The sequence below is a fragment of the Brachionichthys hirsutus genome, chromosome 7, assembly GCF_040956055.1.
Source record: "Brachionichthys hirsutus isolate HB-005 chromosome 7, CSIRO-AGI_Bhir_v1, whole genome shotgun sequence".
Lineage (NCBI taxonomy): Eukaryota > Metazoa > Chordata > Actinopteri > Lophiiformes > Brachionichthyidae > Brachionichthys > Brachionichthys hirsutus.
The window spans coordinates 8310310-8415524 of NC_090903.1; the positions used below are offsets into that span (position 1 = coordinate 8310310).

Here is a 105215-nt window from a genome sequence, read left to right on the forward strand (position 1 = left end):
CATGTTCTCACACAATTATAATACCTATGGAAAATATATCATGTAACGCACGCCGGTCGGGGGCGTAGACTTGTATTACAGTGAACTCGTTTTTTGACAAGTCTCTGACGGATGCACTTTAGACCTGTTTATACAATAGACCTTTCTTACTGTCGGCGGGGAGGATCACAGATTGAATGATGCGTACTGGGTTCTGTCCCGCTTCCTTACGTGGGCACGTCGACACGGCGTCACTAATAAAGTATTTCATTCAGGTTTTTTAAGAGAACTGCGTCATATTTATTAATGGATACGACTTATTTAAATGTAAGGATGGTTTTTTAAATAGCAAGTGTGTGTAGGTGTGAATGTCGGATGTAATCTGTAGTCCTATCAAGTAAAGTGTACTAGGATTGGGGAGTTGTGGTATTTATGATTTATCTCTTAAGTAAGGTGGTTGCCATAAAAACAAAATCTTTTGTAAGTCTCTTTTTATTGCTCAGCTGTTGTATCTACAGAGGTTTGAACTAATAAAGTTTCTTTCCTTGCGTATTGTACATGAGCCGCGTTTTAATCCCACACCTGCTGCCCGTCGCCTCGTCGTTCTTCTCTAACAACTTTGGCTGCTTTTATTTCGTTATCTTTATTTTGAGTCGCATATTTGACTGTTTCCACACTTTCAACTTTGTAGCACATAGCCAAAGGTTTACTTCCTGATTCGGGGTCATTCGTTGTCTACTTCCTGCGTGTAGAAGTGTAGATTTTGAATAGAATGAAAAACAGTGCTTTCTTTTTCTCTTTTAAACAATGTTCTTAGAAGAAGAAGAAAGGAACGCGTTGCAGTTTAACAGTGGACACGCACTAACTTTAAACTAAAATTTGCATGTGATGTCACAATAAGGAAGTAATTCTAGAACTTTAGCTTCCCCAGCACAACTTTGAGTCTCCGTCACATGAACAGCGATGTCTGTTTACTCTGCTATGATCATGAGACTGGCCGGATGGAAACAGACAGTCAAGCCCGACCGGTCTGACAGGTTCTCCATAACAGGCAGGAAGCAGCAGAAAGGAAAAACCTTTCGGGGACATCTATTACCGTCTCGCTCCCCTCTGCTCCACTAAGTTACTGTCACGGAGCTCATCTTCGACCTGTCCCGGTTTACCATCTGCCCACCGCCTTCCTCTTCCTCTTCCTCTTCCTCTATCCCTGCCTGTTCTATTCTTCCTGCCTTGTTTACTTGATTTTAGTTAGCAGGTTAACTTCCTGCCAGCCCTCATAGTTAACTCACACACCTTAATTCTAGGACATAAGATCATCTGTACACTTCTCTCTGCACCCACCCCCCTCTTGTAAAAAATAAGTTTGAACTTATTTGCTTTGTTAAAATGCTATAAATCTGGTGAAAAGACTGTTAAATATTAACATACAACAACGCATGACAACTTGGAAGACTCCTTTCAGGGGTGTCCACTTTGTCCAGACAGGACACAGTTGTTGTCCTGCAGTCACAGAGTTTGCATCCGTAACCCCCCCCCAACACAATGGCAGAATTTGAGATTTTATTCAGTAGGCTGTGATGACCAGATTATCCTGGACACATTTAGGAGCCTTCCTGTGTTGTTGTTGGGTGCCACTTATTTCATGGCAGGATTTGATCTTAGAGATAGAGATAAGATGAAATATTCCTTTATTAGTCCCGGGGGGGGGGATGACTAAAGTAGCCGCGAGGCATCAACACAAATAGACTGACTCCTGGAACGCAATGGAGACTGTGTTTGCTGAAACACTTTATCTCAGAAGAAGTTGCTTATGACTCATGTTTTATATTTCTGATGACATTTTATTCTGTTGATTTAGATATCCAATAATTTAAAACTGGACTTCAGCGCTGATGCATCTTCTACCAACTGCGGTTCTGGTATTGTGAGAGATTCCTGCTGCCGGAATCTTGGAGCAAAAGTAAAAACAAATGAAGCCAAATTGCACATATGAACATATGATCATGGCACCAGTGGAGCTTTATTCTCAGTCTCCCCCCCCCCCCAGGATGCGCTTCCGCCGCTGCCGTCCTCCATCCTCTGAGAGCGCAGTCCCCCTCCTCAGTGCACCTGCGTGCGCCGCCTCTCCTTTGGATGCAGGTTATAGGCCCTTTCCTTGGATTTTTTTTTTTTAAAGCTCCAGTTTCACGCGGAAGTTGGTGACGCATCATTACATACAGCTGCTCGGCGGGACAGTGACTCGGGCAGTGCGTCGTCATTCGGTGAGAAGCGCAGCGGTGAGTGGCTTGTTTTGTTTTTTGCGTGTTCCTTGGATCAACATTTTGCCCGGTGATGACGCGTCCGCCGCACGGAGGCTGCTCCGTCTGCTGCGCCTCCCGCTTTGTTAAACCCACCGGCTGGGCCATGCGGTGATGCCAGTGTGTGAGGAGCTTTTACCGTCAGCTGCTGAAGCGTCGCCCACCCCACAAGCAGGTATCTTGTTCATGTCAGGGACTGGTGCGCTCTGCAGCAGAAATCAGCTGCGCGTCGTAGCGCGCTGCTTTCATGGATCTATCGTCGCGTCGGAGCTTTTCCTGAAGCGTAAATGTCCGCGCGTACCTTTGCCTTTGCCAACGAGAGGCCGAATCATGCGGGTCCGTGAATGTGTGATTGATTACATTCCTGCATGATTGATTGGAGCATTTCTTCTGATCATGACTCTTATGCTGAGTTACCTTATGAACAAAGAGTCACTGTGCCACAAAGCAGCCGGTGAGTCAGAGACCAAAGACATCTGGATTAACATTGATTGGGATTTAAATGGCCACATCTGCATGATGGACCAGAGCTTCACCAGCCCCCCCCCTGTCCCAGAGTATTTGCTATTACACTACATGAACTCTACAGTATCACGAGGCGCACGGCATCCCGGGCAAAGGTTCCGATTATTATGAGCCATAATTAAGAAATGGCTTCTAGAGACAATAGCTGCAGCGTTTCTATTGTCTCCCTGAAAGTCATACCGCACCGAGAATAAAAGGTAGAGATTCTCTCAGCATCTCATTACTCTCTGCAGGATCATCTTTCCCCTGTGCCTGTCTGCCTGACACCTTATACTTCACTCCTGTCTGCAGCTGTAGCTTGATCACGTTATTCCCTTCACAGCTCAAACTGCTGTCCATGAACTTGAATTACATTTTTGTGATGTCGGGTCAAGTCTGAGGCAGATCCAGATACAGAAAGGTCACTTTTTTTGATATACATTTTGGCAATGTTGAATAAAAATAGGATAATAAACTCTGGTCTGGATGGTTCCTCTTCATGCAGCATTAGATCCAGATCGTATTCTAGATTTTGTAGATTAAAATGAGTGTAATGGTAACAGACGAGAGCTAGAGACATCAGATTTTATTTTAATTTTTTTATGCGTCACTGACAAGCTTCTTCCAGGATATTTTTTTATGTACTCTATAAACTATTTCCCAACTGTTTCAGAGGCCATGGCGATGATGCAGGAATTCACTCTCTGACTGCTTCACAGCTAATGCTTGTGATCGACACGAGGCTGTTCTCGTGGTATTTCCTTTTTCTGTTCTCCAACTGACAATTCTTGTCCTTTTGTCAAAGACGGCTCCTTGTAACGCCGGCGCTGCCGTGACGCAGGACCAGAACTATCTGTGAGTTGCATCACTCTGCCCTTTGGTTGCGTCTTTGTCGTGGCGGTGAGATACTGACGTCTTGTTGCGGAGCCCGGTTGGATTTGTTTTGTCATCCGTGGCAATGAAGATGCATCAAATGCAGACAGTGTTCATTCGCTCTGCTGTGCTGCCGTGTGTAACTAATCAGTTTCTGACATGATTGTTACATTTCAGCGGAAAGGGATCATTATCCAAACTGTTTGATTTGTAGTGTTTAATCGATATTTTAGTTTGGGCAAAATATATCTCTTGACTTGTGAAGTAGAACTCTGGATCATCTTTATCTGCAGTAGCAGAGATGTCAGCCTTTTATTAATGAACCACTTTTAACCTGACAACAAGTGTGCTTATCATTTATCTGAATTAAAGCAATGATAAGAAATGTTCTGGGCTGTACTTTTGTGTGTAAAAGTTTGCAGTGTAAAATCTCAAAATGACCACTTCATATCTTTTTTTTAATAACTTTTCTGCATATAATCTCAAAAATGACAACATTTATAAAGCCATTGCTCGAGTTATTATGCTATTTATTTTTTATGTGATTGTGACCTTCACCTGCCCTCTGGGCAGACTAGCCTATTATGTTTTACTAGGTTCTATTTCTTACTTTGTGCCATCGAGAGCTGTGCACACCACGGTGAAACATGGAACCTGATGTTCTGATGAAAAAATGCAGTGGATTTATTTGTGCTTGTTGTTCTCCCCCTTTCATTCAACCATAACGACCAGAGTTTATCATAAATCACCAGATACGTAAAGGTCTTGAGGGGATAGTCTGGATCATCTAGGTCCCAGGAAATCTGAGGAAAAGGAGGCAGAGCAGAGTGAGGGCCACAGACACTAACCCAGCAACCTCCAGGGGGAGGAGTTAACTTTTACATTGAGTTTTGATAGGTGCTGGTGTGGTGGACCTGGCATGCATGAAACCTCCACCAAAGGAGAGAGCTGTCACCCGGACCCATTAAGGGCAGCAAAGCACCCCCAGAATACTCCAAGTTGCAAAAGCAACTATAGAGAACGACCCCAAGGGCCCCACAGGGGCCACCCACTGACTACTTCATATCTAATGACTGCCTGCTTCTTCCTCTTCCTGGCCTCGTCTTCACTCACGACTCACTATGTCCAAAAATGATGGATTTCCCTGTTACCAACAAGCATTGTCCCATTACTGGAAGTCTCATCCATGGCAGAGCCTGAGCTGCCAAAGCCGTCAACGGCCCCAGAGTTTGTCATTCGTCCTGACAGGACCGACTATGAGGAGAAATGAGAGAGCAAAGACATGATTATGATTTCAGACGGGAGGAATGGGCGACAAAGACGGTCTAGAGCAGAAGGCGAGCGGGAGCTGCAGTCCTGATGGACTGTGCCATTGTGTCCTTTCAAATTAACTCGTACGTCTGTCTCCAGAAAGCTGTTGATGGCAGAAATAATGCAATCAAAAGTATCTGAAAGCTCAGATATTAGCATTCTGCCAATGAACTGCTCTCATTGTTTGACACAATTTGTGATGGTGAAATGTGCTTCCCACGGTGTTTTTACAATACGGAGCTGCAGAGGGGTTTGACAGCCCCTATTGTGCTGATTTGTGGTCGGTTCAATCAGTTTCAATATAAAGCGGCTAAAAATCTTCTGACTTGCTGACAAGGGTTTTTTTGTTGTTCTGCTGTCAACCATATCTTTGTTTTTGCTGGTTTATCAGGCTGCGCTACGCTGTCGTCAAAATCACACACTGGTTCAAAGACACCCAAGTGAAAATGGAAAGGATTTGTTTTTAATTCTTATTACATTTTGGAAAACATTCACCTTTTTTTGGTTTGCAGGTGATGTGTCTCTTGAACTTGATCATAGACTGGCTGCAGCGAGGCGTCGCGGTTGTTTCCTTCCCCGATTTCTTGAGGTTATTATTTTTTTCCTCAAAATGAAAGTCGAAGCTGACAGAACTGTGAAGCAGCCTTGCCGGTATTCAAATTTCTTGTTTCCAATTTTGTAAAATGATATTACAAAATTCACATTTGCGAGGCAGCACAAACTTGCAATCCTTTTTCTTGAAAACATTTTAAATTCTAAATGAGTTGTTGTTTTGTTCATGCAGTCGTTTACATCTGTAGCTGTTTCGTACTTACATTTTAAATAATTAATTAATTAACTAATCTGAATCATGAATCGATTTGTGTTGTGTTTGAAATAAGCTGATGAGTGTTAGAACTCATGATGTAACTTCCTCTGCTAGCTCTCTGGCTCTTTATCAAACACACACACACACACACACACACACACATTTGCTTGATTCTGCCTTTTCTTGGACGCCATTAACCCAGCGTTGTTGGAGGATGTAATAATTTCCCACCTAACAACTCCAACAGCAATTCACACCCGAACCAGTCACCGCTTTTTCTTAATACATATTTACTTTTATTTTATTTTTATATTAATTTTGAACCTGCATACACAGTTCACTGATTCCTATTCCACCAGATAACTGTCTCCTAACTCTGATGATTAATCTGTGAAACGATTCCGGATATGAATCCAGCCCAACAGAAACCGGCGTCGTACGGTGAGTGCTATTCAGGATGTGGGCTTTCCTGTGACTGTTAGAAGGTGATAATGGTATTATCGTTCCAGTTGAACGACTTTTATACCTTTTTTTTTTTATTGATCTTCAGCTGAACTGATTTAAGGCGTGCTGACAAATGAACGCCACGTGAGAGCCGTGCAACCCTGACTCGAAATAGTTCAGTTGATGTGTAAAGATTTACCGGTCATAAAATGGAGTGCAATCGTTTTTAAACATGATTGCACTCACGTATTCAACAAGGATGTAACAGTGCAGTTTAACGTTGTGGCTGCGTCCTGAGTTTGGCTTGCACCATAAGGGGTCCGGCGCTGCGTGGCTCCTGTGCAGATGTCCCATGCTGCCATCGTTACCGTGACGACTTCAACACGCTCCCTGCTAGTCTCTTTGTATCCGCCGTCCTGCCGGGCTGTAACGTAATGTGTAGTTTCTCCGTGCCTCCTGTGCAATAACTCAACCCTGGCCTGCCCCGTTACTGAGTCCCACGGTGGCGTGTCTCGAGGAAGAGATTATTGATCCAATCTAATGACTTCCTCCTATGGGTGTTATACAATCCTCACTGCAGTCCTGCTAGTGGAGCCGGTTGGAAAGCGCATTATGCGACGGCAGGATAGTGTTTCTGTTGTTATGCCTTACTTACCTGACATGGTTTCTTTATGAAGACCGTGTGTGTGTGTGTGTGGGTGTGTGTGCGTGCGTGCGCGCGCTCTATAGCTGCCATATGTCATCCAAGCAGAGGTGCTGGCTCAGCTGGAGGGAATGTGTGATGGCACTGCTGCAAGTAGTGGGCTATAATGGATGATGCCATCAGGGTCTCAAATTCTGTGTGTAGCCAGACACACACACACACACACACACACACGTGCACAATGACTTGTGTTTAGCTTTCTTGTATAGATTTGACCATGAGAGTTCCACATGAGGAAACGGTGACCATAACCCCATCTAGTGAGAGCCATACTGTGTTTGTGAGTGGGTGGTGTGTTTTTGTGTCTTATTGTGACCCAGAAATGTAAAATTACAGAGTGGATTAAGCTTTGTTTTTTATATGATGTCGTGTAGGTTCTGCATCCTGCTGTGGGTGGAGGATATGGTAGAAGGTGTAGGCCTTATACCTTTTTATAACGCGTTCTTTGGGTATAGTTAAACCGGCTACCGACTGCATTATTAACAACCACATAAACGCACTGCATTATATTCACTGTGTGGATAGAAGCCCTTTTATAATGTTCTGGTGAGGAGGCTATTTGTCTCAGACGTGTGACTTTATCCTCGGAGCCTAACCTCGGTGCGATCGTCCCTCCTCAAGGACCCTCCTAGGTCGTTTTAGAAAACACTGCAAATTTGAATAGAACAGGAAGTCTCCAATCCTTATTGTTATAAACTGCATGCAGTTTGTGTCGTGTGGGATAAAAGTTTTACAAGCTGCGACGCTTGATTCTAACCCTTCCTTATCATCAGACGGGTTTTGCTTGGACTAACTGTAGTAAAAGCAGCATGAATGGCCTGAACAGCCGCTGTGACTGTCTCGGCACAGAAAAGAGACGTCGGGTTTTTTTCATCTCTGCTTGGCTTACGCCATTTAGGAAATTACCTCCGGAGGGCTTTTTCTTTTTTTGGTGTCCCTTGTGATGGAACATCATCAATCTGTCAATCGTACTTGCGTATTTGCAAACAGCTGAGATAAAATCATCTGCTTTTACTGTGTATTTCTGTAAACCTTAGAATACCTTCATACCAAGGCCCTGCCCGCTGCTGTTTGCTTGTGTTGCGTATAATTTTTACTGCGTACTCACGACTTGAACACCCCCCCCCCCCCCCCCCCGCACCCAGTTACTGCAAAACAATTAAAGATCAAATCTCTGCTGTGCCTCTACTATGACTCCTCCGTTGTGTTACAGTTTTTAATCTTATTAAATAGTAAATCCATCCCCTGGTGGCTTGAATTAATTGGTTTGTACACATAATGTGGTGTAAATAGGTTTGTTAGACGTACATTAATTCATTTGAAGGCATTCAAGCTGCTGTTTGTGTGCAGATGTTGCCCCACACGTCCTCTCTGAGTTGCAGCGTGTTTCAGCAGCACGTCACCTGAATGCTTCACCTGTACTCATCAAGGTTCAGCTCTCTAACCTTTCTACTGAATTGGTCTCCTTTTAAATCTCTGGTCACGTCTGTTAGGATTCATGGTTTGCTGTGAATAAAGCTTGACAAGACGCAGCGCTGCAGTTTTCACCCGTTTGTTTGTTTGTTGGTCTCTTAGCAGGAATAAACAAAAACTACTGAATGTAATTTTGTACTTTCGCATAAAATGCCCTTTATCATGCAGTTCATAAATAAAGGGCATTTCGTTTGACTCTTGGATGCTGATGTTAGAAAATATATATCAGTATTTTTGGGGCCTTCATTATCAGTTAGTTAGGAAAGCAGTGATGCCCTCAGCTTCACTCAAAGCAGCTCGCCTGGCTCTGACTGGTTTTGGTTTCGTACGGGGAAGTTGTTGAAGGAAATATTTGTATAAGTTGCGTTCCCGGCAGTAACTGTCAGTCTGTTCCGGGTAGTGAAAGGGACATCCAAAAAGTCCTCATCGTGGTGTACCGGTAAATGCTTTAAATCTAAGGTCGGGTTCCTTATGACGAATTGCTCAAATATTTGACAGAATTGTTTAATGGCTCACTTCTGTGGATTCGAGGCAGATGGCCTGTCTGATCTGGCTGCAAAACTGGAAATGAAACCCCGTTTGTAAACCAGTGGATCCTCCTTTTTTGATGGAACAGGAAGTTCCGCATGGTGCTCTGTGTGAGTGGGGCCATACTTGCATCTGTTTCTGTTTCGCTTTTCTCTCGCTGACCTTCACGCCTCCTTACCAGCTGAGAAAGACTTTGTAAAAATTGAAAACCCTTTTGTTAAAAATGAGTGGAATCCTCCCGATTTCTTTTGATGTTTTTTAATTTTTATAAAATCACATTATTTCACCAACAAAGACATGTCTGTGCAGAACTCATTTCTGCAACTCGCACAATTGCACACGTTCAAATTCCGCTTCATTAGCATATAGTCAAATGGTTCTGCTAAGAGAGGCTTTGTGAACACGGTTATCTAAAATTTTTGTGTCTTCTGATGAATCATGCAATGCCGGCCTTTCAGAGGCCGAGAGAGGCCACAGTAATGTTGGCACTGATAAATGACGGCGCTACAATTGGCACAGCGACGAACAACCGTTAAAACATTGATTTATTCCTGGTTATTTAAACGTGTTCTATAATCATCAGTCTTTAAGCTCGGCATCTGTGTGTTTTGTGAAAGAAATTGTGCAATGAAATTATTATAGTTTAATTCAGAAAGTGGAATTTAACCAACCGTATTGCACACAGAGGGATTTACCAGGAAGCAGGGTCAACGTAACCAATCTTTCCTTGCTTTAAATGGAGCCTTCACAGCAGTAATCGCGTCTCTTTTCTGGCACGTTGTACTTCAGGCTCGGAGCAAGCTGACATGAAAATGGGCATTCTGTTCATCTGTCTCTTCTGTAAAAAAAATAATAAATACATGTACTGAGAGTCAACCAAGCCCACAGGTTCTCAGTGGAGGCTGGATCTCTCTGCTGGCCTGGCAGAACGATGACATCATCGCCCTCCTCTCCAATGGTGTCCTGTTACAGCAGTAGTAGGTTGTGGGGGTTGAAGTTCATCATACCTAAAATGACACCCCCCATTGTTTTGTCATGTACAGAGCTATTCTGGACATCAATAAACTTGTGTGGTCGAACCTGTTCCTGAGGTTCAGCAGGCTCGTCCTGATTCCTAGGTGCTGTGTCAAAGCACCATATTTGAATAGTGAGCGCTCCTTACCCTGACGACCAGGCATGTTGTCCTAAGGTCACAGATGTCATTGCTTGTGTGTGTGTGTGTGTGTGTGCGACTCCTGGCAGAGGGTTAAGTTCGATCTTTGCTCCCGATGCCGTGATGGATTTGGATCCCACTTCCCTGCTCTGACTCGTGCCTTTCTGCTGGGCCATGTTCCAACATATCTGCCATCATTTCTTCTTTAAAAAAACAAACAAACATCCATCCTCTCATTAAACGATTCGGTGATGAAGTGACACATCTCTGCAGAGAACGGCAATCGGTCCTAGAAGCGCCATGCTGCACCTGTCAAATCAACACCGAATGCATTTAAGTGTAGCTAGAATTAACGAGCGCCGTCTGGAACGCCACATGGCCGAATATGCTTTGCAGTGGCCGCTTTGCCGTCAAATCATTGCTTCATCTTTTTTCGTTCACTTTCCAAATTATTCGCCAAAGCACACTACAAGTTGACAGGTTAAGAAGCAGAGTAAATCTTGTGATGACATTTAAATATAAAGCATTGATTTCCAACATCTAATATCTGCTTCACTCAACATGTCCTTTAATAAGTGGGGTCTCTTTGGTACCCCAGCAGCCTCCATAGGACGGGCCTCTTCAAAGGTCTGCCGTAGTTGTAGAACAGTCAGTGCGGACTGGATCGACACACGGTGGAGTTTTTCCTGCCCAGTTGCTCATCAGAACCAGCGAACAGGCTCTCAGCCATATCTCCTGTCTGATCTGACTGGGTAACAGCAGAGCCCAGCTGAGCAGAACATGGCGACGACGGGGCTGTGATTGACCTGGTACAAGAATAGGGGCTGCGAGAGGGGCCGAAGGGTCTTCCTTGGTGACTGCATCAGTAAAATAGTGGCTTATTTAACCATGAAGGCAACAGAAGCTTTCATTTCGTGCCGTTGGCTCCAGGCTAAGATGGCTTTCACACATTCCCAAGCAGACCGCCCTCAGTTTTAGTTGGCTAGTCAGGCACAGGACTAAGCGGAGACCGTGTGAAACGGAGCTGAAGGAAACTGAAGTAGTCTCGCACCGTTCTTCTAAACATTAGTGACATGGTCCAGTGAGCATCAGCCCTGGGCCAATAGGCGAGAGAGTCATGCAGCCCTGGGCCAGTAGGTGAGAGAGTCATGCAGCCCTGGGCCAATAGGCGAGAGAGTCATGCAGCCCTGGGCCAATAGGCGAGAGAGTCATGCAGCCCTGGGCCAGTAGGTGAGAGAGTCATGCAGCCCTGGGCCAATAGGCGAGAGAGTCATGCAGCCCTGGGCCAATAGGTGAGAGAGTCATGCAGCCCTGGGCCAATAGGCGAGAGAGTCATGCAGCCCGGGGCCAATAGGTGAGAGAGTCATGCAGCCCTGGGCCAATAAGTGAGAGAGTCGTGCAGCCCTGGGCCAATAGGTGAGAGAGTCGTGCAGCCCTGGGCCAATAGGTGAGAGAGTCATGCAGCCCTGGGCCAGTAGGCGAGAGTCATGCAGCCCTGGGCCAGTAGGTTAGAGAGTCATGCAGCCCTGGGCCAATAGGCGAGAGAGTCATGCAGCCCTGGGTCAATAGGTGAGAGAGTCATGCAGTTCTGGGCCAATAAAGATAAGAATTAGATAGATGCACGACTGACAGTAAATTTTGAATAATTCCTGTAATTATAATTAATAAATGGACAAAACAACTGTGAACTTAGTGTGTTTATGGGTGTTGGGGTGTGCTCCCACTTTCTCTTTGTTGCAGCTCATGTAGCTTCAATGCTAATTGGAAATTAAATGGTTTGGGGTCAGTGGGGTTTAGAATGTTGATTATAGTGGCATTCAGATTAATTTCATGAGAATTCCATGAATAACTCAGTTTCTTATTTTTGAGTTTTAATTTGTTCCCTGTTAGTCGAATTAAACAAATTCTGTAAACGCTATCGTCACTATGACTTCACTGAGCGTCTGTAGATAATGCTGTGAGGGTTGCGTGCTGCAGGACTATTAATATTGTAGCAGTGAATTATTTGACTGCAGCTCCACTGAAGGTCACAGAAGTCTGACTGAAAATGCTCACGCAAATATTCAAAGGATTGTCTTCTGGGCGCTAGATGGACAGAATCTAATACCGGTAGTTAAAATGGTGCATAAAGCAAAAGGGACATTTTGAATGTCTGTCCAGTGAATCTCTCACTCTATTAGTGCAACTCCTCAGCACAACAAAGCCCTGAAATGTGAAGCCCATTAAAAGTGGAGAGTTGATTTTTACTGCTTCTCTTGTTCTTTGGATTTATAGTAACGAGCTCGGGGTGCAGCAGCAGGCGGTGTTGTGGCCGCTGGCACGATTCTGTGGTTTGTCTTTTTTATCATCGGGCTGCTTGGAAAACATTTGAGTGGAAGGTCACGCTTACCCCAGTGGGGGGCAGGTAGAGCGTGCACCCCATATATTAAGGCTGCCGACCGTCTCCGGGTCGGCGGGTTCCATCTCCACTCACGGGCCGAAGACGCATATCTGTCCCACCCACCCTCACTGACTCGATGCACGCAATAAAAGGCTAAAATAATTTAACACATTTTAATTTAACAAAGCACGAGCAGCTGCAGTAGCTCCAATAGCGAAATGGAAGCTTATATTTGGGCTTAGCATCTGTTGAAATAAGTCAGGTCAGTGCTGAAGGCTGGGCAGCATGGAAGCGTGTGCCGGTTAAACAACGGCCCCAGTTTCTTTAGTCGGACTTTGGAACTCGTTCAAGATTGAGCTTCACTGATTCGTCATTTTTACGACACTGCACATACGGAATGTCGGTCCGCGAATGCTCACTGCACACACACACACACACACACAGGCACACACACACACAGGACACGGCTAGAGATATGGGAATTACATGCAAGACCAGCTTTCACCCAAAATCTCACTCAATTAAAGGCTCAAATAGAATGAGAGAAATCATGAAGCAGAAGTCGCTTTCTGGTGTGAAGTCAGGTTTTGCATTTGTCTGCAAGGACGGCAGCGTTCCACTGCTTCTGAACACGTTTCCGTTTGTGTATGTTAAGGGTTAATATGACTGCTTCTCTGTGCGGTGATGAACAGAAGGGACAGTTTCGCTGTTTCTCCTCCGTGATGTTGTGCAGCTTCCTTATTTCCCACCCATGCAACCTTCCACCACCACCCGCTCTTGACTTCTGATTCACTGACCGCCCATCTCTCTGCTTGCCTTGTTTTGGTTTCTGAATCGTTCTGTTTTTCGTGCTGTAAAAGCTTGAGGGTTTGCTTGAAAACAGGGCCACATGTAAAACGCGCAGACTTTCACAAATATCCCAGTGGCAAAGGGAGCTCGAGCTTAATTGCAGTCGGTGGCAGCACAGAAGGCTACGTGACTGTCTGAATGGATCCTAGAGCGACACACAGCATTGCCCTCGCCGTGAACACCGTGGCCCCGAGTCCTCGGTCGCACCCAACCATCGCTGTAATGATTTATTTCACACTTTGGGTATCACCTCTGGAAAGTGTGTAATAAATGATCACAGCGCTCTGCTGTAAAAATCACGAGAGAGGATCGTGCCTCTGGGCCTTTGAGGAAATACTGCATAGAAAATAATTTAATGTTACTTTATGGATTGTTTTTTCCCCCTGTGTCATTACTTTATGTATATTGCATCATTTATTGACTGATTATTGCATCTGAAAATACAAGTACAATGAAACGGGACTCACGGAAATATCTCCGAACTGTTCTCCATTGTGAAAAGTTTGCTTCTTTGCGGGTGTTGCTGGAGCCCATCCCAGCTTCTATGGCCGGGAGGCGGGGGGACACCTCGGACGAGTCGCCAGGGCATCGTGGGGCCGCACACACACAACCACTCACACGTACACAATCACACACTACGGACAATTTAGTGTAATCAATTTACCTAAATTGCGTGTTTTTGGAGGTGGGAGGAAACCCGGAGAACCCGGAGAGAACCCGTGCAGACACGGGGAGAACATACAAACGTCGCACCGATGGGATTTGAACCCGGTACCAGGAGACAGCGCTACCCACTATGCCACCTTGCCGCCCTTTGTGTGCACAAATAGATCACCTAAATGTGAAGCAGCTGGACTTGAGTCTCAAAGCCTGCCACCCTCCAACCAGGAGGCCTCTTCAGTTCTGACTGACCGCTGGGGAGTTTTAAAGTCGTCTGTTTTCACCAACACAATCAGTCGTTGGGTGGGGGTCAAGGCACATCTTTCACACTGTGAGCCTCGACAGTGATGATAATGCTAATGACTCACATGCTGCTCCAGCTAAATAAAGCACTTGTCTCATGATGGCGCTTTACACTGTTTAGGCGTGACCCCCCCCCCAGTCAGAACTGAGTGTTTGAACTGCCTTCAAACGCTCATCCATTCCTTCTCCCCCAACCTGCAAGGACCAGAAATAAACTCATACTAGTCTGTAGTCTGTTATGCATTCTAAATTGCATTCTACCTGTAAATAAAAGCAACGTTAATACTTCACAGATTTATGGATCAGTTTGATGCATCAGCATTTCGTTTTCTCTCTCCTCAGCTTGTCTGAGAAGATTTGCACCTAAATAAAGCCATGTAACTAAAAATAGTGAATTCACAGACGGGCTGAATCTTGAGGTTGAGCCGTGCCCGTGACTCACTGGGTCGTTCTCATCAATGCGTGAAAGGCATCGTTTTCTGGCTCTGAACGTAAACGTTTGAAGAATTCGAGTGGTGGAGGAGAGCAAAACCCCCGAAATGTAGCAGCTGCGCTGAAGAACTTTCATTTCTTCTTTCTTCCTGCAGACTTTTCTCTACCCGCCGGATGTTTTTATGTCTTATTTGAATGCGATTTTGTTATCTCATCCTCTGCAGAGCTTTATGGCAAAGGTGTTGTTTGCTCAGACCATCATGCTCTTCACTCTGGCAGCCGGACAGGAAGTGTCTATGTGAACGTCCCTGATTGACTCTGCTGGGATGAACGTGCCACTGCACCAAATCTCTGTCATCCCCCGTGAGGTCGCCTCATCGCGTGCGTCAGGCAACGGAAAAGCAAAGGACAAGGACAAGCAGGTATGGGAAGAGCCAAACCGGTCAGATAAACGACCAGAGCTCCTGCATGGCTTAGGCGAGTAAATTGGAAAAATGAAAGCTGCACAAAACCCTCAAAGTCCAATCAAGACGTCAAACACAAATCCAGGTTTTGCTCCTCCATTGATTATTTTTACTCATGTATAGTCTACAGGGTACGAATATGTATAACACAACAGCCTGCTGGATTCAGAGCTGCTCCAGCGCTCCTGTAGCCATTCATAATAGAACAATCTTTCTTTTTTGTTTTCGCCCAGCGGTGTGATTCCAACAAAAGAACATCAATTCTGCTTTACATCATTTCCCTTACGATCAATTGATTTCCATGCTGCCTGCAGCTTGAGCGGAGTTTCTGCATCCAGTAAGGCTGCTGGTGTGCAGAGCAGCAGCAGCATATAAAGGTGCTGCAGGATTTGGTATTTTCCATTTTCCATAAGGAATCTGTTGAATTGTTAGGCTGCAGATAGGATTCTTTGTGCTGCTGCAAATTTAAAAAATCTGCACAAGAGGGAGTCCTTAAGCAGGGGAGCAAATCCCTATCCCTACAGAGCTCTAAAAAGCTGCTTCCATGAGGCTCCAGATTTATGCTGCGTCGCCTTCTTTGACTTACTGTCTCCATATCTGGATAAAAGTCCTTTTAATTTTATTGTAATGACGAAAGTCAGCTGTTCGTGGCCTGAATGTGTGTGCGTGTACACACAAAGCACACTCAAGCATCGGCATTAAGCATCACAGTGAAGTGCTCTCGGAGCTTATTTGAGCTCTGGAACAAAGCATGGTGCCGAGACAATATGTCCACAGTCTCTGCTCTCTGGCTCAGATCACAATAGAGCCTTGGCCCTAAGAGGAGCAGCACAGGTGTTTGTAAGAGGCCTCTTCGTCTTGCATATGGCTCTTATTCCTCCCTCTGTGCTGTCACTGTTAGCTGGCTCCAAGGCGTGTATCTGCTTCACAAACAAATGCCTCCCTGCTTGCCTTCAGTCGCCGATCTGATCTGGCTCCGCAGTGAAGTGTCAAACCGTGTCTTGTCATTGTAGCACGGTGGTATAGTGGTTAGCGCTGTCGCTTCAAAGCTAGAAGGTACCGGGGTCAAATCCTATCTTTGCAGAGTTTGTATGTTCTCCCCTCCCACCTCCAAAATCATGCAATTTAGGTGACTTGATTACTCTAAATTTCCCATGGAGTTTGACTGTGTGGCCCTGCGATGTGCTGGCGACGCTTTCAGGGTGTGCCCCGCCTCTCGCCCATGGCGAGCTGGGATATGCTCCAGCAACTCCCGCGACCCGCAAACAGAAAAGCGGTTGTAAATGAGACTATCGTCTTGTTGACAAGAAAATGGACGTCTGGACTTCTTAACAGGACTAAAGGGAATGAGCTTTTATTAACAAGGTTACCTCAATCTGCTGGAACATTAAAGTGATGTTCCTAGTTGTAAAATGTCTTTTTTTTGGGGGGGGGGGGGGGGGGGGCGGCATTTGGTCATCCTGTCCCCGTGTTTGCAGAGTGAAGATCCAATGTATTTCAGAGCTGAGCATCACTCTCTCCATCTGTCTGTCTGGCTCCTGTTGCCTGATCCTCGTTTTCTTCTTCTGGGGAACAAGCAGCAACTCCTGTCCTCCTGGTGGAGCCATCAGTGGAGGGGAGGAGGAAGGAGACAGTGTAGGGAAAGAGCAGGCGGAAGCGGGGTTTACTGAATACTGATCACGCTGAGGATCCTGGAAGAGCGTGTGTGTGTGTGTGTGTGTGGTCAATGGACCATCTGCCCCCCTCAGACAACACAACTGGTCTTTTAGCACCTCGAAACAAAAAAAGGGAAACTTTCCTCTGCTTAGAATTCCGCAGCAGTCGGCTGGCCGTTCAGAAAGCAACACATCGAGTTTGGCCGGCCCCTCCCTCTTTGGCCTCTCTCCTCCATCCCCACTCAAGTTCATTTGTCTTCTTTGAAATCCTGCTTGGGAGCGGTGCCCAACGCGCTGTGATCCTCCACTAGAGGATTCCTGTTTTGGGAGATAAATTGAGGTTTAAAGAAGCATCAAGATTGTTGAAGACCAATGGTTTATTTCTAAGGAAGGAAAAAAGGAAAACATACGTTTATTTGAGTCTGGGGTTTTTGATAAGGCATGCAGAGGATGAATTATGCAGCAGTTGGTGATAAAGTGAGCACAGACTTGCTGGTAGGGAAAGAGGAAACGCGATTCGTATTGATTATCTTCTTTAACCCCGTAACTCTCTGGTGTTTTCACTGTTAAAATGTCTCAGTGTAGCTTTCATTTTTACATTCACACTCTTATGTAACCACACACCTGCTGTGCTGTGCTACCTGATACCTTCCCTATGTATTATTTATGAAAGCGCATTCTGCACTTGAATATGACACATATTCAAGGACAGGAGTCTGTCTCCCTTTGATGGTTGGTAGTTTGATGACAGCAGCCACCGCACAGCTTCTTTACACAGAGTCATACCAAACGCTGACTGCCATGGAACGAACCATTAAAACGATCCTCTGGGCTCGACATGAACTGTTCAGCGTCTCTGTCTGAGCTCAGAACAGCGGAGAACATCCATGATGTGCACAATCCTCAAACAGAAGGTTGTGAAGAACATAAAGCCTTCCAGAGGCACAACTAATACATCTAAGTTTATATAAGTGTATGTGTACTATTTCATTATTTACATAATTGTAATGACGTGTTACGCACCGGTCAAATTTCAGATTTCAGGTTTCCAGGTTTCACATAGGAAGACATATGCATATACATTGTGCACGCCAGCACACACCCATATGTTCATACTGGTGTCAATGCTCTGCGGACACCAGGTTCTCACAGCCTGTCTGTGAAGCAGAAGCTGGGGAGGGCAGATAGCACATGGGCGGAAGAAGATTCTCTCTATTCTGGCAGAAGTTTGCAATTAAATATGAACATTCCCGAGTTTGCATATGCCACTCATGGAATTTAAAAAAGATTCCACAAACACTGTAAATGTCCCACATTTTAGCTGCTGATAAGCCATGAATACAGACTCATTACTGACTTTGAGCTGAAGAAAGTTAAAGAGTAAATGTCCTCTTTGTTTATCAGGTGTACTGCTGTACATGAACTTAAAAAAAGAAAATGAATTTCATTCACGAGTGGCTTTGTCCTTAACTGAATGACATTAACTTCAGGCACAATAGCAGCAGAGTAAGTAGCTTAAATGCTACGTTTTTGACATTCTCTTTGCTTGAGTCTTTGCATCAATGCCTGACGATGTGTAACAACAACTCTGTTCTGTAGGAAACCTGGAACGTGGCATACGAGGCCATTCAGCAGGTCTTGGATGGAGACAGGCAGCTGGTGTTGTTAGTCAGGCCGTCTGTGCAGGACTTGCACGACGCTCCCAGAGGACCCGACTGCACTGAGCCGCTTTAGGCTGAAGTGCTAAAGAATATAATTAAACATGGAATAGCTGACAGGACTGCTGGGCCCAGTGAGGGCTTCTGGGTTTGTGAGGAAGGAGGAGAAAGGATGCAAAGCTTTTAGGAAAATGTGATTTCATTAGCTGTTGTGTTAACGCCACTCCTCTTTGACACTTAAGTGACTTCGTTTTTCAGACACACACACACACACACACACACAGAGTGTGTCTCACTGTAAATGAAACAAACACATGATTATAATAGCTAGATAACGGTCTGTTTCTCTTCCTGTACCTTTTTCTTGACACTATAATAGTCGCTTCCTACAGCACAATGGTGCACAGGATGCGGTGATCACATCTGTGTGTTCCAGCACTGCTGATGGAGCATTGGAAAGTAATCAACACTTAGCAATTGTTAGCGTCAACACCCAAGAATGACATAAATATCATTGATGCAGAAGAGCTGGAAGTTTCTTCTGCATAAAAAGCACATTTTTGAATAATTTTGAAATTTACATAATTTTTTTACAGCTTACTTTTGGACCATTTCAACTCATTTGCTAAACTTGAACTGCGTACATTTAAATAAAAAACTGTAGAAATTGAGTGTTCTAAAACACACACACACATTCACAGCTATCCCATAGCAGCTTAAGTAGGCTTTTAGAGACGAGACAGGAAATAATTACCGCTCCCTTCGATGCTCTGTTCTCGTACGAGGTTGTATGATAGTCAAAAGAGAATGTGCCTTGTCTTCAGTGTGAGGGGGCGCGTCCTCGCCTTGTGGGTTTCAGCTCTTGGTTTCAGAGGAGCAGCTATTACCAGAGCCATTCCGAACAGATGATATCTGCTAATTAAATCTCATCACATCGTCCCCCCCCCCCCACCCCGCCGCGCACACACACAGCAGTAAAACACCTCCACCATGTAAATACATTGACAGAAATAAATAAACATTTCTAAAAAGTTTTGTTTACAACTTAAATTGATACTTGGTGGCTGCCATGTTTTTGCGTGCACAATGCATTCTGGGTTGATGACGTCAAATGGTTGCAGCCTTGGCTACGCACAGCGAACGTGACATATGGACTGCACTTATTTAGCGCTTTCCCACCTTCGTGGTTCCCACAGCACTTCACAATTTGGCCTCCATTCACACTCAGCTGGCCAAAAACCCAGAGAGGACCCCTGCAGAGAACATGCAAGCTCCTCACAGAAAGGCCGCAAGTCAGATTCAAACCCGCAACCTCCTTGCTGTGAGGCAACAGCGCTTACCACTGCGCCACCGGTGCAGAGTCGTTCTCGAGTCATGTGATTCTGGTTTGTGAATCAGGTCTGATGAGTGAGTTGATTCCTTATTGGCAATGAACCTTTTATTATTTAGCTTCACTTGTTTTTATCCGGCTATTTATCATTCCAGATAGTGATAACTGGCAAAATTATTCACAAAATACATTCGCCAAAGTTGTAAAAGCCAGGTTCATCCTTCAACGTGTCCGATACAGCTGAATAAAGCTGCCCCCGCCCACGCTTTGTCTCCACCTACAACCAGAATAACTTGACTGGCCTTGTTGCAACCGAGCCTCAAATTACAAGGTGAGGCAAACAGTCATCACCTATGATTTAGGCTGTCGGGGCTGTTTCTCAGGGCAGAACAAAAGCGGATAAATGCCATTGGTTGTTTATGCTGAGCAGGCGAGCCAAAGAATGGACTCTATAATTGGTACATCCAGACTCTTGAGAGACCAGGATGAGATTTCATTTACAGATATTACTTATATTTAGGTTGACATAATTCCAGTCATTAGATGAAATCACCACATTGCAACATGTGTTTGTTGGCTGCCACATGCACATCAGTCGGAAGTTAAAGTGCAGCGACAGTGTGTGATGGTTTCTAAACGGAAGGTGAAAGCAGTCCGAAGTCGTGTTTACGCAGCCAGTGTTCAGAGGAATGGTGCTTTAAACCCGTACGATAATGTACCTAAAACAAAAGAAGGCAAAGATGTTTCCCTTCTACGGGAGGAAAGAGAGCAGGACAGAAAGTCATGCATATTTTCGCCTCATTACCTCCACCAAGTTGGTCGGACTGTGGGCAGATTTTCTGGAAACATGGGAATGGGATGCATCCGTGCTCCGGGAGAGAGGCCGTCCAGGTTTGGTAGAAAGCTGCATAAAGGGATTTAACTTGTGTTAGATGGAGAAAGGTTTTTTCTATAAACATGCAAAATGTACAGACCGGATTTCCATGAACATTTATGGAAGGGTGAGACATGGGTCAAAAAAAGCATCCATTGCATTTTGGTGCAGTTACAAATCCGTGTGTGTGTGTGGGGGGGGGGGGGGGGGGTTAGAGACAGGAGCCCATGAAATAATGGACGGCATGTCTTCCAACACGACTCACAAACGGCTCTTCAAACCACAAACCTGTCGTCACACTGCTTGTAGCGGTCCAGCTGCCTGAGTGCACGACGGCCTTCACTACAGAGAGCAGGCGGCCACGACTCGGCTTCGACACTCGCCTCCATCCATCAGTGGGAGAAGCACGCTAACAGCTAGAGTGCACTGAACGAGCGCAGCGTGGCCAGGTGAGACAATAAAAGACAAGAGTGCAGCCATGGCCTGTTGTAAACAACATTAAGGACGGGAGGGAGGAGCATGTCGTTTCCTTAGAAACAGCAAAGACGGCGCAAGCGTGCAGGACAGGACTGAAACAGCAAAGACAGAACAAGCATGCAGGACAGGACTGAAACAGCAAAAACGGAACAAGCATGCAGGACAGGACTGAAACAGCAAAGACAGAACAAGCATGCAGGACAGGACTGAAACAGCAAAGACAGAACAAGCATGCAGGACAGGACTGAAACAGCAAAGACAGAACAAGCATGCAGGACAGGACTGAAACAGCAAAGACAGAACAAGCATGCAGGACAGGACTGAAACAGCAAAGACGGAACAAGCATGCAGGACAGGACTGAAACAGCAAAGACAGAACAAGCATGCAGGACAGGACTGAAACAGCAGGCGAGATTCTCTGCAGGTTACTCCAGGTTGTCTCGGCTCGTCTCCTGTCGGAGCTGTCCGACTCTTTGCGGCACTTTGATTGATGTGTTTATGCGTCCCTCACACGGGCCTGAAGAGGCAGGTGGCTGATCCGTTATCCGCTGCCAGTTGTGACAGCAATCAGAAAGCGTCTTTCCATCCCTCCCTGCATGTAGGAGGGCTGTGGCCTCGCTCCGGCATGCTATTAGATTTGGAGGCTCAGGCTGCTTCGATGAGACGCGCAAGGGGGGGGGGGGGGGGGGGGGGGCTCCAGAGTGTCTTCATGTTTTGAAGAGAAGAATATTTTTCTTTGATGTTGTCCTCAGGAATTCTGACAGTGGAGAGAACAAATAAAATATGTTTGTGGTTGGGATTTAGTTGTGCTTTCATCTCATTTACGGCGTGTGTGTGATGTGGTTTTACTGCCCACCCAGTCTGACGCGAGAACGTAGACGTGTTCAAAGCGAGAACAAAGACTCGCACAAATACACACTGAAACAATGCGAGTGAAAGATTCAGCTTGTATGATACAGAGAAATATTAACTCTTTCCGTGCCGGCCGTTTTCAGCTCAGCTACATGCCCCAGTTTTCGCTCATTTTGCCCTATTTCTCAAGCCCCTGAATATTTTGTACTCTGACTATGCAAACACCAAACCGGCCAAATTAATATTAGTCTCTTAGGGGAAAAAAAGTGTGTTCCTCCCATTTTTCATTCTGGAGTTATAGGCTGTTGAAGAGAGGCAGAATTGATGATGTTGATTGGTGGAGGAAGATTTGACTCTTTGCTCTTATGGACCAAAGCGCTGTTACTGAATGTTGACGTCTTAGACCACAGCTGGAACTCCAGGGAATTACAAATGTTCTAAGTAGAGATGAAGAGCAAGCCGCTCACGATGGCTCTTAACTTTACCAAAAGTTGTTTTGCATGCTGTAGGGCCTGGAGGGGGCGATAAGGAAGGAGGGCGGATTGAACTCCTCTCTTTACCGATGATATTTGCTTAACGCTGTCCCTTGTGCGCACAGACGCAGCCAAACAGACAAATGACAGTGAGCAGAGGACGCTTAGAGAAATAGATGAAATACAAAGAAGAAACATGCGGGCGGGACTGGAAACAGCAGAGATGTCAGGTGGCAGCAATGAGAGATGGAAATGAAATACAAATGTGTTGAGCGATGGGGAGTTTGGCTTCATGCATCCAGGGCAAAACAGTGACTATAAAAAGCAGCATGCTTCTCCGCACCCGCTCTGCCATCTCTCGCTCCGTCTCTCTCCTCCTAACCTGAAGGTGAAGTGCATCATTTCAGAAAAAGATTGGGGAAAATGGTTCCGTTTTCTTTCCCGGGGACAAACTTTATGTCCCAGAGTACCCGCCCGTATAGCACTGCATGAACGCTCCCGTTAAAGACTTGACTGTGCTTAATGTGAGCAGTAGCAGTGGATGACAGGATGGCTTTGTTGTGTGACCTTGTTGCCAAAAGTCAAAGAAGCTCCCCAGAGATGGAAAGAAGTTTTATCATTAAAATAAAGGGAAAACATTGCTTCAAACGGGAAGCTTGCAGCAATGGCAGGGTCTTTTTGCCTCAAGGCGAAGGCCATTGTTTCAAATACCTTCCAATCTCGGTCAGAATGAGTCACGACAAACCACCAATCCTTTCTGGAATACCTAACTTCCACCGTTCTGTTCGTTGCGTGTCACCGTTTTTACTTGGGGTCAGTTAATGGCTTGCTTAGCCAGCGCACAGAAGATCAGTTGAATGTTTAACATGTGCAGTTTCTTCAGCGTGAATCACTGATAGCATTTAAAATGAGACATTCGCCAAGGAATTTAATTAGTAATGTAGTTTATAATTTAACTGGACTTAACACTTTGCAGAAACTCTGACCTTCTGTCTCTATATTCCAAACCTTTAGTCCCATGTTTTGTAGCCGCACCTTTAAAGCTTCTGTAGAGAATATTTTCAATAATGAAAGAATTAACCAAAGCTTTCAGCCCCTCGAATTACAGTATTTCCTTTTTCACTTGAGACGAGGGTATTTTCAGGACTACGCCAGCAGGGGGCAGTAGAGCAAAAGTGCAGAAACGTTTTCATCCCTCCCTGCCTTGCAGTGGATTTGATTGATTTGTTTTATTTTGAGTAAATCTAGATTAGGTTCTGCCTCCAAACCAATAAGGAAACTGCATCACATCTGCAGTGCCGTCCCCGGAGACATTCTGTCCTAAATGTGCCACATTTCCTCACAATTTGTGAACGTGACTGTAACTAATTTTTTGTAATTTCAAACAGACGCAGCCCTTAAATCAAAAAGATTTCAGCTCCCTGGTTACCCAGTCTGACTGCATTTTTTTTTAGCTTTTTGATCTTGATTGTTCAGACATTCAAAATGCAAATGTACTTCTCAGTAAAATTCAGACACGAAGCATTAAAGGTGAAACCGCCTTTAAATGCAAATGACTGCTGCTGCTCTGAACAACATTTCTCTGGATGCCAAATGAGGCTGGGCCCTAAAAGGCTGAGTGGGTTATGTGGGTGGAGGGAGAGATCCACTGCTCCAACATGCATCCCTCATCAGTGCAGAGGTGGGAGAGGAAGAGGTCGCGTAAATCCAAGGTTAGGAGTGAAACGTGTGGCTTCATCCCGCTGGTATACAGAACATGAAAGCATCTAATGCTACAAAACAGGCAGGCTTGGAAAGAAATCGAGCTATCTGAGCATTTTCTGTGTCCTGTGGTGTTTTGTTCATTCTTCTCTGAAGATGCTCTGCTGGTTATCACTTCCTCCCTACGTTATTTGCTTTTGCGTAAAGAGATGCACGCTGGCTTCCGGTCAGATGGCAGAAAGGCAAGTCAGGTCACTCTGAGCCGTTTTAAATGACCACTGCTCAATCTAAGGCAAAACTACACAGCTGCGTTTGAAAAGGATATCATGGTACTCTCAACCGCGGTCGTGCCTTTCAAACACCCTGATCAGTATATTTGGAATCCAGACTTCCCCACCTGTCCGGGGGCCAGTAATGGAACGCCATCTGCTGAGTAGTGGGTGGTGATTGATGATGTCATAGCAAGCAGAAAATGGCCGTGCGTGAGTGAGGCAGGCAGCTGACATCATTCGCTGATGCATGCTGACAGCACAGATGAGTCCTAGGAGAGGCTGCTCAGTGAAATGTTTCAGTCACGTTTCATTTCATGTCGGCCTTTGTTCTTCCTCTCCTCATGAAAAAGGTTGTAAGTGTCTGAGATAAATAGAACGCTGCCGTCTCATGTTAATTGGAGAGACGAGATGGTAATCTTAATTACCCTGATCAGACTGCCGATGATTGAGGGAGACTTCCTGCCCATTGATTTTTCTTCAGAGAATCTATTCCGCTTCTGTAATTACATCTCCACTGCCGGTACAAGGAACTACGCTGTGCATTTGTGGCCGTTCCGTTTTAGACCGGTGTTCCAGTCGTTTTAGTCCGTCGAGCCGGTTCTCAAGCTAATTGCTTGATGCTGGAGGCATGAGGTCACGCAGGGTGAGTTAAAAGCACAATAAGAGGCTCTGTGCTGCTGTCTGCATCGCAATAGCCCTTGATGACTCATTTCAGCAACCGCACACGCACACACACACACGCTGAGGAGTCCAGTCGTGAGTAGATGTTACACAGAAGGCTTTTACACAGTGCCATATCTACGGTTTGCAGTATTTGCACAATGCACGTTCTATTAAAGGGACAGGTTTACATTTTCAGCAGTATTTTATTCCTTGTTTTGCATTAGGAGAGATGTGCAAAGTAATAATGTAATTGTGCAGCATACCGTACATCTTCCTGAATCTCACGGTAACAGTCCTAGAACAAAGCTTTCACATCCTGCTGCTGCATCACAACCCAGACTGGACCGTGGTTACCGTGGTTGCAGCTGCAACACACACACACATTCATCCTCCTATATTTAGTCGTCATAACCAGCTCAGTAGAATGGGAAATCATGTCCAGCCCTTTACCTGCTGCTGTGTGTTTAATCGCTGTGTTAAGGTGTTTTGTGTGACAGAACACTACTGATTGTTTGGCAAACACACGTGTGTGTGTGTGTGTGTGTGTGTGTGTGTGTGGTTAATTTCCCATCTCATGACGAACACCTCAGAGAGACTCCCGCCAGCCACTGGCAGCTGGCTGGCTCGATGGCGTCTCCCCGGCGCTGTCGGGAAACACCGCTGACGGCTTACTCTGCTCTGATAAGACACGGATCTTGTGAATCACCACGTTGTGTTCTGTTCTGTTCTGTTCTGTGCTGTGCTGTGCTGCAACAGCGGGTCACTCATTGGTGAACCAGTTTTGCTTTGCACTGAAGTCTGCGGCCGGCAGCCCCTTACTGACCTGCTGATGGTCACAACATCCACGGTTTACAAATATCCATAGGCATCACCAGGTGGAAATAGATCTGCTCCTTCGGGTTTCAAAGTTGAAGAGATGCTGAAATGGGGGGGGGCACAAATCAATATTACAGTGACTTGGAGTCTGTTGTGGTCGTGCTGCTGCAGTGACGGCCCCCTTTCTGTATTTTGGTCTGAAGTTTATCTCCCCTGATGGTTCATCTGTGGCCTTCAGTTGCAGCCAATAAAGAACTAATGATCCTTGTGCCACAACAATAAAAAAGTAGAGAGGAAATCAATTTCTGAAGAAAGTGCATTTGATTATTGCCCCCCCCCACTATATTTCCCCTGGTCGCACTAGTTTGAGGTAGTTTTGGTTGAAGCTGTTGAACAGGAGGTCATTTCATGCCCTGTGGGACACCGGATATGATTCCGCTTCGGAAGCCCAACAGGGATCCAACTGTCCTGTTTTGGTCTCTCGCAGTCCTTTGCACCCCCCCCCCCCCCCTACTTCTCCAGAATATGCAATGAATGAAGTCTCTCCTGTTCTCTCGGGTCTCGGGTTGAATATCCCTGCTCTCCAGCCGGAGTCTGTCAGACATCTGGTTAATTAATGGTTAATTCACTCTCAGGCAGTTTCCTTTTCCTTTCTGTAACTCTCCTTTTCGTCAGCTTTACATTTAAAGCCCTGCTGACGACGAACACATAATTAATTTCATATTTTTATATTTGTTAAAGTGAAGTCACTATTTGCTGATGATGCAACCAGAAACCAGCACCTGAGCATGTAGAGACTTGACTTGTCAGGATTAGTCATCCTCCTGATGCACTTTGAATGATCTGATTATCTAATCCATCCATTTTCTTGGACAAGTCGACCTCAATCGTCTCGTCTATCCAGCCGCTTCATCCCCCTTGCGGGTCACGGCTGTTGCTGGAGTCTATCCCAGCTGACTGTGAGTGAGAGGCGGGGGTACACCCGGGATGAGACGCCAGCTCAAGCTAGCTAAAGCCAAATATTAGTATGCACAATATTGCATGATAATATAATATTCAAACTACAGCTGGAATTGTAGTAAGGTACAACTTTGTTGTGTGTAATGCAGTAGAATAAAAGTAAAAAGCAGCAGTGAATGAAGATGTGAAGTACAACTTAAATTGTATTGGGTTTCTTTTCACCAGTGAGAGTTGGTGCAATATAAAGAGCGGCCTGTCTGTGCTGCCGGAAAGCCGTGAGCCGCTGAGTGGCTGCATTTAGAATCCAAAGCCGTTTAAGTCATTGTTAGCAACGAAAGTAGCTGCTCAGTCAATTATCCACTAGAGAAGGCCTGATCTGTCCTTGTTGCTATAAAGTACGGTCTCAGCCCGGCTCCATCTATGTAGCGAGGCGCTTTATTTAGGAAAGACCCTCAAATACACATAGAACATACGACGTATCCCCTCACAAGGGTGGAGGATCATCATTTAGACACACATTCTTAGATTTGGTCTATAAATAAATATGAAAATTCACTTTTTCCACAAACAAACACACTTTCACCAGGAGCCATGCGATTGGAGGCATAAAATAAATCAATAAAATGAAGACGCCAATGTTAAGCAAAGAAAGTAATCGAAAAAGAAAAAGCTGCAACATAAATCAAAGCAGGATGATTTAAAAATAATAATAATAAAAATCAGACCATCAGATGTCTCTGCAGAAGAGACATTAACAAGCATCAGCATGAATCACAATATTCATATCAAAATGACTCTTCAAAGGCTTTTGATGCAGTTACCGTTATCGGCGGTGTGAATCTATCCTCCACGGTGACCCAGATTGAGTCGTGCTATTCCCTTCCTGCTGGTGACAACAACACCATTATTCCCAGTGTAGCTACAACGGACGCTTTATTGGCATGTTTAATGGCGCGCATCATGACCCGGGCCGTACTACTGATTACTATTTGAATGATTGTGCAGCGCTGCTGCGTTGCCCTTGAATGCAACTGTAATGATATGTGCAATAAGTTACCCTCCGTGCACCATCGATGCCTGCCCTCGCAGGCGTGCTGGGGATTGGCCGAGTCCACAGCAATGCCTCCTCCGATTGGTGAGACGGTGATGGAGGTTGTTCAGAGGTCCGGTGCCGGTGCCTCAAAACAGATTCAGAGAAGTTGTGTGTGTGTGTGTGTGTGTGTGTGTGTGTAGTCATCTCAAGGCTGGCTTACAAAGAGGTTAGCGGGAGATACCCTGGGGTTAATCTGTGTGTGCTGAGCAGAGGCGCTCTATTTAAAGGACACCACCACCCTCTCATGAATGATTCATCAACAGTTTGCCCCTCCCCCCACCTAATGGAGATCAGCTGGAGGAAGTGGCTGCACAGCCAATGGGATTACAGCGCCGGATTGCCTGTGTCTGTGTGTGAGAGAGCATCTGAGAGGAAGAGCAACCCCGGACAGCGAGCAGCAGCAGCATCTCTGCCTCCGCATGTGTGTGAATGTAGGGCATCTGCTCGTCCTCCTTCCCTCTGTTCTCGCTCTCTCTCTCCCTATCTTTTTGCCTGCCTCTTTGTTTCTATACTGCGCTGCCATAGCTACAGTTGCCGTGGCTCCACTTGGTTTGCAGAGGCTCTGGTGTCTCTCACCATCTCGGCTCACCTCGAGGATGCGGCGTCCCTGAGGAGCCATTGTCTCCATGTGCATGTGTGACTGTGTGAGCCGGAGGTGAGGTGGCTTCAGGGTCCGGACATGAATTCCTGCTGGAAAATGAAGATTCAGGTACAGATTGTTGTTCTTGTTGGCCTCGCTGTTGTGTGTTTGTTTTTTTTGCCGACGGTGCCGTGCTCGGTGTTGTCAGTGCTGCAGCTTCAAATGCGGTCGAGACGCTCTGCATCCTGTTTCTGAAGCGTCATTAGTGCCGTGTCTTATGTAAGGTGCACACAAGGACAGCTGATGGTAATGAAAGGAAATGTGGCTCACATGCTGAGGCCTGGTGGGGATGAAAATGTTGCTCTGTGTGTGTGTGTGTGTGATTAATTTTGCTGTCTGACACTGTACTCTGAATCCTACGTGTGGTTTAACATTTGGTGCATGCTTTTGTTTGCATGCATGACGGTGCTGTGTGTGTGTGTGCAGGTCAGAGGAGCGTCTGCCAGCCCTTCAGTGTGAAAGCTTGACCCACATTCATCTGCGCCTCTCGCTCTTTGTTCCGGCTGAGTCGGGGTAGACAGGAATACTCTGCACGGCTCTCGTGCTGTTCTCATGTCGACACTTTAATTGACTATATAGCTCATCGGTATATGTTTGTTCTCTTTTTAAGCGATCATTGTTTTGTGCAGTTCTCTCTGAAGGATGTTTGTATGTTGTCGGGACAGTACAGGAGAATCTAACGACTGCATCTATTTATATTCAGCATGAACGCACCAACTAACTCTCCTGTCGTGTCATTGTCTCTTTTCTCAAGTGCTCTGGCACTCGGCTCTACCTATGATGCAGACGCTGCAGAGGGAGTTAGCAGTGTCTGCAGCGCACCGTGCTGGACGGGGATCGTTTGCATAATATGACCTGATAAAACTATATTTCTCTCCCCTCAGTCAACAGCTTAGCATATCACATCATCAGCTGATGCACCAAATCGGAGATTTGTGTCAAACCTAAAAGCTGGGGGGGGGGGGGGGGGGGGGTTAATACAGTCACATGTCATGGCAGAAGCTTTACAACTCTAACCCCAGGCCAGATAGGAGAGGAGAGCAAAGGAGAAGATATTGTGTTGGTACTGCGTGTTCGATTTTCCTGCAGCACTATGAGGGTTGATGTCTTCATGGTTTAGTGTTTGGCGTGGCTGTTAAATGTTCTTTAACAAAGGGAGGAACTTGTTACCTCCGCCCAGACGGGGTTCTGTGATCGCCCGCGTTTGTTCGTCTGTTGGCAAAATGACTCGAAAGGCTACCAGGAACAGACGAATACATTTTGGTGATCCACAAGAGATCCTGGATTCTGCATCACTTTATCTGTAACATTGCAGTCAATGGAGCTTCAAAATGTGTTCCTCAATATCTCTGTTAATTAGTGACAGATGTTTATGGAATTTTGCACAGTCATGTCGTGTGGGGACCTCTATCCCACCACCAAATCTCATCCGAAGGGGATCCAGAATGACGTTGGAAAAGAAAATATTCAAATATCATTGAAAACCCCATTTATGGACTCATCAACTCAGATTCACTTTTTTATGTTTCATGATTGGTGTATACAACTTCTAACCTTTTGGTGATGATCCAGATCACCATGTCGATGGTGTAAATCCAATTAGGAGGGGAATGAGCTGCTCAGCGGCTTTTCTAGTTTTGAATGATCCTGCTCTTTTCTACAGGTGTTCAAGTTGGCAGGGAGAGCTGGCAGCTAAGCGCTTTTAGCTCGAAGCCATCTACTGTGCTCGGGCCTCAAGGCACTATTTGAGTCTAAAATAAATCTACATTTTTGAGTAATTTAAGTAACAATTGCACTCCTTCCTGGCTCTTCGTTTCTGCCCACAACTAGAGGGAGCGAGCAGACTGAGCGCTCGCTCCAGAACGAGGCAGATGATTATTTACTCTGCTGAACTATCTGTAGTTGGACTTCTTCACACACAAGTCATAAATAGCGAGTTCTGAATGTGGAAGAGTCTGATCCCAAGTGCAACTAATGAGGAACAGGGGCTTCACTTCAGGGTGAAAACATTCTATCTATAAGCAGTCACCGCCTTCATCTCTGCCCTATTTCACTTTGCCTTCGCTGTCCACCCATCCAGGACCGATCTCGGGCACCCGCTTCTGTCTGCTCTGCTGTAAGGCCTCATTCGACACACAGCCAGAACGGGTCACTGTCCACATGGTCCCGCACTGAATATGCTGGTCATTGTCGCTGCGCCGCCATATCCTGTTTGGACATGCTGATGTAATTACGCCCCATGATGAAGAAGGATGGGTTCAGAACAGCAGGCGGATGAAGGGACGGCCGGGGAAAAGTTCACATCCTGCAGATGAGAGCACAGACGGACACGCTTGTTCTCACACGAGCTGTATATCTGCCCACGATGGCAACATCTGGGGGCGTTTCCTGCCTTTCCTGCTGTCCCACTTTAACCATTGCCTCGCTTTGATGTGGTTTTTATGCGATATGCACAGAATCACACACAGATGCCGCAGGCCAACTCTGTGGTGTTTCACACTTCTATGTTCTGAAGTTCAGTCGCTTTGTTGGCATCTCAAAGGAGCGGTTTCTGCAATGCATGGTCTCCATCTCGTGTCTTCTCTGGTCCATCGGCCTAGATGCGGTGAGACGTCTGGTTAGCCACCGTGCATAGTTTCTCCTCTAGTAATGCTCTTGTCAAGCTGCCTAATGAGAATCAGCTTGCATCTCCCTACTAAGTGGCTGGACACTGACGGGGATAGGAAGCCACACGAGGGCCAGCTTCCTTTACTGATTTCCTGAACTCTTTGTCGGGGACGTTTGATCTCGCTTTTCCTGCAAGGTCGTGTGCCCGTGACCTCTCAGGAGGGAGCCTTCGCAATATGCACCCAAACATTTCAGTTGCTCACATCTCTGTGTTCATCATGCGCATGCTTAGTTTTGGAGTCTGTTTGTCTTCAGCAGCCTCATTTTTAGATGTGCTTTTGGCAGAGTGATCATCCCTGCGAGCGAATCATTCTACGGTAAACTTAGGCTGTTTATTTCGGGAGAGCTGTTGAGTAGAAGCAACTTAGCTAATAGCTAATTGCTAATAGCTAATAGCTAATTGCTATGTCGTCACACCTGCAGATTCTTTAGCTTCACTCCATCATAATCATTTGGATTTCTCTTCAGCTTAATGGTCCTCAACTGACAACAAATTGCTTATACTTGTCTCACGGGAAAATAGTTGTTAGTCATTTTTATCACTTATATTGACTTGGAATGATGCTGAATTAAAGCTGCACCCGCGCAGAGGTTTGCCTTTTACTGATCGCAGCATAGCTGTTAGTCTGTTTTCATTGCAAGCACAAGCTAATATGTCTCCATTTTAATCTACTTCACAATTTCAGAAAATGCACTTAGTGAGGGATAACATTCTCTAAAAAAAAAGTTAGGTTTAAAGGAACCCAAGAAATTACGATGGAGACACCTTTTCATGATGAAGGTGTAAAAGCGTAATTAGTCCCTTGCTGAGAGGAAGCAGTGTCGTCAACAACATCAGTCCCTGAGCTTGTTTCGTACGAATGCATACGATAAAAGAGGTCGTTCTGTCTACTCGTATTACATTGACAGGAAAGAGATTTCAAGGAAACTGCCCACACACGCACCCACACACACACACACCCACACAAGCTCATACAAATGTCTGTCCATTCATTTCATTGATTTTATTCTGTCGACAGCTTCCTCGTTATCCCCGTCTTGATACCATCAATCATTCAGCTCCTCTCTATCTCATTTTATGGCTCCTTTTCCTTCAATTTCTTGGTCACTCCCCCCCCCCCCCTTCCTGTCCTGTTGTGCTATTTGTAGGAGGAGATGATAAACTGAGTCTCTGGACCTTTTTCTTTTTCTCAAACACATAAAACAAGTAAGTATTTGGGAGAAAGTCAGGACTATTTCAGGAGAGAAATGTTTTTCATGGTACTTAAAGGTACGGACTGAAACGGTGTCTGCAGCTAATTCTCTAGCAACAAAATCTAAAAGCGATGCTGTGGGTGTGGATCCACCACCACTCATTAGCATTAACCGTGGGGTGGAGGAGAGGTGGCGTGCAAGATGACTAGTGGGGAACAAGATGAAGAGGACTAAGGCAGCGCAGAGGACAAAGTAGTGGAGACTGGAGAACGAGGACTGTCGCGTGGCTTTCAGGGAAGAGGTGAGACGGGAGGTGACTTGCCTGTCATTGCAGTAGATGGCGGAGCTCTGTGATTGGCTCTGTGGCAGAGGACGCTGAAAGTGTAGGTTACCTCCGCTGAGGATGTTTTCATCCGTGAATCAATGAACTCATTTCTGCTACACTTTATCGGGGTGGACCAAGCAGTCGTTATAGTTTGGGACAGAGGATTGATTTAGAGCTTTGCCTTTTCATGCTTCTTATAATTAGTTGTAGCTTTGAAAACATTTATGCATGATTATAACAGAAATTGACCTGAGGGCTACAGCTGGGGGTAAAAGAAGAAACAGTCCATTGTCGGTCTTGTCTGCTATTCAAACACACTATGATTTATGACTCGTCATTTATGATATCACACCTTTTTTGTTTCCATTATAAGAGCTTGTTTGTCCTTGATGGACGTGCGCACTCTGAGTGGCATCCTTGTTAATTCTATTTCTGTAGTTGCTTGTTGGCGCTTGTTACTCTTTCTTTTCCAAGCATATTGTCATTTATCACATTTGTTATTGCAAATAACAAGTCCAGACGTTCCAAGAAGAGCAGTTAGCGATGAAATCATTCATCTATTTTCTGCAACCACTCATCCTGTGCAGGGGGAGGGCACAGCCTGTCGCTAGTTCATCAAACAGCTAATCACCCTCGCATGTGTTGCATGTTTTTGGTGGTGGAAGGAAACTGAAGGGAATCCAGGTGGACATGCGGAAACTCCACACAGAACAGCCCTCAGGTGGATTTGAACCCAGGACCTTCTTGCTGTGCTGCATCACTATTCACTCAGTTTCAGTAGATTTCTAATCTAATTTCTGTTCAATACACAAAGCTGCCTGCTCGCTTGATGTTCTTTAGAAACTGTCTCGAGCTCTGGAGACACAAAATGTGAAGTGTTCCACTATGTCAGCCTGATGAGCAGCTTTTGTCCCTGACCTGTCCGTCACACGTTTTGGGCTGGAGCTGTCATCACTTTGGGTTAATGCAGATGCAGATAATGCACCACCGCTTTCACATTTTTGGGACATACCTATTTGAAGCCTGATGCTCGCGATGCAGAACCCAGCATGCGACTGTGATGTTGGAGTGAATCAAATATCTTTGGGATGAGGACAAACAATGTGCGTGTCATCTTCGTCCATGCCATGTAAAAGCTCTATTTTATTTATAGTGCTACTTTATGAACCAATAATTTAGGAATCTTGAAAATGGGCCCATCAGGAATGCTAGTCGAGTCCCTAAATGTCATGCTGTTCTTTTGCACTCGCTGAAATAAATTCTTTAGCAGCTTTATCTTTTTTTGAAACGATTGTTTTTAAAGTAAGCAGCGCTCCATGTGAGCCGAGACCCTGAAGGACCCTCCTAATATGGTCTCTCTTCGCATGGATTTCTGTCCAGTGTTATCAAAGCCATGGGCTAGGAAAAAGATCCACAGAATTATTATCAGAATTTTGCCTGAGCCCAGAGAAAATGGCCCTTTGTAGTCTACTTTCATGGTGGCTCACAGACCTGAGACTGCAGACGCGGATGGCAGAGGGGATTTTCAAAGACCTGCATGGAAATGTTGTTGGTCTATTTCCCTTCTCGTCTGCAGCCTCTCGGCTGTAATCACTGCGCTCCATAGAAGACGCCGGTTCATTTGTGGCCTTGTTATTTCTCAGAAACTGCCTGTGCATGTCACGCTTGTTACTCCATTTTTGGCCAAGAAGGAAGGATTAAGGGCACAGGTCATTAAAGTGTTACCTTCTTCTGGCTGTGCTTTACTATTCCTAGATGTCCTCTGATGTACAACTCTGATTTTGTATCTCCCTCAACAACCTGACAATTGATTTTCTGCACAAATTGGACCAATTGAGAGGCCTGTTTACAGTTTTGTAGCACTGTGGGGAAGGTAATGGCATGGAGTTGGAGGGGAGTTGCTTTTATTTCACTGGTACTCCAAGAAACAGATCTTGGTTCTGTTTATGGTTATAACTGCGATCTATATCTAGACCTTTGCTTCCGGTAACAACGGGTGAGGCGGTGGCACCAGTGAAAACAATGTTCTTTGGTGCAGATGTCTCCATCAATGATGAATTTATGGGTCACAGAGCTGGATCACAGGAACAATGCATTTAGAATGTCTTGGGGCATTTAATGAGTCAGGAGGGAAATAAGCAGGGGGGGGGGATGATGGAGAGAGTTGGCAGGTTCAGTTGTTCTCTGTCACCATGGCAACTAGTCACAGTGATGACATCGGTGAAATGCTGCCGTGAATAAGAATCTCTTAGTTAATGATATGATTTTTTTAAAGCATTGATTATGATTGTAATTATACCTACATAGGAGAGGGGGGGGGGGGGGGTTCTGGGATTCTGGTTCTATAATGATGTAGCTGCGTGCTGTCTGTTGAAAGGAGATTAGAAAGAGTTTAATCTGATCGTACATTTATGTTTGTTGACTGTAGATATTTAAAATTCTCAGTCCACAGAGCAGATTTTCTTTTGCAAAGATCAGTTTCTGTGATCCTGTAAGACCCGGCGTGAACGTGGCGTTATGTAACTATGACTGATTACTCATTAAGCAACCACGGCTTTAATACACTGAATGCAGCACAAACATGCTGTTTATCAATCCCTAATTTAAGGGATCACTGAGGATAGAGGATCAATGCGGCTTCAGAACACACTGAGTGTTGGCCTGTTTGGATGGCTGTGTTTGTCATTCATCTCATCCTCCCATCTTGTAATAGAAGTTGATTTTAGTGACTTGAGGGACTCTCAGGCCTGAGCTTCGTTTCGTTTCTGTTTGCTCGGTAGGAGATAAAGAAGAGATCAATACTCCCTATTAAAGTTTAACGTTAAATGAAGGGTGCAGGGGCAGCTGGCTTGTTTACTTAGTTACGATAGTAGCGCAGCGCAATGATCCTTTACTAGTTACCTCCCCCTAGGAGGTTATGTTTTTCCAGCCGTTTGTCTGTCTCTATTTGTTAGCAGAATATCTCAAAAAATTCTGGAAGGATCTGGATGAAATGTTCAGAAAATGTTGGGAATATTACCAAGAGCAGATTATTAAAATTTTGGTGAAGATCCAGAAGAGATCCTGGATTCTGGATCAATTTGAAATTGTTGTTAACATTGCAGTCAATGGAGCTTCAAAATGTGTTCCTCAATATCTCGGTTGATTCGTGACAGATGTTTATGGGATTTGACACAGTCACGTAGGGTGGGGACCTCTACCTTATCACCGAATTTCATGGCCTTTACCAAAACACTGTGGAATGAGTAGAGGACAAACAGATTTGTTGCATCTTCAAAAGATCTGGATCTAGATCCAGAAGAACCAGCCGTTACTGAAAGTTTGTTTTTTGTGAATAACTTCTAAACAAATAATGATATCGATGTGAATCAAGTTGCTAAAGGTTTGTTTTCATGGTTAAGAAATCTAGAAATATGGATAATATAAATGCAGGACAATAATCTTTGGTGTAAATCCCAATATAGGGGAGCCGAGGTGCTGCACTTTCCGAATGCTTTTCTAGTTATCTACAGGTGCAGCCCTAAAATCTCGTGGTGAGCACGAGTCCCAGAACATGTGGGTGTGTAGTTGTGTGCTTCTGTCTCAGTATTCTTTTAGTTTCATCTTGTATCTATAATTTTGTCCAAACTATTCCAATAAAAAAATGTCAATTAACTTCTATATTGCCGTGTAGCCAGTATCCTGTATGGCACAGCGGTGTGATCATAGAGCGATGCTGCTCTCTATGGTGTTGTAGAAATCTTGCATTTCTATCATCATTTAATATGATGTGATCTTGTTGTCGGGAAGAAATCACGATAATAAATGTCCAGTTTTTGCTCGAGTAAACCTGTTGCTACCTGGTTAACATTGTAAATGCAAAGATTCAGCATGTTAGAATTTCTAATGTTCACATTTAGCTCACATCACCTCTTTGCATGCTTCAAGCTCATCTACATGTGTACATTTTCTAGTCTTTATCCTTCATTTTTAAAGATAATTTAACGCTGATCTGCTTCACATTGTTGCATGACTGACTAGTCACTGTGCCGTGTTGGTGTAAGAAGTAAGATGTCAGTCCTGACTGTCTAGAATGCCTGCACAGATTGATTTTCTGCCGCTTCCTGAATGTACTTTGGGCTCACTGCATCCGTCTTTCTTCTCTTCTTTTTTTTGCAGAATGAAAAGCCTCTGGGTCATTCTGCAAGCAGGTCCAGCAATATTTCTAAGGTGAGCAAAGCACGCACAAATGGAAACGCTTGAATAAATTATGTACGGCAGCTTCCTCCACCACAAAAAGAAAAGTGAGGCAACACAATGATGTCCTCAGTGGGCGGGAAGCAGCTGATGCATAACCCGCCTGTGTTGCATCGCAGCGACCACAGAGAAGACATCTTTGCAGCTCCTCCTCAGCTCAGACGTTTCTCCTTGTTCTTTCCGTCCTCTCATCGCTCCCTCAGTCAAAGCGTGCATCGAAGGCTTTCAATCCCTGCTCTCCTGAGCTTCTTATGGGATAAACCCTCCACTCGTGCTAACAGATGTCAGGGTCACCTCTCCGGCAGTGATGTTTAACACTCAAGAAAGTTTAAAGGGAGTGCACCGGAATACCAAGTATGACAATCGTATCCATGGTCGCAGGAAATACTGTAAACGTAAGATCGACTTTATAATTCTGGCTTAGAGCTCCGTATCTCAGCAAGAAACTTGAGCTTAGCAGCCATGAGAGCACAAACGGTCACTTCAAATGTTTCAATAGGAGAAGAAGTCACTATTCAAGCAGTCGGATGACGTATTAATCTGAATTTGAAGTGACAGTTAGCAGCCAGCTATTTTAGGATTTGGACTTTTACTGGTAGCAAAGCATGAATATGCAAGCCTCATTGAAAGCCTCAGAGAAAAGGTCAAATGAATGAGGTTTAATTATAATAAAATATTATTTAATTATATACTTTGGACAAGTTTGACGGGCCGGATTAAAAAGCCCAATGGGCTGTCTATGGCCCGCGGGCCGTGGTTTTCCCATGCCTGTTCTAGATCAATGAATTGTCATTGAATGTCCTACAATTACACATCATCATTCTTCCTATCAGTGCCTTTTATAGAGGAAGCAATTCAAAGTATGAACAAAGCTCAATGTTTGACAGTTTTAATTAATAATCTGCAGTCTGCCGGCCATCTGGTGCTTCTTGCTACTTCTTGAAGTGAAATATTACTGACTGGAAACCTTTAAATCTTTATTAATCGTTGCCTGCCAGGAGTTTCAGTGTCCTCTCCAAAGCCACTGAGTTTCTTTTTAGTTTCAATAACTCATTATTTTCCTGGGAGCTGCTTGACTTAAGTTTCCCCACTTTTAACAGAATCGTCAGGTCAGTCAGTTTTCATGACTCTGAATGCTTCTTTTTTTTTTGTCCATCCAAACTGCTGCATAGCTTCACGTCTGAATGGCATCAGCTCATGTCATACCTAATAAAAAATGAATGCACGCATATCCAGTTGCTGACCTACTTAAAGATATCTGCATAAATAACCAGAGCTCAGCAGGAGGGTAATATTTCACAATGTCTCCAGCGCAGCGAGATTATTTTATATAATTAGTTTTATACTGATAACCTGACAGGAATGTTTTATCTTCTGACTGCAGTAGACGGTCGTTTATCTCATTGGTCTTCCCTTAAATTAAACAGCAAGTCCCATCTGGGTGTAAAACAGAGTCTAGGGGTACTGCTAGCACTGCAGTACCCCTCGGGGGGGGGTCGTGTTTGATAGTCAATGTCACACAGTGAAAAGCTCCATTATGGTAGTAAAGCGTGGCTTTTTTAGATGGATGTATGAATCCAAAGCCAAAAATTCATCACGTCTTCATTTGATCCGTATTTCATTCTTCATTGATTCCTTCATTCAGGAGTCTTTTAGCGAGCAGATTAGACTGAAATTGGCTCAAGAAACATGAAAGAAAGTGAAGTACATATTAGTGCAAGATATAAAGCGGCTCTGAAGGCTTTGGCAGGCTGAGGGTCGCCTGGCAGAAGTTGATTTTCACTTTTTCCACTCTGCAAGGTCAAGAGGCTTTGATGCTAAGTCTCGACTCTCTTTAGCTTTAGGCCTCTTGCTCTGTCTAGGAGGGTATTAAATAATTACAGTCCCCCTTGGAGATGCAAAGCACAAATCCATGTCTCTGGGATCAGCTTCTGATATTCAGCCAATCATCTGGTGGTACTTTAAAATTCAGCCTGCCGCAGATTTGCAGGATTTCAGGGTCCAGATCTCTACCGGACCTCCGATTGGACCTCTGTACTGAAGAGAGTGAAATTAACTGTTGAACACATCTTCGATTGTTTGGCTAAACTGTGTTGAACAGCTGGCAGCAATGTTTCTATTCCTTCTGAAGCCTGCTCTGGTCTGTGGAGAAAGGCCTTTGGCAGAAAATGCTATTATTACTCATTTGTCGTCAAAGATGTTAAATGACACCGGCGGAGGATGGGCAAAAAGCAGGGCATGCTAGACAGTGCTGTAACTGTAATCATTATCTTTATGTTGGATTAATCTGCAGATGTTAATTAAACTGCTATTCATTAATTCTCATGGATAGGAGAATGGTGAAATAGATCTGGAAATGCGTATGTTAAATAGGACATTACAAATACTCGGTTTGCTAGCATGTATTGCTGTAGAGCAGAATTACTGGAGAAAATAAGGGGATGTCTTGGAATTATTTTTGTTTTTACCACTTTGAAGCTGAATTTTGATGGATTTCTTCTGTCGGTTTTCAGTCTAGAGGTGCAGCTCCCTGAGGTACAAATGGAGACGGGAGGATGGTGTGATCAGAGGAGAAATAATACATGGATAAAGTGTTGAGTGCTCAGAGGGAAAGGTTCAATAAGTGGCTATATTAATATATTGCTAGGCCATTGCAAATTGCAGATAAGTATTAACTAATAGATTATGATGTCGGGTTGAGGAAGATGTAATTATTTCATGAGAAGTTAACAGATCAATTCTTCGATCCTTTTAAAGTTAACTCTTTTCGAAAATCGTTTTTAGCAGCAGTTCTTTAAATATCAACAGAAGTTGTTTGCTCGTCGGAGGTCTTCATCACCGGAGCGCGGCTATGAGAGAGGAGATGCTTAACAGAAGCCTGGGGAGGCGTTCAGGCCATGAAGTTAATCATTATTATCTCCTCTGTGTCATCATCAGTCTGTTGTTTGCCTGTCCTCAGAGACTGAGCTGGGTATCCTTTCACTAACTTACAAACAACATGAATGATTGGGCTCCCACAGCTAAAATAAAAGAAGTCATAATAATAGGGTCTAACTGGCGTTTGTTTCTTTGTGGAAGCTATGGTGAAAAACATTCCTGACCCAGGGGAGATGATTTACGTTAATATGCGAGCTTTTTTAAATTCCTGAAATATTTTAATGAGACGAAACGCTGTCTCCTCGATAGCTTACTGAAGAATGATTTAAATACAATAACCGGACACGTCTGTGTGGAAGCGTAAAGAGGACCGAGTACTCGAACACGTCTGTGTGGAAGCCTAAGAAGACCGAGTACTCGAACACGTCTGTGTGGAAGCCTAAGAAGACCGAGTACTCTTCATGTACAGGCAGAGAAAGAGGCCGAAAGGCTCAGATGACCATTGAGTTTTTGAATCGATCAATGTCCGGCTGTGAGCAATAAATCCCCCCACAGTTAGAAACTGATCAATAGGCAATTATTTTCTTATTGAAATGACCAGGGCCCCAATGTCTTTACATTAGCAAACCGAATACCATGTAATTCTGTCGGACTGCCCCCCCCCCCCCCCCCCCCCAGTCTCTCTGATGGGATTCTGGTAGAGCATCATGGAGACATTGGGAAGGGAATAGTTTAGATTTTTGGGGAGAAATACACTTACTTGTTAACTCATTCAATGCCATCGATGTCTGAAGACTTCAATCTAAATCCGAACATTCACTGCCAATTGGCGTCTAAAGACATCAATTAGGTTTGAAATTGAATTCTGCCTCTCTTCAACGGCCAATAATACCAGAACGAAAAATGGTAGGAATGCACCTTTTTTTCCTGATGAAAGAAGAGACTTGAATCTTACATTTGGTAGGTTCGGTGTTTGCATAGTTATAGTACATAATATTCTGTGGGTAATTAGAAAAATAGGGAAAATGAGCTGAAACGGCTGGCATTGAACAAGTTAATCAGAATATAGATGCAACTCTCATGTCTGTATGATGAATATATCTTGCTTGAATACCCTTTAGTGACCTAATTATTCTTCATGTAATTCATTATTACATTCATTAGTCAACTCCCCTGACATTCCTCAAACTGTTTGCTTTTCATCACTGTTCTGCTGTCAAAATGTCAAAACTGGAGACCTGAGGAGGGTGAGAAACATCGCTGAAGAGAAAGAACAAGACAAATGGACAGTCAGTCTATCCTGGACGTTTTAACCAAGCCCTGGGGAGCACTGAAAGTATTTATAGAATGCATGTCTAGGAATCTAAGATTGCTGCTGCAGCATCTTCCGTTGTTCATCGCAGCTTCGACCTGTCGCATTTAACTGCAGTTATAAAAGCGGTCGAGCCAACGGAAAGAAGAATGCGACGCATTCGCACAGAAAGCGTAGTCTTTGCGTCGGAGCCTGAAATAGCAGGATCTTAATGCACAGAAAGAACTGCGATAGTCCAGAACATCAAGCGGCCCTGGTGCTCCATGAACTGCTGTGGTACAACATTGAAATGGCCGCTCTTAGTGAAACACGCCCGGCAGGTGCGATGGGCGAGGCGGTGATCAATCCTGTGGTTTTAATTTGTGCACGTGTTTCTCCTGCAGGCGGGGAGCCCGACTTCAGTCAACACTCCTTGCAGTTTCTCACGGACGTCGGTGTCCCCCTCCAGCCAGGACATCTGCAGGTACGAGCGTCTTCGTCCCTTATACCACGCTCGATCAGTCATTCCATCACTGATCAGTGAATCAATTTCCTTTCTTTGCAAATGCATGATCTCTCCTCCATTTCTCTTTTTTTTTTGGTTCCTCCTCCTGCTGTTCTTTACCACGGTCATCAATCTCTCATAAAAACACGTTTTCGGCAGCAGCCGGGACGAGGGCAGTCCGAAGCAGACTGCAGTGCTTCTGCTGAGCTCTAACGGTAAAGCCTGTCAAAGTTCAGGAGGTATTTCAGTCGCCACCCTCTGCACAGAAGCCCTACCGCCCGGCAAGCCTATCAAACAACGGGACTGGCTCTCCCTCATCCGCTCCTCCTCCTCCTCAGCCAGCCAACCCGACGGCGCCCTCAGGTTTTCTGTGTCTCTGAATGATGTGGGCCAGCGGGTGGACGGTCTTTGTCGAGGGCTGCACTTTATCGACCGTACCTGCTCTGAGGGCGAGCTGGAGCTGAAGCCCGACTCCGCCCATCCACCTGGCTCAGATTCAAGGGAAAGAACAGTCGACAGCGAGCTGGCTGCCCCACCCTCGCACCAGAACTTAAATTCTGCCTTCTGGGCACGCACCCACCCACACCTCGTCCCTTCCTTCACCAACAACTACAAATACATGCTAGGCACCCCGCCGGCCATTTGTCTCCCATCTTCTGACCACACAATTACCCATCCTTCTCCTCCGTCCAACAACCACCTCCCACCTCATCACTCTCCCAGCACCAACTTCCTCCGTCTCCTCCTCCCCTTCTCCCGATCCTCCACCTCCGCCAGCCTGCAGTGCTCTGAGCTGGGCCGCCACGCCTCTCACCTCCACATCACCAGGTCCACTAGCGCTTTGGAAGGCAGTGAGTCGGGGTTTCCACCTGAGGATCTGCTGGGAGACGATGACGTTTTTGAGGAGGAGCAGCTTAAGCCAGTGTGGAAAGGCACAGGCCAGCTAGCAACAGTCACTGAAGCTGGGCCTGGTTCTAGTCCAGCCCCCCTGTGCTACATGGATGAGGACAGCGATTTGGACTGCTACCCGTCACCGTGGTCAGAGAAAACTGGGCCACAATCACCCTATTCGTTATCAGGGGACTGCTGCAGGTGGGTGCCTGTCTGCGGGGGTATAACCCCCCCACCCGTGTTTCCTGTGACTTGGTAGAGCCCAGCTTGCCCCGGTGCCATTTCCTGGCAGTGAGAGGTCTCTGTAGGAGTGGAGAACATCTCATCCTGTAGTGTAGCTACCGCACAAATGTTTTGCCCCACAGCTGTGTTTGTCCTCAATTCCCCTGCTAGCAATGGATTGTTTTATTCAGAAGAACCCGACTTTATTCCCCCCCCCCCCCCCAACACCACACGCCTCCTCCTCAGCTGTCCTGCTTCAACCCCCCCTGCGTGTCTAGAACAGAAACGTGACTTCATTCCATTCCTTTCATTCTTCTCCCAGTGGTCTTTTTTGTTCCCTGATCGATGTGTTATTAAAATGTCCAACACGGGCTGTGAAGATTTCTGATTGATTTTTACCCCTAAGCTTAAACCTTTTTGTAGTTTCCAGGCAACGATGCAGGGGCAGAGGCTGGTGTGGAAAGTGTAACGCTACTGAGGAATGGAGTGTGTCTCTGTCAGAGAGAGAGTGCAGCAGAGGTTTTGAGTTTCACAACAGCCTTTGTGGGACAGTTCCGAACCCGGAACTGTCTTGCTGTGAGGCAACAGCGCAACCCACTGCACCACCATGCCACCCCACAATAATTATCCATCTGCAAATACGCAACATGAAACATACTTTCAACACAAAGGTCTTTCGCTTTTTTGTGTCTATTTTTTTTTGTCCAATCAGCTGTAGTCTGTGTTTGTTCTCTGTTCCAGATTATATGTCAGCTGTGAGCTGTTAGGGAAACGAGTTTAGAATTGGAAAGGTGAGGAGGGCCAGAGATCAGGAGGCTGATTATTGGCTTCAAATGGCCTGCGCAGCCACACACACACACACACACTGTGTCAGCTGTACGTCAGGTGGCTCGCAGCGTGAGCTCTGCATGCAGGAGGCTGACCTCACCTGTTTGTCGGCTGGACTCTGTCCTGCACAGCGGAATGGCACACGTTAATTATCATCCAGCCCGTGTTGGATGACTCACAAAACGTAATGCTGAAAGGCTCTCGCACGCCTTTCAGCATTACAGCATTACATTTCACGATGCTCACCAGCAAATTGTGTGTATCCTTCTAATCTACACAATGCGTGTAATGCATCCTCATAAAAGCAGATTCCAGTCAGTATTTCAAAAGCCTGCATTGCTGCCATCTGCTCGTATAGCCCAGTCTCTCCACCTGGTCCGGGCCCTGCGTCTTGCTTTGCTTGTTCTCGTCTTTCCCTATTTTATTCATGGCTTTTGTGCGCCGAGCGTTTTTAATGACCCACCCCATCTGTTGTCCTCATGCATGCAGGAGTGTAAAAGCTACAAATGAAGCATTTGAAAACTTCCATAGGATGCCTTTTATGTCTGATCACGAGAGCGTAGGGAGAGCCGAGATCGGCTTGACGCCGATGGAGAGAAGCGGAAGGATGGAGGCGGGAGAACAGGAAGGAAGTGGATGCATTAGCAGGGCTGACTTGTTGCAGCGCTAGTCGTCAGTCCAGCTTGCGATGCTTGCATGTTTTTCCAGTTCTGTTTTCTCACATTTTAATGTTGTCATACTCTGAATGGCAGCTGTCCCCAATTAAAGTTACTGCTAAGCACACTGTGTTTTTGGCAGCTTAAGAGACGCACATAAAAGTTTAACTTCCTTCCCGGTCCTGAATTTCCTTGGAATTAGCTGTTGATGGAGATGCAATGAATTTAGCTGCCAATCGGCCAACGGGCGTTTGATCAATCTGTCAAACATATGGATGTGCAAATGTTGCATTTTATGTTCTGTGTTTGAGAGAAATTCTGCCAATTTTATGGGGAATACACGATGTAGATCCAACCAATAAACGGTCTGCTGATTGCAAAAGCTTAAATGCCCAGCTAGGGATGGGTTTCATGATGCTGAAACCTCAGCTGATTCATTTTCATACAAATAAGTGTGATTCGTTATTGTTGGTTTTCTCCACTTAAGTCCATAAACATCGGCCAATAATCAGCCAAGGTATTGAGGAACAAATTTTGAATCTCCGTTGACTGTAATGTTAACGACAATTTTAAACTGAACCAGAATCCAGGATCTATTCTGGATCAGCACCAAAGCTTAAACGTCTGTTCCTGGTAACATTCCCAACATTTTCTGGAAATGTAATCCAGATCCTTCCTTCCTTCCAGAACTCGGCGACGGTAATAAAACGTCTGAGAGAGAGGGAGTGCATTGTTCCCTACCCTTCCAGTATCACCCATCAGAAGTTATCGGTCGTCGGTATCAATTTAAAAGATGTATGGATCTGTTTAATTTCAAGCCTCCAAGCCTAAATTGCTCAGCTGATGATTCAAACGGTTTACTGATCACGGCTCCATGCGGAGGTGTACCGACTTTTCTTAGACCATTCTTCCTGATTCCAGTCATTGAACAGATTTCAGCTGTCGCTAAGCCTTGATCTGAGCAGAACGAGTCCAGTTCCTCAGCCTGGTTTCCCTTGTTCTTCTGAAGGAGAGATGAAGCGCAGTGCGCGTTGGATGACGATCTACGTGCCGTTATCTGATGATCCATGCAAACAAACATAAAATTACAAAGGCCTCCTCTCTCTCTGAATCCCTTGATCTTGGTTCCAGCCTCTCTCCCTCCTCCCCCAGGTGGGAAAACCACAGAATTACCTACTTTATTGTCCGCTTGCTCTCTTGACCTTGTAATGCTTTGGCCAGATCGGTGAATTTTCACTTATGTCTCTTTCTGATTTGGTTTTGTTATGTGTTTCTCCTGAAATGCCTTCAACCCCCCCCCCCCCCGGTCTAAACGCTTTATTTTCCTTCACAGCCTTCATTTCCTTTTCTTCTTTATCCTTCCGTGCATCTTCTGTGGTTCTTTCTTGTACCTTTCCAGGTCGGTGACGTCCTGCCCTTTCATCTGAGATATGTTTTGGTGGCGCAGCAGCAGAGGAGTTTTGGGCTTATTGCTCCTTCACTAGGGAAGACCTGGTTTGAGGAGCTGGCTTAATAATGAATTGTGACATTGTGATTGCTTTCATGTCTCCATGGAAGTAGCGAGTGTGTCTCTGATATTAATGTGACTGTGGCTGACTTGCTGGTCAGTGAGTCTGGATTCGTACACAACTTAACTGTGTGTGGGATGAGCCGAACCACAGATGAAGCGCTCCTCCGTAGTGTGGATGACTCATGGGTTCTGTCCTCCAACCTGTCAATCAGGGACAGGTTGTTTGGAAGCCCGGTTCGGTAGGCCTTTGATGTAGTGGAAGATGTTTCTTACCAACATCTATAGAAGAATATCACATCTGTTAAATCCACTCTCTTCACATGACCAGATTTACAAATAGTTCCGAATCCAACCGATGGGCTGGGTGCCAGAACGCCGTTGTTGATTACCGGGTCTGCACTCGTCAAGACTAAGATTGGTACGAGCGCAAGTTGTCCGAGATTAGTTTTGCTGTGACATGTTGAGATCACAGAAGATTATAGTTTCTGAAAAATCTCATCTCAATTTAAAAATTAAGGAAGGGGAGTTCATCCATGTGGCATATTGACTCTCTGTCCTTACTACGCTTATATATTTGTGGAAGGATCTTCCCACCTGCCGTGCTGGCCTAACAATTTGTCTTGTTACACTCATACACAGCTGGAGGAGGCTACATGCAGCACCTAAAACTGCAGTTTGCTTAAATGTTGAAAACGTTTAAATGCGTGAGCTTTGCCTGCCAGCTTTTCTCAGTTTGATCCTTCGTCTCTCGTCTTCCCGACGCTGCATCTCGTTTCGACGTGTATTCTTTGTTTCCCACAGGATTTGTCACTGTGAAGGTGATGAGGAGAGTTCTCTGATCACGCCATGCCACTGCACGGGGAGCCTGCGCTTCGTCCACCAGTCCTGCCTGCAGCAGTGGATCAAGAGCTCCGACACTCGCTGCTGTGAACTGTGTAAATATGAGTTCATCATGGAGACGAAGCTCAAGCCGCTACGCAAGGTACGGCGGCCTGCGCTGCACGTCCTGCAGCTCTGACTGAAGTGAAGCGCAGAGCCGCTATTTCCACAACCATCTGATTCAGTGCTCATGAGATAGCGTTTCACTTTAAGCTTGGCAAATGGGCAAAAGAAAATAAATTAGTATTATTTTACATAATTATTTGGGGCTATTTTGGGCTTTAATATATAGGGCAGCTGAAAGGAAACGGGTGAGGCTGAGGGATGAGGCCAAGGGCTCACGCTCTAAAGCTAAATGCAGCCCGAGAGCAATTATTTTGTTGTTGGAATCAGAAACCAATTGAACCGCTGCCTTGCTCTGCCGTTACACATCGAACCATTAGACGAAGACATGAAACAAGGATCGCTGGCTCCTCGTCATCCCAAAACTGTAACAGCTTGTCTGAAAGCTGCCACAGCAGAATGCATTATTGAAAAGTACCTCCTTATTCCCCTTTGGTGCTGCATCCCCACTCGGGACACACACACACACACACACACACCGCACTGAGCTCACATCACTCCTTCATCACAAAGTTGAGGATGCCACAACCCGTCTCCAAACTGCTTCACAGATAACAGCAGCATGCCTTGTCAGGGAGAGGAGCTCATAAAGGCTGGTTGTGCTGCATTTCAAACGGCTCAGAGGAAGCAAGCTAACATTAAAGGCGCTTATCATTCACCCTGGAGATCGGAGGACAATCTCATTACAATTCCTCCACCCTTCATTAGCGACACAAAAGGCCTGACGCAAGCGCTCTGCTGTTAACGGCCTTTGAATCCGTCTGCTGAGCGCCGGCGTTGTCAGTGTCTGAATATGAAGCGTTTATCGATGGATGCTTGGTTTTGCAGCGTAGTGCAGCCCCCGCTTCTCGTCAAACTGAGCCTGCAATCATGCCATGTCATCACTGGATGCTCTAACAGTGTTAGGATGGATTATATACAAAAGGGTTCCGATGGTGCTGCCTTCATATTTTGTGTTTTGTTTGTATGGCTGGACTCATTTCCTGTTGTTTCAAGACGCTAATGATTTTTCTACATCTTAATCCCCCCCGACCAGGAAGCTTTACGTGCAGCTTAGTCACTCACTGTAGATGAATTCTTTCCATCCAATATTCAGTTAATCAAAGGGCAGAGGAATCCAAACGTTTAATCCCAAATATGTGAAATGCTTCCGTTTTTTGACCTCCCCAAACTGCATTTGTCCTCTGCAACAGTGGGAGAAGCTCCAGATGACGGCGAGCGAGAGACGAAAGATCATGTGTTCAGTCACCTTCCACATCATCGCCATCACCTGCGTGGTGTGGTCGCTCTACGTTCTCATCGACAGAACCGCAGATGAAATCAGACAAGGTCAGTGTAGGCCCAGATCCCCAAGCACGCACGCACGCACACACACACGCACACACGCACAATAATGTAGGATCATTGTGTTGGAAGTCATTCAAGTATTTATTAACAAACCTGCATTTCTGCAGTGTGAAAGGGAGTCAGAGATTGAAATGCATGTGAGTGTAAATCGACTCGGGAGACGCTCAGCGGGCGTCAAAGCGTGCTGAGAGCCATTAGAGACGATTATCTGTGTCCGTTGTGTTTGATTTCAGATCTGGAGACAATAAGAGTGAGGGTTAAGGGATAAAAGAGGAAGAGAGAATAGAATGATAGATTTATTTATCCATCCAAGCTTGAGACTCTCGGGGGGGGGAGGGGGGGGGGGTTGTCTCATCACGAAGTTTGTTCTGACAACTTCAGGAGGCTTGAATCAGAGTTTGTGTGCATGGAGGGAGTAAAAATGACGAGTTGAAGGTCAGTTTTGCTGGTAGAGGAAGGAAGGAAACCAGCAATAGGCCCTAACGGGGCTAGAAGTGTTTGCAGCATTGCGTTATCAGTGTGTGTTTGCTCCATGTGTGTCTGTGGCAGAAACGGAGACGGCTGAAAGCCCATCACTCAATGGTCCCACTTTTTGCTGACCACACAGCCCGTTTACTTTGTTTCTGCACGTAAACCGGCGCCGTGTCCCATGATAACCTTCCAGATTTGTACCAGCGTAAAGTGTTTAAGCCGAACTGGTTAAAAATGTGAGCGACAGAAAAGCTACGGGCCGTAATCCAGCGTGAGAGCCGCTCTGTTCAAGCCCCGAAGCCTCTGTCCGAGCTCCAGCTCTTCAAAGGGCTCCTTGCATCCATCGCCACCGAGATGGTCAGCGGCACCGACGGATGGACGGCGCCATCATCAGAGCGGCATGCCCTCGCATGCTATACCATTCGCTGGTGTCGCTCATTCCTCATTCCTCGCCGGCATGCTCGCTTCTTCAGAGACCGGGCTGCAGATGGAAGAGCAGGCTGTGCCGTTTAGCCCAACCTGTCAGGTTCAATCACCATGGCGATAGAAATTAGGTCCGCAGCGGGTCCTGTTTGTTCGCTGTCAAGTCACCCAGAGGCTCAGCTTGGCCCCCCCGGTTTGCTTCCAGAGATTACATCAGAGTTGCATCTTGGACACTTTGAAATGCATTTAGAGGCACAGTCAGTAACTGCATGATGAATCACATCACAAATGTGCAACTGTCATATTTGTCCTTCGGTTTCTGCGATTTGCCGTTTCTGTCGGTCTTTTCTGTGTGTTCTTGATTCTTACACTCTCTCCACTCATGCAGCCGGAAGAATCCCAGGTAAACTTTTACACTTTGACCTTTTGTCTTTCAAATTGTGTAACCCTCAACCCCTCCCCCCCCCCTTAGTGTTTCTGTCTGCTGTTTCCAGATTTTTTCCAATTGTACTTTACCCCATTCCCCTTCCTGTTTCCTGTTGCCTTTCAGGATAAAAGTAATACTTCTTATGCGTAAAGGCTAGCTCAGTGGACGTCTCAGTGGACGTTCCAGGCACATCAACACAGACGCTGTTTCTTGTCCGTCTGTCTGCTGCGATTTATTTTCTGTGTGATGGTGGGGGGGGGGGGGGGGGTTTGAATGAAAACAAACACGGCAGATGGCTTGAGAATATCTTCTCATTAAGTATTGGTATTGCTGTCCTGCCTAATCATTAATATTCTACTTATATTATATTATAGGCTAGCGTAAACAGGTGTTTCCACAACCTGATATTTCATGTTATGCATATTTTCAATCAGGGTTACTGAATCTCAGGGACAGGATCTAGTAACGCTGTTGTCGACCAATCAATGGGTTTGTATGTTAAATTATGTGAATTATTTATGCATGCTAACATGAAGTGGTTTTTCAAGATCTGCCTCCTAGATTTAGATTTTTATTTTATAGCTGATGGCAAATATTTACACATTTACTACTGAAGTGTTAAAAAAAAAATTGAAGTTGTTCCTCTCAATTTTCCAGCAGTCATTTATTTTTATCGGCATGTGAATATGTTCTTATGCCTTAAACAGGCTCCAGCATCAGAGCGAAATGAGAATGCATTGTAAAACAAGTGAGCGGAAACGAATGGGATGATTGTGTTTGATGGGGCCCGAACCCCTGCCCCACCAGAGGCCCTTTGTTTTCACTCATGTCAATCGTCCAACAACCATGTTGGATTTGAATGATATTTATATTAATAGTTTTTAGTGCAATTGTCTCTTTTATTTTGTATGTCCGCTGTAATTTTTTATTCTTTTATTTTGTTTGTCTGCTGTAATTTTTTATTCTTTTATTTTGTATGTCTGCTGTAATTTTTTATTCTTTTATTTTGTATGTCCGCTGTAATTTTTTATTCTTTTATTTTGTATGTCTGCTGTAATTTTTTACTCTTTTATTTTGTATGTCTGCTGTACTGCAGGGATCCTCGAATGGCCTTTCTGGACCAAACTGGTGGTGGTGGCTATCGGCTTCACCGGCGGGCTGGTGTTCATGTACGTCCAGTGCAAAGTCTATATCCATTTATGGAGGAGACTCAAGGCATATAACCGGGTCATATACGTCCAAAATCGTCCGGACACTTGTAAAAAGCTGGCGCTGGAGAAGCCGCCGCTCATGGAGCCGAGTCTGGAGAGCAAGGAAGCTCTGGCTCCTGCCCAGTCGGACACAAACTCCTCCCAGTACACAGAGACAGAGGACAACAGTATGGAGGTGCTCCACGTCTGACCGCTCGGCCCATTCCATGGATCGCCCTATTCTTACTCCACACTCAGAAGCATAGCCATCGTGGAAATGCTCGATGGCTGAGGGATGACGCGGACGCTCTGTCTGATCCCAGATCGACTCACACTCCTCCTGTCTGGCCTTATACGTCCTTTCATCTGTCCCCTCACTCCATGCTCGGGTCGCTTTCTGTTCCCAGGACTCATCTGTCTTTACTGACTTGCGTAAATATGGTGAAGCCTGGACACGTCCCGCCCGCATACACACACACGCTTCTGGGAAAGCAGGACTGAGACAAAAAAAGACTCAGAAACGACTCTGGAGCTCGACACATTTGTGATTTTATTATTTCCTCCCTTGGGTCTTGGGCTAACCTGCTGCAGGTCTGTCTGTATGCAGCACCGTGCATCAGATCTCAGGAGCATTCCGGCTCCTGCCATCGCTGGCGTTGTGTTCTGAGCGCTCCGAGCTGGTTTGGATCGGAACATGCATCAAATCACTTTTGTTTTTAGCTCCCACAGGAACTCCCATCCTGTCTTTTTGCTCCGCGTTTCTTTTTTTATGATGACTTGCGTTGGGGGAGAGCACATGCAAAACAGCCTTCGTTGGGTCCTCTTTTATATGACATCACATCCCCCCTCCCCCCCCCCCACATGTTCACATTCATGTATAAATGAAACCTTTCACGGACGACAAAAACGTTATGGGGTTACAAACACGTTATCGACTGGAATGTTAGTCTGTCAGTGAAAGAAGAAAGACAAAGGGGTTGCGAACGAGAGATACTGGGAGAATCCAGCCGCATTATTTCTCTACCCCATGCAGCACAAACCTTCTGAAGGCTTGGAGAATGTATACTTAAAAAAAAATATATGTACTGGTATATATGATTTAAAAAAACAATAGTTAAATATTAATAATAATAATAATAATAAAAATTACTGATCAGTGGAAATTGCAAGATGATTTCCAAAAGTCTTTGCGGGAGTCTTTGTGCTCAAACGGCGTCACTAACGGTTTTCTATCATGCAAACGGCAAATGAAGTATTTACCGTGCAATATTCCACGTGCAGTTTTTGATATTGGATTTGTTTGCTTAGTCTCAGATAAGCCTTGAGGAAATCACAACTGCCTATTTTCAGCCTCCAAATACTCCTATTGTTTTAACGCGCTGCATTGATTGACCCCAAATGGAAGCGAGAGCCAAACCATTCAATCGAGTGCCCAGAATAAGCTTCAGGATCATTTTAGCTGTGCATGAGTCAAGAAAAACAGAAGAGAACAAGCAAACGAAAAAACGATAGTCAAGCTTGCATGCACACACACACACACACACACACACACACTATAGTGTGTATTAATAACCAAGCAGACCAGAAGTCTCTTTTCTTGCATTTGATTTAATTAGTCATTAATCAAACAGCCAGCATCTTTCCCCATATTTCGGTTTTTCATCTCTTACCTTTTGTTCCACTTTCTTTATTCCTCAAACACAAAAAGACACATTGAAGCACAACTGAGCTACATTAATAGTATTTATATATATCGCAGCATAAATTCACTGTCGCTAATTAGCAAACGGATCATTTAATTTGCAATAAAAATGAATGTCAGACAGCCGGTGTAGGATGTTGCGCTGAGCTGCGTGGCGCGCCCCGTGCTGGCGAGGAGCGGAAGGTGCAGCGGTTCATTTCTCAGGGCGCTGTGATTTAGCCTTGCAGTCGTTGTAAGTGCTTTATTGGGCACATGGGAGCACAGTGATGCCAGGCTCATGTTGAGCCTCACAGCCATTCCAGCAGCACACATGTTTAAAGCCTCTTTGATACCAGTATACTGTCTAAACAACGCAACGTGACCATTACTGCCATCAGCAGCAATAAATGGAACCTAACTTTGTTTTTTTTTTCTTGCACCAATGCAGACTATTTGTGTACATGCCCCATGTAGAACTGAAATATAGAATCTAATATAATTTTAATTCATAATACGAGCCAAGGGAGTCGTCGTGTGTCAAGTTGGATCAATGGTGACGCGTCTCTGAACAGTCACAGATAAAAAGTGCAATTACCCCATTGTCATTATTCTATTCAGTGGTTATGTAATAGTGTTTAATGTCCATGGTGTCCTCTGGGTAGAAAATGACAATTTCTTTATTTTGTGTTGTATTTATTTTTTAAAGGAAAACGAGAGTACAAAGTGTTCATTTGAAAACTCCTTTCATTAGTGGATTCATGCAACTTACACGGAGCGTTTTCCCGGGCGTTTTCTCTTTGATTGCACTTTGGCTGTGAACATCAGCTCCTTCTTGCTTTTTCACATGCTTGGCAATTTTTCTTTCAATGCTGATCGTAGACATGAAACTTTCATCCCCCCCCCCCATATATTTTAGTTGCACAGAAGATGGAAGTATGGGGGATTACAGATGGATTTTGTGTTGTATTCGTATAGGAGCTGGCTCCTTTCATGAAGTCTGGTGCAGAAGTATTGATTTCGTCTCAATAAATATTGAGCTCTCTTTTAGTAACGGCCGTGTTCCCCTAAGATCTGCTTCTGTCTGATCGTCACTATGAACTGATCTCCACATCGTCTAATCATAGAGCAGGAGATTAACTGGGAGGGAAAGGTACTTGTAAAAATGTTATTTATGGTTTATGCTTCTGTCCACATTTACACTGTCTCTTCAAACATATCATGTCTGGGAAGGTAACTTGCATAAAGCTGCGTTTGTTTACTACTGAATGGACTGGAACGTACATATGACTGTTCCCCTGTCTTATATCAATCCACAAGTTTGTGTCAATTTACTTTGAACTAGTAAGTGTATGAAATTGTTTGGGGGGAAAACAAACTTGTTTTTAAAAGAAATATTGATGTGTTTTCAGTTTAATTTCCCATTATTGAAGTATGTAGAATTAAAAAGAACAAAATAAAAAATGAAGTTACTTTTAATGCTTTATGACTTTATACTTCCTAAATAATGTGCAGTGATGTTATGTAAGAGGCGCTACCGTGTCTTTTCTAGTAAGTAACACAGGATGGAAAACATCTGAACTACTAGCAGATAGAAATGATGCACGGTGTAGGAATAAAACCATTTTAATTCCATGTAAAATACATCAGAAGAAAAGCTTACACAGTAAAACCTGGAGAGTAAATATACCAGAGTAACTGTTACATAGTTGTTATTTTCCTCTCAGAGTTATATTTACTCCAATTTGAGTAACATTTACTGTGTAGTTTAGCAAATATCAGAATCAGACACGGGTGAGTTTTCCTCACAGCTCTGTAACATCAGCAGAATTTAAATGTGCTGTTCATAAAACATGAAATGGGTTAATTTTCTTTCTCAAACAGCAACACTGTTTGGGATTCTGTCTGGAGACATGTTGTAGTAAGGCAGATTCTTTGTCTCGTTCCTCCTCTTGATGGAGCTGGTCACCTCTGCTAGCTGCTTCCTGAAGCGCTCCATGGCCGCCTTCACCGGCTTCTCCACGAAGTGCTCGTCTGGGTACGTACCCAGGTATAGCTGCAGGGGAGACGGGACACACGGGGGAAGCTTTGCTGGACATTCTGGGCCATTAAACAAACCAGTTTGCACCAAGATGTTGTGTGCAAGTGTGCAGACGAGTGCCTTGACGTGACGCATCCTGTCCATACCTCGTTCTCCTGGTACTGACTGAGGGCCCAGACGGCTCCGAGGTGCCAGCTGGAACGCCCGCGATCAGGAAGGCTGTCGATGATCATTTGAATATCTGCCAGACCCTTCTGTTTGGGCGGAGGCCTCCGCATGGTGGACGGAGCGTTGGGGATCCACGAACACCAATCGTACTGCAATTTACAGCAGATAAATTCTTCCTGCCGCATCAATGCTGATTAATCTCACAATGCTCTGTAGTAATGACTTCTAATGCCGCTCGGAGACTCCCCACCGGCTGAGCGGATCACATGTCTGGCTCCAGCCAGCGTGACGAGGATGCTGTAACGGATCGACTCACGCAAGGCAGCCAGACCAGACGTCATTCCTGGCCACATTTTTAAGGGACTGTGCCAAGGCGCTCTAGGAAGTCCTTGTGGATATCTTTAACATCTTCCTGAGCTAAACTGTAGCGATGACCCGTTTCTCACCTGTCCAAAGTTGACCGCTGCATGCTGCGCCGAGGAAGTGAACACAATAGTGGTCAGATACTCCGTCAGCTCCTTGCGGGACTTCGCAGACTTGGGAAACTCTGCAGGATTGTGGCAGACAGAGGGCTGAGAAAGCGTCCTACAGAAATTCACTGCTTTCATTTTGCAAGTGCTGTTACGGACAGATCCTTTGCACAATGCAATGAGGAAGGTGATGGGGAAATGTAAGAAGGGTACATATTACAACACTGGTGCTCGGCTAGCAAAGGCATCTTTATAATGGGATGTATTTGAACCTGTCCTCTGCAGCACAACTAATGCAATATGAACAGACGGCGAGCTCTCACTATGAGTTGGTTGGTTGCAGGAATGCTAAAAGGTAAAACTATGTAGGACATCTTAGACGTGTACCCACCACAGCTTTCAAAGTCTTGCATGCCAAAGCAGCGCACTTCTTTAATGAAGGCCTGGATTTCTTCATCTCCCTGCACCGCCTCATCGGTGGTGTAGTAAATGTGGACCACATCAGACACAAAACTGCCAAAACGGAACCAGGACAGCAGTCAGACACACACACACACACAAAATTAAAAATGCTTCCCTTGACACTCAGGGGTACACAAATCTTATCCAAATGCGCTTCATCCTTCCCTCCAGCTGTTTTCCTGCCCTCAAACACAGACTATTCATCAATGCTATAAGAAGAGTCGTTCCTCACATCTTGGTCGCCTCCCACACCCTGTTGCCATCATCCCTGTAGAAGTAGGTCGGCAGCTCCTCCTCCTTGTCCATGCCTCGGCTTTTGATCATATCTGGGAAGGTCAGAGACCTGAAGGTCAGGGACTTTGTGACCTTTTGAACCAGTTGGATATGACCACCTCCACCCAGTGCATTGGCCTTGATAAGGAAGGAGATTTAGCATCATCGTTACTCATCGTCTGCACATGTGGCTGCTGAAATTTAAACTGAAATACTGCATTGCAAATAAAGTTGCATTGAATTGAATTGTTTTCCTCTTCTGCGCATTCAGAAACTCACCTTGTCAAAGAGGCCACATTCACAGATGAGCTGTTCTCTGGCCTTTGTGTTGATGGCGATGGTAAAGCGAACATGTGGAATAAGTAGCTGGGAGAAAGTACAGGAATCCATCAATCAATCATCCAATCACTTAGTCAACAACTGAGCCAGTCCTACCTTATATACAGGGTGAACCGCAGGGAGCTCTCTGTACATGGCAATGGCAAACACCTCTGTCATCAGGTGTGTTCGAAGCAGGTGTGTGATGGTCTGGTGGTGGTGGAAGTCAGATGAGCGGACCCAGATCTTAGCCAGCAGCCAGTCGTAGTCGCTGTCTGTGGGCAGGAAGATTGGGTTGTCTTCCCCCGGAGTCTGGCTGAGCTGGAAAAGACCAAATACAAGGGAGAAGCAGCAGAAAAGGACTGATGCATCCTCTCCTACCCGCCAGTGGAAAATACCTCGCCCCCCCGTGGTGTAAAACACACTTGCTCATTATCACTGTACCTGTATGGCTATGGGCAAGATCTTCTTCTCAGTGTTCTTGTAGAGGAGACAGATCGGAGCGGCGAGGTACTGCACAGTGCACGCATCTGTGCAGTTCGGGCTGATGCCATCTAACACCTCATAGTCTACGACGTAGATGTTACCTGCCTGGGGCCAGAACATCAACTCACATTATACATCAATCGGAGAACTGGATAGAGGCAGAAATGTTACACACAGCATGTTTTTATCTTTGAAATGGTGAAAATATTCACTTTGTGGCTTTACCCATGTAAACAGATTCTCCTCCCATTACATTGTCCGTTTATTTCCCAGTTTGGGTTGAATAAATGTAATAGCTCGTCTCATCTCTACCTCGACTTCCTGCTCCAGCGTCAGCTCCCTCTCCAGGCAGACGGAGACCATCTCATGAGTGACGGGAAACTTGTCGAGAAGTTTGGTGCACTTTTTGATCACCACGGGGTTGCAACCATTCAGAAACTGGTATCCAAAAATGAAGTCCTCCTTCCAGTGTTCCATCACATACTCTGTAATATAATGTAATCAGAACACAAAGTAGCATAACGTGACACGGCATGACATGACATGACAATACAAATATGTGTGAAGCTGACCTGAGATTGTGTTTTTGATTCTCACAAAGATTCTCTCAAAATCATTGAAGTCACTCCAGGAAGTCTGGAACATGTGCATGAACTGGTTCACGCACAGGTTCTCTATTCTGTAAATGAAATTAAATGGTCGTTTTTGCAACAAAAAGCATTTCCACACCTTGCCTTGAGGGACGCCTCTCGGGTCCCAGTTTCTCTGAATCTGTTCTGCACAGCATCAGCGGCTTCACAGCTAATGGACTGGAAAATAACTTACGCCTTACTGTAGTTCAGGACAAAGTCCACCGCCTTCTCGCTGTCGAAGCGGATGTCTTGGGGCAAATCTTTATGTCTGTTGGCATCTATGCTCATGGGAAACCCCGGCTGCCACTCCTTCCATCTGTAAAGGACATAGACGACTACTTATTAGTGAGCACCCTCAGCCTCCTGACACACAAACACAAACGGCGTCTGCAGAGGAAGCTTGCCGACACGCCTTTCTCCTCATCTCCAGTTCTTTTTGCCTGTGCTGTTTGAGCAGGCTGCTCTTATCATCCTGGAGCAGACAGGCTGCAAGAGACACGAGACAAAGTGAGGGACGAAGCAGAGGCTATTTATTAAACTTGTCCTTTTTGCATTTGAGATGGCTCCACCTCTTCCAGCTCGCAGCACCACCTCCTTGTCATCCACCAGCCAGCGGAAGCAGGGGAACTCCACGTATTCTCCAGATGGGATCTTGACGGTGATGGACCTGCAGTACCAGTCATCGTTCATCCAGTACTTCCTCTTCTGGATCTTCACCAACACAATCTCTCCTAGGCTCTCCCCGACCCGCACGTCGTAAGAGTCCACCTGCATTACAGTCAGCAGCTCAGTAAGTATGCAGCGAGTTCTGGAATCGTAGCAGTTCACCAGAAAATGAAACATGAAACAGCAGTTTCCACAAAACACTAAAACAATAAAAACTTCATGTTTTTGTAATAAACCAAATTATTCATAATATAAACTAGAAAAGCACTCAGAGAGAACAGACCTCCGCCAAGCAGCTCACTCCCCTCATAATTAGATCTACACCGTCCACATGGTAATCTGGATCATCAAAAGGTTCTAAATTGTTCTTGGTGTCTACATACACCAACCATGAAAAGGAAAAGTGAATCAGAGTTGATGTGTGTTTTTAACTGATTTTTGAATCCGTAAATGGAGTTTTCCATGTTAAAATGTTATAATGTTTCCGGGAGAAAAGTTTTTATTCTTTTTCCCAAGTCTGAGTTTTTTTTACTCTTCCTACCTTTAACATGTTTGAGTATCTTGACCTCTTTCTTTGACCCTCGGCCGTCTTTGACGGTTTGTGTATTCCTCTTTTTAGCTGCCAGCTTGTTATGTTTTCTGCTTCACACACATTTTCCAACATTTTCTCTCCGTCCTCCTCCGTGTTCCATTTATTTTCTTTTGCTCTTCAATTTGTGTACTCGATCAGATTTCTTCCTGTTTGCTGTACCTTCCTGTTTAACAGACTCCAGGCTTCTGTTATTTCTTCATGTACACAGTTTACCCTCGAGTTGGTCACGCTGGTCTCTGAACTGCTTCCACAAACACAATCTTCCGACAGCAAAAGATTGTATGATGGTGTTATTTGTTATTTTTATGTTATATATTACCTCTATCTATTTAATGAATGAATAAATCCGTATTCATCAAATCCATTTAAATTGATTTAAACCTGCTGGATCTTTGGTGGTAGTGGGGGGGATTTACACTCTCCTGCCATTCTAATATTCTAATAAACATAGCAAATGTAATATTTTAATTTCAAGGAATTGTTTTTGTTTTCTGACTTGCCTTTGATTCATTTTATTAATTATATTCATTGCATTCTTTAGGTGGCGCAGTGGGGAGTGCTGTTTCCTCACAGTAAGAGTCCACCTGAGTCTGTTATTCAGACCACGCAGGCTGGGGTCTGAATAAGAGGGTGAATGGTCGTCTGTCTGTCTGTCTGTCTGTCTGCCCTGCATCCCACCCAGTGTCACCCAGCATCACTTACCGCCCCCCTCTCAAAGTCATCGTACAGCGGCTTGTCCAGCAGCGTCCTCTCGCTGCTCCGCTCCGTGCCCACCAGCGTGATGTAGATATAGTCATCCGTCCCCGCGAACCACTGGCTCCCCGTGGAAATAGTCACCGTGTAAGAAAGCATGCTGGCCATGCAGGACGAAGGCAACTTCACGAGCGTCCAAATGTCCAACGTGAAGAAAAGAAGAAAAGAAATCCGACCCCCCAAAAAAACACACAAAAAAAGCAGCTTAGAATTTAAGACAGGTTTCCTCTCAAATGTCTTTCACTGATGCACAGATGTCACTTCTCCTCATTTCTGTTGCACAAACACCAAGAAAGTGTTTCAACAGGCAGCGGTGGGTGGGACGAGGCGCTCATGTCCCTGGGGGGGGGAGTGTCTCCACCCTCGTTCTGTAAAGGAGATCAGACTGGAATACATCATTGGGCACAGAAAAAGGTGTGTAAGGCAACGCTATCAAATTCTTAGCCTTTGTCTGCAAAAAAAAAAAAAAAAAAGGGCGGAAGCAGTGCACGACCAACACTGTGTATGGTGGGGACGGTGTGCTGCTGACCTCGACTCAATACGTTGTGGATCGGTGGAGGAACTACTTTGAAGACCTCCTCAGTCCCACCAACATGCCCTCCGGTGAGGAAGCAGGGCCTGGGAACTCTGGAGTGGGCTCTTCCATCTCTGGGTCTGAGGTTGCCGAGGTCGTCAAAAAACTCCTCGGTTGCAAGGCCCCAGGGGTGGATGAGATCTGCCCAGAGTTCCTTCAGGCCCTGGATGTTGTAGGGCTGTCGTGGTTGACACGACTCTGCAACATCGCATGGACATCGGGGGCTTGATTTCACTCCTTTCACTACTATTCCCTTGTTTAAGGTAATTAATGTACACAAAGCATGTTAGCAGTAGTTTACTCTGTGTTATGGTGACGTTAACTGAAAGTAATTATATATTTCGTTTTGTTAGGATTGCTGAAAATGTTCTTATGACGGGAGACGATGTATACGCTTTAGACCGCATGGCGGCGAGGCTATATTACACTGTTCCCTCCGTTTGATTCACCATGTAAGCTAGCTACTGTCATTAATGCTGCAAGACAGGATACAAATAATAATTTAGTTATTCAGTTGTCCATTTGGCATTAAGCAATGAGTTAAAAATATATTGTTTAAGATGTTCATGTCATCATTTAGAGTAGGAGGATGTTAAAAACAGGTATTGCTGATACGTAATTTTAATCAATTACCGGTGAGTTCTGTATGTGTTATTATGATGTAAAATGATTCAAGAGAAACGAGGGAACGACAGAGCTGTGTGCGTGCTTGATTTCACTCCTCTCACTACTATTCCCTTGTTTCAGGGCACAACACGAGCCATAGAAAAGGTTGGGAACCTCCTGATCTAATCCCAACACATCTCAGCATGTTCAGATTATTTAATGTTGAGCTCTCACAGCTACAATAGCAGGGATATTTCAAAGGGTGACAGAAAGCTAATGAAGTTTTAAATTTGCCAAAGACATTACAAACACTGTAAACTGCATGCGTACAAGTAGAGGTAGTATTTATACTATTTGTTATGCTGATTTACCTCTGCAGGCATCAAATGCTGAAGAAGACAAGAGACAAACTGGCAATGACAAAAATCACAACTCTTGAAATAATGTTTCGTCGTCTCTGTTGCTCCAGCAAAAGATTACTTTAATGAAAAGCACTGATATCACTACCTGCCAGGATACTATGACTAAGCGGCACATAAAACATTATTCTAATTTGACTTGTATTTCATAAAATATATATTTTAAAAAAAAAGTTGTGATCAGCGCTGATAGTAAACAATTCAATAGAAGATCAATGGTGCCACCTAGTGGTAACATCTGCAACGAAATAAATGGGCCACGGCCTGCGAGGGGCCGCAGCCGGTGTAGTTGAGAGAGAGGCCTCCATACAGTCCCTTCTTGATCCCGTATCGCCTGTGCACGTAGGTCAGGGTCTTGCTCAGTGTTCTGATCAGGTTTGAATACATGAGACTCCTTGTCAAACTTCTCGGCCCTTCTCATGCTCATAGAGACCAACAATGTGGCTGCACTTTATAATAACTTAAGCATATTTAATAGCATGAGTAGCAAATCCATGTTAATTACCTGAGTCATTGTGAGCATGCGCAGTAATAAACGGTCTGAGTACGTTTTCCAGACCAAAGACACATGGAGGTGTGTGTTTGTGTCTGTGCTGCTGTGAATATTAAGTACTAGCTAACCACTTGGTGACTGAGACACGCAAAGACTGCTGCAGGGTGTCTAATGCTACACCATCAAAACTGTTTACTGATCACGGCTCCATGCGGAGGTGTACCGACTTTTCTTCGCTTATCCCCTCCCATTCTTCCTGATTCCAGTCATTGAACAGATTTCAGCTGTCGCTAAGCCTTGATCTGAGCAGAACAAGTCCAGTTCCTCAGGCTGGTTTCCCTTGTTCTACTCGGGATCATAACCGAACAGTCTGCTGTCCCAGACAGCAGACTGTTCGGTTATAAATGGGACAAAGGAGGGACACTTCGCAGATGCCAAACAATGATTATTATTTTCAGACATCAGTGAATTTTGACTTGTGTCTCGTTCTGGTTTTGTGTGTTTCCCCTGAAATGCCTTCAACCCCCCCCCCCCCAGTTGAAAAGCTTTCTTTTCCTTCACAGCCTGCATTTACTTTTATTCTTTATCCTTCCGTGCATCTTGTGTGGTCCTTCCTTGTACCTTTCCAGGTCGGTGAGTTTCTGCCCTTTCATCTTAGATATGTTTTGGTGGCGCAGCAGCAGCGGAGTTTTGGGCTTATTGCTCCTTCACTCGGGAAGACCTGGTTTGAGGAGCTGGCTTAATAATGAATTGTGACATTGTAATTGCTTTCATGTCTCCATGGAAGTAGTGAGTGTGTCTCTGATTTTAATTTGATGGAGATGTGATTGTTGGCAGACTGTGGCTGACTTGCTGGTTAGTGAGTCTTAAAACTCATTGAATATAAATATCATTCAGATCCAACATGGTGCTCATTCACTCGTTTTCCAACCGCTTTGTCCGTTGCCGGGTTGCGGGCCAAGCTGGAGCCTATTTTAGCAGTCAATGGGCGAGAGGCGGGGTACACCCTGGACAAGCCGCCTGTTCATCGCAGGGCAACATAGAGACAGACAATCAGCCACACACACACTCACACCTACGGGTAAGTTAGTGTCACCTAAGATGCATGTTTTTGGTGGTGGGAGGAAGCCGGAGAACCCGGAGAGAACCACGCAGACACGGGGAGAACATGCAATCTCCACACAGAAAGGCCACAAGTAAGATTCGAACCCACGACCTCCTTGCTGGGCGGCAACAGCGCTTACCACTGTGCCACCCATGCTCATCTGTCATTCTGTAAATACCGAAATCAGCAAATTTAAGACTTCTTTTTAAAAGAAATATTGATGTGTTTTCAGTTTAATTTCCCATTATTGAACAAAGTATGTAGAATTAAAAAGAACAAAATAAAAAATGAAGTTACTTTTAATGCTTTATGACTTTATACTTCCTAAATAATCTGCAGTGATGTTATGTAAGAGGCGCTACCGTGTCTTTTCTAGTGAGTAACACAGGATGGAAAACATCTGAACTACTAGCAGATAGAAATGATGCACGGTGTAGAAATAAAACCATATTAATTCCATGTAAAATACATCAGAAGAAAAGCTTAGACAGTAAAACCTGGAGATGAAATGGGTTAATTTTCTTTCTCAAACAGCAACACTGTTTGGGATTCTGTCTGGAGACATGTTGTAGTAAGGCAGATTCTTTGTCTCGTTCCTCCTCTTGATGAAGCTGGTCACCTCTGCTAGCTGCTTCCTGAAGCGCTCCATGGCCGCCTTCACCGGCTTCTCCACGAAGTGCTCGTCTGGGTACGTACCCAGGTATAGCTGCAGGGGAGACGGGACACACGGGGGAAGCTTTGCTGGACATTCTGGGCCATTAAACAAACCAGTTTGCACCAAGATGTTGTGTGCAAGTGTGCAGACGAGTGCCTTGACGTGACGCATCCTGTCCATACCTCGTTCTCCTGGTACTGACTGAGGGCCCAGACGGCTCCGAGGTGCCAGCTGGAACGCCCGCGATCAGGAAGGCTGTCGATAATCATTTGAATATCTGCCAGACCCTTCTGTTTGGGCGGAGGCCTCCGCATGGTGGACGGAGCGTTGGGGATCCACGAACACCAATCGTACTGCAATTTACAGCAGATAAATTCTTCCTGCCGCATCAATGCTGATTAATCTCACAATGCTCTGTAGTAATGACTTCTAATGCTGCTCAGAGACTCCCCACCGGCTGAGCAGATCACATGTCTGGCTCCAGCCAGCGTGACGAGGATGCTGTAACGGATCGACTCACGCAAGGCAGCCGGACCAGACGTCATTCCTGGCCACATTTTTAAGGGACTGTGCCAAGGCGCTTGTGGATATCTTTAACATCTTCCTGAGCTAAACTGTAGATGCCCCCATAATCCCAGTCCCATCCGGCCACAACGACTACTAGCCGATAGCTCTGACCTCCAGCACCATGAAGGGCTCCAAGTTTCTGGTCATGCAGAATATCAAATCTGCCCTTTCTGTTAAACTCATAGTTGCTCTGGTATTTTAATTGCATTCCTCTTTAAGTCAGATTTTGGATCAGGGGCCTCTTATTGAGCAATGCATTTTAGAACCAACAGTCGTTACCAAGTGAAATAATCTATAACAATCCAAAACTGCAAGGCTGATGTCATTGTTATATTTTCAGTATAACTAAATCTCACGTTGAATGTCAGGTTCACGATGACCCGTTTCTCACCTGTCCAAAGTTGACCACTGCATGCTGCGCTGAGGAAGTGAACACAATCGTGGTCAGATACTCCGTCAGCTCCTCGCGGGACTTCACAGACTTGGGAAACTCTGCAGGATTGTTTTGAGAGAGCGCTGAGAAAGCGTCCTACAGAAATTCACTGCTTTCATTTTGCAAGTGCTGTTGTGGACAGATCCTTTGCACAGTGCAATGAGGAAGGTGATGGGGAAATGTACATATTACAACACTGGTGCTCGGCTAGCAAAAACATCAGCCACGCTCGACGAATGGGTCCTCCCGGCCGAGAAAAAGTTAACGATGGTCTGGCCTGATTTATTTGTGATTATTTTATACAGGGTGTCTTGAGTGTTAAACTCTGACATTAAATGGTCCTTCGAGCTGGAGTCCAACAGAACCGCGAACCTCCGGAATGGAACAAGACGATGAGACATGTGCACGCTCCAGACGGGGAGAACGGGTCCACGCGGACAGAATTCTCCGCTGACCGGCGAACTCTTTGTTAGGTCCGGCGGGTATCGAGGTGACAGAAGCAGAACAGCGGAATCAGCGTACTATTGAAAGTCAAGGCCGAGAAAAAGTTAACGACGGTCTTACTTGATTTATTTGTGTGCGTTTGATTATTTTATACAGGGTGTCTTGAGTGTTAAATTCTGACACCTTGACACTCTCAAACCCTGATGATGGGATGTACTTGAACCTGTCCTCTGCAGCACAACTAATGCAATATGAACAGACGGCGAGCTCTCACTATGAGTTGGTTGGTTGCAGGAATGCTAAAAGGTAAAACTATGTAGGACATCTTAGACGTGTACCCACCACAGCTTTCAAAGTCTTGCATGCCAAAGCAGCGCACTTCTTTAATGAAGGCCTGGATTTCTTCATCTCCCTGCACCGCCTCATCGGTGGTGTAGTAAATGTGGACCACATCAGACACAAAACTGCCAAAACGCAACCAGGACAGCAGTCAGACACACACACACACACAAAATTAAAAATGCTTCCCTTGACACTCGGGGGTACACAAATCTTATCCCAATGCGCTTCATCCTTCCCTCCAGCTGTTTTCCTGCCCTCAAACACAGACTATTCATCAATGCTATAAGAAGAGTCGTTCCTCACATCTTGGTGGCCTCCCACACCCTGTTGCCATCATCCCTGTAGAAGTAGGTCGGCAGCTCCTCCTCCTTGTCCATGCCTCGGCTTTTGATCATATCTGGGAAGGTCAGAGACCTGAAGGTCAGGGACTTCATGACTTTTTGAACCAGTTGGATATGACCACCTCCTCCCACTGCATTGGCCTTGATAAGGAAGGAGATTTAGCATCGTTACTCATCGTCTGCACATGTGGCTGCTGAAATTTAAACTGAAATACTGCAATGCAAATAAAGTTGCATTGAATTGAATTGTTTTCCTCTTCTGCGCATTCAGAAACTCACCTTGTCAAAGAGGCCACGTTCACAGATGAGCTGTTCTCTGGCCTTCGTGTTGATGGCGATGGTAAAGCGAACATGTGGAATAAGTAGCTGGGAGAAAGTACAGGAATCCATCAATCAATCATCCAATCACTTAATCAACAACTGAGCCAGTCCTACCTTATATACAGGGTGAACCGCAGGGAGCTCTCTGTACATGGCAATGGCAAACACCTCTGTCATCAGGTGTGTTCGAAGCAGGTGTGTGATGGTCTGGTGGTACTGGAAGTCAGATGAGCGGACCCAGATCTTAGCCAGCAGCCAGTCGTAGTCGCTGTCTGTGGGCAGGAAGATTGGGTTGTCTTCCCCCGGAGTCTGGCTGAGCTGGAAAAGACCAAATACAAGGGAGAAGCAGCAGAAAAGGACAGATGCATCCTCTCTTACCCGCCAGTGGAAAATACCCCACCCCCCGTGGTGTAAAACACACTTGCTCATTATCACTGTACCTGTATGGCTATGGGCAAGATCTTCTTCTCAGTGTTCTTGTAGAGGAGACAGATCGGAGCGGCGAGGTACTGCACAGTGCGCGGATCTGTGCAGTTCGGGCTGATGCCATCTAACACCTCATAGTCTACGACGTAGATGTTACCTGCCTGGGGCCAGAACATCAACTCACATTATACATCAATCGGAGAACTGGATAGAGGCAGAAATGTTACACACAGCATGTTTTTACCCTCGCCGAAGGGGAGGCGAGGGTATTGCAATTTGGTCCGTTTGTTTGTATGTTTGTCTGTTTGCTTGTCTGTCCGAGCGCATAACTCAAAAACTAGGAACCCAATCGACTTGAAAATTTTACACAAGCAAGGTTCTGTCCGTGGCTCGGTCCTCCCCGAGAATGGCATTGATCCGGATCTGGATCCAGATTCTAGAATTATTTTTACATCTGGAATTGTGCCTCTGCTGTAAACTGCCACTTTAAGAGGGAGGGACACGAATGGCATGATGGGAAAAAGAGTCCAGAAGGTGTCTTGTAGTATGATCCGGAAGCCCTGTTTACTGTCTTACAAGGTCGAATAGTCTGTTGGAGGCGAGGGTCTGCAATCTCTGATTGTCTTTCTAGTTATCTTTGAAATGGACATGGGGGGCTTTACCAATGTAAATAGATTATCCTCCCATTACATTGTCTGTAATTCAATTCAATTTTATTTCTCTAGCGCCAGATCTCCGGACTGAGTACTGGCTTGGACCAAAGTCTCGACTTGGCACACGAAACGAGGAATAACTGAGGACCAGTTGTATATTTGGATTACGCTAAATTTTCATTTCAGCTGAATATTGGATCTATTATGTCTCCAGTCCCCCTCCACCCTTCCTCTGAGAGAGTTCTGTACAACGCCAGGTCCTATTTGTCTATCAAAACAATCCAAGGACATGTCTCTCTGACTTTCCACACACATGAACTCACACACACACACACACAAACGCACACACCCCTCAACGGCTCATCTGCTCTCGGAATTCTTCCTACTGTTACCAAAGGGAAGCATATGCAGTGTGAATAAAAGCACCGAACCCTGTGGAACTCCATATTTAACTTCTGTGTACGTAGAAGATTTATCATGAATGTACAAACTGAAATCTATCAGATAAATATGATCTAAACCAATTCAATGCAGATCCTCTAATCACGTCTGTTGTTGTTTCCGTTTATTTTCCAGTTTGGGTTGAATAAATGAAATAGCTCATCTCATCTCTACCTCGACTTCCTGCTCCAGCGTCAGCTCCCTCTCCAGGCAGACGGAGACCATCTCATGAGTGACGGGAAACTTGTCGAGAAGTTTGGTGCACTTTTTGATCACCACGGGGTTGCAACCATTCAGAAACTGGTATCCAAAAATGAAGTCCTCCTTCCAGTGTTCCAACACATACTCTGTAATATAATTTAATCAGAACATAAAGTAGCAGAACGTGACACGGCATGACATGACATGACAATACAAATATGTGTGAAGCTGACCTGACATTGTGTTTTTGATTCTCACAAAGATTTTCTCAAAATCAGTGAAGTCACGCCAGGAAGTCTGGAACATGTCCACGAACTGGTTCACATACAGGTTCTCCATTCTGTAAATTAAATGAAATGATTTAGTGGTTAATATTTTCCAACTGAACCACTAAATCATAATTTAACCTCGAGAACGTTGACTGAGTTGTGTTTTGGATCTGGTTTCTGTTATCTCCTCTAATGTCTCCGCTTGAATAAAAGCACCATGCTGACAGTTCCTTGGGCACACACACCTCTGCCATCATGGCCGCGTGGACGCCTTGCATTGAGGGACGCCTCTCGGGTCCCAGTTTCTCTGAATCTGTTCTGCACAGCATCAGCGGCTTCACAGCTAATGGACTGGAAAATAACTTACGCCTTACTGTACATCAGGACAAAGTCCACCGCCTTCTCGCTGTCGAAGCGGATGTCTTGGGGCAAATCTTTATGTCTGTTGGCATCTATGCTCATGGGAAACCCCGGCTGCCACTCCTTCCATCTGTAAAGGACATAGACGACTACTTATTAGTGAGCACCCTCAGCCTCCTGACACAGAAACACAAACGGCGTCTGCAGAGGAAGCTTGCCTGTACGCCTTTCTCCTCATCTCCAGTTCTTTTTGCCTGTGCTGTTTGAGCAGGCTGCTCTTATCATCCTGGGGCAGACAGGCTGCAAGAGACACGAGACAAAGTGAGGGACGAAGCAGAGGCTATTTATTAAACTTGTCCTTTTTGCATTTGAGATGGCTCCACCTCTTCCGTCTCGCAGCACCACCTCCTTGTCATCCACCAGCCAGCGGAAGCAGGGGAACTCCACGCATTCTCCAGATGGGATCTTGACGGTGATGGACCTGCAGTACCAGTCATTGTTCATCCAGTACTTCCTCTTCTGAATCTTCACCAACACAATCTCTCCTAGGCTCTCCCCGACCCGCACGTCGTAAGAGTCCACCTGCATTACAGTCAGCAGCTCAGTAAGTATGCAGCGAGTTCTGGAATCGTAGCAGTTCACCAGAAAATGAAACATGAAACAGCCATTTCCACAAAAGGATATGTTTTACAGCATAAAAAAAGATTTTTTTTCACGTGTAATACAATATAAACTTCATGTTTTTATAATAAACTAAATGATTCATAATATAAACCAGAAAAGCACTCAGAGAACAGACCTCCACCAAGCAGCTCATTCCCCTCCTAATTAGATTTACACCGTCCACATGGTGATCTGGATCATCACCAAAAGGTTCTAAATTGTTCTTGGTATCTTTATACTCCAACCACGTAGAGCAAAATTGAATCGGACTTGATGTGTATTTTAAACAGATTTTTGAATCCGTAAATGGGGTTTTCAATGTTAAAATGTAATCTTTTTTTCTGACCACATTCTGGATCTGATCCAGATGGCATTTGGTGGTGAGATAGAGGTCCCCACCCTACATGACTGTGTCAAAATCCATAAACATCGGTCAATAATCAACCAAGATATTGAGGAACAAATTTTGATGCTCCATTGACTGCAATGTTAACAAAAATTTCAAAGCGATCCAGAATCTCTTCTGGATCATCACCAGAATGTAATTATCTGTTATGATTTTTTTTTTCCAATAAAGCTATACTGGCAACATTCTCAACATTCCCTGAAAATGTCATCAAGATCCATCAGTAACATTTTGAGTTATCTTCCTACCAGACAGACAAACAAACCAACGGCAGCGGTTACTTCACCTCTGCCTCGGCGGAGACAATTATAAATTCTTTGCATTTATAGCAGAATAAAAGGCAAAACTGCAACGCAATTCTGACATAAGCCTTGTGATAAAGTATCATGGTTCTTTCGTTTTTATTATTTTTCCCATGTCTGTGGGGTTTTTTTTTTACTCTTCCTACCTTTAACATGTGTGAATATCTTCACCTCTTTCTTTGACTCTGTGGCCTTTGGTTTGTGTGTTCTTCTTTTTAGCTGCCAGCTTGTCATGTTTTCTGCTTCACACACATTTTCCAACATTTTCTCTCCGTCCTCCTCCATGTTCCATTTATTGTCTTTTGCACTTCACTTTGTGTACTCGATCAGATTTATTCCTGTTTGCTGTACCTTCCTGTTTAACAGACTCCAGGCCTCACGTACACAGTTTACCCTCGAGTTGGTCATCTGTAAATGTAATATTTTCATTTCAAGGAATTGTTTTTCATTTTATTATTTATATTCATTGCATTCTTTAGTTGGCGCAGTGGGGAGTGCTGTTTCCTCACAGTGAGAGTCCACGCAAACAAGAAAAAATTCACGGAAACAAGAAAAGAAATCACGCAACAAGAAAAAACACACACAAAAAAGATATCACACAAACAAAAAAAGATATCACACAAACAAAAATGAATTCACACAAACAAGAACATAAATCATGCAAACAAAAAACGAACTCACGCAAACAAGAAAAGAAATCACGCAAACAAGAAATGAAATCACAAACAAAAAAGAAATCACACAAACAAGAAAAGAAATCACGCAAACAAAAAAGGATTCACGCGAACAAGAAAAGCGTGTGATTTCTTTTTGGTGTGTGTGCGTTTTCTTGTTTGCGTGATTTCATTTTTGTGTGTGTGTTTTTCTTGTTTGCGTGATTCCTTTTTTATTGTGTGTATTTTTTTCTTGTTTGCGTGATTCCTTTTTTATTGTGTGCGCTACGATTTGTTGTTGTGTTTTGCATTCACTTCAGGGCCACCGTAAATCTGTGTGGGTTTCCTGCCTCGTACAAACACCATGCAGGCCGGGGCCTGAATAAGAGGGTGATTGGTATGTCTGTCTGGGTGGCACGGTGGCACGGTGTTGCTCACAGCGACGAGGTTGTGGGTTCGAATCCGACTTGTGGCCTTTCTGTGAGGAGTTTGCATGTTCTCCCTGTATCTGTGTGGGTTCTCTCGGGGTTCTCCGTCTTCCTTCCACCACCAAAAACATGCAGCTTAGGCGGATTGGTGATGCTAAATTGTGTGAGTGTGTGTGTGGCTGATTGTCTGTCTCTGTGTTGCCCTGGGATGAACTGGCGGCTTGTCCAGGGTGTACCCCGCCTCTCGCCCATTGACTGCTGGGATAGGCTCCAGCTTGGGCCGCGACCCGATAACGGACAAAGCTGTTAGAAAATGAATTAATGAATGGTCGTCTGTCTGTCTGTCTACCCTGCCTCCCACCCAGTGTGTGCAGGTGTCGACTCGCCGTTCATCAGATTATACAATGCATCATGGCATCACTTACCGCCCCCCTCTTCAAGTCATCATACAGCGGCTTGTCCAGCAGCGTCCTCTCACTGCTCCGCTCCGTGCCCACCAGCGTGACGTAGAGATAGTCATCCGTCCCCGCGAACCACTGGCTCCCCGTGGAAATAGTCACCGTGTAAGAAAGCATGCTGGCCATGCAGGGCAAAGGCAACTTCACGAGCGTCCAAATGTCCAAAGTGAAGAAAAGAAGAAAAGAAATCCGAATCCGAGAAATCACCCAGAAAAAACACACAAAAAAGAAACTTCAAATTTGAGACAGGTTTCCTCTCAAATGTCTTTCACTGATGCACAGATGTCACTTCTCCTCATTTCTGTTGCACAAACACCAAGAAAGTGTTTGAACAGGCAGCGGTGGGTGGGACGAGGCGCTCATGTCCCTCGGGGGTGGGAGGGTCAGACTAGATCAGACTAGAATACATCGTTGAGCACAGAAAAAAGTGTGCAAGGCAACGCTATAAAATTCTTAGCCTTTATCTGCAAAACAAATGCAAGGGCGGGGGCATCGAGGCACAAACCCCAGTTCCACTGAAGTTGGGATGTTGCGTAAAACATAAAAACGGTCATTTGCTCGTACTTTTCAAACTATATTCCATTTATCAAAACGTTCAAACTGATCAATTTGATTATTTTTCAAATATTTACTGTCTCTGAACCGCTGCCCTCCTTCAGAGGTAAAGGTTCTCATCCCATCGTTCTTATCAGCCATTATTAATAATAACAAAGAAAGCAACTCATTAAAAAAAAAAAAAAAAAGAAAGAAAATTTAAGGTTGCAAGTTGGATTTCAGTGATAAAAAAATGAGTCAGCTCGAAGGTATCCGGAAACATTGATTTATTTTCACTACATAAATCATTGATTGAACTTTATTTCACTCCGCTGGTCACTCACACACCCTGAAGTGCCCCCACTCCCTCACCTTGAGAGCCGATAGTCTCACTGTAAGATTTGGTTGGACATGTCAGCTCCTGACTCAGAGCAGCAGCCGGCGGTGAATTCCATTCCATGTTCAACAAAGTGAATGAGTCAGGCATGCAGTCCCTTGGCTCAACCCGCACCTCTATTGTTCCATTGTTCTGTTCTTCTGGCAGAACAACTCTGTCCTTGCTTCATTGACAGATTTCCAGTGGATGCAATCTTCATGGAGAGGAAGGTGAAGAGTTCCTGCTTGTTCATCGTGTCACGCAGGAAATCTGGCCAATTCCCTGGCAGCTTGTTCTGACCAGCCACCTTCCGTCGTATCCCCTTGCCTCGCTTCTCCCTTATTGACTCTTTTATGCTGCTGGTGATGTAAGTGTCCCAAACCACATCAACGCTTTTGGAGGTCTCCAAGTGCTTCATGATGTGGGGAACAAAGACACAACTGGCATATTCGTCGAATGTGGTAATGTTGGTAGTGGACAGGAAGTGCACAACAGCGGCACCGTCGAGTACTTTGACATCCAAAGTACCTGGAGGTTCCTGTTGTGTCTTTTGTGTCAGAACAATTAGCAGATCTGACTTCTTTCCCAGCCGTAGTTTCCCTCTGTCAGATAAAGAGGGAGGGTTTGGATGGTTTTCGTGCTTAAAGAAGGTGCTCATGTCCCCCTCTCTGTGTTGCATGGCTGTATATAATTGGGAGAAGAGTGCCTCATCATCCTTCAATATTGATATCTGCCCTGCCTGCTTGGTCTTGATCTTGGGTGTTGGGCATCTGAAGAGAGGCAGTGAGTTCTTTTTGATGGGCTCGTGAATGGAGTGTGTGCAGTCCCTGCATTTGGGTCTGAAAACAAGCACGGTCTAACAGATAATTTTATTATACATGTAATAATACTTGTGTTAAAAAGTGAAGCAAATCAAGTTCAATCCATGCATGTCATCCATTTATGTCCATCTGCTTAGGAATCGAGTTGAAAATGATGCATACATTGCCAGTGTTAGCCTCCCTTTTCCTCTATCGATATCCCCGTCTCTCTCCTCGTTCTGTCTCTCGCTTCCTCTCGCACGCCCCCTCTCTCTCTCTCTCTCTTCCACTCACTTTCCTTTCGCCCCGGCTGCGCGCGCACACACACACACGCATCCACATCTCACAACACCAGAATGAACATAATTTATTTGATCTCTGCAGAAATAATCATCTAGTGGTATTCTCAATAGCTTTAATGCATTCCCTGACTCAGAAAATGTATACTTTGACACCAAGATTGACCTTCTAAGTGGCTTGGAAGCCGAGATATTGGCATTTATAGATTTTACATGGCGGAAATCCAATATGGCCGCCATCCGCCATCTTGATGAGGCGGCTCCCACCAAAAAATTGAAAGCTATGGTGATGTAGAGCACATAAAAATTTTTTGGTGCTTTTATCCACCGTGTCCCCATTTTACTCAAATCTGGTCCTAAGCCACCGCACTATACCCGCACCATCAGCGTTAACAGTGAAAGACGTGTGGATGAATCCAAATGAAGCATTAAGTATGTAGCATCCAGTCGATTTAAAAAGGCCAGAACCGGTGGTTGAATGGTTTATTTTGACCTTCCGTCCATTAACCAACGTAAGAGCTATGAAAAATAAAACACACAATAAAGTTAACCATCATTCTGCCGTTACCATTCATAACTCAAACATTGACACACAATCCTTACCATAAAATACGATTTAACCATAAACATTTAAACATCTAAAATACAACTATTACACAGACACAATCACATTTACCTTGTTCCTCAATAAACCGATGCTAAAACATTAAATCATTTCCTTATGCTAAGTCTGTCTTTCCTGTTGTTCCATCTTGTTCCGAGCGTCTCTCCTCTCTCCCTCTGGCGTTCTTAGCATCCGGTTACAAGGTTAAGAAAATAAAAGCACAAACTTACGAAACAGTTAAAACAAAAGCACGAACTCAAAATACAATTACTTACTTATCTAAACAATATTAACCTTACATAACTGCCGTTACAAAAAGCAGCGACAGAGGCAGCGATCCCATAACAAAACCAGAAAGGTTGCATAAATGCTTTTCAACCCTGACACACACAAATGTTTAAAAATATAATCATTTACAATTACACTAGAGGAGAAGCTTAATTTCTGTGTACTGCTCATTCGTATATTTGGATTTGTTATAAATGATTTTTTTCCTTCCTTTCCATATCATTCAAATATTATCTTAGATAAATATGTCGCTCAAGTTTAGCATAAATTGCATTCTTCATGAGAGATTACTTTTGTAGGGGATGCGGGAACATACTACAAGTTTTCTTGGGGTGTGAGCCATAAAAAAGGTTGGGAACCCCCTGATCTAATCCCAACACATCTCAGACATGCTCAGAATATTTCATGTTGAGATCTCACAGCTACAATAGCAGGAATATTTCAGAGGGTGACAGAATGCTAATGAAGTTTTAAATCAAAACACTGTAAACTGCATGCGTACAAGTAGAGGTATTTAAGCTCTCTGTTGTCCATGCTGTGACTGCTGTATTTATATCGAGTGTTTAGACAGATGATGCTTTATTTCAATGAGTCACAAACCAAAAAATGTTAGAAATTATTGTTCTAAATTGTCTTTTTTGTGGTGGTGGTGGGGGGGGGGGGGCAATTCCCTCCCATTTGGATACAATGATCTAAAAACTGAGGCACCAAATGAATCACGTGGACATTCATAGGCAGAAAACACATTGGCTATTCTACTAAAGTTAAGACATCGAATGCTGAAGAAGACAAGAGACAAACTGGCAGTGACAAAAATAACAACTCTTGAAATAATGTTTTGTCATCTCTGTTGCTCCAGCAAAAGATTACTTTAATGAAAAGCACTGATATCACTACCTGCAGCACACAAAATTCTATTTTGACTTGTATTTAATAAAATATATAAAAGACAAAAAAGAGAAAAGTTGTGATCAGCGCTGATAGTAAACAATTCAATAGAGGATCGATGCTGCCACCTAGTGGTAACATCTGCAATTAAATAAATACGAGGAAACGGTGCAGATTTCTCCTGAGTCATTTGTCACATCACTGAAATCATAAACAACCCTTCACAACTCAAAATCTCTTTCTGATCACGGATGTACAACATTCAGTATAATGAAATGATAAAGATTCTTCTGCAATACAGAAAAAAATACATATGAAATATGAAAATACAGTTAATTATCACATGCTGTTTCAGACGGTCTACTTTCTTCTTTTTTTTACTGCATGTGAGCCTTTTGATGATTTTAGATTTGTGAAGTGGACAAAAGCAAAAAAACAGAGTAACTCCTTGGTTACTGTTGTGTATATTAAAAGTATCAATAAGCCTCGAAAGAACAAAACCTTATAAATCATCCAGATTGTTTAAAGCCGTCGTTCACCAGTTGCCAAATAGATTTGAGGCAAGTTGTTGAGTTAAGACGAACAAGAGCAGTGAGCCTGAGGGACCTAAAGGAACACTGCATGAATGAGGGGGACGATGTATCAGAGTCACTCTGCTCAAAGCAGTCACACCTTCCTGCTAGCCGTGGACCGTTCCACACACAAAGCAAGAGGGAATGAACAGAGGCCGACAAAGTTTCTCTTTGTCTCGTTTCCCTTTTCGGCATTAACTTCGTGAACTCAGTGGGGACGCAAATTCCGCATCCCTTAAACCAAAATCAGCTCCGGATCAGTCGCAGAAGGAAAAATTTGATGTGGAGTGAAGACTCGGAGTGTGCAGGTCCAAGTGCATCCTCGGGGGGAACAGCAACTAGTTCAAGTACAGGACCTGCTTCATGGACTCGTAGGTTGTGAAGGCCACCGCCTGCGAGGGGATGCAGCGGACGTAGTTGAGAGACAGGCCTCGATACAGCCCCTTCTTGACCCCATATTGCCTGTGCACGTAGGTCAGGGTCTTGCTCAGTGATCTGACCAGGTGGAAGACAAGAAATCACATCGGTTTAGAGTTGCAGACGCAACGAACTGCTGTAGCGTGTCTTTCACGGTGACGTTATGAGCAGACGAATATTTTGGGAGCCCACAAATGCACATATCTAGTCACACGGCCTCTGTTGCAACGAGCTCCTCCTGGGTTTGGTAGATGTTCTGCTCAGGCCTGAATGCATGAGACTCCTCATCAAACCTTCTCATGCTCATAGAGACTAACAAACGGCACTGTAAAAGCGAGACGGGAGAGCGTGGCTGCACTTTATAATAAGTAATGGGTCCAAAGAAAGCGAGCTGTAAGCGCGGCAGTGAGAAGGAAAGAGACTCATGATGACGATGGAGATGAAATAATTAATCAACGGATGGATTAGACGCGTGTACAATCCTCAAACAGGAGGCCATCAAGAACACAAAGCCTTCCAGAGGCACAACTATTACGCCTAAGTTTATGTAAGAGTACGTGTAAAGGTACAATTACTGTATAAAGTGTGTACGTACATGAAGTGTTGGAACATACGTACGTGCATTTGTCATGGTCAGGAAGCACAGCTCCCAACTGCATTCTCCTTCTGGCCACATCCAAGGGGTACCTGTTGAGAGGACATCAATCAATCAATCAATCAGGCATAATCAATAAACGCCTGCCAGTCCCGCGAGCTTCAGCATTTATGCAAATCCGTAGCTCGAGGCTGGCTGGGTCAGTCGAGGGCACTCACGATATGGTCTGCGCGATGGCGCCGGCGACCCCGCCGCACAGCAGGTTGACTTGGGGTTTCAGGACGAAGACATCGGGGTTATCTGAGGAGGGTCGGCCCAGCAGCTCTGGAAAATGTTTCAACCCGAGGCTCTTCAGAGTGCCGAACGTGAAGAATGAGAAACCTGGAGGTAAAAACCGGTGGGTGGCGAAGCGTATCGCTACGGCAACACGGTGGCGTTTGTTTACGCTGCACGGCCTCAATAGTCACCTGCATAAGGAGCCATTCCAATAAGTGTTGGCGTAAGCCCCCTATAGAAGCCCAAGACGCCCCCCTCCTGTACAAGAAAGAAAAGCGGCTGTGATTGGGTGAAGCAGACAAAACCGCACACTCATGACCAAAATACTACATCGTCTGCTTTTCGTGAGTTTTAATGAAAGGCTACAACATGTATTATGTTTGTTTACCTCACGGTAGATGGTGTGGAAGGCGTTGATGATTCCAGTGTAGCGATTGTCTCCCGTCACCTGGAAGGCCAGTCTGGCTCGGACCACATCCAGAGGGTAGGTGCAAATCACCGCAGTCATCCCTGCAAGCACACAAAGCGTGAGAGTGTACGCGATGTTTGTGGCCGGGCTGCGATTCAGCACGACGCACAAACATGTGAATAGAAACGTTTTAATGCAAGACAACAGTCGAGAGTCACGTAGGCTATACTCTAAATATAAAAGAAATACAAATCACTAATATTCAAAGAGACCAACAAGTAATATTTGGAACAGATTGTAAACAAACATTTAAATGAACGTATTTATCTGGAAGTAAATCCCACACCAATATGGACATTTGGAGCATAGTCATCGGTCAGAACCGGCGAGGACTTCAGGTCAAGCGAGGCCTTAACTTTCACCTGAACCATTTTGCTTCTATAGAGAGACAACTAGACTAAGATGCATACTGTTAAGACTTAACTCTTAAAATGCCTTAAAACCAGGTCTTTGTTATATTGTTAATCAGTTCTGTGTTTGCATCGTGGCAAACGCTTTCAAAGTAAAGGTGCACTTCATTTGTTCACCTGCTGACATAACATCATTGAAAGACGGGGGGGGGGGGGGGGGGCTTAAATGAAACAAAACAAAACCTTAAAACACAAACAGCGAGTCCCATCAAATGGATTCTCATCTGAATCCATCTGTTTAACAACAATTACTCTGACCCCACACGACGGTAACGGAGCGGGTCTCTTCTATCACGGTGAAGCCGCTTCTCTGTCAATAATCAACACATTTAGACAAGAAGAAAAAGCTTGATTGATCAAAGTCTACGCCAGTCACGCGACATCCAGCCGGCACTGAATGACTACACAAATCTCATGGATGAGGACAATCACCCACCCGCCATAGATCCTGCAACAAGCCGGTGAATGTGTCCAGAGATCCCGATCCGGTTATTGAGCAGCTGTGAAGTAAAAGCGGCAAAGGCTGGAATTCTCACCGGTAGAAAAAAAACATTCAATAAAATAGTCCTGTACCTTTTTATAGTGGTCAAAAGCCATGAACTGGATGGCGCCATATGGAAAGATCCTGACCATCATGGCCCCGTTGCCCTTGTACAGCCCCCGGAAGCCTTCTTTCCGTGGCACAGCTTTCAGAGTGGCAAAAACGCCTGCAAATGAACGCCCGAGGTTTTCACTCGCGTGGCTCAGGCGTGCGACGACATGCACTTAGTAGGATTCCACATTTAAATGTTCTACCGAGATGTTTGTAGTGCGGGTTCTGGGCCTGAAGAAGAATCTTCACTCTGTCCAGAGGGGCGATGGTGGTCTTGGCACAGCATCCCGCTACACCTAAAAAACAACAACACACGACTCACATTTCACACCACGGAGTCCTCGGTTTCGTTCTTTTCAGATTGTTGGGAGAGAACGTGCAACCTAAGATTTAGGTAGCACGTCATTAGCAATTAATTTGGTACCAAAGCATCCCATTCCAAGTATTAGGCAGTACTTTTTTTTTTTGTATGTTGAGAATATTGGTGAGTTTATTAAGTCACTCAATTGTCATGTTGTTTGTTCTTTTTCCTGAAGCTTCTTTGAGAGGAAATTCTATTCTATATCCATCTGCAAAGTTTCACAGAGATGTCCGAGAAGAGTCAGAGGAGTGTCGTTGCTCTTTATTATCAGAGCTGGTAGAAGGGCTGTTTTGATTCCTGCAGTCTCACATGAAATGTGAACTGGTGACTGCACACATCTGATTTACAAATGTGCTTTCAAATAAGGGATGCTATTCAGGGGATTGAAAAGTAACTCTGGGACTGCAATAGAAATAGAAGTAAAAAGCAGCCTTTTGTGTTGAAGGTGGAAGAACGTTCCGTCTGTGGATCCCTGCAAACAGCTGATGTATAGCAGATGTTTCTCATTTGTCGCTTCTAGGTTTGAAGCACTAAAGATTTTTTTTTATTAACATATTACCTTTATTTTTCTTAAAACAGAGCTCCCAAATAAAGACTTTGTTTGCATACTGAAAGTATCTTCATTATGATTTAAGTCATAAGGACAGCTGCTCAAGCATTCGCTTCCCGATCAATAAGGAGACCGCAAAGTAAAAGAAATTCTTTCTATGGTTATAAAAAAAAAAAAAACATACAGTCTTGCAGCCACAAACGCCTAACCCCGTGTCCTAGTTTGAAATTATACCTCGATAAATCAACTGAACAGATCGTACCTCCAGCTGCAAACGATCGAAGCCAGTAGTAGCTCCTGCTGGTCGGGGCGCTCCTTATGGCAGGAGGCGTGGAAACGGCCTCCGATGTCATCCTTCCTGCTCAGGCATCCAGAGCACCCATGGCTGAAAGGCATCGTAAAAGCATGCATAAGTGAGAATGTGGGAAATACAGACCCACATTTGACTGCTTTTGTTCGCGTTAACTCTAATGGTGGAAACAGATTGGTCAGTCCTGATGTGTTCATCTGAACGCTTTACATTTGGTAACTTCATTTTTTTGGGTTACATATACCGGTAAATGAAAATATATAACAGAATATTTATGTACATTGACTGTAGTCAGGGTGTTGGGGGGGGGGCTCAGGGTTGGACACCCCCGGCCTCAGAGGAACACAGACAGCCCATGTCTGACGTGTCGTTGATATGCAATGGTTCACAATGAGATCATGTTTAGCAGATACACAACTACAGTCTGTTGACAAGGAATACTCACGAGAATGTCAGGCGCGCAAACCCAACAGCGACGCGGCCGGCCGGTCGGTCTGCGGAGAACTCGTGTCGTTTTCTTTATTTCCTCAGGACAGTTCCGGCCGGTGGGCGAAGCGGCTGCGTTTCACCGATAAAGTCATCGATCAATTATTAGCTCAACAGTTGTAGAAAAAGGAGGCTCAGATTGAACCCGAGCGTGGCCCGCACTCTCGTGTCCTTGGTGTGTGAGGCTGAAGAGCCTGGCAGAGAATAGTCGCTGGTCTATGACGTCGAATGACGTCACCTTTGTAATGCGGAGTGGGTGAATAGGTTCCAACGTGTTTTTTAATATACTATAGATCAACTCAATTTATTCAGCTAAAAACGAAACGTAAAATAAAACAGCTAATATTTTAAAATCTTAGTTTATTATTCCTTCTGTTAAATTGCCTCAAACAATCGGTTATTTTATTTTATTGTATTATATTATTCGATTTACTTATGCAAGTCTTTATTTATTCGTACTCCTGTTTGTCCTTTCTATTTCCGACGTTTGTGTATTTATTTCTGCGTTTGTTCAATCTGTCCAATGTCGTCATGCTATAACGTTTCACAAATCTTTTTTTCTAATGCTGCTCAAAGATGGATACTGTTAATTACACATTAGCATCATTATTGTTGTTGTGAAATTATTAAAATAATAAGTATTTTTAAATGTTAATGGAGGAGTAGTAATTTTAAGGCATAAGTCAAATTTGAAATCTACAAATCAACACAGTGTCAGTGACTGTTAACAATAAGTTACTGTTTGTACATTTGTGTTGTTATTTGGCATCTTGGCCAAGTAAATTAGCGGGGGGGGGGGATAGATCTATGTATTTATGTGAATCTACTCTAAACTCATGACAGCTACCTCACAATGATAAAGAAAACGACATGGATCAAACGAAAGGTGTGTGGCTTTATATGGTAACAATAGTTATGGTGTGATTATGGTGCATTTTGGATGTTTGTGTAAATGAATGCCGCTATGGAGCTTATCGATTCCTTAAATTCTCCGTGACTGATTAAGAATAAATTTACTAATCCTACAATACCCCCTGTTGGTGTGACCCAAAGGCCACGCAATCTATATATGTGGCAGAAAAAAGAAAAAAGAGAATTGAAAAGTTTTGTGTTAATTTGACCTCTGTATTTGTTGCATCAGAATGTTGCAGGTATATGAGATTTACATTCAATAACTATCCTCCTGCCATGAATGGAGTAAGGAGAGCAGTATTTAAATGGCATCCACCCATTCATCTGTCGCCATTCATGCGTACCTCCCAAACTTATGAAACTATAAAAGCCTTCTCCACAGAACAATAAAGTGCTGCAGAGCTGAACTTGGAGAAATGCACCAGTAGCAGGGATCATGAATGCAGAATGATGCTTCGCTTATTATGATAAACATAATAAGACCCCAAAGAAAAGAAAATAATAATACATATATGACAGGATATGAATGCACTTGTTCTGGGAGATCTGGCACTAAACGAGAACTCCATCCCGGGTTTTGCGCTCCACTCCTCCTCCGAGGGCTTCGGCGAGCGGAGGCCGCAGGTCGCGTCTGCTGGAGGGAGGGAGGGAGAGAGAGAGCGGGGGCTGCCCTGGATGGACTGACATAAGGGGGGATTTGCATTTTCACGGGTGTCGCGCTCCTCTGAGACGGACACGGTGCACGTTGGACCTCTGGCTCCGAATGCCTGCTTGACGGTGCTGCGTCGTCGTCGTGCGTGCGTGGAGTGGAGTGGAGCGGAGTGAACTTGTCTATAGGTCTGGCTGGAGCGGAGTATTATTAGCAGATCAGACAGTGCAACGGTGTCTCTGGTATGTAAAAAAGCGTTTCTGTCGTATAAAAAAATAAAAAAAAATAAAAAACAACGCCGTAAATCTACGCGGAGATTTAAATGGCAGCGGTCAAGTGCGCTTGGTGCCATAAACGGCGGCGTCGAGGCGTATTTACACGGTAATATCTCGCCTTCCGCCCGGCAGGGAGACGAAAACAGGATCCGACCTCCGTGCGGAGCCGCTCCTCGGCATGCCGGCCCTTTAAAGTGCGCGCTGTTCGCGTTTCTTCAAAGAATTCTTCGGCTTTAATTGAATCCAAATGTCATATCGCGCGTTAGTTTGGCTCTTTAATGACGTCACGCCTTACAGCTCTTATGTCAGGCGGGGCTAAAGTGTCAAATTATGGAACAGCCATAAAGGTAGACCTCAAAAAGGCCTCGTTTGTCATCATTGCTCTGAAGACACACTCAAATCTACAGTTAGATGTTCTTCCTGTTTGTCTTTATAGATCTTGCGCTGAAATTCCATGGCACTGACGGCACTGTAAAGTTCAAGAACTAGCAAGACAAGGATTTTTAAAAACTACAAATTGTGCACCAGCAAAATATCGACGTTCACCTGGCTCCCATGCTGGCCGCCAGAAATCCTCCCCTCCACACCCTCAGCCATGCCTGCTACTACCAAATCCACCAGGAGAAAAACACGTGGCCCGAGGAAAACAAGCCGCAAGGGGATCGGCGCCAAGAGACAAACCTGCAACTCAAACAAACCCAGAGGAAGACCGGCAGCGAGGCTCCGGAAATCCGCCGCCAAACCCAAAAGGTCAACAGCAAGGGCCCAGACACGGTCAAGCCAGAGCCCCCGTGGAAGACGGCCGGCGGGTCAGGGCGCTGGGCGGTCCCCAGGAACCGTTAGCCAGGCCCGAAATGTAACGGGATCTGTGAGGCTGAGACGATCGAGAAATCCGTCGGACCGCTGTAAAGAAGTGCAAGAACCCGTCGGGCGAAGGAAGTCCCTTCGAGGCGCACAGGTGTCCGTTACTCCCCGCCAGCCCCCGACACCTTGCAGAGCGGCGAGGAAGAGCAGGGGGGATGCAAGGAGAGGAGCGCCGCCAAAGCAAATAAGAACAAGGAAGCAGCTATCGAGGACCGGCGTCCAGGAGTCAACCCCTGAGAATTTGGACCCTCGTGAGGCTGAAAAAATCCTTCCAGTGTCTCCAAGAACAAAGGATGGCATCAAAGATAAGGGTCAAGGCGCCAGCAATGCAGAAGAGGGCAGCCCACTCAAAGCGGATTCAGCACCATGCAGTGACGCTCTGGAGGACCGTGTACAGCGCAGGTCTAACAGTACCGTAGTCCAGCAGGACAAGACTAGCAACCAGAAGACCGGAGGTGACCTGACCCATGGAGCCGGATGTCATCATGTTGAAGAACTCTGCAGGGAGAGAAGTAAAGACGGCCCTTCTGAGCCATCACCGGGCTGCAGAGGGGGGGGTGACAGTTCGACCGTCTTTGGAAATGAGCTCGATCATACTGCCTGTGGTAGTGCGCAAGGTGGCGTGTCCGCTATCCAACGAGAGGAGGCGAAAGAGCACCGGGCAGAAGAAAGCCCTGGGAGGGAAGAAACAATGAGCCATGGCAGGAGAGAGAGTTTAGAGGCGGAGAACCCAGGAGAGGGACGAAATGAGCCCGTCGAAGAGGCGGAGGGGATCGTCGAGAGGCGGGACGATTGTTCGGGAGGACGAAAGGAGAAGCAGAGAGACGTTTCCGTCAAGCCTTCTGACTCCATTGCCAGTGCTTCGGACGCTCTCCCTCCTGGTCCGCTTCGCTCCAACAGCGGACTGACAGCACAGTCAGAATCACCCGTGAGTGTCCCACCTGTCCCACCTGTCCTACCTGCCTCCTGCACAGCTACCTCAAATCCCACCAAAGCCTCCTCCGCCTCGCTTGAGCAAGAGGCGCCGAACCGGCGTGAGACCGAACCGACACTTCATGGTGCTAAAACGGAAACTGCTCTGTGTCAGACTGTTGCAGGGAAAAGAGACGCGCCAGTCATTGTCTGCAGTGATCCTCTTAAACATGGGAGCTGGAGGGGTTTAAGCGAGGGCGAAATACAGCAGCCGCAAAGTCGTGGGGTCCCTTCTCCCCCTCCTCAGCCAGAGAGACAAACCTGCACCCCGGCAGAGACTCAGATCAAAGACAGCGAAGCCTATCAAGACCCCTCCGAGCAGGGCAGCGAGAGAGAGACGCCCTCGCTGTCATCGCCGAATAGAGGCGACCTCACAGTTGACCGTGAACCGAGCGCCAACGAGGGCAGCGTGCAGGAGCAAGACCCAGTGCCAAATCTCTCAGCTCCCTTCCTGGACAGTAGCTCCTCCTTCTCCTTCGGCTCAGAAAGCACTCGCTCCTCTCTGTCCTTTGACACTGAATCAGAGACCGGGTATGGAGACCCCATTCTGTCTGGCTCCTCGAGGCCAGATGCGACCAGCTTGTCCTCCTGGACCACTCGGAGATCCCTGAGGAAAGGGAGGCAGAAGCGCAGCAGGTGCGGGACGTGCGAGCCATGCTTGAGGACGGTCAGCTGCGGACAGTGCAGCTGCTGTCTCAATCGCAGGACCGGCCACCAGATCTGCAAGACGAGGAAGTGCATGGAACTTAAGCGAAGGAGGCCTTCATCTCCTCTCGCCGTGTCCGCTGCGCAGGTGAGGATGAGATCACGCTGCACGCATCTTAACGTCGACACATGACAAGGTATCTTATTCCTGGAAGGTCTTCGGCTTTTAACCGAGAAGGAGTCAAACATTTGATCATGATTACAGAAGGAATTCACTTTCAGCTGATTTGAAGCGACTGAAAAAAGAGCCCTGGTTAATGTTTGGCAGCATTGCACCTAATCTCTCTAATCTGTGTGTGTGTGAGCGTGTGTGCGTGCGTGTGCGTGCGTGTGCGTGCGTGTGTGTGCGTGCAGAGAACATGAGTGGTGATCTGTTAGAAAGGCATGCATGAGGATACTTTATGGTAGAGAGGAAGGTTCTGCCACATGACAAGCAGCAGCTCAGCACGTGGTTTTAGGGGAAAGGAACCCAGTAATAAAATACGCATTTGTTCAGAGGTATTCTCTTTTTTTTAAATCAGTTTTTACTAATACTTCAGTATTATCGTGTGAACAGATTACTTACAGTAGTGATGAATAGTGAACAAAAGCTGTAATGAAGGTTTTGTTAACTTTTTTTTTATCCGTAACTAAGACAATGACAACAATGACGTAATTAAGAAGTAACTGCGATGAAATCGAGATGCATTCATGTTGAGAAAAAGATAAGGACAAATCCTAGTTTACAAGCAGATCATAACAGAAAGTCGTCTCAAGGCACTTTGCAGGTGCGGCAGGGAAAGACGGAACCCAAAAACGACAATCAGCTTTTCAGGCTACGAGTACACTTCTCGTCAAGGTTGCCCACCTACTATCTCAACCATCCATTCATTCATTTTCATGGGAGGAGCTGGAGCTGATCCCAGCTCGCTATGGGCGAGAGGCGGGGTACACCCCGAATGCGTCGCCAGCGCATCACGGGGCCACACAGAGACACACAAGCAATCAACGCACAAACTCCACACAGATAGGATTTGAACCCTGTATCTTCTTGCTGTGAGGTGACAGCGCTAACCATTACGCCCCCAAAATGACTGACCCTGACACGATTCGAACACGCAACCTCCCGATCCGGAGTCAGACGCGCTACCGTTGCGCCACAGAGTCTTCCTGCACGTGCGCTCTACAGTGGAGCATTCACACTCGTACATGTACAGAGCTAAAAAAAAAAAAAAGGAGCTTTAAATCGAGGTGCGCTGAAGCACAAATCCAAATGAATGAGAATGTTGCTTCATTACAGCTGAGCTTTGAAATATAAATGAATTTACTGAGTTCAAAGTTCAGGTGTCTTTTTACTTTTCCAAATTGCTCTTTTTCATTGTCGTATTTATTAAAGTATCATTGGTCAAAGCAGGATTGTCACCAAGTACTTTATGTATTTAAAAAAAGAAAACACTGCATTTAAATATTTGATTAATAGCTGGCATGCAAACATCTATGGCAGTAAGCTTTATCATGATTCACGTGGGGTATGTGTGCATTGCCTTCCTTACACAAAGCATCAGACAGACAGTGATTGAGCCTCGATCCATCGTCTCGTAACCCAAACACTCAACCTGCTCGGTTAGGAGCGTAACGGCGAGCTGATGTGAAGCTCGCTGTACTCTCCTATACACTCCTGCTAAACTGTCTGTTTCTTCTGGAGCCTTCTCGGCACTTCTAACTCACTGAACTCGCTGAATTTGCAATGCAACATAATAGAGAAGTTGTTGAAGTTGTTCTGCTGGGATGTCGGCTTAACTGCACAAAGCAGCTCTGATCATTAATTTCTCTCTCTGTAACTTTGTACTTCTGTAGGAACAGATGGCTCACAGAAATATTCACAATCATTGTTGGTACGTCCTTACAGCAGCTGGCTGTTCAGAGCCCAGGGGTTGTCCATGTGGCTGGGGGGGGGGAGGGATCCTTGGGAACAACTGTGAGTGAGTGGGGGGGGCAGTGTGGCCATGTGGTGTAGTGTGTGCAAGCGTGCATGCAAAACTTCAGATGTGTCGCAGTGGCAGCCTCAGAGCTGACGGTGCAGCGAGTATTAGTAGTCACTCTGTGTACTCTTTTTAAGTATATATCAAGAGGGAGCGAGATCAGGCCAGGCGGAGGTTTACAACAAGCTATTTGTAATACCCTCAAATGTGGGTCAGCGTGTGTGTGTGTGTGTGTGTGTGGCGGGGGGGTATTTTAAAAATGAGCAGTGCATGCAAGGTGCTCTTACAGGACAGCAGACGCTGAAGGCCCATCAGTGTGTCTCCAACCAGCAGATTCTGTTTTTACTGTCCTATTTCTCCTCAGTGTTGCCACACCTTCGTACTTTCCGTGCAGCAATGACCTGTAAGTTTGACAACTGCTTTGTGTTTGATTACCGGTACATATCAGTGCACGGGTTGAGCCGCGTATTGCTCCGTGCATGCCTCCTGTAGATCTCAGGCAAGTGTGAATGTGATGCTTCAAATATAGTGCACAAGTTGTTACACTGACCGCAGCACGACTGCTGATGGAGCTCGCACAGGCTAAAGACAAGTTGATGTAGTGGCGTGTGGATTCTGTTCCTCTTCCTAGCGTCGTCGGACGCTAGGGTTGATGTGGCTGTGGGGTTGGTGTGGGCTAAAGTAGCATATCGAACAGTGTAAGGGTCACGTGAAGGCGTTAAAAAAGGAACTTGAAATATGCTTCCCTGTTTCGTGTGTTTGGTAAGAAGACGAGTGAGAGTGCATTCCTTTTGTAAATGTCTGGTTTCACTCAGGCTTGATGGCCCCCTCATGGCCTGGCCGTGCATTGGCTATTGAGGAAAATGCTGAGACCTGAACTCTCTCTCTCTCTCTCTCTCACACACACACACACACACACACACGCACACAATTCTACAGGTCATAGAATGCAAAAGCGTCTGTATTTCCAGAGGGGACTTGACTGAAAGAGTTCTGACACGTTTGGAGCTGCTGGCTACAGAAGTTAGTCCCTTTTTTCTGTGGACTAACAATGGCGTTGTCAGCGCTAATAGATGATGCTTTTTATCATTCACGCTCAGAGAGTGTAACTCCGCCGGGCGAATTCACGAATCATACTATGGCAATGCCTTTAACCGGCCCTATTGTGCATCTGCAAAAAGCGTGATTGACAGCTGTATCATCTCCTGGATAAGTCTTCCTCAAAGCCCAATTCTCTGCAAATTCAAATCTTTTCGAGCGATTCTTCTTACCAAAACACACACACACAGAAGGTAATAAAAATGATTGAATGTAACACACACCGTAACTACCATCTTCACCTTTTGAGCAAAGGAAGTGCTGGACTGTGTCAGTCAAAGCTTTCAGTTTGGTTGACTTTAAAAAAAAAACACTGACGCAAGTTTACGTTTCCTGACACTGTGGCTGCGACGCTGCAATTCTGATCCAGACTCACAGGAATTCATTTGCAAATGATCGCCACCTGTCTTCGGTGAAGGTGAAAAGTACCAATGAGCTCAATTTAGCGGTGTGAGGAGCGGGTGACATCATGGAGCTATCTTCTGTGTATTGATCGATATAAATCATTGACTCAAAGGAGCAGATCGTTTCATCACACCGACACATCAGCATCCGTGACTGTTACATTCAAAGCTGCGTGTGTCTGTGCATGCAAGTGGTTTTTATTTCAATGGAGGCGCTTCTTTTTTGCAAAAGAAGGCTACCGGTATTCGCACCTTGTGCTTGAAAGCACCCGTCTCTGCTAATGGAAGCAACTTGATGTAAAGAGCGCCTGATTTGTCCAAGTAGATGCTTCAGTCAGGTCTGAGGCCCACTATCCCCCCACCGATCACAAAGACGGTCGCCATGGCAATCTCATTGTCTGGCGTTAACCTTTGACCCGCCACGGTTGTCTGTTGGAGTATTCTCGGGGTCGTAATGTGGATTAGCGGAGATAACCAGCAGACACATACTATTATGGGTTTAAGGCTTCAAACTCGCTCACCTACATCCAAGTGATTGGGTTAAACCGTGCAGGTCGCGGCTGGTCATGATGGGTCAGCAGTAATTTAGCGGCGGCCACGAGGAATGAACGGCTGGCCGAATCGTGGCAACAACTGCAGGCATTGTCTGTAAATCGAACAGTTGTCGGGTAAATGCAGCCTCGGTTCATAAACTTGTGTCTGCAATGCGCTGCAACTTTCTCTCTACACTTCTATCGTCATTGTTTGATATTCATTCGTAAAGTTTGCACGTTAGGATTGAGCGTCATGCGGTGGGGATGATCGATATATCTAAAACATCTAAAATGTTTTAAAGCTTTTCGAACTTCATTGGGGGGGGTCAACATATTCACTATAGTCAGTAGATCTTTAGGGACGTAGTGAAATAATAAATCACATCACATTGAATCAATTAATGCAGCAACACTTATTAAATCTTTGCAAACGGTCCATCCATCCATTGTCTTATATACGAAACCAACAGCCGCTCATCCGAGAGCGAGAGGGCAGGGTACACCCTGGATGAGACGCCAGGGCACAGTCCATCATTGATTTGATATTTATATTTAATTATATAAAATATTACAAACTTTGCCATTTGTCAAGTTAAATAAATTACCCGAAATCGTTTAGAGCACTTCCTTTTCTTAATCTTCATCTCCGGAGCCGCTGCCCTGCAAACATTTTGCTAAACGTAAAAGAAGAACAACACAACTCTTAGAATGAAGACCAAAAACATAATGTCTATCCTGGCACGTCATCTATCTTAAACAAACCCCAAGTGTCTTTAAAGATGAGATTATAACCCCTTGCAGGAACCCGTCTGCAGTAATGGGAGGTGTAAATGATACGAGTTGGCCTTTCACAGAATATAAAACCAGTGCTTCCACACATGCACGTGGGCTGGAGGACAGATGCACACCGACACTCGTGTGTTATCTTTTGTTTGTTTTTTTTGTCCTCATCCTTGCGTAAACGTGTGGGGCATTCGGGAGCGAGGTAGCAGTGAGGGTAGGGAGTATCAGAGATACTGCCAACATGTTATAAGAGCCAAATCAGCGAGACCAAGCAGAGTGTGTCCTGCTGCAGCCTACACTCCCTCCTCTTCCTCATTTGCATGACACTAACCTTCCCATTGGGGCGGATGGTGGCTCTGTGTTACAGCGTTTAGGCTTGGGTAGCTGCTTCTGAACACAGAAATATAAGTTGTTGTTTTTTAACTGCACATTTCAGATGTGTGGCTGCAGTCAGTGGCCAGAGGTTCCATCCAGGTCAGTTCCATTAGCTGTCAGTCACTTGCATTTATACTTTTACAAAAACGATGCACATGTTAGAAACATGCCGTTGTTTGCGTCTTTGAGTGTTTGCCTTTTAGAGTTAATCTTTGAATATTGCTAATCTCGGTCCTGAGCTCTCTTAGGTTTTTTTTTTTGGTTTTTTTGCATCTGTGCTGTGCCCTGACGTTTTCTAAGACTTTAAGTCCTCGGATAAGCTTTGATGTCGTGCCACTTGGTTTCTCTGGGTGAAAAGAAGTCCTCAATTTTGCCCCTCAAAGAAACGGCAATCAATTCTTACCGAAGCCTTTCGTGCATCAGCTTGACCTGCTTCATGTAAAGACCCAACAAACGTCTCATCATCTTGTTCTATTGCAGAACGTTCCCCGCTGGCTGCTGTTCTGCATTACGGCGTGAGGTCATTCTTCAATGCAACACTCCTGTTTGCACATCATTGTTAGTAAAACTGTGAATTTACAGTGAACACTGAACAGCATTCTTCTGCATTGATGTCAGAGTAACATGGTGCAAACTGCAATGCAATCTGGGAAGAATACGTAGCTGCAACTCTATAAACGTACCTGTAAACAGCAAAGCATCATGGGAATCATCAGTGTGACAACAAAGGGTTGCTAAAGGCACACATTTGCAATCTGCCAACATGCCGATTCAGCATGTATTGGTAGAACACACTTAAGTACGGCTCATTGTGAGAGGGTGTGTGTGTGTGTGTGTGTGTTTACACAAACTGCTGGACCCATTCACCTTTTCTCTTCTAACCCTCCCAAAGTGAAACATACATGTAGCTGCAGCAGCAATGGAACTTAACTCTACAGAGGCATCTGTGTAAAGTACTGTGGGCAGAGTTTTGATTCTGTCGACCAAAAGCAGAAGGTAAAGATTTCTCTAATGGAAAAAGCACGACACTCAGAGAGGCCCAACCGCTGCCAAGGCAGCTCAGCTTCCCCGTGATGTCATCCAACCTGAAAGCTGCAGCCCTGCTTTAGCATGAAAGCCCATCCCATAGGATTTGAAATCGCAGTGGTGAAAATGACATTTCATTAATGCAGCTTTTTGGTTTTTTAAGTTATAGTAGCTCAGTAAGTTTGTCCTTCGACACAAAGTTGGGGGGGGGGGGGGGGTTATGAGAATAAAGAAGTCGGTTCTGTTGATCTTTGTATTCTGGAGCAAAGCTCCAAAGCTGAATATTTTTCTGCAAACATTTCACGCAACAATGAAGCACTGTCAAGGCTCCTTTTGCTGTCAACTGCTTACGTTATTTTTTGTTTTTTTTGTTTCCATGGTTACAAGTTGAATTTAGTCTCATTCTGCGAGTATGCTTTACCTCAGATGAGTGTTTCCTGTTCATAAGTCAAAAACTGTTTATGTAGCTATGTACACATTTCCCATGCGCTAAAGCATTGTATGTTGATATTTAGGGAACTTTAAGGCGTTTTAATCTTAAATTTGGGCGTTAAACCTTTTCTCAAATATGTATTTCAGAAGCGTCTTCTTCCCATCTGTCTTCAGTGACATGTCCTTGTTGGTCCCAGATCATAGTTCGATGTGTGGCAGATCTTTCTGGGATGTCTTTGTGTCATTTATATACAAATATTGGGCATTATTATAGATATATATATTATATTGGGTATTATTTATCCATTATCAGCCAAAATCCAAGGGATGGTTCCTCGTCATTGCACCCAACGTCTCCAGAAATGTCATCAACAGCAGAGAGATGTTCAAGTTGCTGCGATTGATCGGGAGGGAGAACCGAGTTATATTCCTGGCGTTACTCTCTATTGAACGTGAGCGGTAGGAAGTAGAAATCTAGAGTGAGGAATGCCCTCAAAATACCACTCTTCATCAAAGATGTGTAGCTCTTTCCATCTAAGCGATAGACATGTTAACGCAAGCATTACTGTAATGACAGTTCAGACAACAATTGGCACATGTCGTGTTTTGGCTCAGCTCCATCCCTGGGCTGATCTCCAGAGGGTCCGCCTCCTGTTGCGTCAGGTTGCAATGGCAGCGGCGAGCAGCGTTCCCTCCTGTACAGCTTCGTGATTAATGCACGGACGGTTCATTCCTGACTCTTAAAGGGGAAAAGCACATGGCTCGCTTGAAGAGCTGAACGTCATGGTCCTGTGGAGGATTGCCGTTCGTCGTGAAGCCCTTTAACACGATGGCACGGAGCGGAGGCTGGAAGAGGACCGTCTGAGGGCTTTTCAGAATGGTAGAACCGGCGTAATCTATGCTTTGTTTTCTGGTCAATTTGCATGCAGTTGTTTCATAAATCATCTTGTTTTGAAGACCAGCTTAATATTGTGGACGAGAGTAACTGTAATAGCTAAAAATAAAATCTTAATATCAGAGAATTCGAGCAGCATGTTAGCTGAGAGCTAAACGGTAGCGGCTAGTTGGTGCGTATTTGGTCTTGCGCTACTGTTGAAAGTCGGTCTAACCTGTTTAACTGTAGCTTGTTGACTTTTTTGACATTTAAGTCAAACCTGTCAAACTGGGTGTTTCCATTCACAGGAGAGTTCAGATCGTTGAATAATGGATAATGTGTGAACTGAGGTTTTATGTTCCTTACAGTCCTGGAGTCCTGCCTCAACGTAACATATATTACATATTAAATAATGATGATGATGATGATGATTATGAACCTTTTGGTGGGAGGAGTTCCATCCTGCTTTGAAGATCTGAAATCTGTTTATCAGTAGACTTGTTGCACGCAGCAACTGCCTGCATACGTAAAGATTCTAATCCCAGGAACCGGTTTAGGAACAGTCTGTTTGTGCATGAAGCCACAACAAGCGGGAGTTTGACTCTGATGAGTTTGAGGCATCGAGCTGAACTGAATGACTGTTGAAACGGCGGCTTGGGACACAATGAAAGGAGCCGTGTAACCGCAGGAATGAAGCACGCTTCTCATTTGAGTAAAACAGCGTCGTGTGAACATGCACGCTGATGAGAGAGCGCACGCACTAACTGAACTGGTGACTCGTTGTGCGACATACTGGCTACATGTCTGGCTAATTATACGTTAAGTGTCAATGAATACCTTTTGAGGCGTTTAACTTTTGAAGCTCTGCTACCAAGGAATGGCTTCATCCTTTTGTTTCAGCATTTGTTTTCGCTTGCTGCCTGCTGGACACCATGGCAGAGTTGTCATTGTTGTGTGTGTGTGTGTGCGTGTGTGTGTGTGTGTAACTGCCTACTCTGCTGCCATGACAAACACAGCTCTACTAGACAGGATCCGGTTCAGGCAGTCTGAATGTTCCCTTATCCCAGAGTGACCTCGGCGTCATGGCCACATGGTAGCCTTTGAAAAAGGATTGTTTTATTTTTTTCACTATTTCAGATAGTGTTTTTTGCTCTCTCCCTCTCTCTGTTTGTTCTCTAACTAAAAGCTTTGCTCCTGCGGTAGAATCAAAGGAGAACGGGGTGGCTCAGTGGGGAAGCACCGAGACAGGGAGAAAAACACGGATGCTGCGGACATCCTATTTCCTCTTCCCTCCAGTGTTTCTAACAATGCCTGAATTAGAGGTGCTGGAGGAAGTGATGCTGCCATGTGGGCGCCGCTGCTTTTATAATAACTGTGTTTGGTTATGCTCTATAATAGAACACTTGAGAGTTGTTGTTTTTTTCAGTCTCTGTCAGCTGTTGATTATAAATTCTCAACTTTATAAAAATCAAAAGAATAATAATATCCCCTACATTTTTTTTAAAGGTCAGTTTAAAGATTTCAATATGGTTTCAGTGACCTTGGATGTGAAATGTCGTATCTTTCCTGTCAACATGTTGCTAGTATTATTCACATGAACAATTCTGGAGGACGTTTGCTTCTAAAATGATCTCTAACAATGTGATTAACACCCTCATAATGTATCCAGCAGCTTTTCAGGTAATGTTTCCTCTTTTATAAAGTCTTTCATCTTTACTATTTTAGAGGACGTTTCCGACTTTTAGGATTAGTAAATTAATCTAAATGTTCCTTTAGTCTTCTTGGAACGCCTCTAATCTACAAACAATAACGCATTTGCATTTATATCAAGCAAGTAAAACATTTTGATAAGATAATATAGAGAGAGATATTTGTCCAAATTGGATCGTTCACCAATCGTTTTATCGACTTTTACTTTATTTTGCATCATTTGATTGAGGAATTCACTGACATTTCCTAAAAATAGGCGTTCACCAGCTCATTGGGGGTTAACTTCCCAGCATCCTCGGCTTATTTTTCTGTGATCCAGATCCAGCATGTGTGCAGTGTCCATTCCGCAGCTTGCGTCCAGTCCATGTGTGTCGGGCTGGAGTAATAAGCCCACATAGGGGATCCTTTGTTTAGGAGACTCTGGGCATGGAAGATCATTTACAAGCCGTTAAGGTCCTCACGCTATTGGCTGACGAGGCTCTGTCTGCGTCTGCAGAAGACATCCCCTACGCGTGCGCGTTGCGTCCGAGCGTCTGCTGGAGCAGCGCCTTGCTGCAGCAGCTCACTGTCACCCTTGCCATGACACCCCGGAGCTCGTCCGTCCTGCACGCAGCTGCTGTGGCCACCGTTTCCCTTTGAGGCTGAAGTGAAGATGCAAGATGGCCACCACTACTGTTTAGGGATATGCTGCCTAAACTGGAGGGCCTTCCTCCAAGGACAGACAAGGTAAAGGCAGTCGGAGAGTTCACCCTGGGGTCTATTGTCTCTCTGCGGATGGGTCAGCTCATCTAGAGGTCTCTCTCTCTCTCTCTCTCTCTCTGCTCTGAGCTTCATTAGGAAGCTTCTGTTGTTCTGTCTGTTTTTGGCTTGTCTCTCTTATAGTTTGTGGCTACAATAAAGATCACTTCTTACAGTAACAGACAGCCCTTTTCTCTTACCCCTCGCGTCCCTTTTTTGTTTTTGCCCCCTTTGTTTCGTGCCGTTAGAAGAGCCCCATTGCTTCCCCGTGTCTTCCCGGCACTCTTTCTTGGACCGCCATAGTTCTGCACCTGCTTTTCGGCGACTGTTTAGCAGAAAAGCGGAGTAATTGTGAGGTGTAATTTGTCCTGGTTGAATTAGCGATAGTATTGTGGGGCTTGTGTTAAGAATAAGAGAATGTGTTTGTGTTACTGATGTCGTCTTAATCATCAATACCTTTTTAGGATTAAACCCTATTTTCTCAGGAGATTACTCTTTCGAGGTGATCGGGTTAATTTACACAGAGTAGGTTGATGATGCAACATTGAGAGCAGAGAGAAAACACTCAGACGTCTCAGAAATACATGAAGAAACCACTATTTGTGCTCCCAGTCGGGTAGGAAAGATGCCTTTAAAGAGTTTCTGCAACGTATCATTTCTATTCACGTGGTTCTGTTGGAGTAAGGCAGCAGACGTGCTTTGATCCAGTCGTGCGTGCATGTTTGGGTGTAATACGAGTGCCTTTGCATTTCAGTGTTGTGAAGAATAGACGCACACGCACCTTCAAACTTCCTTGGAGACCCATTAGCGAGAGGACGGTTGTCGGGTATTCGAGAAGCGGCCACACGCTTGTTGCTAAGATAGATCTCTAAGCATTTGTTTTATGAAGCGCTCAACTTTAGTTAATCCAATGCATCCTTTGTAGAGGAGTTTTTTTTTGGGGGGGGGGGGGGTTAGACGCTGCAGCTGAGGTCTCATGACTGTGTATCCAACACAAAGACACGGCGCTAATGCATCTCAGACTCGGCTCTCTCTGGAGACCCGGGGACTCGAATAATAACTCCGCATTCACATCTTGCAATGGTCTTTTTATGTCTCGAGCATTTTATCCAAAGGCTTCATGTAACATAATTAAAAGCAGGGATTCCACCTCCGCTCTGGATTACAAACGCTCTAATCTACTACTGCGTGCACATGCATGGAGACATGTGTGTCTGGTGCAGCGCTGGAAGCCAGCCAGTGCCGCTTTGTCATTGAAAGCAGCTTAATGTGACAGACGCATCCCCCCCCCCCCCCCTCTCTCTCTCTTCTCCCCTGCCACTGATCTTTTTCATTATTCTCAGCTGAGCATATCATCCGTCCATTTCCACATGCTGTTTGGCGCCCGCGTCGCCCTGCGTTGCATCTGCGTCTTCAGTATTGCCTCAGCCTGAGCTCCAGCGATCTGTTGCATCAACAGCGTGGCTCTAGTAGTAAGGCACAGTCCTGACTCGTGGACAGCTCAGTGGACTGGGGGGGGGGGGGGGGGGGGGGGGGGGGGGAGCAGTGGATGATACAGCATCAGTAGAAAGACCTGGGCTCGCTCTATTACTCATGCCTGATCTGATCATCTTATTCATCATGAGCACCTCAGTGGTGCTGAAGCCCCCCCCCCCCCGGGTTGTAAGATAACAGCTCTTTCAGTGCGACGAAAATGCTGCTCCACTTTAACATTGTTTTAAGAAGCCCGGGTTTTTTTTTGGCAATGTCCCTTTTGGCAATGTCCCAATTCCACCAGCTGTAATTGAAGAATATATTTCATCTGTATGAAGGGCTACGTTTACGTTTCTGTCATTGAGAACATCTTGATTTTCTTTCTCTATTGAAACCAGAAAATTTAACTACATTAAAAAAACAATTGTGATGGTAAATCTTCTCAATGAGAAGTGTGTTTTGGCATAGGAAACCTTTACCACCATTAATACTGAACACTATATATACAATTTGGAGCAACATATATATGCCGCCAAGCAGACGACGTCTTTTAGAGAGGTCTTGCTTATTTCAGCAGGAAAATGTGAAAACCCATTCTGCATGTATTACAGGAGAAATAAAACAGCTTTAAATATATGGTTGTTAATCTGGTGTGCCTGCAGTCCCAATTTGCCACGCATGAAAATGCCGCATTATGAAACATTAGTGCAGCATTTGTTCGCTATTCCCAAATGTTTGAGCTTTTGAAAGAGGAGATGATGCAACACAGTTGTAAATGTGACCCTGTCCCACTTTTGCTGTTGCTGCCATTAAATGTATAAATATGGACATTATTTTGAAAAGCAATTAACTTAGTATGTTTCAACATGCTATGTTCTCTGAGGCTCCTGTTCCGCATGTGATATTTCTCTTTGTCCCGCTGCAACGTCTTTAATTGGTCTTCTACTGCTGAATGTGATGGGGTGAAATCCTGAAACAAGAACAGCTTGACTTTGCTTTTGTTGGTCGAGATGAAAAATAAATAAATATGCTTTAATCCTACTCGGTTGTAGGAATATTATATTAAAACAGAATTGTTTTGACAGAATAACTGTGCTGCGGTGTCCTTTTAGTTTCAAAGATAGCACAAGTAATGTCCACCAATCGATATCTGTCCCCGTGCTTAGACAGTGCTATTAATACGATGTTGTTTGGGGTAATACATTGCACCTTTAAATGATTATTATCCACCGCATGTGAAGAACCCAAGAGCATGTATTTCTCACTCAGCATAGCAACTGTGTTAATAGGCAAATGTACATGCATGCCTACCCAACAGAACATCTACGGGCCCTGCACAAACACAGCATGTAGATGCACCTTTCACACACGCCCTCACTGACCCAGCGGGGGGGGGGGATGACGCAATCAGGGAGCCGGCATGCCTTTATTTGCTGGCTGTCATCTAGCTACGCGTCACTCTCGTCGAAGTCTCCGATGTGAACTAACAGCTCAGCTTTTTTCATGGGCTCTGCTAACAGATCAATTTTTGGCAAGAATTAAAGGACACATATCTGTTTTCACGTGCCAGCTCATAACGACAGCAGCAGACGCTGATGTCACGCTGGGAGGCAAACTGTCACGCTGTGTGCCGTGACTGCTCGGAGCTAGCCGTGAAGTAACTGGGCACCGCCCGAGCATGTTGAGTCACTTCTCTCTTCTGTCTCTCTCGCTCTCTCTTTATCTCTCTGTCCCAGGTGGTTCCAGAAAGTGGGTCGGTAAATGGCAAAAGCAAGGCACAGATGGACGATACCCACACGGCTGCAGAGGAGGATGAGGGGGAGGAAGGCCACATACCTCATATACAATCCCCCCCCATTTCCCAATCACTCACCCACAATCTGGCCTCAGACCAAGCTGGACATCCAGCACTTGTTAAAAGGGAGACCAAGCTGGACTTGACCCAGCGTTGCACTTCACCAACATGTATGCTCTTCTGTAACTTTTCAGAATGGTTCTGAAGAGAACCTAGCAAATTCTGATGGTGCTACTATGACCACTGGGTCACGCTTTGATCTGTCTTCATCGTCATCGCTCATCTGCGTGGTGGCCTGCTCACTGATCCACATCGACGGATCCTCCAGCTTGATCTTCTTTAGGGAACTGACCTGTCATCTGGAGGTGTCTTGGTTCCATTCTCAGGGCGGTCTTTAGGGATTCTAGCTATGATAGTCCTTTGAGCAGGCCACCACGCAGATGAGCGATGACGATGAAGATGAAGATGACGTCTGTCAAGACCCACTGTCCACGCTGGCTGCCGTGGTGTGTCTGTCTGTCACGGAGAGGAAGGGACTGGAGGAGAAACTTATTAGCTCGCGATCTTCGATTCTTGGCTCCATCAAAACAGAAACGCCGGATTTGCACTTAATCAAGAAAGAGTCCGAGGACTTGAGTATTGACTTGTTTCGGAAAAGCACTCCCGTTTGCTCGCAAAGAACTCCTCAGTCTGTCAAAATTGAACCACCTCCAAGTGTCTTGCTCCCAAGCGTGCAGTCTTTGGCGGAGAAGAGAAATCTTAGTTTTGATCAGGCTATCGCCATTGAGGCCTTGACTCAACTGGCAGCTATACCTCAAAATACCCCAGGATCCATTAAAGCTGAAAGTAAGAGTGAGCGTTCCGTTACTGCGACTGCCCCAGTTTTACCCCTGCAAGAGGCCAAACCCATAGCAGCTAGCCACGACAACAAAGTCTCGGTAATCAGCTCACCTCGACACCAGACTTCAGTCATACGCCCTCCTGTGGCCAGGCAAGGGAATGTTATCCAGTACTCTCAGGGGTTGAATTCCAACACGAAGCTGCAGGGCCGTTCAGAGGCCGGCTCAAATAACGACGAAGCTCTTAGCAGCAGGTCGGAGCGGGGCTTTGGTTCTCATGTCATCAAGTTGGAATGCACCTATGAAGAGCCCACTGGAATGAAGTTTATTAAAGATCATGAGAAAGTGTTTAGGGGGGAAAAAGGCAGGGTTATTGGCAAAATTAGAAGAAACAGGGACGAAGAGGAGGTAGCTGCTCAACTCGCAGACCTTGCATTCATCATCCAGTCCCGACACAATCTGCAGTCAGAAAAGAGCCCTCCTAAAGGAACACCTGTGTCAGCCATCAAAGACAACTACATCTCCCAGCTTGCCCCCAGTCCGAAAAAAAACCTTTTAAAAAAGACAAAAGCTTCTCCTTCCAAGCCCAGGAAGAAGAAAAGTGACGGACTACATGAGGGAATGAACTGTAGGAGCCCTGGCTCAAAATGCTTGCCAAATGGAGAGCTGTCCCACAGGAGCAAGGGCAAGAAGGGCCTCCCACTAGGGAAGTCAGGCGTTCACAAGAAGAGCAACCTGTTTCTGCCTCTGGCTCAAATTGACCTTAAGAGATACCTGCGAGAGGCACACGATGCAACCCTCTCGGGGCAACAAATTCAGGTCGACCATCTTAGTGGTGAAGAAAACCAGCCGTGGTCCCTTCCCAGTGGCTCGCCCCACCAAAACAGTCCATCTGACGGGCATGCTTCAGGATCAGGGCAGGAGTGTGTACGGCACTTGGTATCTCAGGTAGCACAGCCCTGTGAAAGGCCGCAGCACGGCTCTGACCCTTACGCTAGTCCGGTCAGTGCTGCTTTCCTCAGCCACAGCGCTGGGAGCCGTAATTATGATGGCTTCTCAGGAGCGCCGCAGTCCCCTCCTCCAAGTGGACGGGGCTACTACAAGCTGGAGCGGTCAGGACCGGTCACCGTCCTGTCCACGGCTGCCGATGGCGACCCGGGCCACTCTTCAGAGTCCACTCCTTCTAGGAACAATATCAACAGCTTTCTGGAGTCTCCTGTGAGTTTTCTAGATACCCCGACCAAGAATTTGCTCAACACACCTTCCAAAAAATTGGATGATCTTCCATCGTGTGAGTGCGTGGGTGAGTTGACGCTATTTAAGAATCTTCTGAGGACAAATATGTAGCATTTGCATTTGGTCCGATTATTAAATATAATAATAATTACATTATTAAATGCCCAGAACGTTACTGCTTTGGAGTAACACTGCAGTCCTTTGACCTCTAACTGATTGCAGGGGTCGTACTTGAGCTGAAATTCAAGACACAGACTATGTTATGGGCCAAAGAGATTTTACATTTATTCAAGTGCCTGCAATATTTTGACCTGAAAAATTCAATTGAAAACTACTTTTCCCTCGACAACGTAAACTAGTAATTTGGCTGTAAAAATGCAATCACACACGCACACAAACTCCTAATTCAGGCCGCAATTCAAATAAAAGGAAGCTGCTTTTATTTGCAACATGGATTGGATGAGGTCATATTTCTTGTCTATTCCGTATGTGCATTAGCCTGATTTGCATATGACAAATGTATATCAATGTGTAAGTGTAGCCATTGTGCTTTTTGGAGAACTGTTTCATGCTCAGTTTACCCCCCCCCCCCCCTCCACAGAACAAATAATTGAAAAGGAGGAAGGCCCCTACTACACTCACCTTGGAGCTGGACCTAGTGTTGCTGCCGTGAGGGAAATGATGGAGAGCAGGTAGAGAGACGCGCCTCTGTTTGCACAGAGTGTGTGGGTGGGTGTGTGTTACTACCAAACAGCTGCCGACAGCCTACTAGTCAACCGCAGGCTTGGTAGGACGGGGGGGGGGGGGGTCAAACACTCTGTTATTAAAAGGAAAGCATTGCTGAGCAAGCTGAACACGTTCTCCCTCTGGCTCAGCTACACACTCACACACACACACACGCACACACACACACACACACACACACACACACACACACACACACACACACTGCATGTTGAAACAGGAAACCCCTCGAGCCGAGACAAGCGGCCATAAAACAAGGTGACAGGTAGCTTATAACAACTTCAGATCCATCACAGTCCGCCTGACAGCCACAGCAACCTGAAAGTTAAGAAGTTGCCAAATCTTTCAGTGGAAAATGAATATATATATATTTATCCGAGCAATTTGAGGATTATTCTTTGCTCAACAGTGTAACATAGTAGGATCTGTAATGCCGTATATTAACAAAGTCTTAAGATAATACTTATTACTGAAGGATTTGGCTACTGCCGGTTTCTCTCAGGTGTGGGTGGCAGTTTATTGTTGCCCATCATGTGTTTGTGTGTGTGTGTGTGTCACAGGTATGGTGCCAAAGGAAGTGCAATAAGGCTAGAAGTTGTTGTTTACACTGGAAAGGAAGGAAGGAGCTCCCAGGGCTGTCCAATAGCTAAATGGGTATGTGTTCACGGCGTGCTCCTCAATGTCCGGAATATATCTGCCGTGTGTTGAAGTATAATGTTCTTACATTGTAGTTGTTCTGACCTTTCTGTCACCAACAGGTGGTCCGGCGTGCCAGTAAAGAGGAGAAACTGTTGTGCTTGGTCCGCAGAAGGCCGGGGCACTACTGCGACAGCGCCATTTTGGTCATCCTCATCTTGGCGTGGGAGGGCGTCCCTCGGCCGGTGGCCGACAACCTCTACCAGGAGCTCACGCGGTCCCTCTTTAAGTACGGCTCCCCCACCAGCCGCCGCTGTGCGCTCAATGAGGAGTGAGTACCTCTGCCTTCGTTTTCCAGCTGCAGCGTTTCCTCTCTGGCCTTTGCTTGTTTCGTTACATCCCTCTTTTCTTTTAATCCCCGCAGCCGTACGTGTGCGTGCCAGGGTTTGGACCCAGATACCTGCGGGGCCTCGTTCTCCTTCGGCTGCTCCTGGAGTATGTACTTCAATGGCTGTAAGTTCGCCCGCAGCAAAGTGCCCCGCAAGTTTCGCCTGCTTGGAGACTACCGGGAGGAGGTGAGGAAGGGGCTCGGCCTCCGGGAGAAACTCAGCAGTTGCAATCGCTCTTTGTGGGTTTTCCTGATGTTATAGGGAAGATGTCCAGTGTGCTTATTTCTTGTTCCAGTTTTTTACTGTATTTAATATATTAATGCATTTTATCACATGTGCCACATGATGGTTATGATGATCAGATCAATAGACGGAACATATTTTTTTGATCTACTTCATCAGAGTGTGTGTTACGTGCAGCTGAGCGCTGATGGGGGGGGGGTTGGTAACTTGTCTTGATTGTAGGTGCAAAGCCTTTGGGAGGTGTATTGCTGAATCTAAGTTATGCATTTTCATTGTAGATCTCTGGTTGTAACTGTGTTTAGGAGAAAGCGTAGAAGAGTCGGGGGTCCTGCAGTGACTTGACTCGGTCCGTGGAGGCGGCGCTGAGGGTCGAGCAGTAGAACAACGTCACTTACAGTTGTTCATCCTCATGACTCCACACTTTTCTTAACTTTCAGGAGGAGAAGATAGAGAGCCATCTTCAGAGTCTCGCCACTGACCTTGCACCCCTCTATAAAAAACTAGCTCCCGAAGCCTTCCAAAACCAGGTATGAAATACTCAACAGCTTCTTCTCCTGCGTGCCCATAATACTACATAGTATTATAGATAGGTACTCATACTACTCAGCATAAATGCTGTCTTAAATTCTAACTTAATTAACAATAATTCACTATTGTTTCATTTAGTTCATGCAGAGTTACATCTGTTTTTGAACTTTTACAAGAAAACTCACTTTGACCCCCCCCCCCCAGCATCATTAACTCTTCCTGCGTCTCATAGGTGCAACATGAGAATGAAGGGATGGACTGTCGACTGGGCGGAAGAGAGGGCCGTCCTTTTTCTGGTGTCACAGCCTGTGTGGATTTCTGCGCCCACGCTCACAAGGACACCCACAACATGAACGACGGCAGCACTGTGGTGAGAACGTGACGCTACGCTATCTACTTCAATAACGTGTGTCTAGAGAAAGCACACCCCAAACATTTAAAAGGGCCTTTGTTCCCTTGCAAAAACGTGGCTGTTGTCTCTGTCCATCTTCAGGTTTGCACTTTAACCAAGGAAGATAACCGAGCAGTGCGTAACATACCAGAAGATGAGCAGCTGCACGTTCTCCCACTTTACAGGGTCTCTGCCAGGGATGAGTTTGGTTCGGTCGAGGGCCAGTGGGCCAAGATCCACAGCGGCGCTCTGCAAGTTCTCTCCGCCTTCCCTCGAGAGGTCAGAGAATAGCAAAGCAGCGTTTGCTCTTCATTCTGATCTTATTCTTTTTATTTCCTTTCCAGCTGAAATGGTTCTCCTTTGAGGCAAAAAAGAAAAGAATGATAAACACACGTGGTTAAATGTTTTTTTTTTAATTGTTTTATTATTCTTTTTTTTCTTTCAGGTGCGCCTACTTGCTGAGCCGGTGAAATCAGCTCGTAAAATAAGGCAAGAGGCTCGTCTCAGGTCTCAGGCGGGGAAACTGGAAAAGAAGCTTGGCCTGACTCCTCCCACTCCCGGCAAAGTGAAAACTGAAGCCCGTAACAAAGGTAGGAAATGCTAACGATTTCATGAAGCAATATATGTAGGTCAAAATGCACGTGTCTCTTTAGATTATGACATTGTTTTGTGTTTTCTACTTCAGAAGCAGAGCCTCTGGGCTACGGCGGCTCGCAGAGGCTGCCCCCCCCCAGACCCGCCAGCGTAGGAAGGAACCTCCCAGACAAGAATCAGCCCAGCACTTACAGTCAGGGGACCAACAGCCTCACAATGAGCGACGGGGTGACCCCACAAAAGGAGGTCACCGCTCTCAACCCCCCCGGCCTCCGTTTCGGACAGAATGGTTCAGCTCCCAATTACCAGACAATGGGGGGCGCTGTGAATGGTTACGCTCCCGCATGTGGCGGCCGGGGCGTTACACTCGAACGCCTACCTCCACACAAACCCCTTAGTGGGGACCCTTCTGTGTTTAAAACGGTGCCCGATGAGGTGCACTGCTCTTCTCTCCACAGACCCTCCTCATTCTCCCCTCGACCTACCTCTGAGGGTCTCTTCAGCAGGCTGAACGGACTCCACGGGCCCACAGAGGTCAGGGGTCACAGCCTCCCCCCTCCCCCACAAGCTCCTCCGCTTGAACCGGACGACGTAAAGCAGGAAGAGGTGTGGTCGGACAGCGAGCACAACTTCCTGGACCACAACATCGGCGGCGTGGCCGTGGCGCCGTCGCACGGCTCCATCCTGATAGAGTGCGCCCGGCGGGAGCTCCACGCCACGACTCCCATTCTCAGGCCAAATCGCAGCCACCCGACCCGCATCTCCCTGGTCTTCTACCAGCACAAGTCCCTCAACGAGCCAGGCCACGGGATGGCTATGTGGGACGCGAAAATGGCGAGGCGGGAACGGGAGCGCGAGGAGGAAGCGGAGAGATTAAGGACGGGAGACGTCCCGAGCAGCTGCGACGCGAAGAATAGCAAAAGCGATGGAGGTGTGGAGCTTCGAGAGGAAATTGAGGAGGAGGCGGAGGAGACGAGGAGGACCACGACAGTCCCCACACGTCAAGGATGGACTCTCCCACGGGATGGCGTCGTCACCGTGTCCCCTTACGCTCTCACCCAAGTGACAGGCCCCTACAACCGCTGGACCTGACATGTTCGACACGCGGGAAACCGCCCTGTGCTCCTGCCTTACCTCAATCAACGACAAAATGCGACTCGTTTTTTTTAAACTTTGTTTTCAAACGTGCTTTTCTAATGTCTTTGTTTGTTCACTTTGTCCGTCTTCGGCTCCGCCTCCAAAGTACTGAGGAAGTGTCAAAGTGCTGCTTGTTGGCTTTTTAACTGTGAGTTTCCGTGTCGTTTTTATTGTTGCGAGATGGTGCTTTGAAGCATTTTAAGACATTTTTAAAACTGGTTTTATATACACGATTAAGAACAAAAAAAAATGTGATTATTTATTCTGATCATAACGGTTTCTATTTAAATCCTGGTGCAGGCCTGTTTACTGCTAGATTTCTATGATAGACTGCTTTCATTTGTTTGTTGAAGCTCGGACTTTACGTTGTGCAGCTTGAGCTATGCTCTTTATTTTCTTACTGTGCCATTCTCACTGTAACTTTGATTTGGCAAATTCATGACATCACATAATGTCGAAAACAAGACGAATGTTGTGCACATATTGACTAAGATTTTCACTCGTAGCATTGTGCTTTTCTGAGCTCTTACTGCCTCTGAAGTCAGTCGGCAGTTGATGGAAGAAATGCATGTCCTTGGTTTGTCTTTTATTCACTTATATGTCTGTCATAATAAGAAGCACTTTTTTTTTTCTGTCCTAAACTTAACTTGAAAAAGCATCCCAATCCATACGCCTGAATATCTATGCGCAAATATATATATATTACATTTTAGTCTCATTTTTACAGTATTTCTGAATTTATTTGAAATATATCAAATGAAATTCAGAACTTAACATCATGACGAGTCATGAAATGCTGCAACAACAAGGTGCTCAGCATTACTGGCAATTCACTTTTGTTCACCTGCTGGAGAAAAAAAAATCGATTTCAAAAGTCTTTCGTAGGGCACAAGTGTGATTATAGGAGTTTGACATTTTACTGTCCATCCTAATGGTGCTAATGAGACTTCCTTTGAGGTTTTCTTTACAGAAATCACAAACTGTGTAATTCAGCTCTGACGAAATCAAAGCATTCCTAATTTGCCTCTTTCTCTGCGCTCATTGGAAAACAAACACTCAAGCACTAGATTTCAGGTCCCCAGAATCAGGAGTTGGAGTCAGCTCCCGGATAATCAGGACCTTTGTTTTTATTAGCCGTGAAAGAGACAGCGAAAATTCAGCACAACTGATAAAGCCTTTTCACTTCATGTGGCTTCCTTTAAGAAACGTTTGTGGTATTTTGCATACTTCTTTTCTGGTGCTAACAAGAGAAGATTTCGAGGTACATGCACTGACCTTACATGGTC

The 105215-nt window shown here is 45.3% G+C and overlaps 5 protein-coding genes and 1 non-coding gene across 9 annotated transcripts; 2 read left to right on the top strand and 4 right to left on the bottom strand.

Annotated features, from left to right (window-relative positions):
• The first annotated feature begins 15023 nt into the window (after nt 1-15023).
• marchf8 (membrane-associated ring finger (C3HC4) 8) lies at nt 15024-51016 on the top strand. The gene is made up of 6 exons (XM_068741395.1): nt 15024-15119; nt 36970-37020; nt 41620-41699; nt 46629-46809; nt 48023-48158; nt 50594-51016. The coding sequence occupies exons 1-6, from the start codon at nt 15024-15026 to the stop codon at nt 50896-50898; spliced, it is 849 nt and encodes a 282-aa protein (XP_068597496.1). The 3' UTR covers nt 50899-51016.
• A 1384-nt stretch (nt 51017-52400) lies between these two features.
• LOC137896211 (polyunsaturated fatty acid 5-lipoxygenase-like) lies at nt 52401-59401 on the bottom strand. Its single transcript, XM_068741743.1, has 14 exons — nt 59176-59401; nt 57785-57983; nt 57620-57701; nt 57409-57531; nt 57156-57262; nt 56896-57068; nt 56537-56688; nt 56215-56413; nt 56059-56145; nt 55739-55917; nt 55436-55557; nt 55021-55121; nt 54553-54723; nt 52401-54421 (listed from the first exon to the last, which is right to left on the bottom strand). The coding sequence occupies exons 1-14, from the start codon at nt 59332-59334 to the stop codon at nt 54242-54244; spliced, it is 2034 nt and encodes a 677-aa protein (XP_068597844.1). The 5' UTR covers nt 59335-59401; the 3' UTR covers nt 52401-54241.
• Nucleotides 59402-62704: 3303 nt separating this feature from the next.
• LOC137896210 (polyunsaturated fatty acid 5-lipoxygenase-like) lies at nt 62705-71075 on the bottom strand. 4 transcript variants are annotated; one of them, XM_068741741.1, is made up of 15 exons: nt 70754-70820; nt 69419-69655; nt 68260-68458; nt 68095-68176; nt 67884-68006; nt 67481-67587; nt 67221-67393; nt 65967-66113; nt 65641-65844; nt 65485-65571; nt 65168-65346; nt 64865-64986; nt 64037-64137; nt 63261-63431; nt 62705-63129 (listed from the first exon to the last, which is right to left on the bottom strand). In XM_068741741.1, the coding sequence occupies exons 2-15, from the start codon at nt 69530-69532 to the stop codon at nt 62950-62952; spliced, it is 1989 nt and encodes a 662-aa protein (XP_068597842.1). In that variant the 5' UTR covers nt 69533-69655; nt 70754-70820; the 3' UTR covers nt 62705-62949. The 4 variants fall into 4 exon arrangements, with proteins under 4 accessions (XP_068597842.1, XP_068597840.1, XP_068597841.1 ...); XM_068741739.1 differs by lacking the exon at nt 69419-69655 and having other exon boundaries at nt 70754-71075; XM_068741740.1 differs by lacking the exon at nt 69419-69655 and having other exon boundaries at nt 65641-65839; nt 65962-66113; nt 70754-71075.
• A 4374-nt stretch (nt 71076-75449) lies between these two features.
• slc25a16 (solute carrier family 25 member 16) lies at nt 75450-79170 on the bottom strand. Its single transcript, XM_068741223.1, has 9 exons — nt 79080-79170; nt 78110-78202; nt 77888-78021; nt 77751-77814; nt 76824-76945; nt 76627-76693; nt 76378-76540; nt 76183-76251; nt 75450-75642 (listed from the first exon to the last, which is right to left on the bottom strand). The coding sequence occupies exons 1-9, from the start codon at nt 79168-79170 to the stop codon at nt 75486-75488; spliced, it is 960 nt and encodes a 319-aa protein (XP_068597324.1). The 3' UTR covers nt 75450-75485.
• A 2874-nt stretch (nt 79171-82044) lies between these two features.
• tet1 (tet methylcytosine dioxygenase 1) lies at nt 82045-103919 on the top strand. Its single transcript, XM_068741222.1, is given in 12 exon segments — nt 82045-84078; nt 97134-97340; nt 97342-99334; nt 99869-99959; nt 100572-100665; nt 100770-100978; nt 101072-101222; nt 101717-101806; nt 102040-102177; nt 102301-102477; nt 102644-102788; nt 102884-103919. Coding segments are annotated over 12 exon segments (6330 nt in total). The 3' UTR covers nt 103885-103919.
• Nucleotides 85065-85136, bottom strand: trnar-ccg (transfer RNA arginine (anticodon CCG)). The gene has a single exon. It is a non-coding gene; the product is annotated as a tRNA-Arg (tRNA).
• Nucleotides 103920-105215: the final 1296 nt, after the last annotated feature.

Excerpts from the sequence above, each read along its gene's own strand:
- marchf8 (XM_068741395.1), top strand. The coding sequence starts at position 15,024 with ATGAACGTGCCACTGCACCAAATCTCTGTCATCCCCCGTGAGGTCGCC. Across the intron at positions 15,120-36,969 it reads CAAAGGACAAGGACAAGCAG|AATGAAAAGCCTCTGGGTCA; the intron begins GTATGGGAAGAG and ends TTTTTTTTGCAG. Across the intron at positions 48,159-50,593 it reads CGCAGATGAAATCAGACAAG|GGATCCTCGAATGGCCTTTC; the intron begins GTCAGTGTAGGC and ends GCTGTACTGCAG.
- LOC137896211 (XM_068741743.1), bottom strand. The coding sequence starts at position 59,334 with ATGGCCAGCATGCTTTCTTACACGGTGACTATTTCCACGGGGAGCCAG. Across the intron at positions 57,532-57,619 it reads ATGAGGAGAAAGGCGTGTCG|ATGGAAGGAGTGGCAGCCGG; the intron begins GCAAGCTTCCTC and ends TGTCCTTTACAG. Across the intron at positions 54,422-54,552 it reads GTCAGTACCAGGAGAACGAG|CTATACCTGGGTACGTACCC; the intron begins GTATGGACAGGA and ends TCTCCCCTGCAG.
- LOC137896210 (XM_068741739.1), bottom strand. The coding sequence starts at position 70,912 with ATGGCCAGCATGCTTTCTTACACGGTGACTATTTCCACGGGGAGCCAG. Across the intron at positions 65,845-65,966 it reads TCTTGCCCATAGCCATACAG|CTCAGCCAGACTCCGGGGGA; the intron begins GTACAGTGATAA and ends GGTCTTTTCCAG. Across the intron at positions 64,138-64,864 it reads GCAAGACTTTGAAAGCTGTG|AGTTTCCCAAGTCTGTGAAG; the intron begins GTGGGTACACGT and ends ACAATCCTGCAG.
- slc25a16 (XM_068741223.1), bottom strand. The coding sequence starts at position 79,170 with ATGACATCGGAGGCCGTTTCCACGCCTCCTGCCATAAGGAGCGCCCCG. Across the intron at positions 78,022-78,109 it reads CCCGCACTACAAACATCTCG|GCGTTTTTGCCACTCTGAAA; the intron begins GTAGAACATTTA and ends GTTCATTTGCAG. Across the intron at positions 76,694-76,823 it reads TCCACACCATCTACCGTGAG|GAGGGGGGCGTCTTGGGCTT; the intron begins GTAAACAAACAT and ends TTTCTTGTACAG.